The sequence below is a fragment of the Nyctereutes procyonoides genome, unplaced genomic scaffold (assembly GCF_905146905.1).
Source record: "Nyctereutes procyonoides isolate TBG_1078 unplaced genomic scaffold, NYPRO_anot_genome, whole genome shotgun sequence".
NCBI classification, from domain to species: Eukaryota; Metazoa; Chordata; class Mammalia; order Carnivora; family Canidae; genus Nyctereutes; species Nyctereutes procyonoides.
The window spans coordinates 33554545-33665000 of NW_026575133.1; the positions used below are offsets into that span (position 1 = coordinate 33554545).

Below are 110456 nucleotides of genomic sequence, written 5' to 3' on the forward strand. Positions count from 1 at the left end.
TGCTCAGGACGAGGCGGGCAGCCCGGGTGGAGCCACCGTGGTTTTGAGCAGAGCCGCCTGCTGTGTGCCCAGAGCCAAGCCGCCAGCCCCCCGGGATCCACTGCAGACCTGTCACCTGCAGGGCCTCAGAGGCCCTGGGCCTGGGGACCTGAGCACGGTGGCTTGGGCCGAGCGGCTGTGCAGGAAGGTGGAGGCCGGAGGCGCAGGCAGGGGCTGGCGCTGCTCCAGGCCACACAGGACGCCCAGTCCCCGTGCACACTCAGCCCGCTTCCCTGCGGGCACAGCCCAGGAGGCTTCTCGGAGGCGGTGGTGCTGACCTCCATGAGTGGGGAGGGAGCAGGTGCAGGGAGGGCCAGGTGGCCATGCCAGGGCCCGGGGCCCCGGAGCAGGTGACGCAGCAGGGACGCCTGGCTCTCTCGTCCACGAATGTGGGTGACCTGAAGAGTGGTTTGGGGGCGCAGGGCAGACCTGCTGCTGGGGCTGGGGCATCGTCGGGGTCTAAGAATCGGCGGCACGCAGTCGGGCGGGGAGGACACAGAGCGGCGGGGGCGTGGGTTCTGGGGGAGACCGAGGGCCTGCCCCGTCCTTATGGCCCACAACCTCCGCTCCCCTGGACGTCTGCCCGGGGCCTGGGCCCCCCGATGCCCCACAAGCATGCACAGCCCAAACCCCTGGCCCCCCAGGCCGCCGCCCTGCTCTGCACCGGTGCCCTCCCCAAGACCTACTCCCGGGAGCTGTCCCCCTGCCTGTGCCCTGGGGAGCCCCCCGACCCCTCCTCACACTGTTCACGTGTTTAAATCTAACAAAGGCCAAACCATGTCTCCTGGACGTTGTCTCCCCCGGAGCCCGAGGTGTTGACCCTGCCCCCATGCAGACCTTCCCTTCCGAGGGCGCCCCGCCTCGGTCTCCCCTGCCTGCCTGAGTGTCTCCCTCACCTGCTCTTGTCGCCCCCCATCCCTGCGCCGTGGCTGGTGGGTCTCGAACCTGCAGGGTCAGGCACCCGTCCTGCGACTCCTGTCCCCCGCCCTGCTCTGAGGGGCGCCTCCCTCCAGCCCCTGCCCCCCACTCCGCCCAGACTGGGCCGTCCTGGCCCGTCGCCTTCTGACATCGCGCTCGCCCCACCGCCCCACGACGGGTTAGAGTCCCTCCCGTGCCCCTAGAATCCAGGTGTTTTCTCTCTCACCCACGGTGCTGCAAGGCCGCACGTCTCTCATGCTCCTGGTTGTCGCTGCGGAAGGCACCCGCCTGCCCCCCTGGGACACGGGGGCGCTGCGGCCTGTCCACTCCCTCCCGGGACCACGAGGCTAAGCCGTCGCAGTTGTGCCGATTTCCTCCGGGGATCACGTTGAGCCTCAAGCTGCTCACACAGCCCTGGCTGCATTCTCAGGGGAGGCCCCGCGGGATCCGGCCCCGGGCTCCCTCGCCGGGGTCCTGGCCCCCAGGGCAGCCCACTCCCGCCTGGACACTCCGTGCCTGTGAGGGGTGGACACTGAAAGCTGCGATGCCCACAGTTGGATCCAAGGACCCCAAACCCAGCAGGAGTCCGAGAGTCCCCGGGGCCCTACCCTGAGCTGGACTCCTGAAGGCCCGGGCCCTGGCAGGACGACAGACGGCGTCCCCTCCTCTGTTTCACCAGCACAGCGCCAAGACCCGATGCGGCCGTTCCCTTGACGGATCTGACGCAGCTGGTGTGGAGAGGGCATCACGGGCACATCGAGCCACGAAGCGAAGATGCAGAAGGAGCCTCAGAACCAGGCTCACACGGAGGTCGGACGGATCAGACCAGGAGCTTAAAACGACTCCAGTTAATAGGTCGGTGACTGAGCGGAGAGGTAGGAATCCCAAGGAGGAGCACGGGAATTCCGGACACAAACCACCAGGACGCGGACGCAGACTGCCTCCGAGAGGCCGTTGGTGGACGGGACATGGCTGAGAGCTAGGGGACTCAGGCACTCCGGCATCGGGGCCGTCTCGGGGCGTGCCTCCGTGACCGTGTTCCCGTCTTCTGCTCACACCGTCCTCGCCGCGTGTGTGACCTTGTGAGCTGGGCACGCTAAGACCCCGTAACCGGGGCTCCCCAGGCCCTCTGAGCGCGTTTCCTTCCTGTGAAGAGGGCTGACTTCTCCACCAGAGTCAAATTACTGGGGGAGGAGCTTCTGGAAGCTTCACTTTGTTTGTTGGGAATCACTCTTTATTTTGTCAGGATGGGTCTGTTTTGTTTTTTTTTTTTTAAGAAATTATTCATTTTTATTTTTTTAAATAAATTTATTTATTTATTTATTTTTTGGTGTTCAATTTGCAAACATGTAGAATAACACCCAGAGCTTATCAGGATGGGTCTGTTTCGGTTTTGACGCTAGTTTTTCCCTCATTGTTTTATTAATCTTTAATTTAATTTCAATTTGCCGGCAGCATAGTAGAGCATCACACCTGGCGCCCCCCCAGTGCCTGTCACCCGGTTACCGCATCCCCCCAACCCCGACCTCGGCGACCTTCAGTCTGTTTCCCAGGGTCAAGAGTTGCTCATGGTTTGTCTTCCTCTCTGACTTTTCCCCACTTGCTTTCCTTCCTTCCCTTTTGTTTTTTGTTTTTTGTTTCCCTCCTTCCCTTGTGGTCACTTTCACTATTTCTTTTTTTTTAATTTTTAATTTTTATTTATTTATTTATTTTTTTATTCAGAGGTGGAGAGTGAGAGAGGCAGAGACCCAGAGGGAGAAGCAGGCTCCCCGCAGGGAGCCCGACTTGGGACTCGATCCCGGGACCCCAGGATCATACCCCAGGCTGCAGGGGGCGCTAAACCGCTGGGCCACCCGGGCTGCCCACTTTCACTATTTCTTTATTCCGCATGTGAATGGGAGCATATGGCGCTCACCCTCCTCTGAGCATCACTTCCTCCAGTTCCATCCACGACGATGCAGGTGGCGACACTTCCTCCCTTCTGACGGAATAGTCTGCAGCATACACATGTGCGTGTACCACAGTCCTCGCTGTTTTACATTTACTTTTTTTTTAAAAAAAGATTTTATTTATTTATTCATGAGAGGCATAGAGAGAGAGAGAGGCAGAGACACAGGCAGAGGGAGAAGAAGGCTCCACGCAGGGAGCCCGACGTGGGACTCGATCCAGGGTCTCCAGGATCCCACCCCGGGCTGAAGGCGGCGCTAAACCGCTGAGCCACCGGGGCTGCCCCACATTTACTTTTTTTCCCAGCTTTATTGAGATATAATCAACATATAGCATTTGTACGTTGTCGTCCAACATTGATCTGACACATCTGCATGTTGAAAAGTTTGTAGTTTGTGAAAATACAGCATCAGAGCGTTAGCTGGCACGTCCCCGTGACCCACGGGTACCACTTCTTTGTGGTCAGAACTTTGGATCCGCTCTTAGCAGCATTCACGTGCGTGATGCAGGATCATTAGCTGTAACTAATGATCCCATTAGCTGTTAGGTCCCCCAACTCGTTAATCTTATCACGGGAAGCTGCTCCCCTTTGACCAGTATCTCCCCATTTCCCACCCACATGCCCAGTGTCTGTTCATCATCACCTTGCTGTTTCTCCTAGTTTTCGGTCTTGTTGGTTTGGATCCCGCGGTGTAAGAGCCTCACACGGTGTGTATCTTGCTCCGTCTAAGGGGGTCAGTCAGCACAACGCTCTCAAGCTGCATCCCAGTTCCATAAAGGTCAGGCCTCCTGCCTTAGGCTGAACGGTGTCCTGCCGCGTGTGAGAGCCGTGCTGCGGTGGACGTGGGGGTGCAGAGACCCTTACACGCTTCTGATTCAACCCCTTTGCATACGTGCAGAAGTGCAATGCTTGCGGCATAAGGTAATTCTCTTTTAATTTTGGATGGAATAGGAGCCTCCACGCTTTCCACAGGGGCTGCCTCCGTCCGCATTCCCACCCGCAGGGCTGAGGCTTCCTCTCCCCACTTCCTCACCAACGCATATGATCACTTCGTGTCAGCCATTCTGATGGGGGTGAGGTGACGCCTCATCGCGGCTTTGATCTGTAGTTGAGCCATCTTAGTCTTTCTAAAATTTAAATGGCATTAGCTCACGGATAGTACGTATTTAGTTTCAGACGTAGGTGCCCATCACACCACGTGCCCTCCTCCATGCCGTCACCCAGTCGCCCCATCTTAGTCTTAAGGGGACTCTTTGGTCCAGTGACACAGTCCTTATCCTGTAGGTACGAACTTTCTTGGGTTTTAATGGAAAACCAAGTCTCTCTAATGTGGTGGACTTGAATTTCAAAGTCCATCTGTGCCCCCCATGATGAGAGCAGCTCACATGCAGCCCCCTGAGCCTTCCAGACACTGACAGTGAAAAGAAAAACATACCAGAGAGAGAGAGAGAGAAATCAAACAAGAAGTAAAATACATCAAAACAATAAAATAGGGATCCCTGGGTGGCACAGCATTTTGGCGCCTGCCTTTGGCCCAGGGCGCGATCCTGGAGACCCGGGATCGAATCCCACGTCGGGCTCCCGGTGCATGGAGCCTGCCTCTCCCTCTGCCTGTGTCTCTGCCTCTCTCTCTCTCTCTGTGTGTGACTATCATAAATAAATAAAAATTAAAAAAAAACAAAACAAAACAATAAAATAGAGGTTTGTTTGAAGAAACTAGAAGATCCCATAATAGGAAAGAAAGAAAAACTTATTTATATCTGAAAATAGAATTGAACGCAATGAAAGGAAACCAAGTGAAAAATAATATAGCTTAAATACAAAAATTAAAACTAAAAAATACTTAAAAACTGAATTAATCAAATGAGAAAATAGCTAAAAAGAAAAAAAAAACCCTGGAAGACTAAAAAATAATAAAAACAGCCAGGAATGGCACATACTATTTCCCCCAGAGCTGGAGTTTTGCAGTTCTCTCGGATGGGTTCCTGTGCTATTGGCCGGGTGTTCCTGCGGGCCTTCTGGGGGACGGGCCTGTTGGGCTGGTTCGCATATGTCCTTGCCCAGGAGTAATTGCACCGCCCTTGCCAGGGGGCCGGGCTCAGTCTAAGCGGCTCCAGAGCTGGGAGGGGGTGAAAATAGCAGCACCCCGTCTGCAGCCCCGGAGCTGGAAGTTAGCAGCCCCCACTCCTCATGCGCCCTCACAGAAAAGCCGTCCGTCATTCTGTCTCCCTGGTGTCCGTCCACAGTCTGTGTTCACCCAGCCTGTGACTCAGCATTTTTAACTCAGACAAGTGACCCCAATTCAAGTCTTCAGACTTCACAGATTCCTGTGGGGGACCTGTGTCGCCCCTTCCAGGGGAGGGTGAGGGGTCCTGCCGTGCCTCTGCCTCTTGCTGGACACCTGCTCCGGGAGCAGTTGCCCAACTGTGCAGACTTCCCAGGTTATGGCCGTGGGCAGCAGAAGGCTGGCCCCTGGGCTCGCCCTGATGCTTGGGACCCCTGCCACGCTCAGGTGCCCCCATCCTTTTTGTGACCCCCGGGATCCTGAGACCGTGCTTCCCACTTGGGATCCCCCACTCTGCTTCATTACCTGAAGCCCTTTCAGAGAGACTTCCAGAAGTTCTGATTAGTACTCTGCCGCTTCTAACACTTTCCAGGAGCAGGGTTAAGGAAGTTCCCTCTGCTCATGGTTGATCTTACACATATCGCCCCAGATTCACTTCTTGCACCTCCTGTCACAGCTGTTCTAGTTGTAGAATTGCAACCGTTCTCAGATCTTCAGCTGATTTCACAGGTGTTCAGAATGATTTGATAAATATCTAGCTGAATTCCGGGGACCAGACAAATGCCAGGTCCTCCTTTCCTCCACATTCTTAACTCCCCCCCTCCATCCACACATATATTAGGAATTTGTAGCTCACGGCCCAATGCCAGGCTCTGGTTTCGCCTCCGGGCTGGATGGTGGACTGACCACGCTGTGCCTTTCCTAAAGTATGGATACAGCACACGGATGGCGCCTGCAGTCAACTGGCCCTGACTAGACACCGCAGCAGCTGTGCTCCTTCCCTCCGAGCACCTCCTCCTGAGTACTTCCCCCCATCCAGCATCTCCCTGCATGCAAGGCCTATGCTGCAGCTTCAGTGCCACCTCTCCGGACATGAGGACCAGGCTGCCTTGCACAGGTACATCCCTGCCTGGGGCCCATCACAGGGAGCAGCCGTGTGGGAGGATGAAAGTCCACCCCTCTACCCATTGCCAATCTCCTGTTCCAGAGCTGCCCCCAGGGTCAGACCAATGTTGAGGCCTCAGCTAGAGTCAATCACACTCGTGTTTGGTCCCTGTCCTTCCCTAGCCTGGTTTCTCTAGAGTGCAACTTTAATAAATCAGTTCTGGAGAGTGCCGTCCCAGGACCTACTCCTAGGAAGCCCGAGGCCTGTAATGCGGAGAGGTGGTGGGGTGCAGGGGTACTGAGAAAACCTTGGGGCTGCCGCTGCAGAGGGATGAGCACCAGCTCCCGAGGACCGAGACAGGCTCAGTACGTCCAAGGACTTCCTCACAACTCCACCCTCCTGGCAGTTCCCCTTAAAGGGGTGCATGGGGCTTTTAAGTCTCCTCACAACCTCCACCCTCCCTGTACACTAGAGCCTCCTGGGGACAGGTGTCCCTTCAGGGGATGGTGTGCAGACATGCTTGGACATGTAGCTCAGGCTTTGGAAACTGCACTTTGCTTCTTGGCTGGCAGCCCTGGACACCAAACTACTGTGCGACCCAATTCTAACCTCGTCACAACACGTAAGGTGTAACATGCAGCCCTGCAGCTCCCAGGAGCACCCGGTGCACCCTCTACTCAGGGAGGGATGGCTCGGCTGTGCTCAGCTTGAACAAAGCCGATGGACACCTTGTGCACACGAGTCTGCGTTCTCGAGCATGAGACCCTGGAGCGCTGACTGCCCTCGGGTGCCTCCGTGCGAGTTTGTCCTGGATGCGGCGTGTGCAGCGCTGAATGGCATGGGCGACGTCCAGGCTCGCCGAGCTCGTGTTTAGTACAATATTCACGGGCGAGTCACAGAGGAGTATGTGTGAGTAGCTGGGAAGGAACTTTCGGGAAGGCGGCAAACACAGACCGTGTGGCATTTTCCTCCGAGGCCTGGATGAGACAAGGTGCCAGCCAGGTGAGGGCAGGGCCCTGGGCAGGCTGGCTGGTGGCTCTTCTGCCCCTGGAGGTGAGAGGCCGCCCTCGGACCCTGGCCAGCGCGGCTGCAGTGGCAGGCGGGACCCTGCTCCTCCCGCAGGGAACAGACCTCACGCCTTCCGCCGTCGGCCGCTCTCAGCAGAGTCTCCAGGTCCCCTTGAGGTTCTGCTCAACCCCTGAACATTCCATACGGCGATTTCCCTTTGTTTATCAGACGTAGGAACACGCTTTCTTGAGCCACTGTGACGCGCTTGTTCCCAGGAGAGCAGGTGAGGGGGTTCAAGGTGGGCTCTGCTTGTGCGGCACAGAGCACGCCGCCGTCTCCGTGCAGGAGCAGAAGCCCGGGCAGACGGGGGGCCTCCAGGACTCAGGGGAACCCGTGGGACTGCCACCTGTGCATGCTGTGAGCAAGGCACACAAGGGCAGAGCAGCATCTTGGAGGGACATGAGTGGCTCGAGGCCCAGCCTGTCATGCCTGGGGCATCAGAGGGCTCAGGCGCTTGGGGATGGTCGTTCTCAGCCGTCAGAGTCAGTGTGGACTCCCCTGGCCACCGCCCTTCCGTTGAAGCCTCAGCTGCCCAGCCCTGACTGGTTCGGTCCAGACCATTCCCCTGGGATAAGGTGGTGGAGGGAGTGGGGTCACCCAGGCTCCAGGTTCTTTTTTTTTTTTTAATTTTAATTTACTTATGATAGTCACACACACACACACACACACAGAGAGGCAGAGACACAGGCAGAGGGAGAAGCAGGCTCCATGCACCGGGAGCCCGACGTGGGATTCGATCCCGGGTCTCCAGGATCACACCCTGGGCCAAAGGCAGGAGCCAAACCGCTGCGCCACCCAGGGATCCCCAGGCTCCAGGTTCTAACCCTGTCTCCTGCTCCTGGGCTGGACAAGAAGCCTGTCCCTTCTTTGGCCCAGGGCCTGGGATACAGGTAAGAGGGGCACAGACCCAGCTCAGGCAAGCCCCACGACCTGGGCCAATGCATCCCCTCAGCTCCAGGCCTGCTCACCCACAGCCCTCAACCCTTCTGGGGCCACCCAGTCTCCCTGGGCAGGACAGGGCCCAGCTTAGTTGAGGGGAGCATCTCCTCATGCCCACAGTGTAGTTAGATGGTGCATGAGGTAAACGAGGTCAGCCCGATCTCCCTCCCTGGGCCAACCCCATGCAGCCCCCGGGGCATCAGGTAGGAGCACCCATGACCTGCTTTGGGGGCTTGCGTGGGCTGTGGGCTACCAGGCACAGGTGCTAACAACACAGCAGAGCTGCTTTATCTCAAGCAGAGAAAGTTTGTCTGTTCCCAGTGGACCCTGAACAAAGACACGCCAACTTACAGAAATACGTCATCAGCTACAATCAGCTACGCTAGAGCTCCAAGGCTGGAGAGCTCTGGGCTTCCTGACAGCCCGCCGGCTGCATGTCTAACCCTCCCCTCCTTGCTCACACCTGTGCAGAGCTGAGGTGCCACTGAGTCAGCCAACTGGGAGTCCCCACCTGCTGGTCACTGCTGGCCCCGTCCCACGCCCGATGCCACACACAACCCTTCTGAGGAGTTGCTGGGGACTTGCTGTGTGCAAGTGGGAATTCCTACGTCCTCTTCTGGTTGCGGTATCTGAGCCACATGAGATCCCCTCTGGCACCCAGGTACCTGTCAGCAGGTGTGGCTGACCGCCCACCCAGATTCACAAAACCCCAGCTGCAGGCTCACTAGGTCTTTCTCTTAAAGATCCTGACCTACTTAGGCTCCAAACCACACTGCTGGGTTTCTCCCTCCTGATGTGGTGCAGAGATAGGTCACAGATGAGCAGATGCGCCGGAGGTCTCTGAGGACTTTGCAACTTCAGACTGGAGCAGTGAAAACCACGAGCAAAGCAATTTTCTATAATTTTTTCCCACAATTAAAATAGGTCAGGGCAAAAACAAATCTCTGTTTTGGAAACATCAAAAGGAAAATTAGGAAGATGATCCACAAAGCAAGATACTGGATGTAAGGGGCACACCCCAGACCATCTCCTGTCTAAATGTAAGACATCATGTTTTCATGCAAAGACACAGGAAACTCTTCCTCTGGTGGGAAAGAGGATGGGGTGTGAGGCTGACACCATCCCTTCCCGTTCTGTGACTCCCTTGCTTGCTGTCAGCCTGTAAGTGACGTCCATCCCACCAAGTGGATATTGGGGATGCTGACGAGCTCAGAGTGCAGAAAGCACTTATCCTCCTGGCGGTAACCAGGGCCCCCTGTGGGCACTGAAAAGGGCTGGGGTGCCTGGGGCCCCAGGAACAGGGCTCCCGCAGACATGGGTGCAAAGGCGGCGTGAAACCTCTTTCTCGTGGGCAGCCTCGGATGAGAGCCGTGTAAGACCAATCCCTGCAGCAATAAATCCCATAAATAGATGAGATTTATTTCAAATAGACTTTATTTCTCAGAACAGCCTTTGGACTTATATGAAAATTGAGAAGACGACTCAGGGAATTCCCAGAACCCAGACCCAGTTTCCCTTATTGGTAACAACTTCCATTACTGTGGGATATTTGTTATTAGTAGTGAATCAATCAACATATCATTATTAACTAAAGTCCATAGTTGATTTGGATTGCCTTAGTTTCTGTCCCGAGTTTGTCCTTTCCCTGTCCCAGGATCCCACCCAGGATATCATGTGACATGTAGGGTCCTCTTGGCTGACGTTTTATCAGATTTTCCTTGGTTTTGATGACAGCTTTGAGGAGTGCTGATCAGGCATCTTGTGGAGTCTTTCTCTATCGGGATTTCTCTGCTGTTTTTCTCGGGATCAGACTAGGGCGCTGTTTCAGGAGGAAGATCACAGGGTGAGGAGTCACCCTCACCTCATCACATCAGGAGACATCTGTCACTGACTTTCAGTGTTGATGTTGGTCTGGAGAAGATGGTTTTTTTCATAACCATTTTTAAGTGGCCAGCCCAATGCTGGGCGTCCCAGCGTCAGGGGAGGAGAGTCGTGCTGGCAGGCTCGACCCCAGCCCGCACACCCCTTGGGGACCTGGCAGTGGGCGATGAGGCACAGTGAGGTCATTGCAGTGGCTCCTTCACCTGAATGGTCAAGAGGCTCACAACTGATTAGCAGAGTTTCTGGTCTGTAGGTCTTCAACATGCCCAACATATAAAAAATAGTCCGTACAGAAAAAAATCTACTAATTTATCTTAGTGGCCAAGTTCAAAATAAGACAGAGATATTAGTCATTGCAGAAGGGCCATTGTTAATTTACAGTGGTTCTTAACTTCACAAAAGGAACAATTACTGGTCCCACGCCTCCAAATTCCTTCACCTCAGTCATCAGCACATAGATCTAGCCTCTGACCAATAATTATTTGTTTCATGTGACCGTAAATGCAACAGAGTTTCAGCAACTCAAGATCTGAACAATTCCTCTATTTTTTTATGTGGGATAACTTTTGGCTATGTCTGATTTTCCTAATTGACATATTCCTTTAAAGGGATAATGTCAATTCATAAAATAATCAGTGAGCTTTAACTTTTTCTCATAGCTCACAACATGTACCCATCATTTGTAGCATATAAACCTCAATGTCTGTGCTAATTTAGTTAAACAATCTGGTCGGCACCTGCCAGATGGGTGGCACTGTCCCAGTGCTGTGAGGATTCTCAGAATAGTGCAAGAGTCTCTCTTCTCCAGAGGTTCCCAGGTCCACAGGGCAGCAAGCCTCAGCAGGATGCTGATGGACCCAACAATACTCTTCCTGACTTCAGTTATTCTAAGAAGCTACAGTAATCAAGGCAGCGTGGCATTGGCATAAGGATCAACATGTGGATCAATGGACTATAACTCAACAGAAATAAGGCCATGTAACTATGGCCAATTGATTTTTTGACAAACCTAGCAAGACTATTCAGGGGGAAGGAACAGTCCTTTCAACAAGTGGTGTTGGGACAACTGGACATCCATCTGCAAAGGAATGCAGCTGGTTCCCTGCCTCACACCATATATAAGAATTACCCATAAAGGGTCAAAAACCTAAGAACAAAAACTATACAACATTAAGAAGAAAACGTAGAGGCATCTATATCATCATGACCTTGAATTTGGCAATGTCTTCTTAGGTATGACACCAAAAGGACTAGCAACCCAAGAAAATTAGATTAATTAGACTTCAAATTTTAAAAGTTTATGTGTCAAAAGATACGATCAAGAAATTGAAAATGTCACCTAGCAAATGGGAGGAAATATTTGCAAATTGTACATCTCATAAGGAATTTGTATCTAGAATTCTAAAAAAACTCTTTTGATTCAATAATATAAATACTAATGACCTGATTAAAAAATGGGCAAAGGATCTGAATAGGACCTGCTCAAAAGAAGATACGTGAATGGCCAACAGGTACGTGAAAAGATGCTCAACATCGTAAGTCATGAAGGAGATGCAAATCAAAACCACATGGAGCGCTACTTCTCACCCACTAGAACAGCTATAAACAAAAAGGCAGACAATAACTGGCGTGGCCGAGGATGTGGAGAAATCAGACCGCTCTTGCCCTGCTCTTGGAAACATAAATTGGTGTGGCCACTTTAGAAAACAGTTCTGTGGCTTTCACGTCTGTTGAACGTGGAGTCACTGTCTGACCCAGCAGTCCCACCTCCCAGGTGTATATGCACCCAAGAGAAACGAAAGCATATGTACACAAAAATATCATATACAAATGTCTGTAGGGGCAAAGCTCAGAAGCCAAAGGTGGAAACACAAATGCCCATCAAATAAATGAGTCGATAAATGAAATGTGGGGTCTTAAAGCGCAAGTCTTAAAAGTTCTCCTCCCAAGAAAACAACTTTGTAGTCTATGTGGTGCTAGGTGTTAGCTAGACTTGCTGTGGTCATTTCTTGATAGATGCAAATATCAAATCATGATTCACATCTGGAACTAATATAATGTTATATGTAGGTTTTGCTTCAATAAAAATTAATGTCGTACCATACTCACACATGAAAATGAAAGACGTACATACTAACATAAGCCATGGATTTGGGTGATATGCTGCGTCAGTGTGAGTTCATCAGCAGCAGCCTGCAGCCAACGAACCTTTCTGGAGGGTTGTTGGAATGGGGAGAGGCAGGGGTGATATGGGAAATTTCTATATTTCCTGATCAATTTTGTTGTAAACCTAAAGGTGCTTTAAACAAGAAAGCTGATTTTTAAAGTAACAGGTCAGTACGTAAATTCAATAAACACTTAACTCAAGAAACAAGAAAATCTCGACAAAGGAAATCAGAAGGAAACAAGAGAGGGTAAAAAGCAAAGCAGCCACAGCGATCACCCGGAGGCCTGTCCCCCTGAGGAGCTATCCTACTGCTCACTTCACCCTGAACACAAATTAAACCCAGTGGGATACCAGTGCACATCCATTAGGACAATTGCATGGAAGAGACCGGCACACTGAGTGTTGGTAAGGGTACGGGACAACTGGGTCTCCCATTCATTCTTGGTGGGGATGAACATGGGTGCAGCTACTCTGGAAGAAAGTTTAGCAGTTTCATACAAAACTAAATATACACCTGCCCTATGACCCAGCATCCTAAGATAAATTAAGGTCCGCACCCAAGATTAATTAAGATACATTTCCACAAAGACTCGTACCAGAATGTTCAGAGCAGCTTTAACCACAATACCCAAAAAGCCAAAATAACTCACGTGTTCATAAGTAAGAAAATGGAAGAATAAACATGGCGTCGACCTGTAATAGGATCCTTCCTGCAACGTAAATAGACTGTGGATTCACAGAGCAGCATGGGCAGGTCTCAAGGACACTGTGTTAAATGAAAGAAGCCTCATATGAAAGAGTACGTACCGAATGATTCCGTTTTATGTGGAATTATAGACCGTGCAAAACTATCTTCTGGTAGAAAAAATGAAAACTGGTTGCATCAGGGGAAGGAGTGGGTACTGGCAAGGAAGGAACAGGAAGGAGCCTTCTGGGTGGGATGGAAACGTTCTATAACTCGATAGACGTTTGGGTCACACAGCTTCATGCATTTGTCAAAACTCAGTGAATGTATGTTTAAGATTGTGCATTTTGGGGACGCCTCGGTGGCTCAGTGGTTGAGCATTTGCCTTTGGCTCAGGGTGTGATCCCAGGATCCAGGATCGAATCCCACATCCATCCAGCTCCCTGTGGGGAGCCTGCTTCTCCCGCTGCCTGTGTCTCTGCCTCTGCCTCTCTCTGTGTGTCTCTCATCAATAAATAAATAAATCTTAAAAAAAAAGATTGTGCATTTTGTTATATATAACTCATATATCAAAAGAAAGACCTAAAAAAAAGAAAAACCTATACACAAATACTGAATTCTAGTTATTGCATGCTGGAGGATTTAGGAGAGATTGCACTGATATCTGTGTTGCATTTGCTTCCCATCACATGCAGTGATATTAGCAGATACAATGCACAAACAGGCAATATTATGCAAGATCTAAGAACACAAAATGAGGAATATCTAATCATGCAAAGCATGAAAGTGAAATGACATTATTAGATATTTACTGAAATGTTAAAAGACCAACACGCACAATTTCATATTTTAAGATATTAAGTTGTGGGTTTATTTTATTTTATTTCATTAACTGAAGAAAGCATCTTTGGGCCTCCTTCAGTCAGGTGGACGGTGCAAGCAGATGGGTAGGCAACATTCCCAAATGTTGACCTCTGACTCATCCATCCTTTTTTTTTTAATTTTTATTTATTTATGATAGTCACACAGAGAGAGAGAGAGGCAGAGACACAGGCAGAAGGAGAAGCAGGCTCCATGCACCGGGAGCCCGACGCGGGATTCGATCCCGGGTCTCCAGGATCGCGCCCTGGGCCAAAGGCAGGCGCTAAACCGCTGCGCCACCCAGGGATCCCTGACTCATCCATCCTCAAATTATATACCTTATCTTTTATTTTTTAACTTTGAACCAAAATTCCTTATTATTTTTAACTTAAATTTTGTTAGTTAACATTCAGTGCACTATTGGTTTCTGGAGTAGAATTCAATGGCTCCTCATTCACGTACAACACGCAGTGCTCATCACAACACATGCCCTCCTAATACCCCCTCACCCATCTAGCCCATCCCTCCACCTCCTTCTAGCAACCCTCAGTTTGTCTCTATTGTTAAAAGTTACTTATTTCTAGCTCCCTTCTCTCTTTTTTTTTTCTTTTCCCCCTTCCTTTTTATTCATCTGTTTTGTTTCTTAATTCCACACATGACTGACATCATATAGTATTTGTCTTTCTCTGACTGACTTAGCTCACTCAGCATCGTCCGCTGTAGCTTCATCCATGTTGCTCCAAATGTAAGATCTCATCCTTTCTGATGGTTCAGTGATAGCCCACTGTGTCCATAGACCACGGCTTCTCTATCCATCATCTGTCCCAGGACACCCAGGCTCCTCCCACAGTGTGACTATTGTGGACATGGCTGCTGTGAACACTGGGGTGCAGGTGTCCTGCTGTTTCACTGCATCTGTATCTTTGGGTAGATCCCCAGCAGTGCAATTGCTGGGTCACAGGGTAGCCCTATTTCTGACTCTTTGAGGAACCTCCACGGTGTTGTCCAGAGTGGCTGCACCAGTTCACATTCCCACCAACAGGGCAAGAGGGTCCCCTTTCTCCACATCCTCTCCAACACCTGTTGTTTGCTGTCTTATTAATTTCCCCCATTCTCACTGGTGTGAGGTGGGATCTCATCGTGGTTTTGATTTGGATTTCCCTGAGGACACGTGATGCAGAGCATGTTCTCATGTGCATGTTGGCCATGTGTAGGTCTTCTCTGGAGAAATGTCTGTTCACGTCTTCTGCCCATTTCATGATTGGATTGTTTGTGTCTTGGACGTTGAGTTTGATAAGTTCTTTATAGATCTTGGATAACAGACCTTTATCTGATAGGTCATTTGCAAATATCTTCTCCCATATATAGGTTGCCTTTTAGTTTTGTCAACTCTTTGCTGTGCAAAAGTTTTTTATCTTGATGAAGTTGCAAGAGTTCATTTTTGCCTTTGTTTCCCTTGCCTTTAGAGACGTGTCTTGCAAGAAGTTGCTGCCTCCGAGGTCAAAAAGGTTGCTGCCTACGTTCTTTAAGATTTTGATGAATTCTTGTCTCACATTTAGATATTTCAACCATTTTGAGTTTATCTTTGTGTCTGGTATAAGAGAGTGGTCCAGTTTCATTCTGCACATAGCTGTCCAATTTTCCCAACACCATTTATTGAAGAGACTGTCTTTTTTTCCCATTGGATATGCTTTCCAGCTTCGCTGAAGATGAGTTGACCATAGAGTCATGGCCGAGTTTTGGGTTCTCTAATCTGTTCCATTGATCTATGTGTCTGTTTTTGTGCCAGGAACACACTGTCTTGATGACCACAGCTTTATAGTATAGCTTGAAATCCGGCATTGTGATGTCCCCAGCTTTGGTTTTCTTTTTCAATATTCCCCTGGCTATTCGGGGTCTTTTCTGGTTCCATGCAAATCTTAGGATTATTTGTTCCGACTCTGTGAAGAAAGTCCATGGTATTTTGATAGGGGTTGCATTGACTGTGTAGATTGCTCTGGGTAACATAGACACTTTCACAATATTTGTTCTTCCAATCCATGAGCATGGAATATTTTTCCATCTCTTTATGTTTTTCAATTTTTTTCAGAAGTGTTCTGTAGTTTTTAGGGTATAGATCCTTTACCTCTTTGGTTAGGTTTATTCCTAGGTATTTTATGGTTTGGGGGGCAATTGTAAATAGGATTGACTCCTTAATTTCTCTTTCTTCAGTCTCATTGTCAGGGTAGAGAAATGCCACTGATTTCTGTGCATTGATTTTGTATCCTGTGACACTGCCGAATTGCTGTATGAGTTCTAGCAATCTTGGGGTGGAGGCGTTTGGGTTTTCTGTGTACAGTATCATGTCATCTTTGAGGAGGAAGGGTTTGACTGATTCTTTGACAGTATGAATGCCTTTTATTTCTTTTTGTTGCCTGATTGCTGAGGCTAGGACTTCTAGAACTATATTGAATAGAAGTGGCGAGAGTGGACATCCCTGTCGTGTTCCTGATCTTAGGGAAAAATCTGTTTTCCCCATTGAGCATGATATTCCCTGCGGGGTTTTTGTAGATGGCTTTTATGATACTGAGGAGTGTTCCCTCTATCCCGACACTCTGAAGAGTTTTAACCAGGAATGGATGCTGTATTTTGTCAAATGCTTTCTCTGTATCTATTGAGAGGATCATACGGTTCTTGTTTTTTTCTCTTATTGATATGGCCTGTCACATTGATTGTTTTACGAGTGTTGAACAAGCCTTGCATCCCAGGGATAAATCCCACTTGGTCGTGGTGAATAATCCTCTTAATGTACTGTTGGATCCTATTGGCTAGTATCTTATTAAGAATTTTTCCATCCGTGTTCATCTGGGATATTGATCTGTAATTCTCCTTGTCTTTGTCTAGTTTTGGAATTAAGGTGGTGCTGGTCACATAAAATGAGTTTGGAAGTATTCTGTCCATTTCTATCCTTCGGAACAGCTTTAGTAGAATAGGTATTGTTTCTTCTTTAAACGTTTGATAGATTTCCCCTGGGAAGCCATCTGGCCCTGGACTTTTGTGTCTTGGGAGGTTTTTGATGACTGCTTCAATTTCTTCACTGGTTATTAGCCTGTTCAGGTTTTCTATTTCTTCCTGTTCCAGTTTTGGTAATTTGTGGTTTTGCAGAAATGTGTCCATTTCTTCTAGATTGCCTAATTTATTGGTGTATAGCTGCTCATAATATGTTTTTAAAATTGCTTGTATTTCCTTGGTATTGGCTGTGATCTCTACTCTTTCATTCATGATTTTATCAATTTGAGTCTTTTCTTTTCAATAAGGCTGGCTAGTGGCTTATCTATCTTATTAATTCTGTCAAAGAACTGGCTCTTGGTTTTGTTGATCTGTTCCACAGTTCTTCTGGTCTCTATTTCATTGAGTTCTGCTCAAATCTTTCTTATCTCTCTCCTTCTGCTTGGTGTAGGTTTTATTTGCTGTTCTTTCTCCAATTCCTTTAGGTACAAGGTTAGCTTGTGTATTTGACTTTTTCCAATTTCTTGAGGGAGGCTTGTATTGTGATGTATTTCCCTCTTAGACTGCTTTTGCTGTATCCCAAAGATTATGAATGGTTGCATTTTCATGTTCATTAGTTTCCATGAATCTTTTTAATTCTTCTCTAATTTCCTGGTTGACCCTTTCATCTTTTAGCAGGATGCTCTTTAACCTTCATGTGTTTGGCTTTCTTCCAAATTTCTTCTTGCGATTGAGTCCTAGTTTCAAAGCATTGTGGTCTGAAAATATGCAGGGGACAATCCCAATCTTTTGGTGTCAGTTGAGCCTGATTTGTGATCCGGTATGTGGTCTATTCTGGAGAAAGTTCCAAGTGCACTTGAGAAGAATGTGTATTTAGTTGTGCTCAGATGGAATGTTCTCTATATATCTGTGAAATCTATTTGGTCCAGTGTATCATTTAAAGTCCTGTTTCTTTGGTGATGTTGTGCTTAGAAAATCTGTCATTGGTTGAGAGTGCTGTGTTGAAGTCTCCTACTATTAGTATATTATTATCTAAGTGTCCCTTTACTTTGGTTATTAATTGGTTTATATATTTGGCAGCTCCCACATTAGGGGCATAAATAGTTATTATTGTTAGGTCCTCTTGTTGGATAGACTCTTTAAGTATGATATAGTGTCCCTCTTCATCTCTTACTACAGTCTTTGGGATAAACTTTAATTTATCTGACATGAAGATTGCTACTGCAGCTTTCTTTTGAGGACTATTTGAAGGGTAAATGGTTCTGCACCCCTCCATTTTTCAGGCTGGAGGTGTCTTTAGGTCTAAAACAAGTCTCTTGGGTCTTGTTTTTTATCCAGTCTGATACCTTGTGTCTTTTGATGGGATCATTTAGCCCATTCCTGTTCAGAGTAACTACTGAAAGATAGGAATTTAGTGTCATTGTATTAGCTATTCAGTCCCCATTTTTAAGGATTGTTTCTTTGGGCTCCCTCTTTCTTTTACAGGGTCCCATTTAATATTTCTTTTAAAAAAGATTTTATTTATTTGAGAGAGAGAGAGAGAGAGAGAGAGAGAGAGGCAGGGACACAGGCAGAGGGAGAAGCAGGCTCCATGCAGGGAACCTGATGTGGGACTTGATCCCGGGTCTCCAGGATCACGCCTTGGGCTGAAGGCAAGCACTAAACTGCTGAGCCACCGAGGGATCCCCCCTTTAATATTTCTTGCAGAGCGGTGGTCACATATTCTTTCAGTTTCTGTCTGTCCTGGAAGCTGTTTATCTCTCCTTCTATTCTGAATGACAGCCTTGCTGGATAACATATTCTTGGCTGCATGTGCTTCTCATTTAGTGCCCTGACTATATCATGCCAGCCCTTTCTGCCTGCCTGGTCTCTGTGGAGAGGCCTGCTGTTAATCTGATATTTCTGCCCATATAAGTTAAAAGTCTCTTGTCTCGGGCTGCTTTAAGAATTTTCTCCTTGGGAAGCCTGGGTATCTCAGCAGTTTAGCGCTGCCTTCAGCCTGGGGCCTGATCCTAGAGTCCCATATTGGGCTCCCTGCATGGAGCCTGCTTCTCCTTCTGTGTCTCTGCCTCTCTCTCTCTCTCTGTCATGAATAAATAAATAAAATCTTAAAAAAGATTTTTCTCTCTATCTTTGAAATTTGCAAGTTTCACTATTAAATGTTGAGGTGTTGAATGGTTTTTATTGATTTGGGGGGTCATCTCTATCTCTTGGATCTGAATGCCTGTTTCCTTCCCTAGATTTGGGAAGTTCTCAGCTATGATTTGTTAAAATATACTTTGTGGTCCTCTCTCTCTCTCAGCCTCTTCTGGAATCCCAATTAGATGCATATTCTTCCTTCTCAAGCTATCATTTCCCTTAGCCTCTCCTCATGGGTTCTTAATTGTTTTTCTCTTTTTTCCTCAGCTTCCTTCCTTACCATCACCTTGTCTTCTATGTTGCTCACTCTCTCTTCCACCTTGTTAACCCTAGCAGTTACAGCATCCAGTTTTGATCGAATCTCAGTTAATCTCTTTAATTTCAGCCTGATTAGATCTCAATTCTGCAGTAACAGTCTCTAGAGTTCTTTACGCTTTTTTCCAGAGCCACTAGTAGATTTATAATTGTGCTTCTGAATTAAATTTCTGACATTGTATCGAAATCCAAATCCTGTAACTCCGTGGCAGAGTATTGCTTCTGATTCTTTTTTTTTTTTTGTGGTGAATTCTTCCTTCTAGTCATTTTGTCCAATGCAGAGTGGCTATATGAATGGGCTGAGTCAAAACTATCAGCCATGACCTAAGCAAATTTCACACTAGATGATTGTGATGAGGTCAGAGACCAGAAAATAAAAGAGAAAGAACAGAGCAACATAAATCAAAAGGACCACTAGACTGATAAACAAATTTTAAAACAAATAGTAAAAATAAAAAACCCAAAACCAAAACCAAAGAAGAAGGAAAAAAAAGAGAGGGAAAAAAGAGCAGGGATGGGATGGTGAGGAAGTGGTAGTGGAGAGAGAATGTAGTCTCCCTGAGTGTCCTAGAGGGTGACCCTCTTGGTCCTGAGTGTATTTTGTTCTGTATGTTAGAAGATGCTCAATCCCAAATTTCTATAAACCAGCAATACTGGGCAGCTCAGGTGGCTCAGCAGTTTGGTGCCACCTTCAGCCCAGAGTGTGATCCTGGAGACCTGGGATTGAGTCCCACGATCGGGCTCCCTGCATGGAGCCTGCTTCTCCCTCTGCCTATGTCTCTGCCTCTCTCTCTGTATGTGTCTCTCATGAATAAATAAATAAAATCTTTTTAAAAACCCCAGCAATACTTATATAAAGCCCCAACATTGACCACAAAAACATAAACAAGATAAAAGAGGGGCTCAGAATGGGAAGGAAGAGAGAATATAATCTCACAGAATGAACCAACACTGTGTTCCACTTGGTTCTGGGTGTATGTAGGTCATGCATTAGAAGGTACTAACTTCCACTGTTGTAAAACAAAACAAGGGAGGAAAAAAAAACCCATATCTTGTATATCTACCAAAATTAAATTGAGTATGTTGAAGGGAATCCAGAAGTGAAAAATATGTCTAAGACATGTAATTGTAGAAATATGAAAGTCAAAAAGGAAAAAAACTTAAAAATGAAGAGTTGGTAAATATTGTAGAGAAGGTGGGAAAAGAGAAAAAATAGTGGAAATTTTTACCCTGATATAAAAACGAGTCATAATGAAAAAAAATAAAGGACCTTCTAGTCCTATATTCTATTTTCCCTCAGTCCTGGAGATTTACAGCACTGCTTGTTCAGTAAACTTGCTTTTCCCCTGTTCTTCCAGCTGGTCTTCAGGGTGAGGGGCCTGCTGTGCAGGTTCTCAGGTGTGTGCGCCTGGGTGGAGATGCCCGCTGCTCACCAGGTGCTGGGCTCAGTATGAGCTGTTTATCCTGGGAAGCCTTTGTTCCCTGGTGGCCTCGCCCCTCCCAGGCAGAGGTGAAACAAGGAGGAAAACCAACAATGGTGGCGGCCAGATTCGCAGCTCTGGAGTCAGCTCCCCATGAGTAACTAACCGCAGCTCCCAGTCCGCACTGGCCTGGATGCTCCTGGGTCGGGCTTGGGTGCGCTGATCTGTGCAGCTGCGTGGCTCCCAGCGCAGGAGAGTTCTCGCTGTCATGTGTCCTCCCTGCTTCCGCCTGTCCCCGGGGGAGCACAGGATCCCAGGCTTTGTCCACTTGGGTGCCCTGGGATCCCGTGCCTTGTGCCGCTGGACCCGTGCCCCTGGGGACCGCCTCTCCTGAAGGGAACCGGGTACAGTCACTCCTTCTGTTGCCAGCCTCTAGGGTAAAGGACCTCCGGAGCCGCCCACCTAACCACCTGGCTTCTCCCAAATGCCCCGGAGGGCTGCGGTGCTCCAGCCCTTTACCATATCGGACTGCGCCTTGCAGTGAGCTTTCCCCTGGGCGCCCCTCCTCTTATAGTGACTCTGGGAATCTCCTGCTATTCTGCCTCATTTCCCAACTAAGCACTTTTCCATCAGGGCAAACTCTGGCATGGATTTTAAAAAAAAATACATTATTCATTTATTAATGAGAAACACATACACAGAGAGAGGCAGAGACACAGGCGAGGGAGAAGCAGGCTCCATGCAGGGAGCCCAACGTGGGACTCGATCCCGGGTCTCCAGTATCAGGCCCTGGGCTGAAGGCGGTGCCAAACTGCCGAGCCCCCCAGGCCACCCACTGGCACGGACTTTTAAAGTTCCCGCTTCCCCAGGGCTGGGCTTTCCTGACCCGAGGCTCTCCTGCTCTGCTTTAGCCCTGCTAGTTGTGGTTCCCCTCCCCCACTTTAGTTAGTTTTTATTTTTTTCACTTTCCTACCTTGTTATAAGTGAAACGTTTCTCTCTGGAGCATCCCAGCTGTTCTCTCTTTAAATCTTAGGTTGAATTCATAGGTGTTCAGGATGTTTTGAAAGTCATCTAGGAAAGTTTGTGGGGCCAGCTGAGTTGAGGACACCTACTCTTCTGCCATCTTGCCCCGGTCTCTGCCTCACACTTTCTTTTCAATTTGTCAACTACATTATTGAAGATAATGAAGGACCCAGTTGCTTCAGAGTCTTTGTTCTTGCTCTTCTCCTCTGCCCGCCCCCCCCCGCCAGTAGCTACCACAGCTACTGGTCCTCCACAGGCATAAGGCCTTTTTGGGGACCCTTCTGTAGCCAAGCTCCCCAACCACTCGTGTGCTGGCATCTCCATTGGGGTTTTGGTGAGTTGAAGCTACACCAAAGGGCTGCTTCTTCCACCCAGAGGGGCTAATGCTTTTGCATGTCAGAAAACAGTGTTCCTTGCTCCCAGAATCTTAAATAGCAGCTCCCAGATAGAGTCAGAGCCAACTGACAGATAAGAGAACACACACACGTATAGTCCCCAGTCCCCTCGATGTGGAAAGCAATCTTGGACCACGCTGGCTTGCTCTTTGGACATTGTGATGTTGTATGTTCTCTGCTTTTATTTAACTTGGAAAAGATTATTGGCTTTTGTCAAGGTCATTATTTTTAATCAAGAGTTCAAAGAGGGAGACAAACCATGAGAGATGCTTAACCATAGGAAACAAACAGAATTGCTGTAGGGGAGGGGGTGGGGGGGATAGGGTTACTCAGTGATTGGCATGAAGGAGGATCGTGATGTGATGAGCACTGGGTGTTGTACGCAACTGATGAATTGTTGAAAACTACATTAGAAACTAATGATGTACTATATGTTGGCAAGTTGAATTTAAATAAAAAAGGAATTCATTAAACATTAATTACTTATTTGCCCAAATTTCCATTTTGGTGTTCTCAATCCTTTCACCATACAAAATAAGAGGAAATTTCCAGGAGACATTTCTTTCTGTCTCTCTTTCCCTCCCTCTCTCTTCTTAAACGATTTTTAATTTTTATTTTTAAGTAATCTATCCACTCCGTGTAGGGCTTGAACTCATGACCCTGAGATCAAGAGTTGCATGCTCCACCAACTGAACCAGGCAGGCGCCCCTCCAGGAGATATTTCTGAAATTAACTGTCAAGCACATTTTAAACTCCATTCCTACTGCATTCCCTTCTTGCCTATCCAGAGCCTTCTGGGTGCCCTTTCTCCTCTATGGTCTAAGGATTTATGGCTACTGAGTTGCCTCTTAAAGAACTTCTGAGCGGGTGGGATCTGGGTGGCTCAGTCAGTTAAGTGACTAACTCTTGATTTTGGCTCAGGTCATAATATCAAGGTCCTGAGATCAAGCTCTGCATTGGGCCCCATATTGAGCTCCATGTTCAGCAGGAGTATGCTTAAAATTCTCCCTCTCTTCTCCCTCTGCCCCTTCCCTCTTGACACTGAGGCAGCCTGATAGAAGCTACTTTCCCCACAGAAATCGCCACTAAAGCAAGTGGTTTAATAGAAGGCAGTCAAGGAGCAGTACGACCTGACAACCATCCTGAGAGGAGAGGCTCAAACATACCTCCTGTGGAGTCCACCCTCTCCCCACAATGCCTGGCTGAGCATAGGAGATTTTACATCGCACGAACTAAAGTGGGGGTGAAGAACTGAGAGGCCTCAGGGGTACCCTGTGCAGAGGAAAGGCCATGTGAAGGGCAGCAAGAAGGCAGCGGTCTGCAAGCCAAGGAGAAACACCTCAAAAGGTGCCAGCCTGCAGGCATCATGGTCTGGACTGGTAGCCTCTAGAACTGTGAGAAATAAATGTCTATTGTTACATCACTCAGTCTATGGTGCTTTGTTCCAGTGGCAAACTGGAAACTAATACAGATGGCATTCCTCCCCAAATCGATGTATGGATTTATTTTAAGTTCTACCAAAATATCAGTAACTGACAAAGTGAAAATCCATATGGATTTCAAGGGGCTCAGAATATCTAAAAAAATCTTCAAAAAGAACTATTTTGGGGAACTCATTTCTTGACCCAAAAACTTACTGCAAAGCTACAGTAATCCAGGCAGTGTGGCACTGGCATAAGGACAGACGTAGATTAATGGAATAGAATTTAAAATTCAGAAATAAATCCATACATCTATGGCCAATTGATTTTTGACAAGACAGTTGTCACTCTCAGGGCTTTCTCCACTGCTGAATAGTCTTTTCAACAAGTGATGTTGGGGCAAAAGAATGAAATTGGAGACATATCTCATACCATGAAGAGCCTTACCTCAAAGTGGCTCATAGACTTCAAAGAAAACCTGACAGTAAGTCTGTGTGGCCTTAGTTTGGGAGTTGTTACTTGGATACAAACCAAAAGCACAAATGACGAAGGGAAATTAGATTAATCAGGCTTTATCAAAAGTTATACCTTCTGTGCTCAGAGAACATCACCAAGGAAGTAAAAAGCTCACAGAATGGAAAGAATATTTGCAAATTGCATATCTATGAGGGATTTGTATCCAGGATAAGTTACCAGGTACAACTCTTACAAAGCACATCTTCCATCTGAGCTGTCAATGTTTGTGCTGGTTTTCCTGTATAATATTTTCCTCTATGCCATTGGGAACATCGCAGGCAGCATTATTATTTATTATTTATTATTTATATTTGTATTTTATTTCAACTCCAGTATTGTTGACATAGAGTGTAATATCAGTTTGAGGTATACAGTGTTGTGATTCGATACGTGCACGCATCACCCCAGCTCAAGTGCACACCTTCACCCGCCCCCTGCCTCCCCTCTGCTGACCGTCAGTGGCTTCTCTAGGGCTCACAGTCTATTTCTCGGTTTCTCTCTCTCTTTTTCCCTTTGCTCATTTTGCTTCTTAAATTCCACATATGAGTGAGACCGTATGGTGTTTGCCCTTCTCTGACTGACTTCACTTAGCATAATAGTCTCTGGCTGTATCCACATCATCGCAAATGGCAAGATCTCATTCTTCTTGATGAGTAATATCCCGTTGTGTACACGGACCACATCTTCTTTGTCCATTCTTCACTTGATGGACACTTGGGCAGCTTCCAGACCTTGGCTATTATGTAATATCCACATCCTCACCAACACTTGTTGTTTCCTGAGTTGTTGATTTTAGGCAGGCAGCCTCTTTAAAAAGAAGGCTCTGTTATTCTCCTATGACTTTATTTCAATTCCTACAGCTAATTGTGCAAATGTTGAAGATGTGGCTCCCACCTGCAGTGAGAGGCCAGGCCAGCTTACAGGAAGTTGTTTTCAGTTAACTATAACCAAGGCACTTGTTTAATTTCCCTTTTAAGTATATTTATGAGGTTGATACACAGAATTAAGTAAGTGAAAAATAAATCTTTTTTAAAAAGATTTTATTAATTTATTTGAAAGAGAGAGAGAGAGGACACGAGCAAGGGGGGCAGAAGCAGGTGGAGAAGCAGACTCCCCACTGAGCAGGGATCCTGAGGTGGGGCTCCATCTCAGCACCCTGAGATCATGACCTGAGCCAAAGGGAGACACTCAACCACTGAGGCACCCAGTCGCCTTCAAAAGAAACATTTCACAAAATAAAGCAAAAATAAGAAATAAATAAAAGAATTGGCAACAGTTTTTCTTTCTTAATGGGGCTTAAAATAGGGAATCTACTTCTGTGGGGAGAGCCTGAGACTCTTTTTGCTTTATCCACTTATGAATTGTTTGAATTTGTTACACAGAACATGTTCTACTTTCCTAATTAATCTTTATGAACAATTGTCTAACTTTAATAAAGCCTCTCCATATCATTTTACTAATGAGTTCTAACAACATTTCAAAGTCCAGATAATTTTATGACAGTTTAAAATATCTCAGACATGAAAAAAAGATGGAGAGCATCTCAATTGTTTCTTGAGTTAGCACAATTCTTATACAAGAACTTTTTTTTTCTTATACAAGAACTTAATAAATCATAAGAATCTGTAGCCCAATTTTATGTATGGATATAGATGCAAAACTATTAAAAATACTATTAATAGTTGAATCCATCAGCATGTGAAAAGAGAGTCAATCCATGAAAACACTGGCTGTGATGTAGGAATACGAGTGCTTTCACACGAGACCATGTCTTCATCCAGCACAATCCAACAGACCCAAGGAGAAAAGTCGTAAGATCCTCTCAGTTAAAAAAACCTCTTTCATCATCTCAACACTCATTCTAGGTCCTCTTAGTTAACTAGAGAAACAGGAAAGCGGTTCTGGTGTGATGGAGTCTTGGCCACAAACAACCAACAATAGATGTGATGGAAAGCCTGCAGAAGGACCTCACTGCTGCCAGACCAGCTCTGTCATCTCCATTCATTAGCATTATCTTAGAAGGTCCAGGCAATTGAATAAGATGTAAGAGAAATAAAAAGGCTTTGCTTTGAAAAGGAAGTACTCAAAAATGTCGTGATATACCTATACAGGTATATATATTATGCACATATACAGAGATGTATTCCTGTATTTAGAATCTGATGTTATTTGGGTGCCCACCAGCATTATGAGTGGAGGACCTAGAACGGTAGGGCCTGGCCCAGACCATAGCGGCACTCCTGTGAGCTCCAGTCTCACCTGCGCCTGCCCTCAGGCTCCCTCTTCAGCATGCACACCCTTGGGAAAGATGCACAGACACAGCCGTTCTCAGCCAATGGGAGCCATCAGGCCTGCTCTACCTCACACACATGCTGTCCTCAACCTGACTTGAATGAGAGCCCCTTCCTCCGGCAGCAGCAACAACGAACAAGCAAAGAGGAGAAATGGTGCATAGACCCAATGTTGTCTCACCCCGGTGTGCCTGGCAGGGCTGATTAAGAGGGTAGAGGCAGGGCAGCCCGAGTGGCTCAGCGGTTTAGTGCCGCCTTCAGCCCAGGGCCTGATCCTGGAGACCTGGGATCGAGTCCCATGTCGGGCTCCCTGCATGGAGCCTGCTTCTTCCTCTGCCTGGGTCTCTGCCTCTCTCTCTCTCTGTGTCTCTATGAATAAATAAATAAATAATCTTAACAAAAAAGAAGGTAGAGGATCCAGACAGCTCAGTTTCCATCCTGAGGAATGGACCCTTTCACCCCACACTAGCTCCTGGAAGGGAAGACAAGGTCAAGTGCAACTCATACATGGTCTACAACCCAACCAGCCTTGTGAGGTCCAGCTCAAGGGGTTCAGCACCAGATAGGAGCTGGGGCCTCCAAAACTTGTGCCAGAGACCCACATCCCTTCACAACACAGGACAGTTAACAAGTAAAACACAAGTAACATGGTGGCATTTCTAAATGTAGAACAATCAATAGATGGCCTATGTTGCTAATAATTTGAGAGAAAAAAATGGGTTACAAATGGTATATGGGGGGATCCCTGGGTAGCGCAGCGGTTTGGTGCCTGCCTTTGGCCCAGGGCGCGATCCTGGAGACCCGGGATTGAATCCCACGTCAGGCTCCCGGTGCATGGAGCCTGCTTCTCCCTCTGCCTGTGTCTCTGCCTCTCTCTCTCTCTGTGACTATCATAAATAAATAAATAAATAAATAAATAAATAAATAAATAAATAAATAAATATTAAAAAAAACAAATGGTATATGGGGTACAGCCTCATTTTCCTATAAATAAAAGTATAGAAGGTGGTTTTAACTTTTCATCTTTCATTCTATTTTCCATGATACACAAAAATGTATTACTTACACGAAGGTACAAAATTACAACCTGAAATTAAGATCTTCCCTAATATCGGGCACCCGGGTGGCTCAGCGGTTTAGCGCTGCCTTCAGCCCAGGGCCTGATCCTGGAGACCTGGGATCGAGTTCCACGTCGGGCTCCCTGCACGGAGCCTGCTTCTCCCTCTGCCTCTGCCTGTGTCTGTCTCTGTCTCTGTCTCTCTCTCTGTCTTTCATGAATAAATAAATAAAATCTTAAAAAAAAAACTTCCCTAATATCACCAATTAGAAGACAGGATGAAAAACATTCTCTTCATTGTAAACACACAGACAAAAACTCTGTGAAATACCTAGAAACAACCCTAGCAGGTAGGTGGACGTTCCTGTGTGAAGGACTAACGTGAGGAGCCTGTGGCATTTGTGGATAAATGAAGACAGGACATCACGTGAGGATAAGTCTGCTCAATTTAACTCATTGACTTAAAACAAATCCAGTAAAAATCTTAATGTAATTTTTAAAGAATTTGACAAAAATGATTCTAAAGAATAAGTATCGCCTAATTTTCTCCAACAAAATGTACCTCTTTGTCATAGTAGCATTTTCAGGGTTGGTTAACTTTTTTCTTTCTTTTCTTTCTTGCTCTGAATTTGCCAGTTGCTTTGACAAAGTGGGGTAGACTTCAGAAGCCAGATCACCCTGTTCTGGCCCTATGGGTTTGGCTGCTGGTGATCGAGGCATCACCTGATCAGATGTCGAGAGACTTGCGCCACAAGATCCAGCACTGTGCCACGGAGATACTCATCAGCGCGTAATCGATGCTGCCGTATATAGATCCTGCCCCCAAACCACACCTGTAAACATAGCCTGAATCCTCCTGCCCAACCAATGTCTGTGTTCTGTGTTCTGACCTGTTGGTGATAGTCCCCTAGATGCTGTGTTTGCTGACTGGCATAGGTGCCAGCATCCAGTGTTGACAGACCCGGGCATCATAAAGTGTGTGATGGGATGGGGCTTCTCAGATGCAACCACTATAGGAACCAGCCTTTGAAATGAATGCCAACAGTGGCTAATAATAAACCAGTGTCTTGGGCCTGAGGAAAAGGAAGACGGCATTGGTTGACTGGCCACCCTCCTTCCTGAGGGTGCATTATAAAAAGCTTTGCCTTTCTTTGGAGCATCCTCACAAGTCAGCAGTGACTCCAAAGACACCATGGCCGCCTTGGGCATCACAGTGGCCCTGCTGGTGTGGATGGCCACCTTAATGCTTATCTCTATCTGGAAGCAGATCTACAGCCGCTGGAAACTGCCCCCTGGCCCTTTTCCACTGCCCATTATTGGGAATATTCTGCAGGTGGATATCAAGAATGTTCCCAAATCTCTCGCCAAGGTAGGAGACATACTGTTGATTAGGGGAGGAGAATTCAGGGACTAGACATGGTTTGGGTGCATTTAATTCATTGTCAGACAAGTTGTTATTCAATATCGGCCTGTTATGAATGAACTGACTTAACAGTAGCATCCAAGAGTGATCTTAATGATATTTAGTAGTTGATACAGCGTGGGCATGGAGCCCCTGGCAGGGGGGGGCATTGGCCATGGCTGACCCAGAAGCCTGTGCTTGAGCCACAGGTTAACTGCTCTGTCACTGGATGGCTTGGCGAGGCCACTGCAACGCAAGGAGGGCCATGCGTTCACAGCAGGCGCACACTGTAGATGCCAAAGGGTGGGGTGAAAAGTGGTGTCAACCGACCTGTGTAGTCCCTCTGTCTACAGTTGTTGTGAATAGCGAATGAACTACCAAATCTAAAAACTGAATGAATCACTAAATCTGTTACATGAGCAAAAAATGCCATAGAGCACCTAGCAGGCATGGGAAGTGTTTGAGGTACGGGAGGTGCTGACAGTGCTTCACGCACCCTGGAGGATGGGCTCGTGGAGGTCAGGACGGTGCTGGCTCAGTGTCCTCCTATAGCACCCTGGGGTCTGGGACTTTGGCTGCGGACGGCAGCAGGTGGGAGTGATGGGGCGGATATGGGCAGAGGGTTCTCAAGGGAGGGGCAGGAGTCAGCCCACCAAGCTGTGTCCAGGGGCCCAGGTATGCTGGAGCCTCACTCCCTGCAGAAGGAAGTCTCTATGGGAAGGGTCTTCCCAAGTTGAGCTGGACAAAGATTATCTCTCCCCAGTTGCTTCTGTGTTCTCTCAGCCAACAACCGCTTTGGGGATCAGTGTAAAGCCTGGCCCACATCCTCCCTAAGTTCCCAGTGGTCTCACTTGTCTGCTTCCTGGTCTCTGCAGCTGGCAGAGCAGTACGGGCCAGTGTTCACCTTGTACCTGGGCTCCCAGCGCACGGTGGTCCTGCATGGCTACAAGGCGGTGAAGGAAGTTCTGCTTGACCACAAGAATGAGCTTTCTGGCAGAGGAGAAATCTTCGCATTCCAGTTGCACAAGGACAGAGGTGAGCCAGCTTTTCAGAGGACTCCTAGGATGGGTCAGAGCCCAGGCCTGAAATACCAGGGGGTGGTAACCACTTAGTGCAACAAGACAGAAGGGTAGAGACACCCTCAACAATCCAGGTGCTCAGTACCCACTTTCCTGAAAGTTGCTATGACAGGCGTGTACCCACACCCCCACTCTGACCAGCAGCACAGATGTGCGTGTAGAGAAATGCCACAGGGGCAGGTGAGCTGTGCTTTCTCCTGAAGACCTTCCAGCCTCCCGGGGCCTCCGTCTGGGGAGCTCTCCCCACCCCCAACCTCTCCTGCTCCTGGGTGTGGGTGCTCCGTGCTCTGAGGCCCCTCACTTAACATGCTGGGCCATCTGCTGGTCTGTGGGGCTTAGGTCAGCTGCACTTCTCATTCTACAACCAGGAGACCTCTATACTGGGGTGGGGGGGTGTTCAGAGCAGAAAGGGGTGCCGGGCACAGCAGCCCTGCTCACAAGGGATTTCTACATGCTCCCGTCTGGCCAGTCTCGTCTCTCTCCTGCAGCCCATGCCTCCAGAGCCCTGGGTTCCCATATGGAGAGTATGCACTGTTACCTCATATTGGTGTTCACGTGGGTCTCTGAGTGTCGCCCAGACTCCCGACTCCAGCACCCACCTCCTGCATCTCCTGGACATCCATGCTCAGGTTTGATCCAGTCCAAGTCACCTGCAACACCTCCCATTTAGCTCATTCTCACATGCGCCAGCCTCGCTCTTTTTTAAACACCACAACATCCTACCACATGAAAAATATCTAATCCAATACTAATACCCAACCTCAGTTTACCCCCATTCACCCCCCCCTCCTCACACTAAAAATCATCCACCCAATTTACCCCCCCCCCCACAATTCACCCAATCTCCAACATCATCCAAAACCCATAATTCAAACTATTTACCATAAAATATATATTCAAAATAATACCCCTTAACCACTACCACAATATCCAATTCAAAACCCAAAAATTTCACACTAAAAAAAACAATTATTTTTAATTCTCCTAACCACACTAAAATACCAACCCCTATCTTTTACATTTTACCTTCTAACCTATTACTTTCCTAACCATCTAATTACTTTCCCTTCTTCCTTCATCTTTTATTTCTTTAAAAACCCCAACCATATAATTCCATCTCTTTTTCATATACAATAATTACCCTCTTCTACCAATAATCACACCCACTCATCCCTCTATTCCTCACATCGCAATTCATTTCCCTACTATAATCCCCCTCTTTTATCTACATTAATCACTTTTTATTATCTATTCCCACTCCTCCCAATCACAAGTAATATTTATATTATTTTCTCATTGCCGGTATAACTATCCATTATCTATCCAAAACACAAACCCTCCCCTCTCAGAGACACTGTACTCCCACGCTGATAGTGATGATACCCCGCCTAGATTCCCCTCTTCCTCTCTCATCAAGTGTGTCGACTCTGACTTCCCCTCCCCGATATACGCGCTCGTGTACCTAGTGTGTACTCCACTCTAGGAATCCTCGTGTGTTCTTGTGTTCCTCTATACAACTGCCACCTCTCCCGTCGCACCCATCCCACGTACCTCCCATTTCATCTGTGTCCCCCCCCCCCTGCCCCTCCATACTCGCTCACTCCCCTGTCTATCGCTCTGTGTAATCGCGCCCTTCTCGCTCTTCTGTCTCCTGTCTCAGTCTCCCTCTCAAAGTCCTCAATTTGATCTACCACCTGCTCCCCTCCACCTCTCGCTCACCGCACTCTCCTGTGCGCTCACGCGCTCGCACTCAGTTCGGATCTCTGTCTCAGTCTGTTCTCTATCTAGTTCGTCTTTGTTATACTCCTGACCTCAGTTACCCCGCCCCCTCCCCTCCCCACCAGTCTTCTCACATTCTGTGGCATCTGCCACCTTCCCCTTGCTACACAACTCTTCCCTTTACCAACTTAAAGTTGTTGGCCTCCCTGTTGGCCCCGTAGTGGCCACCCCACAGCCATGCCAGGAGGTCCTCTGGGCACTCCCTCCTCCCGCGTCCCTGCCAGCCTCTTGGGTCCTCCGGCTGCGGCTCCCAGCCCACAGCTCCAGCCTCTGGCCTCTCGGGGGTCCGCACTCTGGTCCCCTTCATTGTCTGGATCCACGAGTCTGCACAGCCCCGGGAGGTGGGACATCAGTGGCCCCCACGGACACGAGGGGGTACGGTCACATGTGCCCTGGGTTCCCCCTTTGATGGCCGGGCCGTGACCCGGCGTCCACCCAGCAGGCTCCGCGGGGCCCGTAGGAACCGGGGCTCGGCCTGCACAGCCCTGCTCCTGGGACCCCGAGGCACCCCCGTGGTGCAGCCTGGCCGTGGCCCATCTGAGCAGGCCCGGGGCCGCGGTGCGCTCCCGCCCCATCAGGGCCGGGCCCCATCCACTCTCCGTCTCCTCAGCCTGCTTGGCTCCAGGGTGGGACTGACACCGAGTGTGTCCCGGTGGCCGCCCCGGGTCCCTGCCGCCCGCGGTAAGCCAGCCCCACTGTCCTGTCCCCCAGGGATCACGTTCAACAACGGGCCCGGCTGGAAGGACACGCGGCGACTCTCCCTGAGCACCCTCCGGGACTACGGCATGGGGAAGCGCGGCAACGAGGAGCGGATCCAGAGGGAGATCCCTTTCCTGCTGGAGGCGCTCAGGGGCACCCGGGGTGCGTGTGGCCCAGGTCCCAGCTCGGCCAGGGGCAGCCCTGGGGTGTAAGGCCCCAGAGCCATCGGAGGTGGCGGCTCCCCGAGGGTGGCTCGACTCCACAGAGCCCATCTGCAGCTCGGGGTCCTCTCCACGGCCCGTGTGTTTGCCCGGAGGAGCTGGGGAGTCGGGCGCCCCCGGGAGGCCCCACAAGCCTTTTAGGGTTGCGGCTGCGGGGAGGGCCCCAGGTGCGGGCCGCCCTGACCGCCCTGTCTTCCAGGCCAGCCCTTCGACCCCACCTTTCTCCTGGGCTTCGCCCCCTTCAACGTCATCGCCGACATCCTCTTCCGCAAGCACTTTAACTACACGGATCAGACGGGGCTGCGGATACAGAAGCTGTTCAACGAGAACTTCTACCTGCTCAGCACCGGCTGGCTCCAGGTGAGGCCCGAGGGCAGCAGGCCCGACGGAGCCCGAGGTCGGCCAGGGCTGGCGCAAGGCCCGAGCCGGCTGCTCCTCCCGCAGACACCGGGGCCGCGGTGCCCCCTCGCCGGCCCCAGGAGGCTGCTTTGCCCTCTAAGCGGGGCCCTGCCAATGCGCAACCCCACACACGCGACCGCTGGTGCCTGAAAGATACCGTGAGCCAAAATGTTCCGTCGTGAAACCATACGACGCCGTCAGTTCACGCGGAGAAACAGGCCCAGGCACCAACCCTGTTGCATCTGGAAACAAGTAGGGAAATTCCCCGTCTCTCTCTTTCTAGCTTTATAACATTTTCCCAAGCTATATGCACTACCTGCCCGGAACCCATAGAAAAGTCTTAAGAAATGTGGCTGAACTAAAGGATTACAGCTTAGAAAGGGTGAAAGAGCACCAGGAGTCGCTGGACCCCACCTGCTCCCGGGACTTCACTGACTGCTTGCTCCAGGAGCTGCAGAAGGTACGTGCGTGTGCTGCTCCCCGCAGCCTGGGAAACGGGGTGCCCTGCTGGCGGGGCGTGGGGTGCTTGTGTGCTCCGGGTCCCGCAGAGGCCCTACTAACGCCCAGACGGTCCACATGGCCCGTGCCCACGCCCGGGACCTGCTCCACGCCGGCCTCACAGGTCCACAGCTGCTCCCAGAAGTGGGGACACATGGCCAGTCTCATTTGGGGAGAAGCCCTGCACACTCCTTGCCAGCATGTAGACCCCAAATTGTATGGGACTTGAGGGGTTTCCAGGCCTGTCCAGCATCATCTACCTGCAAGTCCCCAGACCCCCACCCAGATGGTGAGGCTTCTCCTCTCTCTTTTGACATCTCTCGTGCCTCTAGAACAGGATGTGAATTCTCCACCTGGTTTCCCTGGATAACTCTGGGGGCTGAGAAGCTCCTCTGTCGGTGGGACTCCTCACTGCCCCTCCCGGGTGTCTGGCTTCCTGGTGACTCCCTGCCTGCTGGGACCCAGTGGTGCTGACTGGGGCATGGAGCTCACCTTGGGCTGCTGGAGGTCACGGTTCAGGGTCAGGGAGAGCCTTGCCCCCCAGGACTAACACCACCCCTAATCCTACAACTACCCCTAGCACTATGCTGACCCTTCCCCTACAATTAGTGCTACCCCTACCCCTACCCTTAACTCTACTCCTACACCTACCTCTACCCATAACCATAACCTAACCCTGCCCTAACCCTACCCCAAACCCTGTGACTAACACTAACCCTGACCATACCCATAACCCTAGCCCTACCCCAACACCTACCCCACCCCTAAATCTACCCATACTCTAACCATTACCCTAATCCTACCCCTACCCCTACCCTAAACGTACCATTACACCAGGCCCTACTGCTAGCTCTACCACACCCCTAAATATACCCCTACCCCTATCCTGCCCCTACCCCTAATCCTAGCCATATCCCTAACCCCACACATACCCTATGCCTACACCTACCTATACCCTAACCCTAAGCCTACAATACCTACACCCCTACCCCCGAGGCTACCCCTACCCTTACACCTACTTCTTTTAAAAAAAAAAAGATTTTATTTATTTATTCATGAGAGACACAGAGACAGAGACCCAGGCAGAGGGAGAAGCAGCCTTCCTGCAGGGAGCCCAACGCAGGACTCGATCCTGGGTCTCCAGGATCGCACCTGGGCTGAAGGCAGTGCTACACCGCTGAGCCACCCGGGCTGCCCCTACACCTACTTCTGTAGAAGGAGCACAAGTTGCACAGCCTGGGGCAGCGCACAGTCCTGCCCGTGGCCAGCTCTCTGGGAGCTTTGCTTCCCCTAACTGCGGACATGGTCATGTCCCATGGGGTAGCCTCATGCACACCTGCCCCCTCCTCCCTGTAGAGCTGGCAGGGCTTCCGGTTCCTTTCTGCTGAGGGAGACGGTTCCCTCTCGTAAACCTGAAGTCTCCTCTTACGGAGTCCCTGTCTGACTCTACTGCCTGCAGGAGAGATACGGTACGGAGCCTTGGTATACCTTGGACAACATTGCCGTGACCGTGACTGACCTGTTCTTTGCGGGCACGGAGACCACCAGCACCACCCTGAGATACGGACTCCTGATTCTCATGAAATACCCAGAGGTCGAAGGTAGGCCAGCTAACAAACAAGGGTCCCGGGCCATGGCTGTCACACCCGGGCCACTAGGCTGGAGCATCTGGGCTTTAGCTTTCTGTCTGCAAAGTGGAAAGTGGCATGGGGACCACCGCATGGATTCAGCGGACATGTTCCTGTGTAGGACGGGCACCGGCACTCTGGGACACCAGCCCCCCCACGCCCCACTGACACACCTGATTGCAGAAAAGAAGAGCCAACAGCAGTGTGGAGACACGCAAGGCGTCTGCGTTCTGCTCCATAATATAACCTATTTATGACAGTGACAGTAAGGTCTATCTCTTTTTAAAAAAGATTTTAGTTATTTATTCCTGAGAGACACAAAGAGAGAGGCAGAGACACAGGCAGGGGGAGAAGCAGGCTCCATGCAGGGACCCTGGGCCACAGGCAGATGCTCAACCTTTGAGCCACCCAGGCGTCCCAATAATGTCTATCTCATCCCCAAACAAGACCTGGCCTCCGAGGCAGAACAGAGAGATGGGGCAGCATGGGGCCGAGGCCCCTGTGGCATAGCTTACCCTACTGGAAGAATAGGAACCAAGAGGGAACCCCGGGGACGAGTGCTCCAGGACTGCCCACCAGCCTGGACGCCCTTCGTTCTTCCCCCGGGGCTCCTCCTCCCAGTGCCCTGGAGGAGGAGAAGGCCCTGGTGCCACACGTGCAAGGGGTCAAGGCCCGGAAGCACCTCCCGTTGGCATAGGCCAAGGACAGGCAGTGTGAGGGCGTCGCTACTCGCAGGGGGATGAGCACCAACCTCCCAGAAAGGAGGAAAGAAAGGGAGCTGCTCCCGGGAGTGAAGGCGCCTCCCGGCTGGTGTCCAGGCCCAGCATCCCCGCTCCCCTGGGCTTGGCTCTGGGGGGCCCCATCACTCTGAGGTTCGCTTCCTGCCACTGCTGCTGCTAATCTGGCTTCTGCTCTGTGCCAGGCTGGGGCTACACCCTTGAATATCCCGTGATCTTAAGGGCAGGTGTTCTAGGGCAGGAGGTAATTTCCCTGAGGGATGTGGAGTGTGACCTGCTCAGGAACAGGATCTGCTGCTTCTGACCCCAAAGCCACTGCTTTGTCTGTCTCACAGAATTGGGGGGAAGGAGCCAGAAGTCCCTGGAGCGAAGCCTCTCACAGATCTGAGAGAACTTCTGACCAGTCTGTCGGGGGAACTGTACGCTGGACAAGTGTCTTACATGATTAATTAGGAGTAATTTCCAATATAGAGAAAAAGGTAGAAGATACATATGACTGACAGCCACACCACAGCCAAACTTAGCAAGCGTGAACGTTTGCAGTGCCTGCTCGGAGCTCGGGGCAGCAGGTTGCAGAGCCCACCGACACCCCCGTCGGGCCCCTGCCGCCCACCCCCAGACTTCTGCTGAGTGTCGTCTCGGTGCTCAACGTCACACATTTCACATTTATTAAGTATCAACACACCATGCACACGAGATGTGCTTACAGTTGTACCTGGGAACCATGTGGCACATCATTTGCACGTCCCTCAACCTGCTATGAAGGCCCAGTGACTTGTCAAAGGCTGCTGGTGACCCCACCCAAAGAGAGGGATGTCCAGACCCTGCTCCCTCGTTCCTCACGCAGAAGGCCATGTGCATCTGCTTCCGTCCTGCCGTCACCTCCACCTTCCCGGGCCTGCAGTGAAGCAGCCTGGGTATAACTCATACAGAGATTTCCCTCCAACTGAAATTCCTAAGACCCTTTCGTTCTTCTCTACTCCTGGCGTAACAACGAGAGTTGGATCAGCTAGAGGCTAACACGTGCTAGAGACTTGAGGCGTCTCGCGGCGACTGGCTCTCATTGGCATTTGTGGAGCAATGACCCCAGAATCCAACATATCCAGGACCCCCCGCAGCACCGCTGGGAATGCTCTATAAGCTTGTGCTGGGTGGATGGGCGGGGGTGCTGAGCCAGCCTGGAGTCCGTCCTCTGCATCTATTCTATTCATGTCTTGACAGAGAAACTTCATGAAGAAATCGACAGGGTGATTGGCCCAAGCCGAGTCCCTGCCATCAAAGACAGGCTGGAGATGCCCTACATGGATGCCGTGGTACACGAGATTCAGCGATTCATCGACCTGCTGCCCTCCAACCTGCCCCATGTAGCAAACCAGGACACGATGTTCAGAGGATATGTCATCCCCAAGGTCAGCTGTGAGCTGGTGTGGACGCCCCACCAGCCCATCTGCTAGCCCGCCAAAGGGCAGGATCCTTTGGTAGATGTGGCTGACTAGTGGGTCTAGTGGGTGCCAGGCCAGTGCTCCTGGCCCACGGAGTGGTACCTCCCCGGCACCTGGTGACCAAGATATGGGAAAAATCTGGAAGGGGGCCCCCGGAACAGCGCCTGGGGGGTTATCATACTTCCCAACCCCAGAAACCAACAGCAGTACCATCTAGCCTGCGAGCTCCTCTGATGAGATGAGAGCTCTCATCACCGTTTTGACCTGACCCCTGACTGCCTTTCATGTAGCCCGTCAGCTAACGACTTCCACCACCGGGTCCCAGGGGGAAGCCCGTGTTCTGTTACCTTGACTGGCTGACACGGGCCTCTGCTCCTCCTAGGGCACAGTGGTAATTCCCACACTGGACTCCGTCTTGTTTGACAAACAAGAATTTCCTGATCCAGAGAAGTTCAAGCCAGAGCACTTTCTGAATGAAAACGGAAAGTTCAAATATAGTGACTACTTCAAGGCATTCTCCGCAGGTAAGAGGAGAGCAGGTGTAGGGAGCCGTCCCCAGGTCCTGCTCTCTGCCACGGTCAAGCACCTGCCCTGGGGACCCAAATTCTTCCCTGTTCACAGAGGTTAAATGACATCTTCCCACCAGCAGTCCTGGGGATGAGATGAATTATTCTTTCTGCGCAGCAGATACTTCTCCTCGTTCTAGTGCTAAAATGATCTAATAGGGCTTAGTGAAAATCTCTCAAAACCATATTACCTGCTGGTCCTGGTGATGGAAGCCGTGGGCAGGCTCCCGGGCCTTCTTATACTGAAGTGTGTTATGTGCTTCCCTTCAAGGGGCAGGGAGGGGTCAGTCCTGCTGTGGTTGGGCCCCCTCCCCCCGTGACAGGGCTGCTGTGTCTTGACCGCCTCAGAGCCTCAGCAGCACTGTTGTCGCTTCCAGGAAAGCGGGTGTGTGTTGGAGAAGGCCTGGCTCGCATGGAGCTCTTCCTGTTCTTGTCCGCCATTTTGCAGCACTTTAACCTGAAGTCTCTCATCGACCCCAAGGATATTGACCTCAGTCCCTGCACAATTGGGTTTGCCAGGGTCCCCCCCCATTACAAACTCTGTGTCGTTCCCCGCTCGGGCTGAAGACCCCCCGGCCCCAGGCTCTTTGATGCAAACCTGGAGTCTTCCTGCTTCCGCATATCCCTTCAATGCCTCCAGGAAGACCCTCCCTGCACAGTCTTGGTGGAGGCACTCAGGGTTTCACAGGGAATAAATTGGTCCTGAGATGCTGCTTTTCAGAGTCACACTCATCAGATGAAATTTGACAGCAATGTCCAAAAAAGATTGTGAAAAACTAATTAAACAAATTGAAACAAACTATGACCTAGTTGAGTCTGTGTTGGAGTCCCCGGAAACAAGGGCGACCACAGTAATGGAAACACGTCTCTTCCAGGAAAGTAGAACTACCTGGTGACTAGGGTTCCCAAAAACGAATACAGATGCTATTTTGTTGGATTAGTTTGGAAAAGAGGAAAATAATATACCTTGAAGGCTTGTTAGCCACGTCGAAAACATATCCAGTGCCATCTGTGCCTCGGAAATGAGGTTGTTCCTTTGGGCTCACTTCTCAGTATCATTACGTGCTATATTTTAAGATTAAAATAGGTCTGAAAAGTCCACGTAGACATCCATTATTATCTCTTAACAATAAGATGCGACTTTTTACCTGGAACAAAAACTCTAGGCACATGGGGACCCCGTGTGGGGTTATGAGGAAATGATTGGTCGCCTCCGTGAACTACACAAAGTTGTGGAACAGAAGAGGCCTCGGTCCCCACCCTGCTGGCTCTCACCAAGGCCTCCTGTGTGCTCAGCCTGCGTGCTTGGACTGCCCATCAATGAGATGGGCCTTATGGAGGCCCCGCTGCTGAAAAGAGTGCGAGGGCTGCACAGGTTAGGTATGCAGGGCCTCCCGAACACATGTGGCACGCTCAGAGTCCTGCCTAAGTGTTCCTTAGTGACGGGAGTAATGTTTCAAGGCCAGTCATGTAGCATCTCCCCATCTCTCTCTCTTACACACGTCCAGTGACAATGGGCCCACCCAGATAGCATCAGATAATCTCCCTCTCTTAGGGTTCCTAACTAGTCACACATTCAAAGTCCCTTCCCCATGTAAGGTAGAGTCATCATGGGCTCCGGGGTGAGGATGTGCGTGCCGTCGTACCCGCAAGGCGGCACTAGCAAGAATCGACACTGACACCCCGGCTGCCGCATTCCGAAAGCTGCCTGTCCTGCTCATGCCCATGCCTACCCAGTGGTAATCCTGCTTCCAGCAGAAGAGTGTGAGAAAATGCCTTCTCATTTGCTTCGGGGATTTAAATTTGAGAGAATGTCCTAGGAAAATTCCAAAATACTCAAATGTAATGAACAGTTGGGAGGGATGCCTGGGTGGCTCCGTGGTTGAGGGTCTGCCTTTGGCTCAGAGCATGACCCCAGGGTCCTGGGATCGAGTCCCACATCAGGCTCCCTGCATGGAGCCTGCTTCTCCCTCTGCCTGTGTCTCTGCCTCTCTCTGTGTCTCTCGTGAATAAATAAATAAAATCTTTAAAAAAAAAGGAACAGTTGGGAGGGAGGGTAGGGGCCACTTGAGTGTAAATGTTTAACTGATCCCAGGCAGCAGCCTTTGGTTATCAACAGGCTTGAGTTGGCTCCTTGGTCAGCACATTCCAAAACTGCATCCACGGGGTGGCTTCCTGGCCCAGCTCTTAAAGTCCTGCCGTGTCATCACAGGCAAGCGTGGACCACGAGGTAACACTACCTCAAGAGGTAGCCTGAGCTTAGAAAATCTTTGATCAATCTGAACCCCCTTTGGCAAAACAGGAAGAGAAAGGGCAGGGTGGACAGGCTCGGGAGGTGTCTCGGTCTCTTCTGTTGCTGTAGCGAAGTATCATTGACTGGGAGTAACTGGCCACTGAAGGTGTGGGGGCTGGAAACCAGGATGCCAGCAGCGTGGGGTTCCGGTGAGGGCAGAGGGCTGCCGGGTTGCGGGTGGCTGACTTCTTACTGTGTCCTCACGTGGTAGAAAGAGAGCTAGCTGGTCTCTGGCCTCTTCTCCTAAGGACACTGGTCCCATTCATGGCCTGATCACCTCCCAAAGGCCCCACCTCCTGGGATTAGGGCTTCAACATAGGAATCCTGGGGACACAGACATTCAGTCTAGAGCATTCCATTTCTCGCTTCCCAAGATTCATGTCCTACCACCTGCAGGATACACTTAATCCATCCCAACAGCCTCAAAGTCCTACTGCTTGCAGTTAGCATTTAAGTCCACAATCTTGTCTGGATTTGATTTGCTAATATTTTGTTGAGAATTTTTGCATCTATGTTAATAAGAGTAATTGGTCTGTAGTTTTCTCATAATGTCTTTGTCTGATTTGGGTATTTGAGTAATGAATATAATGTGTGAGGAAGCATTCCCTCTGCTTCTTCCTCTGAAAGAGATTATAGATAATCCATTCCTTAGAAGTTTGGTAGATTTCACCCGGGAGCCCATCTGGGCCTGGTGCTTTTGGATTTAGAAAGTTATTAATTATTGATTTAATTTCTTTAATAGCGATAAGTTTATTCCTATCATTTATTTCCTCTTGTTTTAATTGGGCAGGTAGGGATTTCAAGGAATTTGCCCATGATTATCATCATCTAGGTTACCATGTTTGTGACATAGAGTTGTTCAGTATTCCTTGATTAACCTTTTAACTTCTATGGCATCTGTAGTGAGCACCCCTCTTTCATCTTTGATGTTATTTGCATCCTCTTACTTCTTTTCTTAGTTAGCCTGGCTGAAGGCTTATTGATTTTATTGGTCTTTTCAAGGAACTGATTTTGGTTTTGTTGATTTTCTCTGTTAATTTCCTCTTTTGAATTTTATTGCTCTCTGCTCTGATTCATATTATTTATTTTCTTGGCTTACTTTGGATATAATAATTTTGTTTAAGATTATTTATTTATTTATTCATGAGAGACACAGAGAGACAGGCAGAGACACAGGCAGAGGGAGAAGCAGGCTCCATGCAGGGAGCCTGATGAGGGACCCGATCACACCCAGGGCTGAAGGTGGCGCTAAACTGTTGAGTCACCCAGCCTACCCTAGATATAATTTGGTCTTAGTTTTCTACTTTCTTAAGGTGGGAACTTAGATCACTCATTGTAGGTCTTCCTTCTTTTCTAATAGGTGCACTCAGTGCTGTCAATCACCCTCTATGTGGAGCTTTCACTACCTTTTGCAGATTTTGATGAATTGTGTCTTCAGTTTCAGTTTCATTTAGATTAAGATATTTCTAAATTTCTTTTGACTTCCTCTCAGACACATGTATTATTTAGAAGTGTTTTGTGTAATCTTCACATATTTTGGGGTTTTTCAGTTACTTTTCTGTTATTTATTTCTGCCTTAATTCTATTGTGACCTGAGAGCAGACATCGTATGAATTCTGTTCTTTGAAATATGTTAAGGTGTGGGGTGCTTGGGTGGGCTCAGTCAGTTGAGTGTCAGACTCTTGGTTTTGGCTCAGGTCATGGTCCTATGGGTTGTGAGATCCAGCTCACATCGGGCTCTGCACTCAGCGGGAGTCTGCTTGAGATTCTCTCTCTCCCTCTCCCTCTGCTATCTCTCTCTCAAATAAATAAATAAATAAATAAATAAATAAATAAATAAATAAATCTTAAAAATTAAAATGGATTTCTTGTAGACAACATATAGTTGGGTCCTATTTTTTTTTTATCATTGTGACAATCTCTGTCTTATTTGGTGTATTTTTACCACTGACATTCCAAGTGATACTTGATATACTTGGGTTAATATCTACCATATTTATTATGGTTTTCTATTCATTGCCCTTGTTCTTTGTTCCTATTTTTATATTCCACTCTTTTACTACCTTTTTTTTGTTTTAATTGAGCATTTTTAAAAGATTTTATTTATTTAACAGAGAGAGAGAGTGAGAGAGAGGGTGAGAGAGAGAGAGAGAGCACACACACAAGCAGTGGGGAGTACAGAGGAAAAGGGAGAAGCAGACTCCCCACTGAGCAAGGAGCTCGATGTGGAACTCAATCCCAGGACCCTGAGATCGTGACCTGAGCTGAAGGCAGATGCTTAAGTGACTGAGCCATCCAGGCACACTGTTAATTGAGTGTTTTATATGATTTCATTCTCTCTCCTTTCTTAGCTTATTATTTATACTTCTTTTTTCCAAGTTTTAAATTCCAGCTAGTTAACATACAGTGCAATGTTAATTTCAGGTATAGAATTTAGTGATTTATCACTCACATACAACACCTGGTACTCATCATAACAGCACCTTTTTTAATGCCTATCACCTGTTTAATAACCCATTCCTCCCCATCTCATCTCTAGTAACCATCAGTTTGTTCTTTATAGTAAAGAATCTGTTTCTTGTATTGCCTCTCTTTTCTCCTATTTTCATTTGTTTTTTTTCTGAAATCCCACATATGAATGAAATCATATGATATTTGTTTTTCTCTGACTGACTTATTTTGCTTAGCTCCATCCATGGTGTTGCAAATGGCAAGATTTCATTCTTTTTTATGGCTGAGTAATATTCCATTGTATGTATATACCATATTCTCTTTATCCATTCATCATTTGATGGATATCTGGGCTCTTTCCATAATTTGAATATTGCTGATTGTGCTGCTATAAAAAAGTATATCCATTCATGATAAACCTTCAACAAAGTAGGGTTAATGGGGACATATATCAACATAATAAAGTCCATATATGAAAAACCGATAGCTAATAACCTCAGTGGGGGAAAAGTGACAGCCAGGAACAAGATAGGAATGTCCACTCTTATTACTATGTAACATAGTACTGAAAGTTCCAGCCTCAGCAGTCAGACAGCAAAAAGAAATAAAAGGCAAAGAGGTTAAATCTAAATTGGCCAAGAAGTTAAACTTTCACTATTAGAGATCACATGATACTATATATAGAAAACCCAAAAGATTTCACCAAAAATTTGCTAGAAGTGACACAGGAATTCAGTAAAGTCACTGGATACAAAATTAATGTACAGAAATCTGTCACATTTCTCTATACCAGTAATGAAGAAAGAGGAAGAGAAATCAAGGAATCCCGTTTACAATTGCACCAAGTTATAAAATACCTAGGAATGAACCTAATCAAAGAGATAAAAGATCTGTACTATGAAAATTAAGATATAATTTACAATGGTTGTCCAGGATTTTGCATCTACAACTAATCCAAATCCTCTTTAAATTAGTAGTATAGCACTTCACAGATAGCGTAAGTATAATATAAGAAAGTCCTAATTCCTTGTATTATCATTGTTCATTTCATTTACATGTAAGCATATATATGTAATATATATACATATATATTCTTCCTTCCATTATATATAATTCTATAGAGCCAAGTTTCTGATCTGTATTATTTTCATTTTAACATTTTCAGCAAGGTAGGTCTACTGGAAACAAATTCCCTCAATTTTTGTTTATATGAGAAAGTCTTTATTTCTCCTTCACTTTTGGAGGTTGATTTTGCAGGATACAGTATTCTAGGTTGGTGGGTTTTTCTCTCAAGTTAAGTATTTCATTCCACTCTCTTGTTCCTCTTATAGTTTCTGGGGAGAAAGTGGCTGTGATTCTTATCTCTGTTATGCTATAGATAATAGTTTTTTTCCTCTGACTTTCTTGCAGGATTTTTTTTCTTTATTTTTGATTTACTGCAGTTTGAATATGATGTTCCTAGGTGTGCTGTTTTTGGCACTTATCCTGGTTGGTGTTTTCAGATTTCTTATTGGTGTCTAACATTAGTTTGGGGAAATTCTCAGTTATTATTGTTTCAATGTTTCTTGTGGTCCTTTATCTCTTTTCTCTCCTTCTGGTCTTCCTGTTATATGTATGTTACATTTTCTGTAGTTATCCTACATCCTTGGATATTCTGATACTTTTTTTTCATTCTTCATTCTCTTTGCTTTTTGATGATTCTATTGATATATTTTCTAGCTCATAGATTCTTTCTGCATCTGTGTCCAGTCACTCATGAGCGCATCAAAGGCATTCTTCATTTCTGTTACAGTGATAAATATATGTAGCATTTCTCTTTTGGTTCTTAGGATTTCCACCTCCCTGCTTACATCGCTCATGCATTCTTGTATACTGTCTACCCTATCCCTTAAGACCCTTAGCATATTAATTATAGTTGTTTTAAATTCCTGGATTGACAATTCCAATATCTCCCCCTGTCTGGTTCTGATGCTATTTTGCATCCTCAGATTGTGATCTTGGTCTTTTGGTATGCCTTGTAATTTTTCTTGATTGCTGAATATGACACTTGGGTAAAGGGAACTGGAGTAAATAGGCCATTGTGTGGCAGTGAGGTATGGGGCAGGGGACATGTCCTACAGCCTATGATCAGTTCTCAGTCATTAGTAGGCTTATGCCTCAGGACTGTGACCCTAACAAGGGGTTCTAAGCTTCCCCTTCTCCCCCAGGTGGGACAGGGTGGCTAGATGCAGTTGGAGGTGGGCTGTTTCCCTTCCCAGGTCAATTGAACTCTAGTTAAGTAAGTGCCCCTGAGGGCAGGCCCTGTTAAGAAAAGGAATGCTCTGATGTATTTCAAATGGTTCATTTCCCCTCCACCTTCCCCCCCTCCTTTACTCTGGTATTTACTGTGGGAATCTGGTCAAGGTCCTGGAGACAAATCTCACAATATTGTAGGGACCCCTGTGAGTGGGTCCTTCTGGAGTTCACTCTGTGTTCTCTGCACAGTTCAAGTTTCCTGCCCCACACGGTCCCATGGTAGCTTCAGCTCGTGGGTCATCCTCCTGCAAGTTGTGGCTCTGTGTTAACCCATCTGTCTCTTGGTGTTGGGGACAGCAGCTTTCCCCGTGCCCTACCCTCTCTCAGGAATGCAAGAAGAATGGTGCAGAAGACTTCTGATTCGAGTTCCACGTATAAGGAACTAAGATGCCCCCACTCCATCCCAACAGCAAAAGAAAGCTGAGCAGAGTGAAAAAGCAACCATACGGGACCCCTGGGTGACTCAGTGGTTGAGCATCACCTTTCAGCTCAGGGCATGATCCCAGAGTCTGGAGATCAAGTTCCACATCAGGCTTTTTGTGTGGAGCCTGCTTCTCCCTCTGTCTGTCTGTCTGTCTGTCATGAATAAATAAATAAAATCTTAAAAAAAAAGAAAAAGCAACCTTAAAGGTTTGTCAGTTGTTGGTCTTTCAAAGAAGCAACTCTTGGTTTTAAAGATCTTTCATATCGTTTTTCTATTCTCTCTGTAATTTATCTCTAATCCTTATTATTCCTTTCCTCTGTTAGTATTGAATCTAGTGTGTTCTTATTTTTCTAGTTTCTTACAGTATAAATATAGGTTGTTGATTTGAAATCCTTTTTTTATTGGAAGTATTTACAGCTATATATTTCCTGGCAGCAGGGCTGCTAGGCTTTCTGGCGAGCTCAGGCACCTAGGATCACACAGGCCTGCATGAGGCAGGGCATCAACGTGGCTTGGAAGCTGCTTTCAATCAGCAAAGATACATATTTAATAACTAGAGAGTTCCATTATAAGAAGAATACAACTTGCTCTTAGGACAGATTTAATTAAAACCAAATATATTGTTAAGTTGGAGAGGAGTTTTTTGAGGTTCTGCTGTAGGGGTGAAATAAAAGGAGGCAGATGACCTGTGTCCCCACTGGCCCAGAGCAAAGCTAACCCATTCAAGGTACAGCAACTCCACTAGGAAAGGAGTCCAATTGTCTCAAAGAAACTAGGGGAATGTGACTGGATAGGTCCAATTCAGAAATCACAAATGTTCCCACAGGGAGTGAGGCCATCGACCGGGGGTATTTCCTGCCTCACAGATGACCATAGCATGCTCCATCAGAGGAGCGGGGAGGAATCAGAGTGAGAAAGACCCTGTGTTCATGTTATATGGACACACACATGTGCATGTGTGTTTGTGTGTGTATAATGAATCAAGTATGTACATGTGTGGGACATGAAAGTTGTATGTGTGTATATGATGAATGAAGTATGTGTTTGTGTATAAGCATGTGTGTGAGACATGAAACAGGCTCATGTACAGGTCATGATGAGAAGCAGGAGTGTGTGCAAGTGTGAGCGTGGGGTGAGAGTGATGGGCCAGATGGTGCATAAAGTTCCTGACAAGAACCCAGGGGACTTGTGAGACTTCAGCCCTTGCCTGCACGGCCTTGGAGACCTGAGCTGGGATATGGTGGAAGTTGACTGGTGAGCCCGGAGGGCGCGGATGGTAATTGGTCACAGGAGACCCAACCCGTATGTCAGGCCCAAGGACACATGGGCTCACCTGCCCCTGAGCCCTGATGCAATCCCTAGCTTACCTGCAAACCTACTGAATGTGAATTTTCTGCCAAGACTCTCCCAAAGGAAGGACTGAGTGGACCGTCATACCTAGTAGTGATTTCTCTTGGCGAGGGTGGTCCAAAGTGAGAGCTGCTGTCCACACTGTTCTCTTGTAGGTGGGAACACCAGGCATTCTCAGGGACTGTTCACACTCTTCCCTGATTGGGGTCAGTTACAGCCCCGGTGTGAGTTCTCAGGAGTTGAGACATCCCAGTTCAGGACTCCCACATGACGAAGCTCTCACCCTTGAAGCAAAACTGCCCAGTGCTCAAGCCCCTGTGGGAGCCAACACAAGGGTCTTGCTAGTTTGGCAACGGGGCCTTCGGTGTTTGGGCAGCAGCAGTGGGAGGGCCTGGCTCAGGAGGAAGCCCCTCAGGATCTTTGGGGTAGAGAACCAGGTACCTCCACAGTGCTGCGTGGTGCTGGAAGACAAGAAGGCCAGGAGTGGGCTGGGCGAGCACCTGTTCCCGTGGCCGAGGCTGAGGGTGGCCAAGTGCCTGTGGCTCAGCTCTGGCTGCACCAGAAGGCCGCAGGTGGGGCGCTTCCCTGCCGGGGAACTTGGGGCCTGGTCTTGGACCAGCTCCCTGGCACAGAGCAGAAGCAGGTGCACGAAGGCGCTCTCCCCCTTCCCCCGGGGGTGTGTCAGGGCCCAAGGAAAACTGACAGAGGTCACCTGCCGGCCTGGGAGCAGGTGCTCAGCCAGCAGCGCACCTGCGTCCCGGGAGGGCTCGGACCACGGTGGTGCAGGAAGAAGAGGGGCATTGACACGGGGGGGGGCCTGGGGGGGCTAGAGGGGCTGGGGGGTGGGGCCTGGGAGCCTCTTGCTCACACTTGCTGGAGTTGCCTCACCTGTTTCCCACACACAAGACGAGTTCACCTCCCAATTTCGCAACCCTTCTCAAAGTCCATAACTTTTGTTTCTGCCAAACACAAATATTTGTTATAAAGTCCACTTTTATTTACAGAGAGCGCATTGGTCAGGGCAGAGGAAACCACCGCCGCTGCCCCTGCGAGGGCTGCTGGGACCAAGTGCCCTGGTTGCAGACCCAGAAACACAGAACTCTCTTTAAGTTTCCTTGTGATGTCCCTAAATCATGCCAATGATTCTTTTCTTAAGTGGGAGAAAGACTAAAAGCAGTGATTTTGTGTTGTGGGATGAAGAATAAACTTGTTCCGGGGCACCTGGGGGGCCAGTTGCTGAGCACCCACTCTTGGTTTTGGCTCAGGTCCTGATCGCAGGATCTTCAGGTCCAGGCACATGAGGCCCCCCCACCAGGGCTGAGTCTGCTGGAGACTCTCTCTCCCTTTCCCTCTGCCCCCCCCAAATAAATAAATCTTTTAAAAAAGCTTGTTCCAAAAAAGATGTATTTGAGTTATTCTACAGAGCAAGGAATGTGATGACCTCACATGAATGAACGTGGGGTGAAGAACTGAGGGCCAGAACCCCCGTGACCTCCACCCACTGGGCTGGACGCTTGGCCTGTGGCCAGAGTCCTCAAGGGGTCCCACCAGAGGTTAGTGACGCCAGGTTGGGAGTGTGTCCTGTGGAAATAATCCTCCAAGGAACATGATACACACCCTTCGACCCCACTGTTCCTGTTTTGGGAACCACAGAAACAACAGAATATTAAAATTACATGAAAGAACCCTTAAGACAGCCTCCTTAATTGTGGGCAAAAAGCAAACAGGAAAACTGGAAAGGACGCAAATATACCTTCTCCGGGGAATGGTTTATTGCGTGTGGTGTATGTTGATGCAAAAATGAAGAAACCTAAAAAGAGGAGGAGTTTTATGGGAGCCTGAGTGAGGCCAGCTGCCTGGGGCACAGGATCTCCACGAGAAGAGGGTCTCAAGGAGGACACTTGTGCAGGGTTGTGCGTGTCGTTCCCGTACAACAGTTATAAGTCATCAGACAAAGGATGCTTTAGAGAGTCGCAGACCTCACCTTGGGCTTCAGGTGTGAGCCAAACCACACAAGACGCAGGGCGCGTGGCTTTAATTTTATGGGAACAAAAGAGCTTTCTCCCTTTTGTTTATCTTTGTGTTTGGAATGCCCCCTTTCAGTTATACTTTGAACAACACAGATGTACACCGTGTGCCGGCCAGAAATAGAGCCATGGTTTGAGACATTGCTGAGTCGCTTTGACCTTGGTTAATGTTCAAGTATAACTTCCTGAGGCCCATAAACATTAGAAGTTGAAAATTTCCTTTATCTTATCATGTATCCCACCATGGAATATTGTGCAGCATTAAAAGGAATGATCAGAAGCTACATCTATTGATCTCAAAGAGGATGCCCAAGGAATAGCTGCTGAGAGAATAAAAACCAAGTAGGTTTGGGGATCCCTGGGTGGCGCATCGGTTTGGCGCCTGCCTTTGGCCCAGGGCGTGATCCTGGAGACCCGGGATCGAGTCCCACGTCGGGCTCCCGGTGCATGGAGCCTGCTTCTCCCTCTGTCTGTGTCTCTGCCTCTCTCTCTCTCTCTCTCTGTGACTATCATAAAAAAAAAAAAAAACGAAGTAGGCCAGGGGCACCTGGGTGACGCAGTCAGTTAAGTGTCTGCTTTCGGCTCGGGTCATGATCTCAGGGTCCTGGGACTGAGCCCCAAGTCAGGCTCCTTGCTCAGTGGGAGCCTTCTTCTCCCTCTCCCTCTAAGTTAGCTTGTGCTTTCTCTGAAATAAATAAATAAATAAATAAATAAATAAATAAATAATTTTTTTAGACTTTTATTTTAAAAGATTGTATTTATTTATTCATGAGACACACACACACACACACACAGAGAGAGAGGCACAGACACAGGCAGCGGGAGAAGCAGGCTCCATGCAGGGAGCCTGATGTGGGACTCGATCCTGGGTCTCCAGGATCACACCCTGCGCCAAAGGCAGGCGCTAAACCACTGAGCCACCTAGGGATCTCCCCAAAAAATCTTTAAAACAAAAAACAAGTAGAAGAGCAGATGGCAAGACTCTTTTTTGTTCTGACAGAGAGAGAGAGAACAAATGGGGGGAGCAGCAGGCAGAGGGAGAAGCAGACTCCCTGCTGAGCAGGGAACCCCATGCAGGGCTCTATGAGGGACTCGATCTCAGGACCCTGAGATCATGACCTGAGCCGAAGTCAGATACTTAACCGAGTGAGCCCCCAGGATCCTGGCAAGGCCAGCAGCACTGGCTCCCCCACCCCATGTGCAGGCACCCAAACGTGCAGGCAAAAGGAGCAATGCGTGGCTGGCTGCCGACCCAGGGACTTGGCGGGAGTGAGTCTGGAGGAGAGGTGGGAGGGTAGTGACTTTCTTCACATACCTGTGTATTGTTTCCCCAGTGAAAATGAGGATTTGCTTAAAAAATGAACTTTAATTTGTAATGCCAGAAAAGGAATAGCTCATCATTACTTCTCATGTAAGACATTGTCTTGAATATCCTGACATGAAATTTGACAAACTGACACCTAATTTGGGGAACACGTTCACTAAGTTAATGTGCATATTATTTGGGCAGATGAAGATGCTACTGCCTTTTTGGAAAATTGACTATATCATAAAGATCTTGAAAAAGCAATATGGCAAACATCTCATGGCAAATAACAGTTCAAATATTACAAATAGCCCATAAACCTAAAAAATACTAATTGTTTAATCTTGTGGATAACTAAGTAAGTGCCAGTGGAAATGAGGAGGCAGCCCACCGTGGGATGGAGAGAAGGAATAGTCAGGCAAGTGTGGAAGGTGCCTGAGATGGAGGACGCCGGGACGGTTATGAAACGCACCTGCCTAGTGGAGGTGTGGGCAGCTGGACCCCATCCCAGGGGCCAAGGGTAAGTGGACAGTTCGCTCACTGTCCTCAATTCCATGGTTTCTGTCCAAATACAGCAAGTCATCGAAGTTAATGTACAATCACCACCTAAGACATGAGAGGAGGTCTGTGTGGTGAGCGTGAGGAGAGGCTTGGGCTGAAGGTGCAGGTGAGTCCCCAGAAGAGGCAGGAGGGGCATCATCGCAGGCCGAGGGAAGGGCAGGGGAGATGCCCAGAGGCCACACTGGGGGCTGTTCCTGGAGCTGGGCGCTCGGAGTCCCCACAGGGCAGAAGGCAAGGCCGCAACCTAGGGGGTCTCGGAGGTCTTTCTAAGGCTTTTAGGCTTTACCCTTAGGTAAATCCCGGGGACCCACTGAGGGTTTCTCAGCGGGTGAATGACCTGCCTGATCTATGTCTTTCAGGGAGATTCTGACGGCTTTGTCCTAAATGGACTGAACAGGGAAGGGGTGATGCAGTGGGAAGGGAGGAGGTGTCACATGCGGGGACACCACCAATGCCCAGGAGGGAGAAGATGGGATGAGAGGTGGTTGGGAAGAGGAGGGGGCAAAGGGATCTGGTTAAAGACCCTCTTCCACCGCCAGCTCTGTATATGCTGGAGCAAGAGACGCCCAAATTCTCCCTTCCTATCCTGGGAGAAGAGCCAAACTGACGACTAGGTTGTGGTGGGGGCGGGAAACAAAGGGACAAGGGGAACCCTGCTGGGGACAGTATAGACTCTGAACTAAGTGACTTCAAAGATGCCAAACCCGTCACATTTCTAAACAGGCTCAAGGGAGTGTGTGGGGCTCCTGTACACTTGGTTTGCAATCACAACACACTGTCTTCAACAGCTGACACCACGAGTGGCTGACAGTCCGAGTGCCAGCCCCACGGCCCACACGGGGCGGTGACATGGCTCTGCTCTGTCTGCCCACCCTCCTGGTGGCTTGTGTGGCTTTCCTGCTGTTCATCTTTGTGTGGAGAAGAGGAGGCACTCACGGGCGTTTGCTCCCACCGGGCCCGCCTCCTCTTCCCATCATTGGGAACATCCTGCAGGTGAACCTCTGGGACCTGCCCACCTCTCTCTCCAGGGTAAGGCCTCTCAGGTATGGCCAGCTAACACCGGGGCGGGTGTTGATTCCTTCCTACTTCCTGTTCGTTCCATCCTTTTGAGGAGAGCAGGAATGGTGACCCCTCAAGAATGGCTCCATTTTAAGTAATGGCCTCTGAGGCCCCCCGACAGGTCTCTCCCTAGAGAAGGTCCTTCCAGCTGGACTCTGGCTGACATGTGACCATAACATACGCAGCGCCTGTTGAGTGAGGAGCGTGTCCGCGGCACAGCGCGGTCATTGCCCAGTCTGTACCCCATCGTTGTGACTCAATGTGCCCCCATCCATCTGGCTTTCCAGCTGTACCTTGGGATCGCACCATCGTGACCTGCCAGCACGTTGGTCCCACTGCCCTGCCCTGTGTCAGCCCAGTGCCGTGTAGTCTCAGATGCCAGGATCACGGGCATCCACTCAGGAAAGGCTAGGAGGGCTGTTGGGGAATCAGGATCCTCAGACAGCAGTGGATTCTGACTTGAGTGAGGGACACAGAGGTGGGTGGGTGTGTCCTAGACTGCGTCTAGAAGCTTCTGCAGGGCCCTCATGGAGTCCTTCGTCTCCACTTTCCCCAATGCCCACGTGGGCACCTTCTTGTCCTAGCCCGGCTGGCATTCCATGCCTAGTCATGTGCTTCTCTCCCTGGCATCAGCTGTGGTCCCCTCTCCCTGCTCAGAGTCTGCGCCTCTGTGGGCCCAGGCTCGGGAGGACTCAGGTGGCCCTACTCATGGGTCCCTAAGCTCTCGGAGCCCCTTCATGCTGCCCACAGCCCCGGGATGTCCGCTCCTCCCCTCCGCCCACTCTCCTAAGCGACTCTTTGCTGCCTGCTCCTATTTCTTCAACCCTCCAGCAGCGTCCCTTCCCACCGCCATGTCATTGTCATGCCCATCTCTCTGAGAAAACCCAGCTCTCGGACAGACTGTCCTGCAGCCCAGAGCTCTCAGCCCTCGCACCACAGAACTCACGGGCACTGCGCTGACCGGCACGAAGCTGCACCTCTGCCCCTGCCGCCTCTCCTGCCTTCCGTGTCTGGAAGGGGTGCTTGTATTCTCAGTCACCCCGACTCCCCCCTCCTACCACATCCCAGCCACCAACAAACCCCTCTCTCTACCTTGGGAAGGCACGGGGAACCCAGCGTTCTCTTTCTACCTGGATCAATTCAACAGCGTCCTGCCCACAGATGGCCTCCTTCCATTCCGTTCGCACTCCAGGCAGGGAGGCCCTGGAGGAGGTGGCCCACCCCCTTCAGCAGCTCATGCCCCTCATAGGACCTGGCCCTTCCACTCCCCCCACCTACCCTTCCGCCCTCGAACCCCCCGCCCCACCTTGCACACCCTCCTGCCCTCTGCTGCCCTCTGTGGCCACTGGCCTCCTCAATCCTTCCCACCCCAGGCACCCGCGATCCTCAGGGCTTCCCGGATCCCTCTGCAGGACATACTGTTCTTGCAGATCCCCACCTGGCTGCCATTCCCTTCTTTCTTGGTGGTGACAGCGCTGCCTTCCAAGGAGACGTTCCCCAGTGGCCTCTCAAGGATGAACCACGCCCCGGCCTCACTGGTGTCTCCCTCTGCGTGTCTGCATGCTAGCATAGTCCAGACTTGACCATCACATCTCACCCACTAGAAAGCGTATCAAAGACAGTAATTTTCCCGCTGGGCCCTGTCTTTTCCCAGTCGAGACACCGTGTAGTTCCTAGGATTTGTCCAATGCTTAGTAAGTGGTTTGTTCCCTCCAGTAATGGAAGGGATTAGGGCAAAGGCAGAAAAGCTCAAGAGGCCGGAGTATGACTCACCCCACCCCCAGGCCTGCAGCCCCGAGTCTTGGCCGGGGTTCACTAGGGGAGGGTGCTGGCCACGCATCGGGGCTGCTTCTCTTCTACCTGGGCCTGCGCAGCTAGGAGCCGGGCCAGTTGCTCAGGTGTGCTTTGCCACTCTCCCCAGCTGGCTGAGCAGTACGGCCCTGTGTACTCACTGCGCCTGGGCCCCCATCCGGTCGTCGTGCTGCATGGATACCAGGCTCTGAAGGAAGCCCTGTGCGGCCAGGCGGTCAACTTTGGAGGCAGAGGGAAGTTCCCCATCATGGATAATGCCCTCAGAGGATATGGTATGTCTCCAACCAGAGCGCGGGCCAGCCCCCTTTCCCTCTGGGCCTCAGATCTGCCCGATGCTGTGGTTCACAGCCCTTCCCGGGGCTGGGGTGCTGGGGGGTGTGGCAGGTACCCCAGTTACTCCATCACAGCTCTGCCCAGCCCATGCCACCCACGTACCCTTCCCCCCTTTCCATTCCCCTCCATCTCTTGTTCCAGAATATGTGGCTTTTTGAAGGGGTGGGGGCCGTAGGATGGTAGAGCATCACACAGTGATTCGTGCCAGTTACTGCAAGTGTGAGCGACAGGTCTTCATCTTCACAAGGACTGAAATGTCTAATTGCTTGCAGAGTTGCTGTGCCAGGGGATGGCAGGCACCGTGCTAGATTTTCTGTGGACGGGAGGGTTGGCCAGGAAAGGCTCTGCAGTGAGCAAGAGCGCAGGGAGCAGAGGCCCGTCTCGGTTCTCCCTTTGTGCTTTGTGAGGCACCGTCCTAGAATGAGCGAGGGGGCGTGGGGGTGTTTTCTGAGTCCTCATACCCAGGGGTGTCCTCGTGCCTTCATGGCTGACTGGTGGCTGGTGAGCAGAAGATCTGGAATGGATACCGTCTTTTGCGTCCAAGGCTGGGGGTGCCAGTGACCCTCCCGCCCCCCTGCTGTCCCTATTTCTGTAGTAGGAAAGATTTCCTTGCCCTCCCTCGGGTCACTAGCTTAGTCTTAAGCCTTGTGTCTGTTACTTGGAGAGTGCTTGAACCATTTAATATAACAGTTGTTACCACCTTTCCTGGGGTTAGTACAAAGTCGCAATCGTATAGTTCAGTGGGCACCTGTGCGGCCCACCTGTGTGGCCCACCTGTGCAGCCACCACTCAGATGAAGGAGCGAACGCCCCAGACCATGGAGTCCCCGCTTGCCTTCCCCCCGAACACATTACTCCACCTTTCCCCAGTTAGCACATACCCTGACACTGAACACCATAGTTCAATTTTCCTACTTTAGAGCTGTATAGACATGGCATATACAGTAGTTACTCTGTAGGATCCGGCCTCTTCCCTTCGGAAGTGTGCTTCTGCGCTGCCTGCATGTGGTGGTTGCCGTGCTCAGGCCAGCTCTGTCGCTGTGCGGCGCTCCACCGTTTGGACATCATTTATCTTTTCCGCTGTTAGTGGACATTGGGTTGGGGGTCATGGCCCATGCTGCTGCTGGGAACACACCTGAACACGTCTCCTGCTGTCGTGGGTCTGTATCTACTTAGGCAAAAACTACACCAGCTACGGCGAGTCATTTTATTCCTGGATCTGTTTCTAAAAAACGAACAACAAGGGTCCTATGAACTATTGGAATCAAGTTACTTCTGCCTAAAATACATCCTTTAATATTTATTTACTGCAGTCTTCCATGACAAATTCTTTCTGATTACATTTGCCTCAACCTGCCTTAATTTTATCTTCATTTTTGAAAGAGGTTTCAACTGAATCAGAATTTTGGTTAGTGGCGATTTCTTCTCATTCTTTTAAAGATGCCATTCCTTGTATCTGGTGTCTATTATTTTTGTGCAAAATTATGGTTCATAGTGTCATCCTTTAGAGCATGGTGTGTATTTATCCCCCTTGGATGGTTTTGTTTGTATGTATCCTTTCTGCATTTTTACAATTTAAATACAATTTCCTGACATATAGTACATCATTATTTTCAGATGTAGTGTTCAGTAATTCATCAGTTTCGTATAACACCCTGTTATCTAACATCATGTGCCCTCCTTGATGCCGGTCACCCAGGTACCCCATTCCCCCCACCCCAGCCCCTCCAGAGAAACCTCAGTTTTTTCCCAAAGTCAAGAGTCTCTCATGGTTTGCCTTCCTCTCTGATTTTCCCATTCAGTTTTCCCTCCTTTCCCCTATGATCCTCTGTTTTCTTTCTTAAATCCCACATATGAGTGAAACCATATAATTGTCCTTCTCTGATTGACTTATTTCACTCAGCATAATACCCTCCAGTTCCATCCACGATGATGTAAATGGTTAGATTTCATCCTTCCTGATGGTTGAATAATATTCTATTGTGTATATAGACCGCATCGTCTCTATCCATCATCTTTGAAGGACACCGAGGCTCCTCCCGCAGTGTGGCTACTGTGGAAACTGCTGCTGTGAACTCTGGGGTGCAGGTGTCCCAGCGTTTCATTACATCAGTATCTTTGGGGTAAATCCCCAGCAGTGCAATTGCCGGGTCATAGGGCAGGTCTATTTTTACCTCTTTGAGGAACCTCCACACAGTTTTCCAGCGTGGCTGCACCAGGTCACATTCCCACCAATAGTGCAGGAGGGTCCCCTTCCTCCACATCCTCTCCAACATGTGTGGTTTCCTGTCTTGTTAATTTTCCCCATTCTCACTGGGGTGAGGTGGGATCTCAGTGTGTGTTTGATCTGTATTTCCCTGATGGCCAGGGATGCGGAGCATGTTCTCATGTGCTTGGGGGCCATGTGAGGGTCTTCTCTGGAGAAATGGCTGTTCACGTCTTCTGCCCATTACTGACTGGATTGTTTGTGTCTTGGATGTTGAGTTTAAGAAGTTCTTTTATAGATCTTGGATACCAGCCTTTTATCTGATGTGTCATTTCCAAATATCTTCTTCCATTCTGTAGGTTGCCTTTTAGTTTTGTCAACCTTTTGCTGTGCAGAAGTTTTTTTTTTTATCTTGATTAAGTCACAATAGTTCATTTTTGCCTTTGTTTCCCTTGCCTTTAGAGATGTGTCTTGTAGAAGTTGCTGCAGCCGAGGTCAAAAAGGTTGCTGCCTATGTTATCCCCTAAGATTTTGATGGATTACTGTCTCACATTTAGACATTTCAACCATTTTGAGTTTATCTTTGTGTCTGGTGTAAGAGAATGGTCCAGTTTCATTCTTCTGCATGTGACTCTCCAATTTTCCCAGCACCATTTCTTGAAGAGACTGTCTTTTTTCCAGTGGATGGTCTTTCCGGCTTTGTGGAATATTAGTTGACCATAGACGTGAAGGCCTATGTCTGGGTTCTCTATTCTGTTCCATTCATCTATGTGTCTGTTTTGTACCAGTGCCACGCTGTTTTGATGATCACAGCTTTGTAATATAGCTTGAAGTCAGGCATTGCGATGCCCCCAGCTTTGGCTGTTCCTCCCCACAACATTCCCCTGGCTATTTGGGGTCTTTTCTGGTTCCATGCAAATCTCAGGATTATTTGTTCCAACTCTGTGAAGAAAGTCCATGGTATTTTGATAGGGGTTGCATTGATTGTGTAGATTGCTCTGGGTAGCATGACATTTTCACAATATTTGTTCTTCCAACCCATGAGCGTGGAATGTTTTCCCATCTCTTTATGTCTTCCTCAATTTATTTCAGTGTTCTGTAATTTTTAGAGTACAGATCCTTTATGTCTTTGGTTAGGTTTATTGCTAGGTATCTTATGCTTTTGGGTGCAATTGTAAATGGGATCAGTTCCTTAATTTCTCTTTCTTCAGCCTCATTGTTAGTGTGTAGATATGCCACTGATTTCCGTGCATTGACTTTGTATCCTGCCACATTGCTGAATTCCTATATGAGTTCTAGCAATTTTAGGGTGGAGTATTTTGGATTTTCCATATACAATAACCTGTCATCCGCAAAGAGTGAGAGTTTGACTTCTTCTTCACCAATTTGAATGCCTTTTTTTCCTTTTCGCTGTCTGATTGCTGAGGCTAGGACTTCTAGTACTATGTTGAATAGCAGTGGTGAGAGTGGACATCCCTGTTGTGTTACTGACCTTAGAGGAAAAGCTCTGTTTTTCCCTCATTGAGCATGATATTCCCTGTGGGGTTTTTGTAGATGGTTTTTATGATATTAAGGTATGTTCCGTCTATCCCTACTCTTTGAAGAGTTTTAATCAAGAAAAGATGGTGTCTATTGTCAAATGATTTTTCTGCATCAATCAAGAGGATCATATGGTACTTGGCTTTTCTTTTATTAATGTTCTATCATGTTATTGATTTGTGAATGTTGAACCAGCCTTGCATCCCAGGGATAAATCCCATTTGGTCATGGTGAATAATAATCTTATTGTACTGTTGGAAACTATTAATGGTATTTTGGTTAGTATTTTGACATTTATGTTCATCAGGGATATTGGTCTGTAATTCTTCTTTTTGATGGGGTCTTCATCTGTTTTGGGGATCAAGGTATTGCTGGCCTCATAGAACAAGTTTGGAAGTTTTCCTTCCACTTGTATTTTTTGAAACAGATTCAATAGAATAAGTATTATTAATTCTTGAAAGGTTTGGTAGAGTTCCTCTGGGAAGCCAACTAGCCATGGACTCTTGTTTTTTGGAAGTTTTTTTTTTTTTTTTTGGGTGGGGAGGTTTTTGATGACTGCTTCAATTTCCTTGCGGGTTATTGGTCTGTTCAGGTTTTATATTATTTCCTGTTTCAGTTTTGATAATTTATAAGTTTCCAGGAATGTATCTATTTTTCCCATTTGCTTAATTTGTTGGCATGTAGTTGCTCATAATATGTTTTTTCATAATATGTTCTTAAAATTATTTGTATTTCCTTGGTGTTGATCATGAGCTCTCCTATTTCATTCAAGATTTTATTAATTTAAGTCCTTTCTCTTTTATTTTTGATAAGTCTGGGCAGGGGTTTATTTATCTTATTAATTCTTTTAAAGAACCAGCTCCTAATTTCTGTTTGATCTGTTTTACTGTTCTTCTGATTGACCCATTCATTCACTAGGATGCTCTTTAACGTCCAAGTGTTTGAGTTTCTTCCAAATTTCTTATGATTGATTTCAAGTTTCAAAGCGTTGTGGCCTGAAAATATGCAAGGAATAATCCCAATCTTTTGGTACCAGTTGAGACCTGATCTGTAACCCGGTAAATCTATTCTGGAGAAAGTTATATGTTCTGTTGAGAAGATTATGTATTCTGTTGCTTTAGGGTAGAATGTTCTGTATATATCTGTGAAGTCCATCTGGCCCAGTGTGTCATTCAAAGCCCCTGTTTCTTCTTGCTCTTCTGCTGATGATCTGTCCATTGCTGTGAGTGGGGTGCTGAAGTCCCCTACTGTCAATGTATTATTATCTATATGTTTCTTTACTTTGGATATTAATTGGTTGATATAATTGCCTGCTCCTATATTTATAATTGTTAGATATTATATTTTTATTGGATAGACCCTTTAAAATGATATAGCGTTCTTCTTCATCTCTTACTATAGTCTTTGGTTTGAAATACAATTTATCTGAAGTGAGGATTGCTACCCTAGCTTTCTTTTGAGGTCCACTTGCATGGCAAATGGTTCTCCACCCCCTTATTTTCAGTCTGAAGGTCTCATTAGGTCTAAAATGAGTCTCTAGTATACAGCATATGGATGGATCTTGCTTTTAAAATCCAATCTGATACCCTGTTTCTTTTAATTGGAGAATTAGCCATTTACATTCAGAGTAACTATTGAAAGATATGAATTTAGAGCCATTGTATTACTTGTAATGTCCCTGTTTATGCAGATTGTCTGTTTCTTTCTGGTCCATATCACTCTTAGGCTTTCACTTCCCTTACAGGGTCCCCCTTAATATTTCTTGCAGAGTGGATTTGGTGGTCACATGTTCTTTCGGTTTCTGTCTATCCTGGAAGTTCTTTATCTCTCCTTCTATTCTGAATGATAGCCTTGCTGGATGAAGTATTCTTGGCTGCATGTTTTTCTCTTTTAGGACCCTGAATATATCACGCCAGCCCTTTCTGGTCTGCCTGGTCTCTGTGGAGACGTCTGCTGCCAATCTAATATTTCTCCCTCTGTATGTTAGGAATATCTTATCTTGAGCTGCTTTCAGGATTTTCTCTTTACCTCTGAAGTTTTCATTATTAGATCCCAGGGTGTTGATCTATTTTTGTTGATTTTGGGAGGGGTCCTCTCTATGTCTTGGATATGAATGCCAGTTTTCTTCCCCAGATTAGAGAAGTTCTCAGCTATGATTTACTCAAATATACTTTCTCTCTCTCTCTCTCTCTCTCTCTCTCTCTCTCTCTCTCTCTCTCTCCATTCCAATAAATCTGATGTTCTTTTTCTTTGGCACCACTTATCTCTCAGAGGCTCTCCTCATGAGCTATTTGGTTGTTTTTCTCTCTTTTCCTTGGTTTCTTTCTTTTCTATCAACTTGTCTTCTATGTTGCTTTCTCTTCTTCCTCACTCTCCCTAACTGTTAGAGCATTCAGTTTAGATTGCATTTCAGTTAGAGTATTTATAATTTTGGCTTGATTAGATCTCATTTCTGCACTAGGATATTCTCTAGAGTCTTTATGCTTTTTTCAAGCCCAACTAGTAACTTTCTAATTGTTATCCTGAATTCCATCTCTGACATTTTACTTAAATCCATATCCTTTAGATCTGTGACAGAGAGTATTACCTCTGGTTCTTTCTTTTGTGGCCCGGGCAGGGAAAGCTTTCAGCAGCTTATATGTGCACAACTCAGTCTCTCCCTGAGGAAGCAGAGGGTTGCCCCATTTCTGTCCGTCACTGGGCCCTGGCACAGATGGCGTTTGCCTGGTAGAGTGCATAGTTGTCTCTCCCAGAAGAAGGCTGAGGTTTGCTTCATTCCAGGCCTTTGCAGGGACCCAACATGAACAGTGGTCCTCCAATCTGGCCTTAGTTCTTAGTTTATGGCAAACTGAGTTGACCTCAACCCACTTCCTGCTCCAATGCTGGGGAACTCTGCTGACTCATGAACCTCTGTCCTTCCTGGGGTTCCCTCTTGAGACCCTACCATCTCTGCTGTGATTCTGCCCCACTTCACCACTGAGCACCTTTCAGGCAAGGAATTGTCTCACAGGAGCAGATGTCTAAAGGTCCTGATTTTGAGCTCCAGGTCTCTATCAGCTGCTCTATCCTGCAGCCAGCTTACACAGACTCCCTCCCCCATCATTTATCTTCCCATATGTCCCCTCCGTCTCTCTTCTCCGCGCTCTACTTTGCAAAAAGTGACCACTTTTCCATTTGTAGAGTTCCAGCCATTCTTCCTTTACATCTCAGGTTGAATCCATAGGTGTTCAGGATGGTTTGATAGTTATCTAGCTAAACAGACCAGATGAAACAAGGACCCCTACTCTCTGCCATCTTGCCTCCTCCCGGTTTCTGCATTTTTAAAGTACGTGTGTTAGTTTGAGAAACTTCTGTCATCATACAGACAAGCATTTCTTCCATAATATTCTTTTTTTTTTAATTTTTTTTAATTTTTTTTATTTATGATAGTCAGAGAGAGAGAGAGAGAGAGAGAGAGAGAGGCAGAGACACAAGCAAGCTCCATGCACCGGGAGCCCGACGTGGGATTCGATCCCGGATCTCCAGGATCGCGCCCTGGGCCAAAGGCAGGCGCCAAACCGCTGCGCCACCCAGGGATCCCTCTTCCATAATATTCTTTTCTTTCCCTGCTACTCACCAATCATACATGTTATCTGAAAACTTTCTTAAATTCTTTCAGGATTTTCAGTATCTTTAACTTCTGTTGTTTGAACTGTTTTCTTCTAAGTTTCCAGCTCACAAGTTCTCTCTTCGGTTGTGTGTAAATGTGAGTATTAACTTTAGTTATTCTATTTTTCAGTTTGAAAACTTGAGGTTCTATGATTTGTTTTCAATCTCTAACAAATTCTTAATCGTGTTTTTAACACTGACCTACTCAGAGTTAATAACGTCTCTGATTTTGCCACCAGATGGGAGTTCCAGCCGGTCTCTGTGACCCGTACTTTCGTGGCTGTGCTCATCTATTGGGATGCCTACTAATTTTGTATTAGGTTCCAGACAACTTATCTTAAAAATTGCAGGGATAATTTCAGGCTTGAGTAATGGCATCTTTGTACAGAGAAGATTTACTGCTTCCTTGAAGCAGGTAGGGCAGCAGCACCAGGGGCACCCTAGCCCTGCACCAGCAGGTGGCTTCAAGCCGGGCTGTGGACCTATTGGGTTGATCTATCTCCAGGTCAACCTCACTCCTGGGTGCAGCCCCAGACGTTTACCGAAGATGCTCTCCTTGGCAGGCTTGACTCTTGCTTCTAGGACCTTCCCAGTGTTCAACAGCTCTGCTTGGTTTTTGTCTCTCACTTGTGCTTCTATTGGAAAGCAACCCCCCACAGTTCCTCATTCCCTTGTTGGCTCTGCGCTGCTTTCCTACTGGTCCTTATGAACCATACATATGTTTATGTAGCACCTCTATCTCATCTCAGCAGAAGGGATTGATTAGAATCACCTGGCCCATCACTGTCAGAAGAAGATAAGATGCTGTAAGTTTTTAATTCTTACAAACTCTCTTCTGTCCTGGCTGCCTCTTTTTACTACTTATTGTTTTGGTCATAGTGCCAAGATCCTATTGAATTGGTCTAAGACGTTAATTAGAATTCCTGGAATTATCAGAAATATCTTTGTTGCCCCCATTGATGGATATGGGTAGCTAGTGTGAGCTCACGTCCTCTCATGCTGGTATTTCCTGACAATCCTGTGACAGAACTGACTTCAGATTTGTACAGCTGGATGAGGCACTTTCCTATAGGACAAAGGGAGAGAAGCAGACAACTGGGTTTTTGACAAGAGCCAAACTGGGATGAATCTGAGAGTAAAGCCCTTCAGATGAGCTGCCTCCAGGAAGAACTGACATTCTGTGGACTCTAAAAAAATCTACTTTCTAGCATCAGCCTGGGGTAGAAAAGGAAAAGTTGATGATGCTCTGGTCCTCTGAAAGTTCTCAAGGAAGCCCCATAGTATCAAGTGTCCATGATGTGCCAGGGCCCCTCTGCCTGCCCTCTGGTGACCAGACTCCTGTCCTTGGTTCTTTCCTCAGGAATTGTGTTCAGCCATGGTGAGCGGTGGAAGCAAATGCGTCGGTTTACCCTCATGACCCTGCGGAACTTTGGGATGGGGAAGAGGAGCATTGAGGACCGCATCCAGGAGGAAGCCCAGCACCTGATGCAGGCCTTCTCACACACACAGGGTTGGTCAGCATGCACCGCCAGCCAGATATCTGGGGGGAGTTAGGGCCACCTCCCCTTGCTTCCCTGAGCCCAGCACTACACCGCTGGGACCACCTTCCCTGTTTTCTATTTGGAAAGTGTAGACCATTCATGAAAGTTTTCCTTGATGTTTGTAATCTTCCCTCTTATCAGCTCAGCCCGTAGACCCTACCTTCATCTTTGCTTGTGCTCCTTGCAACATGATCTTCTCCATCCTCTTTAATGAGCGCTTTGACTACCAAGACAAGGAATTGCAGCAGCTGATTATGTTGCTGAATGAAAACATTTCCATAGCAAGCTCTTTCTGGACACAGGTGAAGTCAATGATCCCTGGTTGTGGGATTGCCTGCCGTTGGTCCCAGGGGTGAGCAGAGTGCAGAGTCCCAGCCTGGGCAGCAGGGAGGCAGCAGTGCAGGGTGTGCATGGGGAGACAGAACACAGCTGAGGGCCCATGAGGGTCAGGCAGGCTTTCCTGTCCCAGTATGTCTCTTCTGAGATGCCCTCAAGCTTCCCTGGCTCTTGCTAATGCAGGCAGGAGCCCACCCTGAGATCCTGCACCCAGAAACGAGAAGGGGCTGCAGAGGGTAGGGTCCCCTGGAACAGATGCTTCAAGACCACACAACCCTCTTTTGGTGTTTGATTCCTGGTGATGGAATGGGGATGTGGCTTTTCCTTACAGCTCTACAATTTGTGGCCATCATTCATTCACTATCTTCCTGGGAGACACCAGAAATTTTTTAAAAACATTCAGAATATAAAAAATTTCATTTTGGAGAGAGTGGCACAGCATCAAGAGACTCTGAAGCCTGAGCAGCCCCGGGACTACACTGACTGCTTCCTCGACAGGATGGAGGAGGTACGTGTGGCGGCTGTGTGGCCCTTGGAGCACAGATGTGTTCTTCTGGGTTCCAGGCACTCAGGTCCAGGCCTGCCAACCAATCCCTGTCTGGAAGCCCCTGGGCCTCTGCTGTGTGTTTTCCAACCTTCTTTCTCACATGTGGAGCGCATACCCATCCCTCATTAACTGATGGATGGCTGAGTATGTGCACCTGTTGGCAAAGTGGCCCAAGTGCCACTGTTTGCCCTGAGGAGCTCACTGGCTGATCCTACAACTGTGGGCAAACTGGCTGATATGCAGAGTGACAGTTGCTGCCATCACTACTTAGGGGGCTCAGGTCACCTTATTCTAATGCCTGGACAGAGCCCACCTGGACAGATGATAAGTGCCTTGGGGGATACTGCGAGTATGCTTGTCTATCTGTGTGTGAGTCCATGCACACGAACAGGTGTGTCATGTGCATGTGTTTATACACAAGCAGGTCCTGTTATTTTTACCTTCAAGGCTGTCAAAAGGGAAACATCCTAAGATATATTTTCCACTATGCAAAATTTTAGAAATAATTTCTTTGCCGATTACAAATTACGTATCAAATGAAAATCACTTGGCAAAAAAAAGGCATAAAAATAACCATTCGTATACACAGTAAATATTCAACTTCCTAAGGGCTTATTACCATTTCTAATCTGCATCTGTCTGTACCTAGTAGTAGTGAACTTATGAAATCATGTACTGATCACTCCATTATCTACAGGAAAAACACAATCCATATTCTGAATTTAACTTGGAGAACCTAGTAGCTGTTGGCTTTAATCTGTTCAGTGCTGGCACTGAGACAGTCACAAACACCCTGCGGCTGGCGCTGCTGATCCTGCTGAAGCACCCTGAGGTGGAGGGTGAGTGAGCATTTGGGCTGGGGAGGGGGAAACACGGGGAAGAAGATGTCATCCCAACTCTTCAGTTATTTCTTCCATGTAATTTTTTCATGTACTAGCTTTCCCTGATTTAAAAGTTAATTAACACAGGTGCATCCTATAAAAATTGGAAAATACAGAAAATTATGTAGACAAATTTTTAAAAATTCACTAAGTAGTTCTATCATTCAGATATAAGTGTATATTTGCATTGGACAGTTTCCTTCCTTCTTTTTTTAAAAAAATATTTTATATTTATTTGTGAGAGACACAGAGAGGCAGAGACATAGGCAGAGGGAGAAGCAGGCTCCACACAGGGATCCCGATGTGGGACTCCATCCCAGGACCCCAGGATCATGCCCTGAGCCAAAGGCAAATGCTTAACCACTGAGCCACCCAGGGGTCCCGACAGTCTCCTTCCTAACCTTACTCTTTCTGTGTGCACATGCACGTTTCACAATCAGAATTTTACTGTATTGAACCTTATTTTTTCACTTAGTAATACATCGTGGGCTTGTTTACACATTATTAGGAATTCTTATAAAATATTATTTTAAATTAGCATGTAATTATTCATACTGAAGGGATCCCTGGGTGGCGCAGCGGTTTGGCGCCTGCCTTTGGCCCAGGGCGCGATCCTGGAGACCCCGGATCGAATCCCACGTCGGGCTCCTGGTGCATGGAGCCTGCTTCTCCCTCTGCCTGTGTCTCTGCCTCTCTCTCTCTCTCACTGTGTGCCTATCATAAATGAATAAAATTAAAAAAAACTCATAAGCTGTATGCTTGATATTTGTGAAAAAAATTATTCATACTGAAGCATACTATAATTTAACTAATTCATTATTTGTGAGAATTTCAATTGTTTTATATTTTTTGCTATGACACATAATTTGAAAAATATCATTGTACCAAAAATTTTATATGCCTTTGATCATGGCCTTAGGATAAATTTTTAGAAATTATTTGGAATAACTAAAATAACTTTTGATCAATTTTAAAAAGATTTTATTGAGACATGAGAGACACACAGAGAGAGAGGCAAAGACGGCAGAGGGAGAAGCAGGTTCCATGCAGGGAGCCCGACGTGGGACTCGATCCCAGGTCTCCAGGATCACGCCTGGGCTGAAGGGGGCGCTAAACCACTGAGTCACCCAGGCTGCCCAACTTTTGATCATTATTCCCAAATTTTGATATGTCCTTGGGAACCCCTGTATATACTGCCTTATACAAGCAGGCAATAAATAAACTGAAATATTTAATCACAATGAAGATGATATCAAATGACATAAATAATTTTTTGATCAGTGAAAGAGGAAGGAATTAGTTTCTGAATCTCAAACCTCATTTCACACACGAGGGTCGGCATGTGACACGCCTGTTGCACATGTGCCGCACATTGGCTGTGTGGCTCAGGACAAATGTGCATTCTCAGTTCAGTCTCCCTCTTGGTACAAAGCAACACAAAGTGAGAGCTGAGGGCCCCTCTCTAGTGCTTCTGTGGTTCTCTGAAGCTATTTCATGAAATTAGAATAGCTGTCTCTTGAGAGCTTTAAGGAAATCAACACTTTCTTCGCTTAGAAAGTTTTGTTCCAAAAGCATTGTGTGGTTACAGTAAAACAGCCTTGGTTTCCATCCTGGCTCCACAATAGGATAGCCTCCATGAGGTCACTTGATGTCTCTGAATTGTAGTTGTTTCCTCTTAAAAACAAGAATATTTGGGCACCTGGGTACCTCAGTAGGTGAAGTGCCTGCTTTCAGCTCAGGTCATGATCCCAGGGGGGACCTGCTCATGACCCCAGTTGGGGTCCCTGCTCCACGGGGAGCCTGCTTCTCCCTCTGCCCATGCTCACTCTCTTTCTCTTTCAAATAAGTAAATAAAATGTTTTTTAAAAAACAAGATTAAAACCTACCCTAGAGTGTTGAGAGGAACAGGTTTCTAGCTGATTGTCTAGTACGCTTAGTAAGTATCTTTCCCACCACTTCTCATAAATGTTCAGAATACTGGTTGCTAGTGACATCTTAGATGGTCTTCCGGAGTCAGAATTGTCCACATTATAGCTTGCAAATATCTGTGTGGAACTGAATGGTTGTAACCCTGCCCTTTTAGTTCTCATAAAGAACAAGTGAAGGATTCAGGCTAACAGGATCATCTCATGGGGGGTCCTGGGCACATCCTGCATTATGGGCAATTTCAGCCAAATCAAACATGTTCCTACCACAGTTTCAAACAGCATGACTTATAGAAGGGAATGCTTTCCTTTGTGAATTTGTAGAATTGAGTTTCTGGACCCCTGTAGCCCAGTTTCAGATGACACTTCAGGATGTCATCTGGATGGCTCACGAGTGACACTGTTGTTTCATGCAGGTAAAATTCACGAGGAAATTGACAGAGTGGTGGGCCGGGACCGGGTCCCCTGCATGAACGACAGGACCCAGATGCCTTACACAGATGCCGTGGTGCATGAGGTCCAGAGATACATCAATCTCATCCCCTCCAATCTGCCTCATGCTGTGACTCAGGACACCAAGTTCAGACAGTTCTACATTCCTAAGGTCAGTCATCTTCCTTTACATTCTTGTATTATGACAATTAAGTGCCTGATTTTTTATTTTATGGGAAGTGGGTTTATATTAGCCCCATTTGCTGACTCTGTGTAAGTAAAAACTTTACCAAAAAATTACTTGTTTTCTTTTTTTTTTTTAATTTTTTTTTTATTTGTGACAGTCACACAGATAGAGAGAGAGGCAGAGACACAGGCAGAGGGAGAAGCAGGCTCCATGCACCAGGAGCCCGATGTGGGATTCGATCCCAGGTCTCCAGGATCACGCCCTGGGCCAAAGGCAGGCGCCAAACCGCTGCGCCACCCAGGGATCCCAATTACTTGTTTTCTTAAGAGGCATTTTAGTAATCATGATCAAAAAATTTTTTATATCTTAAGAAAAGGTAGGAGAAAAAAATATTTTGGGCAGTTTTTATTCCAGAGATTTCACAATTTCCAATAGAGTTTGCACTTGAATAGTAGTTAAATAAAGCTCCACTAGAAATGCTTGTGCAATATACCTAAGGAAGACAAAAGGAATATTGGAAGAGAGAAAGGACAGATTCGAGTTTAATGAGTGAATATTAAAATTAGAAGGTAGAGAAAGAATAACAGTGCAGACTCTAAGAGAGCACAAATGAGGTCATAGTACCAAAAAGAAACTAATGATAGAAAAAAAATAAAATCTAGATTTGGGAGAAAAATGGTAAAATAGCAAACCTCTAGAGAGACTGATAAAGAACAAAAGAGTGTGAGGGAATAGATCAAATAATCAGTTAAGAACAGAAATTCTCATGGAAATTGGAATATATTTGGATTTAAACAATAGTAAGATATAAAGGGATAATTACATGGGCAGCAAGAAGAGAATTGGAAAGAAAATGTATGCTGCACAACTCTTTTTTATTTAGGAACAAATATAATATTTTAGTGATAAAAATTTATGATCTTAAACTCATATGATAGAAAATATGGGTTACATATTTTCATATCAGCAATAGTGAAACACAATTTATTTTATGTTTATTTAAAGAACGTCCACTTAAAATGGACTCAAAATTATAGGAAATGAAGTCATAGGAATTAATCTAACAAGATCTCTGCAAGACATTTGTGGAGAGAATTAACAAGCTATTGAAGGGCATAAAGAAGACCTAAATAAATAGAGTTATTCTTAATATGTTAGTAGAGAAAAAAATAACACCAAGGTGACATTTTTCCCATAGTAATCTATAAAGTCATATAAAACTTTGTACTAGGGATCCCTGGGTGGCGCAGAGGTTTGGCGCCTGCCTTTGGCCCAGGGCGTGATCCTGGAGACCTGGGATCGAATCCCACGTCGGGCTCCCGGTGCATGGAGCCTGCTTCTCCCTCTCCCTGTGTCTCTGCCTCTCTCTCTGTGACTATCATAAATAAATAAAAATTTAAAAAAAATAAAAATAATACTTTGAACTATGTTTTCTATGGAACACAACAAGAAGATCCTAGATTCATATAGAATGGAAACACGCCAAGAAAAGTCATATACATTTTTAAAAGGTGAGTGATAATATTAAATTAATGTCAGTGGATATTGTGATTGTTTCAAATAGTGGGGATTCCCCCAAGGGAACAGAGTAGGGAGCCTAGAAAGAGACCTAGACAGGTGTGTGTGATGAGGGGATATTGTAAATTAGGGACAGAAAAGACTGTTCAGTAAATGATCATAGAAAAAAATCCCTATGAAGTCCCTACCTCAAACCACAGAAAAGGTATTTCTGGAAATATTGAGCACTTTCATGCAAGAAGTAAATTAATTGGGGATCCCTGGGTGGCTCAGTGGTTTGGTGCCTGCCTTTGGCCCAGGGACTGATCCTGGACTCCTGGGATCGAGTTCCACGGCGGGCTCCCTGCATGGAGCCTGCTTCTCCCTCTGCCTCTCTCTCCCTCTCTCTCTGTGTCTATCATGAATAAATAAATAAACAAATCTAAAAAAAAAGAAGTAAATTAATTCATTTATAATAACAGGAGAATATTTTTATGATATTGGGGCAGGAAAATTCTTCTCAAACGCAATGGAAATGGCATGATCTTGAAGAAAAGCATGGCCAAATGTGATTCCATTAAAAGGGAAAATGTTCTGTAGAACAAACACAACACAAGGCCAGAGCTAAGCTAAAGATCATGAACAAATACCTGTAGTGCATATAACTTATAAATAAATAACTTCTAAATTATGTAAAGAACTCCCCAAATCATAAGGAAATAAAACACAGAACAAAGAACAAATGAACAAAAGATAAAACTAAGAGAAGCACAGACCAGAACACCTAGAAAGTCAATATGTGTATGGAAAGATATTCAAGCAAACTAGCAAGTGCAAATTAAAACTGTAATTATAGTCTATAATACTCTAGGTAACTTAAAAAATTTTTATTCCCAAGTATTGGTAAAAACGTGGGTGACTCACATGGATAGAGGCTTTGAGAGATCATAGCAGCTAGGGGCCAGAGATTTGAGCCCCATGGGCAGGAACGGTGTACTGGTCCACGTGGGGCAGCGGCTAGACCTGACCCCAGCATGAAGACGATGTGCTCTATGAGACCCAGAAAATTCCTCTCACAAGCCAACAAGCACAATGGAGAATCATCACTGCAAAGGATTCTGGGTAAGGACAAAGCCCAGTCCTATGCCATGCCTAGGTTTAGACACAAAAGTTTCACTGCTATTAGGGTGCAGAATTCACGAACCAAACAGTGAATATACACACACACACACACACGTGCACGCACACACACACATCCTGTACACAAGTGTCTCCAGCAGCATTCTTTATGGCAGCCAAAAAAATGGAAACAACTCGAATGTCCAAAACTCACACATAGATTAAAAAGAAGTCTGTCTGTACAATGGAGTATTATTCAGTCATAAAAAGAAATGATGTACCAATTCATTTTACAACACATGTAAACCTTAAAAATAATATGCTAAGTGAGAAAAACAAGATCAAAGGATGTGTTTTGTATGATCCCATTTATATGAAATGTCCAGATTAGGAAATCCTTTGAGCCAGATATTAGACTAGTGTTTATCAGGTTTGGGAGTCAAAGGGAATGGGGAATGCCTACTAATGCAGTACAGGGGTTTCTTTGGTGTGAAAAAAAATGTTTAAAAGTAGGCAATGGTTACACAACTGTGGATATGCTAAAACCACTGCACTGTATGCTTTAAAGGATTAAATTTTATGATATGTAACTTATATCCCAATAAAGCTGTTATTTCAATACATATGCTGTTGTTTTAAATTTTAAAGGATAATAGTTGGACTAAACAGCATAATGGATCTATTATGCACAGCTGAAGTGAGAAATAAAGTGCTGACGGATCTAGGGAAGATTATCAAGGATCCACTGCAGGGAAATAAAGAGAAATATGATAGGAGAGACAGAGCCTGAGACAGGGAGACGGGAAAGGCAAATTGCAACATGATGATGAGATTTACAAAATAAAGAATAAAGAGAAGGTAGAAAAGACAATACTTAAAAAGAAAGCATATTTTGTGACTTACATTTTTTTTTCAAAAAACAGGCCTACACCTCATCCTCACTTGCATAGCCATCAAATTCACACTGTCCTCATCACTTCATGTTTCTTCAAGCACAGGCTCCTCCTAAAGTGTTGTGTTTTACAACTGCATGTTTACATACACAATCCGCACCATCGTATGTTCACATCTTCCCTCAGCAAAATATAAGTATCATCTACTCAGCTGCGATGATTTTCTTTATGAACAACAATGGTCTTCTCTTTCTGTTCTGTCCTCATTGTTTTGCTCCCGTTTGTAACCCCTTAATATACAATTCTGCTTTTCATTAAAAAGTATCAGACATAAAATTTCTTGGATTTAGCGCTGCTGTAGACAGGTTCACAAAATTTCCCTCTCTCAGTAGTTTTTTCTGTTATCATTTTTCAAGCTTTGCGCTGGCTCTGGGAACCAGCTCCTGTGAGGGTGAAGGCAGATCCAAGGATGTGTGTCTTAGAGTCTGTGTTTACGTGGTGGCAAAGGTGGGAACCCCGAGGGTCTATTTCATATTCACGACCTGGATCAGAGTCCTACCCATTTGCTTGGACACTTCAGCATCAACTGCCACCTGACTCCCCCAGTGTGTCATGTGTCCCTGAACTATTCCTCCTGCAGATGCAGGGAAAGCCGCAGATCCAGTGTCATGATGGAGCCATTCCCCACAGAGTCATCTGCGTCACTTGTCATCCCACCTTCCACCAATTGACACTGGGCTCTCTGGAAAGAAGTGCCTCAGTTAACTATCAGATTTTCTTGGTTTTAGGGCACAACTGTGTTCCCATTGCTCTCCTCTGTTTTGTACGACAGTAAAGAGTTTACGAACCCACAAAGGTTTGATCCGAACCATTTTCTGGATGAAAATGGCAGCTTTCGGAAGAGTGACTTCTTCATGCCTTTCTCTATTGGTAAATAAAACTCCACATTTCCGGCCATCTATCAATTTAATTCATTAAAATGGAATCACAGATAAATCAATTCAGTATATTTTAAAATATAGTTTGTAATAAAATGATTGTGAAATGATTTTCACTTGCCCCTGAAATACATGGCCATCTACAATAAAAACAATGTAAAAATCGAATTATTCTTGTGCGCATGTGAAAATAATCTCTAGATGATGAAAGAGGCCACCCTCCAGCTCAACATGAACTTTTCTGAAAATGGTATTTCTGTCACTTCCCTCTGGTACCTGGAGATGATCACTGGGCGGCTTCCCGTCCTGTCATCCTGACAGGTGACCAGGTTCCAGCCATCTTTGGAGGGCAAAGAACAAAAAGAACTCTGGACGATAAAATTTCCATTTTCCTTTGTCAGTCTTCACAAAAGTCAATTAATGAAATGATTTTTGCTTCCAGGAAAACGGGCATGTCTTGGAGAAGGTCTTGCTCGAATGGAGGTATTTTTATTCCTGACCACCACTCTGCAGAATTTTACCTTAAAGCCTGCTGTTGATCAAAGGGAGCTGAACATTGACCCGATGTGTAATGGATTCTTGAGCATCCGTCAGTCTTTCAAGCTCTGCTTCTTACCCAGATTGAAATAAAAGACAAACCAGAGGAAAGCAGAACAGTCTCGGCCTACCCGTGGCCACCAGCATCTCTGGTTAAAATCCCTGCAAGATCTATTTCCTCAACGTGATCAGAACTCACATAGAGTAGATGCCCGCTGGATACTAAGTAAGTGCTGGCGCCAACGACTTCAGTCCTATGTATGACAGGTTTTAACTGGGTGTGACCGTCATCCACAGGCCTCTTTATAACATGGAAGATATTTGCTGGCATGAGTGCCCCTCACTGAACGAGAGCTGTTAGGAAAATATGAGTTCCACTTCCACCAAGCTGTAGAAAGCTCAAGAGTGTTGCCCTCCTGACAAGAAAGAGCCGGACAAAGCACCGGTCAAAGTGGCCTTACCTGAAATCCCAGGCGGGGCAGAACTCTGCAAGGGGGGAGGAGAGGAAGCCGTCACCTGCACAGGGAGAAGTCTGCCCCAATGTTAATGAATTGCCAGAGCCCAAGTCTGGGCAGGAAGAGCTGGGGGGCTTGGACAGGAAAGAGAAGGGGCCTTCATTCGCTCGCCAGCTTGCAGGACAGATGGGGTCGGCCAAAGCCGGGGGACAGTGCTCTCCGTGATGTGGACGGGCCTGAGGGCCTGAGCTGCAGGGCCTGGAGAAACCACCACCCACCTGACCTTTGTTCCTCAGGACAAGAAAGCCTTAAGCTGTTGGGGAAGGGCAGGCAAGGACCAGGGCTGCTGGGGACAAACAGGAAGCAAAGTCCTGAGCCCCTGAGGACAGGTAGGAAGCTCTACTGCAACCAAGCCCCGAGGCTGAGGGGGATGTGAGGCAGACATCTCCCCCTCCCCCCAGGCAGGCTGGGCAGCAGAGGAGGGCGGGACAGGAGCATCCTACCCAGGTGGGAGAGCCTGCACAGGGCTGAGGGTCAGCAGGACACAGAGGGTCCCCTGCCCCTCTCACCTTGAGCCCAGAACCCGTCAGCAGCCATCTGCTGCTCTACAGAGGCAAGAACAATGGAGAAGTGGCTGAAAGCTGAGTGTGGACACCTGGGCTGAGAAAGGCCTCCCGGCACCCCAGCCTCTGCCCCGTGCCCAAGGCAGTGAGATGACTCCCTTGGAGAAATGTGAAGTCTTGGCATAAAAGAAGTAATGATAACAACAAATCCCAAATTTAGCTCATCTCTTGTCTGGATTGTTTCAACTTTCCACATCAATGGCCTGACAGAGTAACAGTCATGCCGGTTTCCAGGATAATTATGATTTACCTCAGTTTTTCCTGCACCCACATGGTGTTCAGCATTGAATTTTAAAAATTATACACACAAAATAGCAAGGAAAAAAACTACCACAATCAAGAAATGAAGAGATCAATAGGATCAGTTCACAGATGACAGAGATTTTGGATCTCCCAGACGAGGGCCTTAAAATCTTCATGATTAGTGTGTTCAAAGATCTAGTGGAAGGTGGAAAACATGCGTGAGAAGATGGAAGAGCAGAGTGATGGGAAGTATAAAAACAGAATCAGGGAAATTGCTGGAAATAAACATCATGACATCAGCAATGAAAACCCTTACATCCGCATCAGTTGACTCGGCGGAGGAGAGACCTGTGGTTAGTACCTGGTATGCTCTTTCTAATACTGGATCCTTTTCACATCCCCATACTTAATGTCTTCATCCTATAATAAAGTCTGATAATGTTCAAGTTAATTTACTAGAATATGGTGTTTTTTTTTTTAAAAAAATATTGTTTTATGACTTTAAAAGCATATGGGGGGGGGGTGCCTGGGTGGCTCAGTCAGTTAAGCACCTGACTCTTGGTTTCAGCTCAGGTCATGATCCTCAGGGTCGTGGGAGCGAGCCCCATGTCAGGCTCTGCACTCAGCGGGGAGTCTGCTTCTCCCACCCCCTCTGCCCTCCCCCCACTCATGTACACACACACACTCTCTCTCTCAAAATAAATAAAATCTTCAAAAAATAAAGTAAAAGCATATTGATGAAGAAACGGTCCAAGTGGGTCAAAGGTACAAACTTCCAGACATAAAATAAATACCTGGTGGGACATAATGTACAGAATGATGACTGCAGTTAGTAACACCATGTTGCAATAAGAGAGATGTCAAAAGTTGTTGTCATTAAAAAAATGAAGTATATGCAGTGACACTAGTAACTTGGAAGGCCAAAAAAAATGAAACCTAAATTTTGTAAACATGAGTGTATTCAGCCTTCAGAGGGAATCTGAGAACTTTCGGTTTCTGCGTACCGTCCTGGATGTCCCCAGCACCACTGTGGCTTGTCTTCATCAGCTCAGTGATGCCGGGTTCATACACAGAGCCAAGGCAGAGGCAGATGACAGGTAAGGGCGGGATTTTGAGCTCAGGGGCAGGGGCTAAAGTAGGGGTCAGAGATGAGGGTGAGAGTATAGGGCTGAGGGCAAGACTGAGGGATTGCGTCCCAGGCTTGTTCTCGAGACGCTCTTTGAGGCCACGTCCCATCGCCCACGCTGCCTGACTCGCCGCACACCTGGTCCCCGCCTGTGATTCCCACACTCTCGGGAGCCAAGCTCACTGAGGACAGAGCAGCACGGAGAACCCCAGGGCTCGGCCGCCGTGCCTTCTTGTCACGCCCCAGGGAAGCTGCTGGGAATGTCCAACCCTAATCTGAGAAATGAGGGCAAACACCTGGTGAACAGCTGGCGAGCGTCTGCCCAAAGCTCAGGCCGGAGACCTCAAGGCCTCATGGAGAAGCCTGGCACCCCTGCCCCCCTGTGGACGTGCCCTCCAGGCCAGCTGTGCTCTGCCCTGTGGAGGTGGGGACACAGGCCGCCTGGGGTCTTGCTTTCCTGAGCCTCTGCTGTCCTCGGCCGCGGGCACCTGCCTGCCCATCTGGGCCCTTGCACAGGGCCGCGCAGGGGAGGGAGGTTCCCAGGGCGCTGCCAGAGCTGCGGGCACACCTAGGGCAGCCTGGGTCCAGCGCGGCCGCCGCGTGTCTCCCCAGAGCAGGCTCCGGGGAGCCAGGGGCTGACGTCCAGCCTAGGAGCTTGGGGACCCTGCCCAGTGCCCACGTGGAAACAGGCTGGACGGCCCTTCCCTGGGCATCGGGAATAATGGGGAACACGCCCGCTTGTGGTTCAAGGGCTGAAGAGTGTGGCGGCCGGTGCCTGTCCGTGTCCCCAGCGGGAGCCGGGCCTCTCCGCCACCCTTGCAGAGGGTGGGCAAGCAGCCGAGCAGGGCGCTCGCAGGCACACGGTGTAGCCGGCTCCACGCGGTCACACTCGCAGATGCTACACCTGTGCACTTGCTCTGTGGCAAGGCCCCACGGAGCCAGCCTTTGGCCCCATTTTTCCAATAGCAATTTTTCACTTTGTGTCTCTGTGTCACATTTTAGTCATTCTCATAGTATTTCAAACTTCCTCATTATTATATTTCCTTGGTGATCGGTGATCATGTGATCTTTGATGTTACTACTGACCCCCCCTACTCCCCGACACAAGCAGGGGATGGAGAGTCTGCCAGGGGAAGCCCCTACCGTCCCCCTGGGTGTTCACGGAGGAGTCACACGTCTCTCACTTTGAGTCACAAGCTGGAAACGCTTCAGCCGCTTCAGCCGCCGGAGGGAAGCCACCAAGACCGACGCCTCGTGAGCCCAACACCCGGCTTGGAAGCAGAGATACCGCCCCTGAAGGAGTGACCCCAGGTCACGGGCCTGGAGCCTCGTCACTGGGTCCGAGCAGAGGTGCGAGCGCGGCTCCAGCTTCCGCAGCGCCTCCCTCTGGTCCCCCTTCCACCAGCAGCCCCCCAACTCCGCTCTCTCTACCCCCCCCCCCCGCCCCGTCCCGAAGACCCCAGACGCTCCGGGGCTGTTATCGCTAACGCTGCACGGGCCTCCCTGGCTCCCTGCTGTCTGCCTCCCCCGCGTCTCTCAGCTCCTGCTGCGACTCTAACCCCTGCGGCGGGGCCACCCGCCCCTCCCCCCACCTCCCCTCCCGCGGGGCCACCCGCCCCTCCCCTCCCCTCCCCGCCTGGACTCGACCGTCTCCGCCCCTCCCGGCCCCTCCCCCGCCCCTCCCGGCCCCTCCCCTTCCCGCCCCGCCCCTCCCTTCCCCGCTGGGACTCGGCAGTCTCCGCCCCTCCCCGCCCCTCCCCCTCCCCGCCCCTCCCCTCCCGGCCCCTCCCCGCCCGGACTCAGCCGTCTCCGCCCCTCCCGGCCCCTCCCCCTCCCGGCCCCTCCCCTCCCGGCCCCTCCCCGCCCGGACTCAGCCGTCTCCGCCCCTCCCGGCCCCTCCCCCGCCCCCCCGCCCCTCCCCACCTTTACTCGGCCGTCTCCTTCCCGCCCCGCCCCTCCCCGCCGCGCCCCTCCCCTCCGGGACTCGGCCGGCCCCTCCCCGCCCCTCCCCTCCCTCCCGCCGGGACTCGGCCGCCTCCGCTGGGTTCTGCGGTAGCTCCGTTCTCTCTCTGGATCCCTTTGAGTTCAGGGTTCGGAAGGCGGTGCCCCGTCCTCCCCCCGCTCTGCCCCATGCTGCAGCCTGCAGCCGTGTAGCCCCTTACTGTCCCTCTTTCTCGGCTCGCAGAGTTTGGTCATGTTTCCGTGCGCGGAGCTGCCTTGTCCCAGATGCTGGCGAAGGGCACAGGGGCACGCCCCGCGGAGCTTGCGAGGTCACCTGGGTCTGAGCCCAGACCCTGGGAGGGCGAGGACGGCTCGCCGCTGGGGCCTGTCTGCCCGCTTACTTTCGGGGGCCCCACTAACGCGGAAATGCCGCGGGGTGGCCAGGGGCCAAGGACCCCGACGTCGGCGCGGAGACTCTGGTCTCGGACTGGGACCCCAGAAGGCTGAAGGGATACACCTGTGTTGCCTCCGCCATCCCGACCGTGGGGATTTCTTACAGCAGCCGCAGGAAACCAGAGCTCCTCGCACTTCACACCCCCGACTTGTGGCGCGGCTGTTCCCAACCGCGAGCACTGGTTTCCGCGGAGCCGTCGGATCTTCGGACAAACACACCGTCCTGGTGATGATATTGATCCCGCTGGGTGATTGTGTTGGGGTTGCTGTTTGGCACCCCACTGCGGGGAGGAGAGAGGGTCAGTGCTTTGGCTAGAGTTACCACTTTCGTCTTGACTTGAGTAGGACTTGTTGTCTTGCTTGGGTTTCTTGCCTCCTTTGTTTTGTATTCCTCCCTCCCCCTCGAAAAGAGCTCAGATAGGAGTTTGTGTTCGCGGTTGATTTGGGAAGTGATGGCAAAAAGCAACAATGAAGAAGTGCAGAAAACACGACAGGGGAGGAGGAGAAGCCAGTAAAGTATGTGTTGCTGAGCTGGTGACCACTGTGAACAAGCTGACATTCATCCTGTGGGGCATTTTGTAAAAAGCTAGTCCATGTATCTCAGCTGACCCACTGAGGCAGGAGAAGCGAGACTCCTTGAACTCCTCATGCAGTGGGTGAAGGAGCTCCCTTAGCTTTGGAAAAAACCGCGAGGCTGAATCATGTGGAGACAAGGTGGAGACGCGCTGAGACTCTGTGTGAGAGGGATGATCTCCCCCTCTACAACCAGGCTGAGGGATGTAGCCAAGGGCACCAATGGATCATGCTTGGTGCTGTATAAACACTTCCATACCCCATACTGAGGCTCCTTTTGCTTGACTTTTCAAGGCAGTGGCTGGCAGCAAACTAAAATAAAACATAATAGGATGGTTGGTGTTAAAAGCCACAGTTCCTGCTGATTCTAGGGGCCCCAAGACTGTAATTGGCATTTATTATGTCCTCTATGGCTCTTGTAAATTTTATTTTTTTACTTTACATTTTTAATTGAAGTTCGATTTGCCAACATATAGTATAACACCCAGTGCTCATCCTGTCAAGTGCCCCCTTCAGTGCCTGTAACCTAGTCAACCCTCCCCTCACCCACTTCCCTTTCCATTACCCCTTGTTCGTTTCCTAGAGTTAGAGGAGTCTCTCATGTTCTGTCTTCCTCACTGATATTTCCCACTCATTTTCTCTCCTTTCCCCTATAATCCCTTTCACTATTTCTTATACTTAATATCTCTAAAAACTCATATGTCCCAGAATGCATATATTTACAAATACTAGAACAAAAATTTGTTTGATGTTTTTTTATATTTCTTCTGCATTATCTACTAAATTGTATAGTGTATCATGGTGGCTTTTCCCCCCAATTGCTTGTTGAACTTTTATAATATAAACAGTTCTTCAAGTTATTGTCAGGTGTAGTTTTCAGCATTTGCTATAATTTTACCCACTTAATAAACATGTGGATGATTATTACAGAATTTAAAGTTTTTAAAATTATAGTAACCCAGAGCATGATAGCACCTGCAAAACTTTAAAGCACATAAATGACTCATTCATATAACACTGACAACTGATTGAGCTTAATCTTGTTTGTTAACCTGTGTGTCATTACTCTGTGGAAATTGCAAAGTTCAAAAGTCACTGAGCGTCCAGGTTTGAAACTTATATGATTCCTGGAGGGGCTTTCAGCACAATAGTGTGAGGAACTCCACTGACCTGCTCCCTATCCAAACTGTAAAAGTTGTAAAACAAAACAAAACAACCATTTAAAGTCTGAGGAATGTCTATGTTTTCCTCTGTGAGATTTATGTTCATGTCTCTTGCCCATTTCATGATTGGTTTGTTTGTTTCTTTGCTGTTGAGTTTAATAAGTTCTTTATAGATCTTGGAAACTAGCCCTTTATCTGATACGTCATTTGCAAATATCTTCTCCTATTCTGTAGGTTGTCTTTTAGTTTTTTTGACTGTATTCTCTGCTGTGCAAAAGCTTCTTATCTTGATGAAGTCCCAATAGTTCATTTTTGCTTTTGTTTCTTTTGCCATCATAGATGTATCTTGCAAGAAGTTGCTGTGGCCGAGTTCAAAAAGTGTGTTGCCTGTGTTCTCCTCTAGGATTTTGATGGAATCTTGTCTCACATTTAGATCTTTCATCCATTTTGAGTTTATCTTTGTATAAACCCTCTAGTGAAAGAGAGTGGTCTAGTTTCATTCTTCTTCATGTGGATGTCCAATTTTCCCAGCACCATTTGTTGAAAAGACTGTCTTTCTTCCAGTGGATAGTCTTTCCTCCTTTATCGAATATTAGTTGACCATAATGTTGAGGGTCCACTTCTGGATTCTCTATTCTGTTCCATTGATCTATGGGCCAACAAGCACATGAGAAAATGCTCTGCATCACTGGCCATCAGGGAAATACAAATCAAAACCACAATGAGATACCACCTCACACCAGTGAGAATGGGGAAAATTAACAAGGTAGGAAACCACAAATGTTGGAGAGGATGCGGAGAAAAGGGAACCCTCCTACACTGTTGGTGGGAATGTGAAATAGTGCAGCCACTCTGGAAAACTGTGGAGGTTCCTCAAAGAGTTAAAAGTAGACCTGCCCTATGGCCCAGTGCAATTGCTGGGGATTTACCCCAAAGATACAGATGCAATGAAATGTCGGGACACCTGCACCCTGATGTTTATAGCAGCAATGTCCACAATAGCCAAACTGTGGAAGGAGTCTCGGTGTCCATCGAAAGTTGAATGGATAAAGAAGATGTGGTTTATGTATACAATGGAATATTCCTCAGCCATTAGAAATGACAAATACCCACCATTTGCTTCAACATGGATGGAACTGGAGGGTATTTTGCTGAGTGAAATAAGTCAATTGGAGAAGGACAAACATTATATGGTCTCATTCATTTGGGGAATATAAATAATAGTGAAACAGAATAGAGGGGAAGGGAGAAGAAATGGGTAGGAAATAGCAGAAAGGGAGACAGAACATGAAAGACTCCTAACTCTGGGAAACAAACTAGGGGTGGTGGAAGGGGAGGAGGGGTGGGGGTGACTGGGTGGCGGGCACTGAGTGTGACAATTGACGGGATGAGCACTGGGTGTTATTCTGTATGTTGGCAAATTGAACACCAATAAAAAATAAATTTATTATTAAAAAAATAAAGTCTGAGGAATTAGTTCCAAGGATATATAGTCAGTGAAGACATATTAACTGGCTAGGAACTCACTGAACTACAATTAAGATAAACACGAAGAAATCCACAGACACATCACTATAAAAATGCTGAATCTTAATGCCAAGGAAGAAATCTAAGGAGAAGAAAAATAGAAAAATGAAAACCTTTATACTTAAAAAGGAAACTTTTTACAATGTAAGGAAACTCCAAAAAGATTAACAATGAACTCAGCAGAAACAATAGAGGTCAGAAGGAATTGATATAACATTCAAATTGCTCAAAGGAAAAAACTGTCAACCAAGAATCCTATATCTATCAACACTATTTTTAAAAAATGAAGATGATAGAAAGACATGCTCATATAAACAAAACTGAGAAAATCTGTTGCTAGCAGACCTGCTTTACAAGAAATATAAAGAGAAATTATTCAAGATGAAAGTAAATGACCCCAGAGAGTACTTTGAATATATGTCCCCCAAAAGTGGGGACAGGCACTAGGAAAGGTAATTGGAAAACTATAAAAGAAAGTATAAATGAACATTTTTTTCTATTTTCTTCGTTTAATTGATTTAAAAGCACTGTATAAAACAGTATGTATATAATGTATTTTTGGGCCTGTAATGTGTGAAAATATATTTGCCTACAGCAGTATAATGGAGGTCAGTGGGAGAGAAGATGTATTGTGATAAGAAAATGCCTCCAGATGGAAAATTGAGTCTATAAGAATAAATGAAGAGAACCATAAGTAATAAATAAGCTTAATACATAAATCTGTAAGTAAATCCTTGCTCTTTTCTCAATGTCTTTAAAAATATAAAGTTATATTATGTAAAAATTATAACAAAACTTTGTTTAGTTTGTAGTATTTATAGATGTAATATGTATTACAATAGTACCTCAAAAAAAAGGGTGAGACGGATATAGAGATATATAGAAATAATGTTTTTATATATAACTACAACTAAGTTGGTATGAATCTAAATCTGATCCTGATAAGTTAAGGTGTATACAATAAACCAAAGATCACTAAGGAAAAAGCTATAAAACATAGATAGTGAAAAAAAATCAATGAAGTTATGTAAATGCTACATATAAAAACATTATTTTTTTTTTTTGCAAAAGAAAGCAGGAGGGATAGAGGAATGAAAAAAGATATTAGAGGGGATCCCTGGGTGGCTCAGTGTTTCAGTGCCTGCCTTTGGCCCAGGGCGTGATCCTGGAGTCCCGGGATCGAGTCCTGCATCAGGCTCCCGGCATGGAGCCTGCTTCTCCCTCTGCCTGTGTCTCTGCCTCTCTCTCTCTCTCTCTCTCTCTCTCTCTCTCTCTTGTAAATAAATTCTTTAAAAAAAAGAAAAGAAAAAAGATATGAGAAGCATAGAAAAAAGTAAAATTGCAAGTAAAAACCCAAATATATCAATAAGAACATTAAGTATGAATGGATTAAAGAATCCAATCATAAAGTAGAGATTGTCAGACTTGATAAATAACAAGATGTATGTCTATGTTGGATACAGGAGTCATATTTCAGATTCAAAGATAACATGTATTAAAAAGGTTAGGAAAGTAAATATAATTTGAACAAAAATCCACAAGAATGTCATACTAAAGTGGTCATACTAATCTTAGACAGAATAGACTTTAAAACAAAAAAAATATTAAGAGATGAAGAGGGTCATTTTATAATGAAAAATTGTCGGGCCATGAGGAAGATGTAGCAATAATAAACATATAGGCACCTAATGACAGAATACCAAAATACATGTAAGAAAAACAGACAGAAATAAAGGGAGAAATAGAAAATTCAGTGACAATTGTTGGAGACTTCCATACCTCATTAATAATGAATAGAATAACTAGGCAAAAGAATAACCAAAACATAGAGTCAAACAACATTATAAACAAACTAGATTTAACAAACAGGTCCAGAACAATCCATTCATTAAAAGCAGAATAAACATTCTTCTCAACTGCCCATAAACATTCCTCAAGAAAAACTGTACACTAAGCCACAAAACAAACCAGAATGTATATAAAATCATTGAAATAATACAAAGCATATTCTCCAATCACAATTAAGTGGTCTTCATAATTTAAAACAAAGTAGAAAGGGAAACTCACAAATATTTTGGAAATTAACAAACCTCAAAATTACTATTTGTCAAAGAAATCAAAAAGGAAATTAGAAGGCATACTGAAATAACTGAAAATTAGGATCCAACCTATTAAGATTCATGGGAGGCAACTACAACAGTACTTGGGTGCTAGTTTATTCCAATGAAAGTCTATATGACCAAAGAAAAGAGATTTTGAATCTCTTTGAATGGAATCTTCCACCTTAATCTGATCAATAGCAAGTAGAGGATGGAAATAAAGTTGAGAACAAAAGGAAACAAAACAGAGAATAGAAAAACAAAAGAAAAAAATAAAAGAATCCAAAAGCAGGTTCTTTGAAAAGGTCAACAAAACTGACAAACAATAGGTAAATTGACCAAAAAATAGAGAGAAGACTCAACTTGCTAAAATGAAAGATGAGACACTACTACAGACCTTACAGAAATTAAACAGTTTTAAAGGAATTATATGAACAATTGACACCCCTAAATTAGATAATTTAGATGACATGGATAAGTTCATAAAATACCCAAAATACCAAAACTGACTTAAGAAAAAACATGTGAATGAATCTGTAACAACCAAAGAGATTGAATTAGTAACTTAAAAGTTCACACCAAGAAACGCCCAGGTCTAGAACTTCACTGATGAATTAGCAAACATTTGAACGTTTGGGAGGGACCTAAAGGATCTTCAAATATCTCACAAATAGGTGTTTAAGAGAGAACTGTGAGATCGAGGAGACTGAGAAAGGAGGGCTAGGGATTCCAGAGTCTGAGAAAAGAAAGGAATGGGAAAGTAAAGGCTGAGGTTCCTGGGTCTGCATACTATAGCCAATGGGCAATTGCAGGATCATAAAAGATACATGAATTGCACAGTGGAGGTCATCGTTTAGGAAAAGGGAAAACCAGAGATAAGTCACATAGGTCATGGGCCAGACCATCAACCACCATCCCTACCACTGAAGTCCACATCAACCCAATCACAAAAACCCATTGTATCCCTCTTTCTAGAATGCAGCAGTGACAGCAAAAAGCAGTGTGTTGAATTTGTTTACTGTGTCACAGAAACTAGGGAGTTCCGGGAGCCCCATGTTTAAATCCAACTCCCAGGAAAATAGATAAAGACTCTGATAAAATTTATGAATGGAGAAATTATTGGAGTTTCTTGGCAAGTAATTACTAGACACTGGAAATGTAAATTTTCTCTGCTTGGAGGGCACTCAGTCTATATCCAATTATTTTATTCCTGTATATACACTAAAGGAAGTTTTCCAACAGTGGAATAGCAACCTTCGATGGCTTAGAAGTTATTTCAGTGGGTGAGAATAGCATCTATTTATGAGGCTGCTTCATGCCGGCTAAGAATGCACTTGAACGAGTATCTACTTAATGGGTTCATAGGGTATTGGTGTCCAGTGTTTAGACGAACTGCTCCATGACGTTGCTGCCTCCGCATTCATTTTGTGTGGTCAGGGGGCATGCTGGGACCTCATACTAACACTAGCCCTGCCCTAGATAACAATCTGCAGAGGCTCAATGCCAAAGTCTGATGTGATGTTCTGCAGCAGGCCTTCCTGGTCCTGCCAGAACCTTCACCTCGTAATTCCCTTAGGTAAGGGACCCCATGGACCATACCAAAATTCCACTCTTTTAGGTTCGAAGCGACCCACGTGAACTTGGCTTTGGAACTCCAAACAAGTCAAGGGAGGATGATAAGGAAGGCCTGCGCTCCAGGTTCTACTGAACTTCTCTGCCCGCACCCCGTCTTGTCCTCGCCTTGCAGCATGAGGTACAGTTCCTCCAACCTGTGAGTAATGAACCTCTCTTTTTCACTTTCCAGTGTAGGCTTTTAATGAACATTGGTTCGCCAAACCAAACGTCACGATCTGCTTTAAAAATATTAGTCTACGGGGATCCCTGGGTGGTGCCGCGGTTTAGCGCCTGCCTTTGGCCCAGGGCGCGATCCTGGAGTCCGGGATCGAGTCCCACGTCGGGCTCCCGGCATGGAGCTTACTTCTCCCTCCTCCTGTGTCTCTTACTCTCTCTCTCTAAGTCTATCATGAATAAATAAATACATATTTTAAAAAAATACTAGTCTAACAAAGTAACAAGAGCTGCCGTATCTGCTTTTAAAGTTCTTTAACGAAATGCAGACATTGTGCTATTTCACTATTCATGATTTAGGAAGCAAGTGGAAAAAAATACCCCAGTGAATTCTAGAACTATATTATCATTGTACGACTAACAAAGCTGACATTTCATGTGATGGAATATTTCCGCTATATCAGAATTTTACCATTTTCCCAGGACTTCACAACTAACCAGAACCCCGTTTCCGCCACGTGGGTAGAGACCCCGTCACACCCCCACCCGTCACAGCCGCCGGGGCGCTGGACGCGTCACTTCCCAAGCTGCTAAGGGACGCAGCGCAGAGGCTTGTGGGAAATGTAGTCCGCGAGGGGTTTCCCGCGCGGGACTCTGGGCGTCTTCCGGGGTCCCCCCGCCCACTGCGGCCCCGCCCCTCTTCCGCCCGGAAGTTCCGCTCCCCGCCGGGTCCCGGCGCCCTGGGTTCGTTGCCGCCGCGGGCTCTGGCCTGCGCTGCGCGTCCCTGAAGGTCGGTGCGAGTGCGGACGGCGACGGCGGGCCCTGGGCCTGGCGGCTCGGGACCTGGGCCCGCGTGGTGCGGCGGCCGGGCGCGCGGGCGGTGGAGCGGAGCGCGGGGGCCGCTGGCCGGGTCGGCCCGACTCGCAGGGGGCGTCGGGGGCGGCTGGCTGCGGGCTCCCAGCGCCGCTCGGCCCGGGACGGGAGCCGGACCTGGGCGCCGCCCGCCGCGGAGCAGAGGCGCAGGAGCCCCGGGGCACGAGCTGGGAGGTGCGCACCCGCCGTCGGAGCCCCGGGCCGGGCGGAGCCGGGCGGGCCCAGGCCTGGGAGGCGCCCGGCGGCCCGAGCGGCAGAAGCCGCGTGCCCGGCTCGCGACGCCCCCTTCGCGTTTCCCTCCCCGCAGCCTCTGAGCCGGAGCCCGAGCCCGGAACGTCGGCCCCGCGGGGCTGCCGGGCTCGTCGCTCCTGCCGCCCCGAGGCCAGGGCACGTGCTTGCTTCTGACGTCGTTTCCGATAATGCAGCCAACGTAGAGCAGCCGCTTCTGAGAAGGACTCGCCGAAACGTGCGCATCCCGTTGCCGCGTGGCTTTGCCCGCCTCGTGTGCTCCGGGCCCCGTGTACTCTAGGCCTTGTGTGCTCCGGGCCCCGTGTGCTCCGGGCCTCGTGTGCTCCAGGCCTCGTGTGCTCCAGGCCCCGTGTGCTCCGGGCCTCGTGTGCTCCAGGCCCCGTGTGCTCCGGGCCTCGTGTGCTCCGGGCCCCGTGTGCTCCGGGCTCCGTGTGCTCCGGGCCTCGTGTGCTCCAGGCCCCGTGTGCTCCGGGCCTCGTGTGCTCCGGGCCCGTGTGCTCCGGGCTCCGTGTGCTCCGGGCCCCGTGTGCTCCGGGCCCCGTGTGCTCCGGCCCCGTGTGCTCCGCGCTCCGTGTGCTCCGGGCCTCGTGTGCGCCGGCCCCGTGTGCTCTAGGCCTTGTGTGCCCCGGGCTCCGTGTGCTCCAGGCCTCGTGTGCTCCGGGCTCCGTGTGCTCCGGGCCTCGTGTGCTCCGGGCTCCGTGTGCTCCGCGCTCCGTGTGCTCCGGGCCTCGTGTGCTCCGGGCTCCATGTGCCCCGGGCTCCGTGTGCTCCAGGCCTCGTGTGCCCCGGGCGTCCGTAATCCGGGGGCTTCGCCCTGAGCGCCAGGGATCTGTGAAGGCCGTAAATTCCTCCGCACAACGTCAGGAGAGCGTTTTGCGTTTTCCAGTGTGTAAAATGGGAGAATGCGACTGCATTACCTTCCCGGCTAGACTGCTGTTTAGGGCACAGATACAGCGCAGCTCGTGCCTAATGGGGGTCAGCAGAGGCCCCTGGCAGAGCGAAGGACACAGTCGTCTGAGATGCGGCCGGGCTCCGGGCGACTCCCTGGCCTCTCACCTCCAGCAGCCTCACTGAAGTCCACCAAGTGCACCTTCCTTACGCTGTTCACAAGTTCTGGGTGTGGTTGTCAGGTTCTGGTGATGGTATGTGTAATTCGACTTGCCCCTGTGTGATTTTACTAAGGACATACTGAGTTTGGGGGTTTAGATGTATCCCTCTAAGCACGGGCTGGGGGACAGGCCAACCAGATTTAGCGACTGTAAGCAGCAGTCCTCTTTTTTTGTTGAAGTCCTGTGGCTCCGCACCTGGGGCTAGGGTCACATGATCAGGTCCTGTGCTAGTGTTTGCCTGGTTCACGATGGAGGACATAGTCCTCTGGTGCCATGACTAAGCTTGGTGGTTGGTGGAAGAGGACTTTGTTTACTGTTTTTGGTGGTTCATGCTGGCTGTGGCCAAGCCACATGTCCCTACCAGGTGAGCCCCAGGTGTCTTCCAAGATGATAGTGGTCCAAGGAGGTAGGTAAGCTCTCGTGGAAGAGTGCCCTTCATCCTGTGTTGGGGTCACGTGTGCTGAGGTGCTCTAGACGAAAGCAAGTCAGATGGTAAAGCCCAGGTCAGTGTTGGAGGTGATGAATACAGGGGACCACAACAGACCCCACCATGTACCTTACGTATATCTTTTCCTATAAAGTCATAGGCCAAAAGTGTTGTGTGGCAGGATGTGTAATTTCTGTGAAGATGAGGTATTTAAACCACAGGTGTCCTCACAGAGACACCACTGTCAAGCCCTGTGTGTAATGTCTCTATTAATAGGAGCATGGCTAAACAACCATTATTTTAATAAACATATTCAAAATCTTTTTTTTAAAGAATTTATTTAGTTATTCATGAGACACACAGAGAGAGGCAAAGACACAGGCAGAGGGAGAAGCAGGCTCCCTGCAGGGAGCCCGATGTGGGACTTGATCCCGAGACCTAAGATCTCGCCCTGAGCCGAAGGCAGATGCTCAACCACTGAGCCACCCAGGCGTCCCATATCTTCAAAATCTTAAATTGATTCTTACTGTTACTGACAATAAATCAGTGGGAAATATGTGTTTTAATTAACTAAGGATATACCGTATGTGTAAATTCATGAGTTTGTGGGTATTCCTTCAATAGGATCTTTCCTGCCCTTTTTCCAGGTGTAAAATACTCTTGTCCCAGAGAAGTCTGGCGGGCTCTCAGTCCCCTCTCAAGCTCTCTCACTCTCTCTCTCTCTCTCTGTCAGTTGTCTTTTCTAGCTGCTGTGTAGAGAGCTTCCGACCAGTGAATCCAGGATCTGGGAGCAAGCCACAGCAGTCTTGTCATGACTCTAGTCCATTCGCCTTCTCTCCCAGCTATTTTTCCAGAGTCCTCTATGCTTTTCCAAGAGCAGCAGAAGATGAATACATCTCTGGTGAGTGGTTTGTGTGTTTATTTGTTTGGTGGTCCCTTAGTTTGTTTTACGTGGTGCTTGATGAGGAAGGGGTCATCCTTTAAATAGAAAAGTAAAAATAAGTGAAAATGCATCTTCAGGAAGATACACATAAACACGATAAAGGTGCCATGTGGATATGGGCAGGTTATGTGACCTTAGAGTCATCCAAGGTGAGTACACATTGGTCTCTGGTCTTTCTGATGCTGTGGCATCAGACACACATTGGTTATGTCTTTTAGGAGAGAGCGTGCCATGTTGTCATGGGACATGAAAACTTGCGGGCACAGAAGTCTGAAGTGGTGTCTGTTGGTCACACGGATGAGGTAGTGGACAGTGTTGCACTACCAATCTGGAAATAAACACTCCAGCACTCTGCAGTGGTGATGGCTACTGGTGCAAAAACACAACTTGCCTGATAAGGTTTGCTAAAATAGCATCCCAGACAACTTTTGGAAGGCCCTTCTCGATCCACGGCTGGCCCTTGGGATGTCTGCAGGACTGAGTCAACTGCAGGTCCTTTAAATCACTCTCCACATGTATCTCTCAGCCAGTCCGTCTGTGTAGGTTATGCATCAGACTGTTCAGAGTTGTGTTTTCTGACAAAGAGTTCCACGCCCCGTTTGTACCTTAACCTCTGCGGTGCCGTCTTAATTCATGTCTTCTAAGTGAAGAGGTAACCTACAGCCTGCATATCAACCCAGATTTTAGTTCATTTCAGTGACTGTGCTGTAGGCTTTGCCTTCCTTGCATCATCTGCGGCAGTGAAACTACTGTCTGGGATCTTCTCCTAGATATATTTTTTTTAAGATTTTATTTATTTATTCATGAGAGACACAGAGAGAGAGAGAGAGGGACAGAGACACAGGCAGAGGGAAAAGTGGGCTCCTCGAGGGGAGCCCAATGTGGGACTCCATCCCGGGACTCCAGGACCACGCCCTGAGCCAAAGACAGATGCTCAACCACTGAGCCCCCCCAGGTGTCCCTCTCCAGACATTCTTGTCTGTTAGCTTCTGTGGCGGCCTCCCTGATGATTTCTTCTCTTTGTGTCCGATCCTGAACATGGCTCATCCAAGTGTTCACGTCTGCGCTGCATTCACACACTGTATGGTTTTCCTTGACTTGCGTGGCCCTCTGTGCTGGGCAGTTTCTTTCTACAGCCTGGGCCTCTTCCCTCGCCCTTACTATGGGTTCAGCTCCCTGGTGAGTGACTTTTTTGATGCCATCCAGAAGGCACCTCAAACTGAGCGAGTCCCACCTGAAAACCATATCTTCCTTTCTTCTTTCATGGGTGATAGTTCTTCAATTCAGCCAGGGACTCAAAAGGCCAAAGTGGGGTTTCTGTACTCCTTTTTCTCTCCCACTAATCTCATCTGGCATCAGGATCTGGACAGATGTATAATATGATGATGTATCTGTATTTTAGTCACACACCATTGTAGTCATTTAGAGTAGCATCATTGTCCTAAAAATCTTCCGTGCTCCTTCCACTCCTTCTTCCTACTCATAGCCCTTGGCAACTGGTGTTGTTTTTATTGTCTTCGTAGTTTTGCCTTTTACAGAGTCTTATGTAGTTGGACTCACACTGTACATAGCCTTTCAAATGTGCTCATTTCACTTAACTAAGGTGCATTTATGTTTCTTCCTTTTTTTTCATGGCTTGATAGCTCATTTATCTTTAGTGCTGTGTAATATTCCATTGTCTGAATGTACCACATTTTCATGCATCCATTGAAGGACATTTTGGTCGCGTCCCAAGTTTAGGCAATTGTGAATAAAGCTGCAATACATCCATGTGCTGGTTTTTATGTGGACATGTTTTCAGCTCCTTTAAGTAAATACCAGAAGTGCAATTACTGGATTGTGTGTTGAAAGGTTGTGTTTACTTTTGAATCCAGTACCAAACTGTCTTCCAAATGGCTAAACCATTTTTATATTTTGATGTGGCAGCCATAGCAAATTAAAACACTGTGCTTCATTCCTTAACTTTTTTATTCATTACTGTATATAGTTTTATAATATGAATCTTTATCACAACATACTAGAGCAGTAGTGCCCTATTTCATACACCATAAAGGAACTTTAGAATAGTATAAATCTGTTTCCAACCCTATCACTTGTACTATCAATAGTATACATACATAGGTACATCTTGAGTCTGTACGTTATGTTTTCTTTAAAGGACCATGTATTTTATAGACACCAAAAGAAGAAAAACGTTTAATTATTTATGTTTACGTATACACTTGCCATTTCTAGTAATCTTGATTCTGTCTTATGGATCCATATTGTTATTTGGTGTCATTTTCTTTCAACCATGGAGAATGTCCTTTATCACTATAGTGCCATCTTTTGATGTGATGAATTATCTAGGTTTTGTTTATCTGAAAATGTTTTCATTTCACCTCAATTTTGTAGCATAAGTTTTCAGTGGATGTAGAATCATGGATTGAAGGATATTTCCTTTCACCACTTGAAAGATATTTTTTTCCATTGCTTCTGATAAGTCACTCATCATTCATATGTATTTTTATCTGAATGTGCTCTTCCTTCTATGGCTGCTTTCAAGTTTTTTTTTTTTATCCTTTGATAATGGCAGTTTGACTGTAATGTGCCTAGAGTAGTTTTTTATTAAGTTAATTATGGGTCATTGTAATTTTTAAGTTTGTAAATTACTATCATTTACAAAATTTGTGAAGGTTGTAGTAATTGTTTCTGAAAATACATAAATGCTCAATTCTTTCTTCTTTACTTATGGAACTCCAATTACATGTTGTTAGACTGTTGTTAAACTTGTTTTTAAACCTCGTTCCATTTTTCTTCATTTTCTTTCTCTGTGTCTCACAAAGATTAGAAAAATCTGTTGATCCATCTTCAAGTTCAGTGGCTTTCTTTTGCTGCTGTTTACAGCCTGAGGTAGGAAATTTCTACTGTGGTTTCTCTTTACCCCACAGTGCAGAGTACAGATCATGCTGTATTTTGTACAAGATAAAACACACAAAGAAGAGTGAACTCCCAGACTCCTGTTCTGATCCAGGCTAATTCCTTGAATTGAGGCATGTGTCATTACAGGAGTTGGTGTCGTTTGAGGATGTGGCTGTGAACTTCACTTGGGAGGAGTGGCAGGACCTGGATCATGCTCAGCGGACCCTGTACAGGGTCATGATGCTGGAGACCTACAGTAGCCTGGCATCTTTGGGTGAGTGAAAGTGTCCACTTTTTTCTTCATTGGTATATGTGCAACTGTTTATAAAATTAAATGTTTCTTAGGTTTAAGATGCAAGGCCCAGAAGAATGTGTGTTCACCCCTCTAGTCAGAGGTTCACATTGGCCCTTCATTGTATAGCTCTTGGCAGCGGTGCTCCTGTCATTCCTCAAAGGCCGTGAAACCAAAGCAGTCTGTTAAGAGTCCCGCTTCATTTCTGATCGACACGGCACTGTATGACAAAACCTGAGGTGATCATCAGGTTGGAGCTAGGAGCAGAGCCATGGATTGTAGAGGAACCCCCAGCCCAGAGCCTCCCAGGTCAGTCAGTGCATACTGGGCAGGGGTCTGGGAAGAGGAGAGCCCAGTAGATGCTGGCCATGCTGGGCTGTTTTCCCCAGTGCTTTTCCCAGGTCCAGACCTTAGGACAGTGAGTCTGCATGTATCAGACTCATGAATTCTTTACTCTCATACACAGACATCCCCATTTTTTTTTAATTACCAAGTATATTTTCTTGGACTTACCAAAATGTGGTACCTAGCTGCATCTCTTGGAATAGTTTCTTGGTTAGTTACAATTAGAGATTCTTAATGTCTTCCTTTTGTCTATTTTCAAGGACTGTTTTCTTTTTTTATATATATAATTTTTTTAAATTAATTTATTTATGATAGTCACAGAGAGAGAGAGAGAGAGAGGGCAGAGACACAGGCAGAGGGAGAAGCAGGCTCCATGCACCGGAAGCCCGATATGGGATTCAATCCCGGGTCTCCAGGATCGCGCCCTGGGCCAAAGGCAGGCGCCAAACCGCTGTGCCACCCAGGGATCCCCTCAAGGACTGTTTTCTTTCAGGCATTTATTCATACATTGGTTTAATCTTTTGGCATGTTAAGTGGAAAATTTTAAGCACTGGTCATTTTTGTTGTGTAAAGAACAGTAATAAAGAAATGTCCTTTTCATAGAATGTGAAGTTTCTTGAGAGGGAAGATGAAACAAATATGCATGGTTAAGTAGTGAGGTAAGAACTGGAAAGGATATTTAATGAGGACAAGAGAAAGAAAAACGTGTATTATTGTTTGAAGGCTTCTCAGAAGGCCTTTTCATGGAGATTAAGTGTTTACATTGGTAGAGCTTCAACTGAGATGACTATTTTCCATTTCCATATGTCATACATGGTGCACCTAAAATCTGGAGTAGGGTTGGATATCCATCACCATATTGGAGATGTAAATTAGGGAATTATTAACCCTAAACTGGGTAGGATTAAAGGAGGTTGCCTAGGGAGTTATTAAGAATTGAGAGAAGAGGTCCAGCTGGAACCTTGTGAATGACAGCATCAGAGATCATGAAACAAAGGAGGACCCAGGAAATTGTTGAGCACAGAAGGAGGTGGTCCATGACATGAGAGGAGAAACTAGAGGTTATTGGTTGAAGTCTAGTAGAATGAGGTGTTTAGGTTAGGGTACTCAAACTTGGGGACTGGAATCTGAAGTTAGCATTTTTACCTTCTTTTGTGGAAATCATTGTTAAAAAAGAGAAAGGTGTGTGACTCCAGTTTCAGTAGAACTATAGGACAGCTGAAACTCTGAAATGCAAGATAGAAGTCTTTAGAAACTAAATTATCAAGTATGGACATTTGTAAACTGTGGGTGAGAATGCCAGGAGTTTGTTTGTTTGTTTTGTTTTTTTCCTACCTAAGTAGGATCCAGAAGAAGAATTTTCAGAGTTGTTGGGCACAGCAGAACCTAAATCTTTTAGACCAGAAGGGAGGAATTGCACAGTGATGACCAGAGTTTTCTGTACCTGTTATGGAGTCCCAGGATCCAGTCCCACATCAGTCTCTCTGGGTGGTGCCTCGTTCTTCCTCTGCCTGTGTCTCTGCCTCTTTCTCTCTCTCTGTCATGAATAAGTAAAATCCTTAAAAAATAAAAGAAAAAAAAAAGAAAGCTGTCTTTGGCTAGCATGAAGAAGTAGAGATGATGCCTTTGAAAAACCCCACAGGTGCCCATAGCCATCCATAGAGGAGTAAAAAAATAAACCTTGTCCCTAAGCAATATACCTGTTTAGGTGACAGACAGATGGCCCTCTCCTGCATCCTAGAGTAACCGATCCAGGAAGATCTTGCCATCTGCAAAGCTGAATGATGAGAAAAAGCCCAGCACAAGGAACTCACAGGTATTATGAGAGGAAGCAGGAAACAGAACAGGGACAGAAATGCAGTTGAAGGAACTCAGCTGAGAATCGTGGCTAGGGAATAGGTGAATATTGTGACCAGATATTTCCTAGTGGACCCAGCAAGGGGGAAAAAAAAAAAGCCTTAAATAGGCAAAATGAACAAATAAAACCATGCTTTGATGTTAGAGAATCTGTTAGTGCAATGTGTTACGTTAATTCATTAGAAAGAAAAATCATATGTTTATCATAATCATACCCATTATTGAGTCTTTAAAATTCGTATTCTACTGCAATACAAAGAAACTTCTTTATTCTTACACAAACATTCCATAAGAAGTGCTTAGATGCGATTCACAGATATGGTTACTTTGTCTTATTTTAGATGTCCAGACTGCAAATGACCTGATGGAGACCCAACAGGAGCATCAGAGCAGACGTTTGTGGCAATTTGGATTCTCCAACCAGGAAACATCAACTGAGGAGAGAACCGACTTGGGAAAACCAGTTCATTTGAGTGCAATCCACATCTCAAACCTGATTATAAATGATGGAAACTATTCAGGAACGAAGCCAGAGGAGTTTAACATGTGTCAGGACATGTTTCTCCCCAGTGAGCCTGATGAGATACATGATAGAAAGAAGCCTAAGGACAGTTATATGACTGGGAAGCCCCTCAGGTGTTCTGGGCCTCTTAGTTGTCATCAGAAGGATCAGACTTTGCAGCCACTTGTTGAATTTGTTGGGCAAGGGAAAGGCTTCAACAAGGAGACAACATTCTTTACCTGTAGCAGGGCTTACACTGGAGAGACTGCCTATAAATACTGGAGAGCCTGTGACAAATCTGCTCTCCTTGCCCAAGAGAGAACTTCCATGAGGGAGAATCCCTGTAGATATAACGAATGGGGGAACACCATTTGTGTGAAACCAACACAACTGAATCTTTCTAGAGCTGATTTTGAGGAACATCACCATAAATGTAATCAAAATGGGGATAATTTCTGCAAGGAATTACACCTCCCTCGGTTTTCAAGGACTCAGCTAGGAGAGAAAACTTTTGAATGTGATGTAGGTGGTAAAACTTTCTACAAAAAGTCTAATCTCAGTAAACATCAGAAAATACACGCAGGAGAGAAACCCTATAAATGTAGCGAGTGTGAGAAAACCTTCATCAGTAAGACAGTTCTTACAGTCCATCGGAGAACTCATACCGGGGAGAAACCCTATGCATGTATCAAATGTGAGAAATCTTTCTGCCGTAAGTCACACCTAACTGTTCATCAGAGAATCCACACAGAAAAATCATATGAGTGTTATTAATGTTGGAAATCCTTCTCTGTGAAGACAAAACTCACTCTACATCTGAGAACACACACAGGGCAGAAACGCTATGAATGTAATGTGTGTAGGAAGTTCTTTTACCAGAAGTCAGCCCTCACTGTACATCAGAGGGTTCACAATAGGGAGACACATCATGAGTGCATTGCTTGTGGTAAAACCTTCCATAAGAAGTCAATTCTCACTGCACATCAGAGAACTCACACAGGAGAGAGACCATATGAATGTAAAGAATGTGGGAAGTCCTTTGGCCATTGCCCAGCTCTTACTGTCCATCAGAGAACTCACTCAAGAGACCAACCATATAAATGTAATGAATGTGGGAAATCCTGTGTAAAGCCAAAGCTCACTGTGCATCTGAGACTTCACACAGGTGAGAAACCGTATGAATGTAAGGAATGTTGGAAAACCTTTTGTGAGAAATCAGCTCTGAATAGACATCAGAGAACTCACACAGGAGAGAAACCCTATGGGTGTAAAGAATGTAGGAAAACTTTCTACCAGAAGTCAGCCCTGACTGTGCACCAGAGAACTCCTACAGGAGAGAAACCCTATGAATGTCATGAATGTGGAAAAACTTTCTCTCAGAAATCACACCTCAGCAAACATCAGAGAACTCACACTGGGGAGAAGACATGTATTACAGAGACTGGCTATGTGTATGTCAAAACTCACTTTCTCTTTGTGTTGGGCACACAGCCTTCATTCCTCAGCCTCCCTTAACTGTGGGTGGAACCATGTAATTGACTTCTGGCCAAGAGGATATGAATATAAATTACGAACATTACATCTATGACTTGCCACCAAAAAAACTTACTTGCATTTGCTGATTTTTTCATTCCCTGTGCTCCTGAAGCACAGATTACACACAAGTTTGTTTTGGGGCCACAGGGTGGAGATCACAGCCATGACTTAGGGCAGAAAGAATTGAATGGGGAGGGCAGAGGTCTTCTCAACTCTACCTCAGAAATCTTTGCTTATATTTACCTGAGTGAGAAGTGTTCACTGTTGGACCCTTTTATGTGCCCTATTGACACATCTACAACACTACCAGTCCACTGTAGTGAGTTCACTTTAGGATTTTGAGATAGGAGAGGAGTTACCAATCCGTGTGTAGGAAATTCACACAGGAAAGAACCTGTGGGTCATCTTTTAAACCCAAGTCAATGTATGGAAAAATTAAAGAAATACAGGAAGGAAGAATCCAATAAAGGTAGGAATGCCTTTATCAGACAGAGATGACTCACTAAGATGAGCACTTAGAATAAAGTGAAACCTTATAAATATCTTTTATTTGTCCAAGTTTTCAAGAGAACGAATTTTGTGTTTATCAGTGAATTTCTCATGAAGGGAAAATGATCAGTTTCAGCAAGGTTTATAAAAACTCAGCTAGAAATGATAATGTATTGAAAAAAAGTTTTCTAAACAGTATAGACCATTGGTTATTGGGAGTGATTTTAGCTTCCAAGGGGACATTTACCAGTACTACTGCTAAGTAGCCAGTGTCCATTCTGCATTTCTTTAGTCTGTAGTTACAGGGCCCATGAAGACTCTAAGTAGTGGAGAAATAGATTTTAACTATTGAAAGAAGGGCATCTTACAAAAGAGTATGTGGGATGGGACATAGTAATGTGGCCATTTTTGGAAAATTGAGTGGATACAATCTGCTTTCTGGCGATAGAGTTCACATCACTTACATATAAAAACTGTATTAAAACTCAAGGATTGGGCAGCCCTGGTGGCTTAGCAGTTTAGCGCTGCTTGCAGCCCGGGGTGTGATCCTGAAAACCCGGGATCGAGTCCCATGTCGGGCTCCCTGCATGGGGCCTGCTTCTCCCTCTGCCTGTGTCTCTGCCTCTCTCTCTCTGTGTGTGTGTGTCTCTATGAATAAATAAAAACTTAAAACTCAAGGATGTCCGTTTATAAAGCTGCTTGGCTCAAAATCTAGGACATCATCTGTACTCGGTCTTGGGCACAGTCCCTTCTGCGTGGTTGCTCTTAAGCTGAAGCCATGTGACCTGACATGACCAGTTAGGGCCCTGCACAACACATGGTGGTGGCACGGAGATGGGAGTTTCAGCTGGTCCACTCAAAGGGGAGGGGAATCGGGAGGCACTTAGCCATCTGTGGTCCATAGAAACTTTGGGTTCTAGCAGGGCACACCATCAGTTCCTGGATTAGGGTGCAGTGGTCTGGGGATGACTTCCAAGCTTCTGGATTCTGCACTCAGTCATTTTCTCTCTTCTACAAGACATACCCCCCCCTTTTTTTAAAACTAGTTTCTTCATTTGAGCTGTTTCTAAACCTTTCATTTGAAATTGATTTGATTCCTTTAAAAAAAGTTTTTGGATTTCTGATACATGAAACTACTGTCCGCTCTTATTAGATGAAAGCCAGCCTCATACTTCTGGAACAGGATCCACTCTACCTCAACCTGAGAGTGATGTGGGGACAGAGCCTCTGAGATTTGTAAAAGCCTTATTTATCATCTGTGAGAAAATACAAGGTGCACTCTTAGGAGTCTCAAGGAAGGGTCATTTTTTAAAGACTTTATTCATGTGACACATAGAGAGGCAGAGACATAGGCAGAGGGAAAAGCAGGCTACTCACAGGGAGCCTGATGTGGGACTCGACCCCCAAACTGGGAACACGTCCTGAGCCAAAGGCAGACGCTCAACTGTTGAGCCCCCCAGGTGTCCCAAGAGTCTCAAAGAGGGGTCTTAAAGCAGCACCCTTGGTCTGAGATTTACTCTGCGGCTCCATTTTGCTGGTAGTGTCTTGAAAGTGATCTTTAGCCTGATCTAACTGGAGAAGCTGGGAAGGAGGAACAGTTTTATTTTCAAACCTAGCGAGTCCTGGCTCCTTGATATTTTGTCTAGGTTAATCTTTGAACAATCTCTTCTAGGTCATCTGCCTTTACCTTAACCTTATAAGTGACTCCACCAGCTATGGATTTTAGTGTGTTTCTCAGCTAGGAACCACTCTTGATTGCCCCACTGTGGTGATGGGGCTACAGTTCTCCTTTTCCAGCTGACACGATCTTTGGGTTTCCAAGTAAAGGGCCTGGAGGGAGATTGCAAGGCTGAGCAGGAAGGATTTTCTTTCTTCTTTGGCAGATAGTCATGTGGTTGTGAGCAGGGGTAGGGGAAGGTTCCAGTCCTTTTTCTCTGGTCCTATTTCACTGTCTAGAACTTCAATGTCATGAATAGTATTTAAATACACCTGAAATGCTTCTAACACTTCACCACCAAGTATAAATGAAGTTACCTTCTATTCCTGTGTTTATAATTTTTCTTTATGTAAATAGGTGTTGGATTTTGCCAAAGCCTTTCATTCATCTGTTGAAACAATCGTGTGTCCTGTTTTAAAAGTCTAAACCTGATGCTACAATCATGGGCATCATGGGCTTGGCTGAGATGCAGTTCTTAAAGGTGATGTTTCCACCAGCATGCAGTGAAAAATATTAATTTCCAGGAGATGCAGGAGTTATTTTGAGATTACCTATTCATTTATGACACAGGTCTGATTAACCCCACCTCAGGTAGAAAACTGGGAGGCTGATGCTTACTGTCTGGCTGAATGAATAATTTCTCACCAGGTTAGGTTTTCCCATTGTTTCGTGGAAACAGTGCTCTCCACACTGGTGGCCTGCTTGGACCTCTCTCCATCCTGCCATGTTACCTCCCTACTGGCATGTGGGAGCCTTCCAAGGGAAGGATCTCTACTTTAGTCACTGCATTTTGGCCTAGGATCCCAGACTTGGACTACCTTTGCTGCCCTTGATTTGGGGAGTACATTTTTTTGATTTGAGACCTACTTCAAAAGCACACAATAGTCTCAGGTGACCGACTCCCAGGACATGGAAAATTCTAACATACTGTGTTGTATAGACAGGTATGTCAGTTATGTATTTTGTGCCCACAAGAGCAGAAACTACACTTGGCTTCCAATTATGTTTTTCTCAGCTAGTCGGTGGAGACTGTGGGTAAGGGACTGGCTGAGATCCCAAGCACCTTGTTCCTCATGTTTGGGATTTCCAGGTTCTGTAGGTTCTGTGGAGTCCAGGCCTCAGTAACAAATTCAAATAATCACAGGGTGGGTTTGCAGAACGTGCACCTTTCTGCCTGGAGACCCAAAACAGGGTGTGTAGTCCTAGAAATGAGCAGAGACTATGAGGTTAGGGAAGCACATACTAGGCACCTCCCGTCGAACTCTGGCTGAGGCCAAATGGAGATGTGGCCAAGGCTTTACCCAGCCTCAGGGGTCAAGGGTCTTGGGCTGGACAAGCCCTACCACCCTTGCACAAACTCAGCTGAGACAGTGGTACTGAAATAGTAATTTTATTTCTTGAAGTTCATGGCACTGAATAGGCTCCATGGTAGGGAGAGTCCTTCTTGCCTAAGAGGGCATAGGGCCTTCCTTGGTGGGCATCTCTGGGTCTTTCTCCTGAATGACTCCTAGGAGCTTGGGATTGGCCTGTGGGAGGTCAGGGTCTGAGAAGCGAAGTCTCTGTGCACCCCTGTGCCCACAGCCTTACTGGCATGTGCCCCTTCCCACCCCACCACTGTCAGCCTCTGTACTTCTGTCTTGGTTATGCCCTATGAGAACACCCCCTTCCCCAAAGAGCATCTTTGAGGACTCTGTGATTCCCCTTCCTTGCCTTCCTCTACCCAGCTCCTTTTATGAGCTATCTCTGCTCCTTGCCACCCAATTCCAGGTCTCACAGGTTCTCCTGGGCCAGCCCCTTCCTCTTGTTTGCTTTGGGCTTGAACAGGGATCTGCATCCCAAGCTTTTCCAGCTCCTCTTTAAGCCTGGACAGAAAGGGGTGGGGTCAGTATGGGGAGGGGGAGGAGAAGGGACAAGAGGGTGTAAAGAAATGGGGAGATGAGCTGAAAGGGGAGCAGAGGTGCCCTCACAGCCATCTTCCTCTTGGGGACTGGGGGCAGGGCCTCCATGCCCACCTCTGCCTCTTCTGCTGCAGTTGTTGGCACTTCTGCTGCAGCTGCTCATGGTGATGTGTAGCAGCATCCAGGAGCCCCTGGGCCTTCCTGTTCTCCTCTTCAAACAGATGCCTGAGGGTGGGGCCATCAGCACTGGAAACTCCATCCCTCCACCCCATTCCCTGTCCCTGTCCTCTTTGGTCTTACACTGCAGCTGCAGCCTCCTGGCTGCGGAGAAAGAGCCCCTCAGCAATGGTTGAGCAGCCGTCAGCCCCAAACTGGGAACACAGACGATGCTTCACATCTTCCAGCTTTGCCTCCACAAGCTTCTCTGCAGCAAGAAGGGACAATGGGCAGGGTACAGCAGGGCAGTACAGGGCAAATCAGGGCTTCCCCCTTCTCGCTCTCACCTTCCTTGAGCAGGTGCTCCTTGCTGCTGTCCAGGGTGTCAATCTCCCGAGCCATCTGCTCTGGCCCCTGAGTAGGTAGAGAGGAGGCCTGTCCATGTGTTCCAGCCTCTTCCCATGCCCTTCAGAGAAGTCTATCTGGATCTGGTCCCTACTCAGCCTGCCTCACTTCCTACTATTCTGGGCCTCTGGGCACACAAGGCATGTTCCAGCTTCAGGGCCTTTGTACTGGCTACTGTCTGCACCTGGAACTGTCTTACCTGATACCTGTGATGCTGCACTTGAGGCTCATGAGGTGGTTAATGTTCAGGAACTTTGCCAGTTTTGAGATCAGGTCTGAGGCAACTATTTCTTACAGGACATCCCGAAAACATTACAAATCACAACTGTTCTCTGGAGAATCAGTTACCAGCCTGGCACTGCAGCTCCACTTGCCTTTGTGTGGCTTCCTCACTGAGCCCCTCCATCTTAACACTTATTCTCTCTGGACTCCCAGGCGGTCAGGATGGTCTGCCTGGATCCCCACTTGTGTGCCCTGTGTCAGTCATGGCTGCAGACACACCCTCCTATGCGCTCTATGAATTACCTCTCCTTGGTTCATCAGGGTTCCTCATGGCCCCTGAAGGGATGAATGGGCAGGCCCAGTGAAGAGAAGGACACTGGGTGGCAGTGAGGATGGTGACGAGGGATTGAGCTAAGGGCCATTTGGACATATGACCACCCGTGCTAGCTCAGGAGCTGGGGGTGGCAGATGAGAGGAAGGAGGCCTGAAGCATGATCATGAGTTTTGGGCCTGGGACTTCCAGGGAAGATGTGAAAGGTGGGAGGAATGGCTTTGGGTGACTCACATGGAACTTCCAGAGGTCCTTGTGCTGGCCCATCAGATCCTCTAGCTGTGCCTCAAAATCCAACCTGCAGACCAACCACACAAGATGAGGAGCCATGTGCTGAGACATTCCTCCCCACCTTGGCCCAAGCCAGGGGTCTTCATGCATAGACCATATGAAAGTTGCCCACGTCCTCTGCTCTGTGGGAAGCACCTTCACCACCTTGAGGCTCCAGGCCTCACCTCAGCCAGCTCTTCTAAGCCCCATCCCTAATATTACCCACCACCACCCTGCCTGGCCTTGGGGACTTTACCTCAGTTGCCTCTGTTTATTCTTCTCTTCCTCAATCTGGGAGTTCAGGGCAGAAATTCGCTCCTTGCACTCCTGCAGCATGGTATGCTTCCTGGGAAGAGGCAAGGCCGCTCTCACAGTCTCTGAATGTCTCCCCAGGAGAGGGCTGGGGTGGGGCTTCTGCTTCCTCTTGGGGTCTGTTCTGGCTTTCCAGGTAGAGGCCCTTCTTTGATCACTTTATGGGGGGGGGCATGGGCACTTGTCCCCTGGAAATACTGTTGTGAAATCAGGGAGATCAACATGGACACAGGTGCACAAGCACACAGATACTAATCTCCTCCAAATTTCCCACACCATTCCAATGTTGGTATACGAGGGCTTGGGGACTCTGGGTCACGAAATGAGCTAAATCAAGGGTATGTGGAGATATGGATTAACGAATATTGAAGTGGATGGAGAGACACTGGGTGGCTAGGTGCCTAAATGAGGGGACACATGAGTGCACAGAGAACCAAGGAGCCTATTTTAGAAAGAGTACCAGACATAGAATAAAACCACAGAAAGACTTTGGTAGTTCTAGCAAATGAATGATTATCTAAGTGAGTCAGAGTACCCTTACTGTGTGCTGCTGGGACTGAGGTGGGAAGACATGCATCTAGCTTCTCTTTTTTACAGAGGAAGATAATGCAACCGTGGGTCCAGAGCTGATTTTCCTGGTGTCTTTTCCACCCAGATCAAGGGGGTGGGCAGAACAAGGCCCAGGTGGAAGCTCTTACCTCTGTGCCTCACTCTCCTTCTCCTGGCAGTGCAGCCTGAGGATTCTTAGGGTCTCTGCAGGGAGAGGAGCCAAGGGCCACGTGAAAATCCTTCAAGACATCAGGATTAGATGTAGAAAATAGGGTCAGATCATGTGTGGGCTTGTGGACACCTGATGGGACTTTGTCATTTACTGCAAGTCTAGTGGAGGGACGCCTCAGTGGCTCAGTGGTTGAACATCTGTCTTTGGCTCAGGGCATGATCCCAGGGTTCCAGGATCAAGTCCTACATCTGGCTCCCCGCAGGGAGCCTGCTTCTCCCTCTGCCTAGGTCTCTGCCTCTCTGTGTGTCTGTTATAAATTTAAAAGTCTGGTAGAAGGCATAGGAGGAATACAAGATAATTCAGGTTTCAAAGGGCTTCAGCTACTATGGAGAGACTGGCTTCTGCAGGGGGATGGAGTTGCTGCAATTACCTTGCTTTTTGTTCAAGATCTCTTTCAGGCGTACTTTCTCTCCACTCACTGGAAAACACAGTAACACATTCAGGCATCGGAGACCTCCCACTGCACCTTCAGGGAGTGCACCTGCCCCTGGTTTCACAGGCACTTTGGGACAGCTCTACTCCAACCCCAAATGTGGACCCTTGGAGTTGAGCCCACAATCCCTGTAAGCAGTCAAGGGCCCTAGGGTTGGTGATGGCTGACTGAGGAAACTGTGGAGGCCAGTGTGTTCACACGGAGGGGAGAGATGAACTGGGAATATGCGCTAAGAAGAAACACATTAAGTTCTAAGGGGAATGTGATCCGGTGGGGACAGGGTGCTATCCTTAAGTGGGATGGCTGGGGGAGTTCTACTGGAGATGGGGACATTCAAGGTAAGGGCTTAGGATGACGGGTGGCAAGAAGGACCTATACTATCTGGGGCTGAACCGCCTCACAGGCCCTGAGGTGGAAGGATGCTTGGAGGGTACTCTGGGAATACTCCTATCCACCCTACTAGTAGGAGACTGGTAGGACCTGATGCTGCAGAGGGGGCGGGAGCCCTTGGCCACAGCAAGGATGCTACATGTCCAGAGTGTTGAGTTCAGGAAAGCTTGACACCAGACACCTCTGGGTAACCCCTGGTATGCTTACGTGAGTCCATTTCCTTCTGCAGGGCCTCCCAAACAGTTCGGGCCTCTCCCAGCTCCTCACTGGCTTTCTTTTTTGCTGTGCCAAAAAGCAGAACTATGTATAAGTGCAGCCTCCAACTGCACAATTCCCTGCAAACAGTGACATTTCACATTTCTCTTCAAGGAAATCTGGGTGGGGGGCAGATTTTAAGGCAAGAAATGAGGCTTCCAGAGCCCACGCCTTTTTTGGGGGGCTCAGGTGACAGCAGTGCCAGGTTAATGGACAATATGACTATAGCAGTTACATTTAGATGTACCCATCCTTGGTTTAATGATCTGCTATGAAATACTTAAGTCACTTTTCAACAAGGAACCTGCAAATCATGTAGCTAGTCCCTGAGCTCACCTTGCTGAACCTCGTTAATCCGATTGATCAGGACTTCGACCCTGGGCTCTAGGCTTCCCGCTGCAGGAAGGAAAGGAAGCTGAGTGATGACAGGAAGGGGAAGTTGGGAGCCCTACAGGAACTTATTCTGGGCAGGGGAGGCAATGAAAAAATAAGAGATACTGAGTCAGGTTGTAGAAATTGTAGCCAAGAAAAATAGGCAAGGAATTAAAGAGTGAATGAGTAGGGCATGCTCTTTAGCCATGGGAAGACCTCTTGAAGGTCCCCAATCACGGGAAGCGAAGTTTCCAGGTGGGGGTGGAACACCACCATGAGGTGGGAACATGGCTGGAACGAGCCTGGTAAGCTCTCTCGGCTGCAGAGAGCAGTAGAGCTAAGGTGGAGGTTTACACTGAAACCCTGGATTTAACTAAATGCAGTGGGGGCCAAATGGGTGTCTAGCAAGAGGGTTTTGGGAAAATTTTTTGCCTTCTATCCCCTCAGACTGTAATTTTGAATCATGGGGCTGTATCTTTACTTTAAAGAATTAATTTTTAAATGTAAGAGAGAACAAATAAGTTAATTTCCCAAGGTTGTAAATTGTGGGGTCTGGAACTGAATCCATTTCTGCCTTATCGCAAAGCTCAGGCTGTGCTTCAGTTACAGGAGACATGTGACCTTTCTGCAACTTCTTCACCATTTCCAGCAAGTCTTCAATTTTCTGTGAGGACTTGGCCTGCCCTGTGGAGGCAAAACCAAACGCCTTAAAATCCCGAGTAAGGGTCCAACAACTTTGGTGTGGGACTGAGGGAGGTCAGGTCCCCAGCCACAATGGCAGCCCCTGCTTCTTGTCCTGAGGTAGACACTGAATATGAGATGAGTCAGACTGTTTCACTGTCAACCTTCTGCAATTGTGAAATCATACCACAGATTTCCCCTTAATAAAACTCAGGCCAAGGGGAGGGGTGAACTTTCACTGCCTGTAATATTCAAGATTGGCTCAAAGCTCATGATGTAATAATGAAAGAAAAAAAAAGGAGGGGTATATATAAAAAGGCGTATATATATATAGAAACAGGGATCAAAAATCACTCTAACTGCAGATGGCTAATTAACTAGAGAGTTCTAAAGAGTCTTGAGAACAGAAAATTCAAGGCATCTCAAAGAATAGAAGAAAATTTAAGACATCTCATTTAAACATAAAAAATAAAAGCTATTCTATATACAATCACTTATTATGAAGCCTCTTAGTAAAATATTTCATATTAACCTGTTTATAAACAATATAGGCACTTATTCTTTTTTATATTTTACTTATTCATGAGACACCCACACACACACAGAGGCAGAGACACAGGCAGAGGGAGAAGCAGGCCCCACGCAGGGAGCCCGATGTGGGATTCGATCCTGGGTCTCCAGGATCACACCCGGGACTGAAGGCGACGCCAAACCGCTGAGCCACTGGGGCTGCCTCTTATTCTTAATATCTTAATGAACTGGTAGATCTAGGCAATTACTATTAATGGCGTTAACATCACAATAAAGATAACTGGATACTATGAGCCACTTGATGTAAAAATGTAATATACTATTTTTGCCAAAAAAAAAGTCAGACTAAGATCTTTTAATCCACTAATCTAAATACTAATTCAGAGGAAATACAGGCAATAGGACACATGGGGAATGCAATCAGCAACATCCAGATTAGCAACTTTACAGGAAAACCAACTCAGTTCTTTTAACAGGTTTTGAGGGATAAGGAAGAAAGGAAGTCTTGCAGACTAAAAGGGATTAAAGGAACATAAATTAATCTGAAAAATGGACATTACTTAGATCTTGATTCAAACCTGTATACTTTAAAAAATATTGATGACACAATCAGGGAAATTAGAAAACTGACTGGATATTTGATATGTGAAACTAAGGAATTACTGTAGTTGTTATTCAGACATGAGAATACTATTGTGGTTATATTTTGGATATCTGTTAGAGATATGTATGGAAATATTTATAGATGACATGCTATCATGCCTGTCATCCTCCAATGAAATAGTGGAGTGAGTGGGTGAGGATAAAGCAGAAACAAGGTTTGCTAAAAGCTGATAACTACTGAAGTGGAAAGATGGGGTCATGGGGTAATTATACTTTATTCCTACCTTTTGAATATGCTTAAATTTTTCCATGATACGTTTTTTAAAGAGCAACTAGTCAATATAAAGAAGGTAAACAATCATTTCTCTATAAGAATGGAGAAAAGGAGAGGACAGTCAAGCAAAAATGATATAAATGGTCAGTAAATATTTTAAAAGAGGTAACTATCATAATTAATGAGTTGAAAATAACATATTATACCTATCTGATTGGTAAAGATTAATAAATCTGACAATGGCCAGTGAGATGATGTGGGAAAACTCACACATACTGGTAAGCCTGTGGAAACTGATGGGGCCAAAATTCTGTTATCCAGGGATTTATGTATGAGATATAGTCAGTTAAGGATGCACAAGGCCTGTAAAGACACTGAAGCAATACCTGTCGCATCAAAAGTGAGAAACAACTTGAATGCCCGGCAGTCAAGAACTTATGCCTTATCCCCACAAGATGCCGCACAGCCACTGAACAGGTAGATTTGCGTGTACTAACAGGGAAAGAGACCCTAGTGGAAAAAATGGTGGAGCGAACCCCATAGGGCCAGAGTGAAACATACCGTCAGTCAGTCAGTCTACAGATTCGTGCACACCATGTTTAGATAACCTCTGGCCAGAATAACAGAAGAAACTTCAACAGTCGTTGCCTCTGGAGGCTGGGACTGGAGGACAAGAGGGTGTTTCCTTTCATCAGACACAAGGTCGTATTTTTTTGAGTCAATAAATTTGGGGGACTCCAAAACGGTTTTTACAGTTAGTCTGGGCAACCATATTCGCAGGGACTATCAGTGGACCAGGCAGTGAGCTGCAGTGGTTTTTCCTCTACTGCATGGCCAGCGCCCTCACAAGGGAAGGCCGACTGCTGTGCCCTCACGGGGTCGTCATACCTTGTTGTGCGACGCTTGTTATCTCGTCAACAAAGCATCCAGGGCACAAGGTAGCCTGTGCACTGTGACCCCCAGGTTTTACTTTCATCTCAAAATAATGTCAAACCGACTAAGAAGCGGCGGAAGGCGGACATGTGGCTCCCGTCCCCGCGCTGACGTCGAGGCCACAGGGGAGCCGCAGCCAAGGCGGGCAGAGGCGCGAAGACGCCGCACACCTGCCCCGCCTCAGGGACGCTCCCCGCGGCCCCCGGAAGCGCCCCCCGTCCGCGCCCGAGGGCAGCCCCGGCCCGCGCCCCGAAGGTTCCACTAGGGCCGTCAGGCTGAGCCCCCCTGTGTGGGCCGGCCCTGGCCGGGTGGGGGCGCCCCGGGGTGGGTGGGGGCGGGGGTGCCGTCTCCGGGCGTCACCCCGCTCCCTCCTCGGCCCCTCGCTCGGGGTGGGGGCGGGGCCGCAGCTTCCGGTGCCCCTCCCCCTCCGGTGCCCCTCCCCCCTCCCCCCTCCCGAGCTGCGAGCCGCGAGGGCGCCCGCGGGGCTGGTGCGGCGGCCGGCACCACCGGGAGCAGAGCCCCGCGCTGCCCCCTCGTCCCCGGCTGCCCGACGCCCGCGAGGAGAGCGGAGCGACTGCGGTCTCCTGAGGCGCCGGCCGCCGGGCGAACGGCTGTGGACGGCCCGACCTTCCTTCAGCAGCGCCCCCGCCCGCCCGCCCGCCCCTCCCGGTGGCCGGGCCCCCGCATTACCTCCGGCCTTCTCGGCCCGCTCCATGGCTCCCGCCCGCTCAACGCCCGAAGGCCCCGGCCGCCCCGCCATGGCCTCAGCTCCCCGGCGCCCGGCGTGTGGCGCCTCGGCGGGGATTGGCTGAAACCCGCGCTGGGGGCGGGGCTTCCCGCGGCACGCCTGCGCACTGAGCTTCGGAGCGCGGCGGCCCGGGTCCCAACGGCTGCGGACGGGCGCTGGTGCGCATGCGTACAGCCTCGTGGTGGTCCAGGCCGCTGATTGGCCAGCGGGGCTCCGTGACCGTGACCGCGAGGGCGGCGCTCTTAGGGACCCGCTGCGGGTGGAGCTCCGCGCTCCAGAGGCTGGTGCCCGGGTCGTGACCCCGACGGGGCCGCGGGGAGAGGCTGCGGCTGCGGTTTGCCCAGAGCCCCGAGCGCGCGGCGGGCGGTCAGCCCGGACAAAGCCCGTTAGGTCGGAGGCCCGTTGGGACTGTTAATGCATCCGTGTGACGAAGGATGAAGCGGGGAGCCAGCAAGTCTAACACGGCGGAGCTCCTCCCGCAGATTCGGGGGCACCCAGGGCACCCAGGGCACCGGCGGCGTGGGCGGAGCAGCGGCCCCAGGCCACCCGGCCCGCGCGGCTCCTCCTAGTGCAAACGGACACTTCGCTTTTACGTGCAGCTGTGCCAGCCAAGCAGAGCTGCTGCTCAGGTTTCAGAGGCTGTGTTTTCTGTTTGCTCTTCCTTAAAATGAATCAGGCCTGTTAACCTTAACAAAACACGCCATTTATTTTATCAGCAAAAGACGGGTTTATCTGGAACAGTAGGGACTGACCACCAGGACAGGCCAACCACTGCCAAACCACGGGGGTCCTGAGAACCGGCAAGAGGAGGCGCGCTTGGAGGCCTGCTGCGCTGCTGGCTCCTGCGGGACCGTGAAGGGCGTCCCCTGCGAGGCTCCCCTCTGCCTGCTGCCAGGGCACAGGGCTGGCTCCTTCCCAGCCTTTGGCCTTCACTTGAGCCTGGCGTCCTGGTCTGTTCTAGCCGCTCAAACAATGCTGATGCCAAAGATGGGTCGCACTCCTCCTGTGGCGTTGCTCTGCATCCTCATGGACGGGGCCACCGCGGAGGTGCCGCTAGTCCTGGGCTTCTGGGGACCTGGAGCTGCGGGAGGAGGAGGTGAATAGCCTGGAGCAGCAGCTTCCTGAGTGCGGTGCACAGGAAGAAGGGGTGGTCCTCGGCGAGCGGCAGAGGAAAGGCCTGATGTGAAAACGTGTGTTTTTAGCTATTTTTTTGTGTGTGGCAGAAGAGTTTGTGTATTGCATAACATACTGTCTTGGGTTGCTTGTGGCTCATTTTCCCAGCAGTATTTCTTGAGGAGGCGTCCTGTGCGGGGTGCGCTTGGCTCCCTTGTAGAGCAATGGAACGTGGACGCTTGTGTTTAATTCATTCTGCTGTGACGATCCTCGTGCCTGTTTTCATCTCAAAACTTTCAAGCCTTTTCTTCACGGTACCTTTGTATAAAGGCTTATTCTTTCTCAAGATGGGTTTGGCTATGCAGGATCTCTTGTTAATTCTTTTTCTTTTATTATTTATTTACGATAGTCATACAGGGAGAGAGAGAGGCAGAGAAACAGGCAGAGGGAGAAGCAGGCTCCATGCGCCGGGAGCCTGACGTGGGATTCGATCCCGGGTCTCCAGGATCGTGCCCTGGGCCAAAGGCAGGCGCCAAACCGCTGCGCCACCCAGGGATCAATCTCTTGTTATTTTTTAAGATTTTATTTATTTATTCATGAGAAACACAGAGACAGGAAGAGACACAGGCAGAGGGAGAAGCAGGGTTCGGGTTCGAGTTCGGGTTAGGGGTTGGGGTTAGGGGTTGGGGTTCGGGTTAGGGGTTGGGGTTAGGGGTTAGGGTTCGGGTTAGAGGGTTAGGGTTAGGGTTAGGGTTAGGGTTAGGGGTTAGGGTTAGGGTTAGGGTTAGGGTTAGGGTTGTTAGGGTTAGGGTTGTTAGGGTTAGGGTTAGGGGTTAGGGTTAGGGTTAGGGTTAGGGTTAGGGTTAGGGTTAGGGTTAGGGTTAGGGTTAGAGGGTTAGGGTTAGGGTTAGGGTTAGGGTTAGGGTTAGGGTAGGGGTTAGGGTTAGGGGTTAGGGTTAGGGTTAGGGTTAGGGTTAGGGTTAGGGTTAGGGTTAGGGTTAGGGGTTAGGGTTAGGGTTAGGGTTAGGGTTAGGGTTAGGGTTAGGGTTAGGGTTAGGGTTAGGGTTAGGGTTAGGGGTTAGGGTTAGGGTTAGGGTTAGGGTTAGGGTTAGGGTTAGGGTTAGGGTTAGGGTTAGGGTTAGGGTTAGGGTTAGGGTTAGGGTTAGGGGTTAGGGTTAGGGTTAGGGTTAGGGTTAGGGTTAGGGTTAGGGTTAGGGGTTAGGGTTAGGGTTAGGGTTAGGGTTAGGGTTAGGGTTAGGGTTAGGGTTAGGGTTAGGGTTAGGGTTAGGGTTAGGGTTAGGGTTAGGGTTAGGGGTTAGGGTTAGGGTTAGGGTTAGGGTTAGGGTTAGGGTTAGGGTTAGGGTTAGGGTTAGGGTTAGGGTTAGGGTTAGGGTTAGGGTTAGGGGTTAGGGTTAGGGTTAGGGTTAGGGTTAGGGTTAGGGTTAGGGTTAGGGTTAGGGTTAGGGTTAGGGTTAGGGTTAGGGTTAGGGGTTAGGGTTAGGGTTAGGGTTAGGGTTAGGGTTAGGGTTAGGGTTAGGGTTAGGGTTAGGGTTAGGGTTAGGGTTAGGGTTAGGGTTAGGGTTAGGGTTAGGGTTAGGGTTAGGGTTAGGGTTAGGGTTAGGGTTAGGGTTAGGGTTAGGGTTAGGGTTAGGGTTAGGGTTAGGGTTAGGGTTAGGGTCAGGTTAGGGTTAGGGTTAGGGTTAGGGTTAGGGTTAGGGTTAGGGTTAGGGTTAGGGTTAGGGTTAGGGTTAGGGTTAGGGTTAGGGTTAGGGTTAGGGTTAGGGTTAGGGTTAGGGTTAGGGTTAGGGTTAGGGTTAGGGTTAGGGTTAGGGTTAGGGTTAGGGTTAGGGTTAGGGTTAGGGTTAGGGTTAGGGTTAGGGTTAGGGTTAGGGTTAGGGTTAGGGTTAGGGTTAGGGTTAGGGTTAGGGTTAGGGTTAGGGTTAGGGTTAGGGTTAGGGTTAGGGTTAGGGGTTAGGGTTAGGGTTAGGGTTAGGGTTAGGGTTAGGGTTAGGGTTAGGGTTAGGGTTAGGGTTAGGGTTAGGGTTAGGGTTAGGGTTAGGGTTAGGGTTAGGGTTAGGGTTAGGGTTAGGGTTAGGGTTAGGGTTAGGGTTAGGGTTAGGGTTAGGGTTAGGGTTAGGGTTAGGGTTAGGGTTAGGGTTAGGGTTAGGGTTAGGGTTAGGGTTAGGGTTAGGGTTAGGGTTCGGGTTAGGGTTCGGGTTAGGGTTAGGGTTAGGGTTAGGGTTAGGGTTAGGGTTAGGGTTAGGGTTAGGGTTAGGGTTAGGGTTAGGGTTAGGGTTAGGGTTAGGGTTAGGGTTAGGGTTAGGGTTAGGGTTAGGGTTAGGGTTAGGGTTAGGGTTAGGGTTAGGGTTAGGGTTAGGGTTAGGGTTAGGGTTAGGGTTAGGGTTAGGGTTAGGGTTAGGGTTCGGGTTAGGGTTAGGGTTAGGGTTAGGGTTAGGGTTAGGGTTAGGGTTAGGGTTAGGGTTAGGGTTAGGGGTTAGGGTTAGGGTTAGGGTTAGGGTTAGGGTTAGGGTTAGGGTTAGGGTTAGGGTTAGGGTTAGGGTTAGGGTTAGGGTTAGGGTTAGGGTTAGGGTTAGGGTTAGGGTTAGGGTTAGGGTTAGGGTTAGGGTTAGGGTTAGGGTTAGGGTTAGGGTTAGGGTTAGGGTTAGGGTTAGGGTTAGGGTTAGGGTT

General features: G+C 47.6%; 5 protein-coding genes across 5 annotated transcripts; 3 read left to right on the top strand and 2 right to left on the bottom strand.

Annotated features, from left to right (window-relative positions):
* Positions 1-28391: 28391 nt before the first annotated feature.
* On the top strand, positions 28392-38492 carry LOC129523248 (cytochrome P450 2E1). The gene is made up of 9 exons (XM_055345854.1): positions 28392-28612; positions 29521-29680; positions 32215-32364; positions 32623-32783; positions 33106-33282; positions 34780-34921; positions 36907-37094; positions 37510-37651; positions 38071-38492. The coding sequence occupies exons 1-9, from the start codon at positions 28436-28438 to the stop codon at positions 38256-38258; spliced, it is 1485 nt and encodes a 494-aa protein (XP_055201829.1). The 5' UTR covers positions 28392-28435; the 3' UTR covers positions 38259-38492.
* An 11916-nt stretch (positions 38493-50408) lies between these two features.
* LOC129493642 (cytochrome P450 2C23-like) lies at positions 50409-73601 on the top strand. Its single transcript, XM_055300017.1, has 10 exons — positions 50409-50506; positions 51189-51429; positions 53381-53543; positions 62357-62506; positions 62679-62839; positions 63205-63381; positions 64118-64259; positions 66643-66830; positions 71143-71284; positions 71735-73601. The coding sequence occupies exons 2-10, from the start codon at positions 51250-51252 to the stop codon at positions 71920-71922; spliced, it is 1491 nt and encodes a 496-aa protein (XP_055155992.1). The 5' UTR covers positions 50409-50506; positions 51189-51249; the 3' UTR covers positions 71923-73601.
* A 2867-nt stretch (positions 73602-76468) lies between these two features.
* LOC129523144 (mucin-1) lies at positions 76469-85690 on the bottom strand. Its single transcript, XM_055345766.1, has 4 exons — positions 84319-85690; positions 79934-80015; positions 77510-77555; positions 76469-76873 (listed from the first exon to the last, which is right to left on the bottom strand). Exons 1-4 carry the CDS (start codon positions 85688-85690, stop codon positions 76469-76471), a joined length of 1905 nt encoding a protein of 634 aa, XP_055201741.1.
* On the top strand, positions 85545-96014 carry LOC129493643 (zinc finger protein 33B-like). The gene is given in 4 exon segments (XM_055300018.1): positions 85545-86084; positions 87212-87379; positions 90470-90596; positions 93158-96014. Coding segments are annotated over 3 exon segments (1893 nt in total). The 5' UTR covers positions 85545-86084; positions 87212-87289; the 3' UTR covers positions 94834-96014.
* A 2450-nt stretch (positions 96015-98464) lies between these two features.
* Positions 98465-106670, bottom strand: SYCE1 (synaptonemal complex central element protein 1). Its single transcript, XM_055345767.1, is given in 14 exon segments — positions 98465-98553; positions 98556-98586; positions 98835-98922; positions 99073-99183; positions 99259-99382; positions 99462-99528; positions 100307-100370; positions 100599-100688; positions 101353-101407; positions 101806-101853; positions 102466-102540; positions 102850-102909; positions 103507-103569; positions 106598-106670. Coding segments are annotated over 14 exon segments (1035 nt in total). The 5' UTR covers positions 106668-106670.
* Between the last annotated feature and the right edge of the window lie 3786 nt (positions 106671-110456).

Coding starts and splice junctions, on each gene's coding strand:
- LOC129493642 (XM_055300017.1), top strand. CDS start 51,250: ATGGCTCTGCTCTGTCTGCCCACCCTCCTGGTGGCTTGTGTGGCTTTC. Junction 53,544..62,356: donor TAATGCCCTCAGAGGATATG/GTATGTCTCCAA, acceptor TTCTTTCCTCAG/GAATTGTGTTCAGCCATGGT. Junction 71,285..71,734: donor CTTCATGCCTTTCTCTATTG/GTAAATAAAACT, acceptor TTTTGCTTCCAG/GAAAACGGGCATGTCTTGGA.
- LOC129523144 (XM_055345766.1), bottom strand. CDS start 85,690: ATGGAGCCCGGAGCACACGAGGCCCGGAGCACACGGAGCGCGGAGCAC. Junction 80,016..84,318: donor GTGGCGGAAACGGGGTTCTG/GTTAGTTGTGAA, acceptor TCTTCTCCTTAG/ATTTCTTCCTTGGCATTAAG. Junction 76,874..77,509: donor GTCAAGCAAAAGGAGCCTCA/GTATGGGGTATG, acceptor GTTTGTCCGAAG/ATCCGACGGCTCCGCGGAAA.
- LOC129523248 (XM_055345854.1), top strand. CDS start 28,436: ATGGCCGCCTTGGGCATCACAGTGGCCCTGCTGGTGTGGATGGCCACC. Junction 29,681..32,214: donor CCAGTTGCACAAGGACAGAG/GTGAGCCAGCTT, acceptor CCTGTCCCCCAG/GGATCACGTTCAACAACGGG. Junction 34,922..36,906: donor GAAATACCCAGAGGTCGAAG/GTAGGCCAGCTA, acceptor ATGTCTTGACAG/AGAAACTTCATGAAGAAATC.